This window comes from Mirounga angustirostris, unplaced genomic scaffold (genome assembly GCF_029215605.1).
Source record: "Mirounga angustirostris isolate CCGP_5_RB_7025 unplaced genomic scaffold, mMirAng1.0.hap1 SCAF_16, whole genome shotgun sequence".
NCBI classification, from domain to species: Eukaryota; Metazoa; Chordata; class Mammalia; order Carnivora; family Phocidae; genus Mirounga; species Mirounga angustirostris.
Window position 1 is genome coordinate 52262982 of NW_026991724.1, and position 138479 is coordinate 52401460.

Here is a 138479-nt window from a genome sequence, read left to right on the forward strand (position 1 = left end):
CCCACAGTCATTTATGATGTCCAGGGCAGGCTCAGAGCACGGGATAGCCAGTCCTCGTGTGCGCTCCCCGGATGAGGCCTGAAATTAGGGGAATTCTAATTCCTCCTAATTCATTTTGTTTGCACCCAAGGCTCTGGTAAGCAAATGCCCAGTTAAGAAAAAACACAAGTGTTCACACAAAAAGATTTTTTAAAAGTTTATTTATTTAAGTAATCCCTACACCTAACATGGGGCTCGAACTCACAACCCTGAGACCAAGTCACATGCTCCTCTGACTGAGCCAGCCAGGTGCCCTGGGAAAGATTGATTCATTGGCGATCATGGAAATGCCCATGAAAACCACCATGAGATACTATTCTCATCCACAATAGGAAATAGGACAAAACCAAGGGTAAATGAAGAGGTGAAGCAACAGAGACTCATAAACTGGCAGTGAGTGGATTTTGGAGAAAACACAACCACTTTGGAGGATAATTTGGCTACATCTAGAAAAAAAAAAAGATTCAAGCATTGAATTGCTTTGGATCAGCAACCCCATTCCCAGAGTCTCATATAGACACCCGGAAACGTGCAGAAAAAGTTGATTGTGTTATCGCCTGCTATTGGGAAGAAAGTTGTAACTAGCTAAATGTCAATCATCAAAAGAATGGATACATCAATCATGATGCCATCACTAATTAACCTGATAGAGCAATTAACAGGAACTAATTAGGGTGTGTGGCTGGCTCACAGAGCACTCAACTCTTAATCTCAGGGTCATGAACTCAAGCCCCACGTTGAATGTGGAGTCTACTTATAACAAAACAAAATAAAAAAAACAAAAAAACCTCTCCCCCCCAGGAATTAATTAGAACCACATGGTAAACATGAACAGATACAAAAATATATATATATATACCGATTAAAAACCAAATTGCTTAAAACATGGATTACAGCATGATACTAAGCAAATAGAAATTTTCAAATAATACGTTTAGAAATCTATGAATAATGCAGGAGGATTAAGGCCAGTTTCTGGACAGCAGTTACAGCTGAAGGGCTAGATGCCTTCCAGAGGGAGCTCCATGCACAGCCTCGGTTTTATTTAAAGTATGCTATTGTGGGTGTAATCTCCTCTATTTAAAAGAAAGGTTTGTGTGAGCCTATTATAAACTCTGCAAAACTGAGTTTAATTTTGCTTTCTTCTGGCTCAGATCTAACCACAATGACCTCAGCTTCCGAAGGTCACGAAAACCCACTTCCCCTATGTTGCTGATTTCAAAAGGAGTTTAGAAGTAGGCAATCCGCCCCTAAAAGCTACTCCCATTTGTCCCTCCCTCCCCTAAGGCCACACCACCTGCTCTTTTCCTGCAGTGCTTACCAGCCAAATCTCAGTTTCCCCTGGATACAGAACGGAGAAGTCGGGGCTGGTGGCTCCGACGTCCCTAGGCTGCTCTAGGTTCTGTTCATTTGGGAAGGAGCACTCCAAAGGGAAGGGGCCCAGGCTGAGTCAGATGTGAAATAGGGACCTCCCCTTCTTAAATGAAGAAATCCTGCCTCCTGTTATTTATAACCTAATGCTTTCCCAGGGAGATGTGTGGTTACTGACACTCTATTTTATTTTATTTTTTGATTTTATTTGCAAGTAATCGCTATACCCAAGGTGGGGCTCGAACTCACAACCTGGAGATCAAGAGTTGCCTGGTCTACCGACTGAGCCAGATAGGCACCCCACTGATACTCATATTTAAATGTTTCTATAAGGGGCGCCTGGGTGGCTCAGTCATTAAGCGTCTGCCTTCGGCTCAGGTCATGATCCCAGGGTCCTGGGATCGAGCCCCGCATCGGGCTCCCTGCTCCTTGGGAAGCCTGCTTCTCCCTCTCCCATTCCCCCTGCCTGTGTTCCCTCTCTTGCTGTGTCTCTGTCAAATAAATAAATAAAATCTTAAAAAAAAAAAAAAAAAGAACTTAGCAACATAATCCTCTTAATTAACTAGTTCCTGAATTTGTCTCCACCATGAAACACCTGAATAGACTCATTAATCAGTTACTCCCCATCCCTCCCTCTTCCAGCCCCCGGTAACCATCAGTCCGCTTTCTGTCTCTATGGTTTGCCTATTCTGGACATTTCACAGAAACAAAGTCATTTATATGCTGCCTTTTGTGAATGGTTTCTTTCCCTTAGCATAATGTTTTTGAGATTCATCCATGTGGAAGCACATATCAGTACTTCATTCCTTTTTATGGCTGAATAATATTCCACTGTATTGATAACCACATTGTGTTTACCCATTGATGGACACTTGAGTTGTTTCTACCTTTTGGCTCTTATAAATAGTCCTACTATGAACATTCATGCACAAGTTTTTCTATGAAGACCTGTTTTTAATTCCTCTGGGTATGTACCTAGAAGTAGAATTGCTGAGTCATATGGTAATTCTATTTAACTTTTTTTTTTAGATTACTTTTTTTTTTTTCAATTTAGAGAGAGAGAGAGAGTGAGGGCAGGGAGGGGCAAAGGGAGAGGAAGAGAGAATCTTAAGCACGCTCCATGCCCAGGTGAAGCCCAATGTGGGGCTCGATCTTACGACCCCAAGATCATGATCTGAGCCGAAATCAAGAATCAGACGCTTAACCAACTGAGCCACCCATGTGCTCCATAGATTTCTTTTTTTAAGTAATCGCCACACTCAACGTGGGGCTCGAACATACAACCCCGAGATCAAGAGTTGCATGCTCTACCCACTGAGGCAGCTGGGCACCTCTATGTTTAACTTATGAAGGAAACCTGGGGAGTAAGTTTCTTGGGATCTTAGGAATTTTTCAAAGATGACTCTAACGTGAAAGCAAGATTTGGAATCTCTGCCCTAGGACACATCCTGATCAGATTTTAGCATGCACCCTCCTAGTTAAGCAAGTGTTTGGTAGAGAAGATCTCCAAATTATCCCACAGGGCATTTGAGAAATATGCTTTGGCATTTCTTATGGTGGGATTCACCGTTTGGGGAAAGTAGATGGGAACAAAAACCAGGGTGATAATATCCAAGATTGTGGATGGTTTTCAAATGTACAAATTACCCACGGGATATTTCAGAGAGTCGTGTTAGTGTTCTCACTTGCGAGGTTCAGACTTCGGAAAAATTAGAAAAAATTATCATCGGTGACTTCATTTATGAATACTGATACATTTCTTCACATGACTTCCAGCGTCCCTGCTAAGCGGCCAGCTCATCCTTCCCAGCAGAGAGCAGGGTCAGACATTAATTCCCCGGGACTTGTCTGCAGGAGGCAGGGAGGGAAGATGATGTCCATCCTGACCTCCCACATCTTCAAATCATGGTGTCCTCCCACTTCCTCTGAACACCTGTAGCTGGAGTTCAGAACTCCACATGAAGGAGTCTTGGCCGATTCCTAGAAAGGCTACCACCCTCTGTGAATTGCTCAAATATTGATGTCCTAAGAATTGTTTTTCTCTGGGAACTGGCTTCCCATTTCACATCTGGGAAATAACCACTCAGAATGTTATCCTCCAGGAGCACCCGGCTGGCTCAGTCTGTGGAGCATGTGACTCTTGATCTCAGGGTTGTAAGTTCAAGCCCCACATTGGGTATAGAGATTACTTTAAAATATTAAAAAGAAGAAGAAGGAGGAGGGGGAAGAGGAGGAGGAGGAGGAGGAGGAGGAGGAAGAAGAAGAAGAAGAAGAAGAAGAAGAAGAAGAAGAAGAAGAAGAAGAAGAAGAAGAAGAAGAAGAAGAAAAAGAAGAATGTTGTCTTCTCATTCAAGGCAAAGGCCATGATCTGAACCCTGAAAATTATGAGCCTTTCAAAGCAAAGATGAAGGAAATGCTGGCTTCACTCAAAAATATCATTAAAATCAGTGAAACAGGTAAGATACCATACCATCTTCTTTTTTTTTTCTTAAAGATTTCATTTATTTATTTGAGAGAGAGAGCACGAGAGCATAACAAGGGGAGAGGCAGAGGGAGAGGGAGAGGCAGGCTCCCCGCTAAACAGGGAGCCTGATGCAGAGGCTCCATCCCAGGACCCTGGGATCGTGACCTGGGCTGAAGGTAGATGCTTAACTGACTGAACCACCCAGGTGCCCCCATACCATCTTCTTTTGACTGTATTGCCCATGGCATAAGAAAATATAATATTGAGAAATAAGTTGCTCTCACTTCAGATAATAGATTTCATTAAATTTTTAAGTAGGGAAAATCATTTATTATGTCACAGACATCTGTCCCCAGACACTGATTAGGTGAATGGGTATCCATTTAACAAAGATTCTTCCTAAACACTATTAGCAGGAAAAGATGCCTGGTACCCAGGGACCAATCTGGGGGTTCTTGATCATTCCATGTTATCGCAGTGCTTCTTGCCAAAAAATATTATTCACCTCTTATCCAAATAACTGGATTTTTACCATCAAGAAAAATTCCTTTATTCTGGAGTATATTTTTGCCTCCAAGTTTCCATTATAAAGCAGCGCTTTTTGGCCACATATCTGCAGTATGGCAGATTTGTTGATCAATGAATTTCTGAGAATTTATACTTAGAATAAGAACTTTGGAGAGAACTGGAATTATCAGAATTTATTCAAGTGATTGGGGGTGAAAAGTTGAGTGACAAGACAGATTGGATCTTTAAATAATTTTGCTATGATCACCCTATGTCTGTATTTGGCCATAGTGTTGGGACTGGGGGTCATGAGGGAAATAGCAAGTAATTCTTTTTTTTTTTTGAGGATCTAGTGTCAGACCTGATTCCAGAAACATCATGTATGGCTCTAAAATCTAACTAGGAAGTAGATGTCGTCTTTTTTTTTTTTTTTAAGATTTTATTTATTTATTTGACAGAGAGAGACACAGCAAGAGAGGGAATACAAGCAGGGGGAGTGGGAGAGGGAGAAGCAGGCTTCCCACTGAGCAGGGAGCCCGATGCAGGGCTCGATCCCAGGACCCTGGGATCATGACCTGAGCCGAAGGCAGACGCTTAACGACTGAGCCACCCAGGCGCCCCAATGTCGTCTTTTCTTATGATGAGTTAAGAAAGTCAGAAAATTGAAAAAAATGAAAAAAACTCTGTCACCATCACATAATTAAGAACAGGATCCAAGATTATATCTAGAATAGTGCTGTCCAATAGGATTTTGTACAGTGATGAAGATGTGCCCCGTCTGCGCTGTCCAGTGAAGAATCCACTAGCCACCTGTCACTAGTGAGCGCTCGGAACGTGACTAGTATAACTGTAAAACCTGAGTTTAAATTCATTTAAAGATTTATTTATTTATTTTAGAGAGAGAGAGAGAGCGTGCGGCACCCAAGTGGGGAGAGGGGCAGAGGGAGAGAGAATCTCAAGCAGACTCCCAACTGATCAGGGAGGCCAACTCGGGGTTCAGTCTTACAACCCTGAGATCACGACCTGAACCGAAATCAAGAGTTGGATGCTTAACCAACTGAGCCACCCAGACACCCCGAGTTTAAATTCATTTAAGTGTATTTCTTTTTACTTTAATTTTTAAAAAATGGTTTTTTTTAAATGTAAAAAAAGAGGGGCGGCTGGGTGGCTTGGTTGTTAAGTGTCTGCGTTCGGCTCAGGTCATGATCCCAGGGTCCTGGGATCAAGCCCCACGTTGGGCTCCCTGCTCGGCGGGAAGCCTGCTTCTCCCTCTCCCACTCCTCCTGCTTGTGTTCCCTCTCTCGCTGTGTCTCTCTCTGTCAAATTAAAAAAAAAAAAAAATCTTTAAAAAAAAAAAAAGAACAAATCAGAGGTTCCTAAGACCCCCTCCTTGGGTTTGATTAATTTGCTAGAGCGTCTCACAGAACTCAGAGAAACATTTTATTTGCTAGATCGCCAGCTTGTTATAAAAAGACCGAACTCAGGAAGAGCAGATGGAAGAGATGCATTGGACCAGGCTTGGGGAAAGGAAGCAGAGAGCTTCCGTGCCCTCTCCAGACCAACTCCCTCCCCAATCTCCAGGGGCCCATCAACCCGGAAGCTCTCTGAACCCTGTCCTTTGGGGGTTTTATGGAGGCTCCCTTACAAAGCCTTGATTAAATAAATCACTGGCCATTGACGATGGATACCACCTCCAGCCCCTCTCTCCTCCCCGGAGATGGGGGTGCAGGGGGGCGGGTGAAAGTTCCAACCCTCTCCACACAAGGCTGGTTCCCCTGGCAATCAGCCCCATCTTTCAGTGCTTTCCAATAGTCACCTCATTAACATAACAAAAATGCCTTTATCACTCATCACAGGAAATTCTAAAGATTTTTAGAAGCTCTGTGCCACACACAGTGGAAGACTCTTGTAGATTCATTTGATACAATTTCAAATCCCACTTGTTTCTAACAAAAATGAAATTGTCCCTTTTTTTTTTTTGGTAAGCTCCATGCCCAAGGTGGGGCTTGAACTCATGACCCTGAGACCAAGAGTCATGTGCTGTACCAACTGAGCTAGTCAGGGGCCCCCAAAATGAAATTGTTCTTTAAGAGTGAAATCCTTCTGGGGCCCATGGGTGGCTCAGTCAGTTAAGCGTCTGCCTTGGGGTTCAGGTCATGATCCCGGGTCCTGGGATCGAGCCCCGCATCAGGCTCCTTGCTCAGTGGGGAGCCTGCTTCTCTCTCTCCCTCTGCCCCTCCCCCTGCTATGTGTGTCAAATAAAATATTTTTTTTAGGGGTGCCTGGGTGGCTCAGTCGTTAGGCGTCTGCCTTCCGCTCAGGTCATGATTCCGGGGTCCTGGGATCGAGCCCCGCATCGGGTTCCCTGCTCGGCGGGAAGCCTGCTTCTCCCTCTGCCACTCCCCCTGCTTGTGTTCCCTCTCTCGCTATGTCTCTGTCAAATAAATAAAATCTTTAAAATATATATATATTTTTTTATATATATATATATTTTTAAAAGAGTAAAATCATTTTGCTGTAAGAGTGAAGGCGTCATCCGCGTCACTGGGAAGCTCTCTGTAGCTCAGCTTCCGAGCAACCCGGACAGGGGCTTATCAATAAAAACACAAAAGCAACTGGTGACCAGAGGACATTTAGACCATAGATATGGAGAATCTGTGGAAACTGTTGCATCTGAGCAAGGGGACTCTTTGCTCTAAGTAGCTCTTGGAGGACCTCGGGGCGATTAGCTCCTGCCAAGGTCAAGGCAATTCTTCCCAACAGGTGGAAATCGGAACATCGGCCCCCAAAGGCTGTCCGCATAGATGCCACACTCTAAGCAACATCAGGGGACTTTCGCTTTCATCCTGGCAGCTGGGCGTCAGCTCACCAGATTACCAACAGGTATAAAAATACACCTCAACTAAATGACTTTATTCCCTTTCATCTCCTCTTGTCTGGGGCAATACTGTGACTGATCTGCCATTGGTTTGGACTCTGTTATTTCTTTATGGGCTTACTGGAGACATTGTCTCCAGTATATGCTGTTGTCTTGTGAGTTTATTATGATTCCTGCAGTGAACCTGTGTTTAAAAAATTGCTGGCAAAGACATACTCAATCTCTGAGTGTTAGTTTGCCTCCTGAAACAAAACAAAGGCCACATGTGTATTTTTTTTACAGATTTTTTATTAATTTTTTGAGAGAGAGAGAGCACAAAGGGAGAGGGAGAGGGAGAAGCAGACTCCCTGCTGAGCAGAGAGCCCAATATGGGACTTGATCCCACCACCCCGAGATCATGACCCGAGCTGGAGGCAGATGCCTGACTGAGCCACCCAGGTGCCCCCCACCCCAAATCTTAGCCCTCATGCGTAAAGCAAGATCAATTAATATAGATATGAAAAGACCATGCTTTGGAATGTCAGGATAGAGGAGAAAATCCTTAACTGCCTTGGGGAAATTCTTGCTTCTTTTATTTTGCATTTTATTTTCAAAGTGGATCACTTTCGAATCAAGGAATAGGGCCATAGGATGACACAAAATCATTTTCCATTTCTTAAATGTTATTAAGAAACAGAGTTACAGGATCTGTGGTGTTTGTGATTTCTTGCACCGTTTTCCCACATTGAGGAGGAAAAACTTCTCCTCTTCCCTCTTAGGTTTGGTGTAGGAAAGCTGTTAGGGTTTGAAGCTGATGGCCAAGAAAGAATTCTTGAGACATCTTTGGTGCAAAAAGCTTATTTTATTAAAGCATGGGGACAGGACCTGTGGGCAGAAAGAGATGCACTGGGGTCCTGAGGGTGGCCCATTATATACTTTCAAGTTGGGAGGGGGTTGGGGATAGCGTAAGTTTCTGAGGAATTTTGGAAGCAAGGTTTCCAGGACCTTGAGGGGGCTAGCTATTGTTGGGAAAAGGTCATTTATTACCGTCTAATAAAACCTTAGTGATGAGACCCTTCCGATGTATATCAGTGGGTCATATGCTTGGGGGATGAGTGCCAACATGTATCTTGGGGGTAGAGATAAAGGAAGTTTCCAAAGGAATTTTTATATGTTAAAGTAGACTTTGAAGGGGCGCCTGGGTGGCTCAGTCGGTTAAGCGACTGCCTTCGGCTCAGGTCATGATCCTGGAGTCCCAGGATCGAGTCCCGCATCGGGCTCCTTGCTCGGCAGGGGGTCTGCTTCTCCCTCTGCCCTCTGCCCTCTTCCCTCTCGTGCTCTCTGTCTCTCATTCTCTCTCTCTCAAATAAATAAATAAAATCTTTAAAAAAAAAAAAAAGTAGACTTTGAGGATCCTGGGGGTTGGGCTAAGATTGCCTCTTGCCCTTAGCAAAGTATTAACAACGAGGTAGCTGAGTTTCTAGAGGAATGTCACCCTGCCTGTTTCAAGGACTTGTCAGTAGGTTATAGGCAGCAGGGAAGTTTAATTTTTCCTTTGCCTTTCTTTCCCACATCAGGCTACGCACCTGGGGGCCTGCACATTATACTAACAAAAGACAGATGCATAGGAGAAAAGGCACACGGTTTTTATTAATAGTTTCATAGGAAAGAAGTGAAACTCAAGCAGTAGGAAAGAGGATTGGGGCATTAAGGGACAAGACCTAGCGAGGGAGGGGACTAGGAAATACAGGGGGGACTAATGGAAGATATGGGCTCTTTTAGTAAGGTCGGTTTATGCAAATTCGTCTTTGTGTTGACTCTCCACCTTCCACAGTGAGAGTCCTTTTTCTCTCCCCATACAGAGCTGGGGGGCAGGGTCTACAGGTACCTTCCTCAAAGAGAAATTTATGTTTTGCTTTCAGGCTCTCAAGGGAAGGACAGAGAGCTCTTGTTGCATCTACCAATTCTCGATTGCCTCCAGCTCAAAATAATCCTTATGCCAAAGTGACGTATTTTGGAGTGGCATATTCTTCTCCCCCAACTTTTTTGGAGATATTGTTGATATATTATATAGGTAAGTTTAAGGAGTACCATGTAATTGATGCTGGGTGGTTGAGCTCAACAGTCAAGAAAGAATTCTGGCTCGATCGGTGGCGTGTGGGATTCTTGAGCTCAGGGTTGTGAGTTCGAGCCCCACGTTGGGGGTAGAGAGAAAGAGAAAGAATTCTTGAGACATTTTATGGTGCAAAAAGGTGGTTTTATTATAGCACGGGGATGGGACCCTTGGGCAGAAACAGCACTGGGGTGGTGAAGAGGGAATGATTATATGTTCTTAAGTTGGGGGTGGGTAGGTAGAGGTCAAGTCTCTAAAGGGAAAGACTTAGAGGGTCCTGGAAGCCTGGCTATTGTCAAGGTAAGGTTGCTTTTAGTCTCTAGCAAAGCGTTGACATTAAGGTGGCCGTGAGTTCCCTGACGACTGTCCTACTCAACCTGTCTCAGGTATTTATCAGTGGGATTTAATTTTATCTGCATTCATTCTCCTCGTCATCATGATTTTGTAGGGAAGGAAAAATTCTCCCTCTATCCTTCCAAGGTCTTCCAGCTAAATTTACACGAGACAGATGAACAAGAAAACAACAAAGTTGCATTGTGGGTGCACAGAAGCTCCATCATGAAACGGAGACCAAGAGAAATGACCAAGGCAGGCAGTTTTTATACTTTTTTAGACAAAGAGACCGTACATTTGTGAGGAATTTATAGGATAAGGAAAATAGGTGTTTGGGAGTTTTGATTCGGAACAAATTTGGTTTTGGGGGGGTTGGGGGTTTGTTTTTGTTTCTGTTTTTTAAAGATTTTACTTATTTGACACAGAGAGAGAGCACACAAGCAGGAGGAGGAGCAGAGGGAGGGGGAGAAGCAGACTCCCCGCTGAGCAGGGAGCCCAATGCAGGGCTCATCCCGGGACCCTATAATCATGAGCTGAGCCGAAGGCAGACACTTAACCCACTGAGCCGCCCAGGTGCCCCGCGGAAGGAATTTGAAGTGGAATTAGGGCCAAGGTAGACCAGGAGAAAAGGGACAGGTTTTATTTTTACATTGTTCTGGACTTTAAAGTCCGTATCTCTGGGGATAAGGTTGTCTTTTTACATCTTAGTACAGGGAGGGTACCTTTGAAATGGGAGATTTATTTCCGGCTTTCAGGGGGACAGAGGAGGGTCTGAGTGTCCTTGCATTGACTGTTTCTTAAGTAACTTTTATTCTAAAGTAACCAACAGACCTGGCCGCCTAGCTGGCTCAATCCATAGTGTGTGTGACTCTTGAGATCTTGGGGTTGTGAGTTCAAGCCCCACGATGGGTGTAGAGACTACTTGAAAAAATAAATAAATAAATAAACCTAAAAAAATAAGGGCTCCTGGGTGGGTCAGTCGATGAAGTGTCTGCCTTGAGCTCAAGTCATGATCCCGGGATCCAGGGATCAAGCCCCCATGTGGGGGCTCCCTGCTCAGCAGGGAGTCTGCTTCTCCCTCTGCCCACCACCCCCCGCTTATGTTCTCGCTCTCTCTGTCAAATAGATAGATAAAATCTAAAAAAAAAACCAAACCTTTAAAAATAAATAAATAAAATAATCAATATACCAAAGTGGCACATTTTGGGGTGGCCTGCCCTTGGCCCCTAAAATTTGGTAGACACATTTATTGCAAAATGATTATGGGGTGGCATATTCGGATCCTTGTGCACTAAAACTGTAGTAGATGACTGACGTCAGTCTTCTGTGACATCTCAAGTGACCTCAGGGAGGAATCTGGAACAGCAAGAACTGGAAAACCAGTTAAGCAGAGGCATGCAAGCAATATTTTTAACATAACAACATTGCCTGGAAAACGTACAATTTCATGAAGTACAGTTATTTTTTAAGCATAAAGGAAAAGTATTTTCTCTCTCTCTCTCTCTGTTTTTTAAGTAAACTCTCCACCTAGCATGGGGCTGGAACTCACAACCCAGAGATCCAGAGTCACATCCTTCACCGACTGAGCCAGCCAGGTGCCCGTTTTCTTTCTTTTTTTTTTTTGTATTTGTATTTGTTAATATACCCAGGAAACAAGTTGTTCAAAAGAGGTAGGATTAGGGCGCCTGGGTGGCTCAGTTGGTTAAGTGACTGCCTTCGGCTCAGGTCATGATCCTGGAGTCCCTGGATCGAGTCCCGCATCGGACTCCCTGCTCGGCAGGGAGTCTGCGTCTCCCTCTGACCCTCCTCCCTCTCATGCTCTCTGTCTCTCATTCTCTCTGTCTCAAATAAATAAATAAAATCTTTAAAAAAAATTTTAAAAATTAAAAAAATGGAGTCAGGAATCCAGAAGGGGGAGGGCTTGTGCTGTACTAAAGAGCACCCCCCATCACCCCTCAATCAGAGGCTACTGAGAGTTTGATACCTTCCCACATTCAGGTTTGCACACACACCAGTGTTAATGGCCACGTGGGCTCCCCTAGGATTGCTCCCTGCAACAGCAGAGAAAATCTGGGGTGAAGCATGAGATGAAAAGCATCTTTAGAACTAATTTTTTATTTGTTTTTATGAATAATCTCAGATTACACACAGCTGAAGTAAATAGCAAAGAACTAGAAGGTTGGTAGGGGAAGAAAAATCCAGAATGATGTGTGGAGTGTAAGAGAAGGGAATATAAAAACAGAAACAAAAACAAAACAAAACAAAACAAAAAACAGGAAAAGGGGGCCCCTGGCTGGCTCAGTCAGTGGAGCATCTGACTCTTGATCTTGGGGTTTTGAGTTTGAGTCCCATGCTGAGTGTACAGAGATTACTTAAAAATAAAATCTTTTTTTTTTTTTAAAGATTTTATTTATTTCTTTGAGAGAGAGAGAGTGAGAGAGAGAGCGCAAGAAGGGGGAGGGTCAGAGAAAGAAGCAGACTCCCTGCTGAGCAGGGAGCCCGATGCGGGACTCGATCCCGGGACTCCAGGATCATGACCTGAGCCGAAGGCAGTCGCTTAACCAACTGAGCCACCCAGGCGCCCTTAAAAATAAAATCTTAAAAAAAAAAAACCTAGCAGTGTTGGGGAGGGGGCTAAGGAGTGCCTATTACCTTGAAAAGAATAAAAATTATAATGACAGCTGAATTCCCAATAAAAAGATTGGGCCACAGAGAAAGTATGGAATGATGTCTTCAAAGTACAAAGGAGAAAGTACCAATCCAGAATTCTATACCCAGTAAAAATATCCTTAAAAATAAAAATGAAATGGACCATTTTGAGGCAAAAATTTGAGAGAATTTATCACCAGCTGCCCTACATTAAGGAAAAAAGAAAAAACATAACGCAGATGGAAGCAGAGATGCAGAAAGGACCAAAGACACAAAGAGAAGAATAAATATCGAGGGAAATTTAAATTAATGTTGGCTGTATAAAACAGCAAGGATAGCATCATATAAGATTTAAAATGTATACTGTGGGGCGCCTGGGTGGCTCAGTTGGTTACGCGTCTGCCTTCGGCTCTGGTCATGGTCCCAGGGTCCTGGGATCGAGCCCCACATCGGGCTCCCTGCTCGATGGGAAGCCTGCTTCTCCCTCTCCCTCTCCCACTCCCCCAGCTTGTGTTCCTTCTCTTGCTTTGTCTCTTTCTGTCAAATAAACAAAATCTTTAAAAAAAAAATGTATACTGTTACAAAACACATAACACCAGTAGGTCATAAATTGGGAGGAAGCAAGTGAATTTAAGTTCTAAGGCCTTTACATTATCTTTGATGTAATAAAACTATACTTTTATACTAGATGTTTATGTCAAGAATGTATTTTCAGGGTCACCTGGCTGGCTCAGTCAGTGGGGCATTTGACTCTTGATCTTGGGGTTGTGAGTTCGAGCCTTGAGTGTTGGTTGTAGAGACTACTTAAAAATAAAATCCTAAAAAAAAAGAATATATTTTGAGATCTCTAGGGTAACTGAAAAAAATTTTGTAAGGTTGAACAGTTTAGAGAGGGATTATAAAATATTCCAAGATTTGTCAAGAAAGTAGAAAAAGGAACACTGGACAATAAGGAGAAAATATAAATTAAATTGTAAGATGGCAGATTTAAATTCAATTATATCAGTAATTAAATATAAATGGATTGACTTCAATTCAAAGACAAAGTTTTTCAGATGGGATTTTAAAAATTCAGTTATTAAAAAAAATAAAAATAAAAATTCAGTTCTAGTGACCATAGAGATTATAGAAATGTGCCTTAAGTATAATGATACCAAAGAGTGGGAAGCAGAAGCCTTAAGATAAATGATAACACAAAAACACTAACTTCAAAAAAACCCCCAAACTAGTGTATTTGTACACCCGTTTTTTTTCTTAAGATTTTTTTTTTTTTAAGTTTTATTTATGAAAGAGAGAGAGGACAAGCAGGGGGAGAGACAGAGGGAAAGGGAGAAGCAGACTCCCTCCTGAGCTGGGAGCCCAACGTGGGGCTCATTCCAGGACCTGGAGGTCATGACCAGAGCCGAAGGCAGACACGCTTAACCATCTGAGCCCCCCAGGCGCCACTCTTAAGATTTTTTTTTTAGTGCCTTCGGCTCAGGTCATGATCCCAGGGTCCTGGGATCGAGCCCCGCATCGGGCTCCCTGCTCCGCGGGAAGCCTGCTTCTCCCTCTCCCACTCCCCCTGCTTGTGTTCCCTCTCTTGCTATGTCTCTCTGTGTCAAATAAATAAAATCTTTAAAAAAAAAAAAAAGTGTGCAAGGTTTCATGTCTGTTATATATATTTTATCACAACAAAAATTGATTGTAGTATAGCTGGGGGGTGGAGGGAGAGAGATGAAGAGACAGAGTGCAGAGGATTTTTAGAGCAGTGAAAATACTCTGTTTGATTTTACAGTGATAGATATATGTCATTATACATTTGTCCAAATCCGTAGGATATACACCACCGAGAGTGAACCCAAAGGTAAACTATGGACTTTGGCTGATTACTGTATGTAGGTTCGTCTCTGGTTTAAAAAAAAAAAAAAAAAAAAGGATTCTGGTGAGTAATGTTGATAAGGAGGGAGACTATGCATGTTTGGGGCGGGAGAGATATGGGAAATCTCTATTCCGCCTCAGTTTTATTGTAAACCTAACACTGCTTTACAAATAATAATAATAAAGTTTTTTTAAATTTTTTTTTAAAGATTTTTATTTGCTTATTTGACAGAGAGAGAGACAGCGAGAGAGGGAACACAAGCAGGGGGAGTGGAAGAGGGAGAAGCAGGCTTCCCGCGGAGCAGGGAGCCCGATGCGGGGCTCGATCCCAGGACCCTGGGATCATGACCCGAGCCGAAGGCAGACGCTTAACGGCTGAGCCACCCAGGCGCCCAATAAAGTATTTAAAAAAAAAAAAAAAAAAAAAAACAAGTTTAGGGGGTACCCAGCTGGCTTAGTCAGTGGAACGAACACATAGGACTCTTGATCTCTCTTGATCTCGGGGGTTTGTGAATTCGAGCCCCACGTTGGGCGTAGAGACTTTTTAAAAATGAATTTAGGTATATATTAGTATTAGACAATGAAAGCTTTAGGGTAGAATGGCATGACTAGAAATGAGACATTTCATACAAATTTAACGGATTTAATTGACTTTTGGCGGTTCTCTGCCCTTCTTTCCTCGAGTCAAAGGAACTGGCTGGGCTGGCCTCAGTTTTGGGGGGAGGGGCGGAGGGCGGGACGGGGTGGGGGCGGGGAGCACCCGCACCGGGCCGGGGGTGGGAGTGGAGGGGAGGTGACGGGGGGGGTGGGGTGGTGGCGAAGTTGGGGGCGGGATGTAAATCAGGTGCTGCCGGGGGCAAACCGTAGGAAATTCTCCAATTGAGGTTAAAGGCTTTATTCCGCGGAAGCGCTTCGCAGGCAACCTAAGATCAGGTGAATCTCCAGATCCAGGTGTGTTTTTTTTGTTTTTTTTTTAAAGATTTTATTTATTTGACAGAGAGAGACACAGCGAGAGAGGGAACACAAGCAGGGGGAGTGGGAGAGGGAGAAGCAGACTCCCCAGGGAGCAGGGAGCCCGATGCGGGGCTCGATCCCAGGACCCTGAGACCACGACCTGAGCCGAAGGCAGACGCTTAACGACTGAGCCACCCAGGCGCCCCTGGATCCAGGTGTTTTGACAGCGGCGGCGGGAGCTGGGTCGGGGCCCTCCCCGGCTGAATTTTAGGCAGCTGTTTTCTTTCACTGCAAGAATTTGGGACTGGAGGTCGTTCCTGTTCCTCGCCAGAGGGTCGCTGGTTCAATCCCAGTAACGATCAGAGTAGTATTTTCTGAGGACTGTTCGTGCAAACCTTGCAGGTTATCCGCCAGTCAGCGCTCACGGGGTGGGGAAGGTTGCAAAAGGAAAAGAGGGAGGGGGGCCTAAGAGGGAACCTGGGGACCCCTCCACCCGACTGTGTCCTTTTCCAGCGCAGAGAAGTCTTCCTTTCGCGGGCAAGTGGTTCTCGCTTCCTGGCGCCCCCAAGGAGCAGAAGTGGCTGGGGAGAAAGTTATGCGGGCCCCTGGGTGCAGGGGGTGGGGGGTGGGGGTCCCGGGATTCCCTTCCTGCTGGCTCCTCCTCCCCCCGCCCCCACCCAATCCCTTAAACCATCCATTTTGAGGGGGTCCGGAAGCAGATACAAAGGGCCCGGGCAAGACGAGTCTCTGTCGTCTATCCTTCCTGGGGGGTCGTTGTTTTGTTTCTTTACTTACTATTTTTACAGTCCCATCCCTCTCGTCCGCAGCTCTGCAACCCTCTCTCTAGTACAGGGAAACGAGCCCTTTGGGCTGCGCCACCCACAGACGCGTCCAGAAGCAGGTGCTGCGGAGATGGTGAGTGTCCCGGGTTGTCGCAGAGTCCACACTGCGGGCGGGACCGGGTCGGGTTCCAGGGAGTCGGGAGCAGCTGTCGGTCCGCGGAAGCCTGATTCTCTCCGCCCTGGAGGGGTGGGGAGGCCGAGAGGGGCCCACGTGGTGAGCCCTAAATGCGCCCTTCACCTTGCCCCAGGGAGCATTCCCTGGCCTGGGCCGGGGGACACCCGCGTGCGGCGGCGGGGCTGGAGGGGCTGCTGTTTGGATCCATGCTCGTATTGGAGTCCGTTGTGATTAGGGCGAGCTGAAAAATTCTGGGCCCAGGCAGATCGAGAGGATGGCCTTTGGGGTTCTCTTCTGGAGAAAGGGTTGCTGGGTTTGAGTTGCGTCCGATGGGCACATTCTTTTTTTTTTTTTTAAGATTTTATTTATTTATTTGAGAGAGAGAGAGAGAGAGAGAACACATGAGAGGGGGGAGGGTCAGAGGGAGAAGCAGACTCCCCGCCGAGCAGGGAGCCCGATGCAGGACTCGATCCTGCGACTCCAGGATCATGACCTGAGCCGAAGGCAGTCGCTTAACCAACTGAGCCACCCAGGCGCCCCTCGATGGGCACATTCTTCCTTTTTTTTGGGAACTGAGATTTTGGTAGAGGGCATTTATGAAAGGCCAAATTGAAAGGAGTTCCAGGGGAGTTGTCAGGATCAAACCCCGTGGTCTGAGCAAAGTAGCCTGTTTGTCGTTCATCGACTCCAGGAAGGTCTGGTTCAGGGGAAACTCAAGACACCAGTGGGGATGTGTCATCTGCCAGATGTGCGTGCTTTCCTTCTACCTGCTTACCTGAGCCCACCCAGAATGATGCATTCTCTCTCTCTCTTTTTTTTTTTTTTTTTTTGCTTTCCCCGCTGTCCCAAACTAATGTGTCTGAGATACCAGGGGCTCCCCAGGAGCCCCAGTTGTATTGGCTTGTCGCAAGGAGAGACGTGGATCCCACCAGAGAGGAACCTTGCAAATGAAGGGATGGAGTCATTCCTTATAGGATCATGGGAGGTGGGGGAGGGAGAGGGTGAATTCAGGGTAAATGTAAATGCATCCCAGCTTAGATTGGCTCAAGCCGAACTGCGTGCAAAGGAATTATCTGGTCCGGATGGTCCCTTGGAAACTACAAGGTCAGATAGAGGTGGAATGTGGTGTCCCACACCCCTTATCTGAAGCTCTGCCCGGAGTTGCAAATCGAGGCTGCCTCTCAGTCCATGTGACTCAAGATCCCCCAGGCAAGAGTGGGATGTTCTTTTCCTACCAATACGATGTCACAGCCGCATTGTTGAGGGCTATGATTTTTAGGGAACAAAGTTTATCAGTGAGTTAGAAAACAGTTAAGTAAGGCGGGGGGAGGAAAGGAGTCCTTTTGACTTTGCTGCTGGTTTCCTCGGGGTCTGATCTCTACGTGATGGCAGGGCAGGTTTTCGTCCTTGCATTCACGATGACAGGGTTGCCTATAATCTCCAGTTTGCCCCAGCACTTAATAACTTCATCACATTGAGTGTCACATTTGTTTGTTTGATGAAAACCTAAGTTCACGTGAACCCCGGAGTAGTGAATGCAAGGGGATCTTGGGGACACCACATAAATGTTTGAAATTTTTGAAACCGAAGGAGTATGGATGCCTATTTCTTTTTTTTTTTTTTTAAGATTTTTTATTTATTTATTCATGAGAGACAGAGAGAGAGAGAGAGAGAGAGAGAGAGAAGCAGGCTCCCAAGGAGCAGGGAGCCCGATGCGGGGCTCGATCCCAGGACCCTGGGATCATGACCTGAGCTGAAGGCAGATGCTTAACCATCTGAGCCACCCAGGCGCCCCATGGATGCCTATTTCTTTTCTTTTCTTTTTTTTAAATTTTTTTTTCTTAAGATTTTATTTATTTGCGAGAGAGACAATGAGAGACCGAGAGCATGAGAGGGAGGAGGGTCAGAGGGAGAAGCAGGCTCCCCGCCGAGCAGGGAGCCCGATGTGGGACTCGATCCCGGGACTCCAGGATCATGACCTGAGCCGAAGGCAGTCGCTTAACCAACTGAGCCACCCAGGCGCCCCTATTTCTTAAGAAACGGAGTCTGTATATATATTTTTAAAGATTTTATTTCTTTATTTGTGAGAGAGATTGAGAGTGAGCGAGCACAAGCAGGGGGAGTGGCAGGCAGAGGGAGAAGCAGGCTCCGGTCCTGGGATCAGGAGCTGAGCCCAAGGCTGACGCTTAACCGACTGAGCCCCCAGGCATCCCAGAATCAGTATATTTAAGAAGATGTGGGAATTCCAGTTCCAACTGGAAGAACACTCTAACATCTGGCACGTTGTTTGCACCCCTAGAGAATTTTGAAATGTGAAAGCCATTAATTAAATCTCTCCAGTAGAAGGAATTCTTACTTTAGCTGGAAAAGATGACTTCAAGGTAAAAAAAAAAAAAAAAAAAAGCCAACCTCATCAGTTGTGTTGTAAATTATTTAATTGTAGACTGTATTTCGCTTAATAACATATTTCTGGACTATGCAACAGATCAGTGTGTTTAAAAAATTGCAGGTTGGTTAGAGTAGACCTTGAAGGCTTCCTCTATCTGCCCTGGTTTGCTGTGTTCGAGACTCCTGGCCACCCAGAAGCAACCACTTTTGTCGATCCTTGCATATCTTTTCAGGATTCCTTATTTTTCCTTCAATTCATGAAAATGAGCTCTTTGTGCACTCTTCAGCAGCTAACGTTACAGATTTAAAAAGACGCAAGTGACCAAATGCAGTATTCGGGTCTTCGGGGACAGACAGAGGGTATTTGATTCTATAAAAACGTTGCTGCTGGAGCGCCTGGGGGGCTCAGTCGTTAAGCGTCTGCCTTGGGCTCAGGTCATGGTCCCAGGGTCCTGGGATCGAGCCCCGCGGGCTCCCTGCTCGGCAGGGAGTCTGCTTCTCCCTCTGACCCTCCCCCCTCTCATGTGCTCTCTGTCTCTCTCATTCTCTCTGTCTCAAATAAATAAATAAAATCTTGGGCGCCTGGGTGGCTCAGATGGTTAAGCGTCTGCCTTCAGCTCAGGTCATGATCCCAGGGTCCTGGGATCGAGCCCCACATAGGGCTCCTGGCTCAGCGAGGAGCCTGCTTCTTCCTCTCCCTCTGCCTCTCTCCCTGCTCATGCTTTCTCTCTCTCTCTCTCTCTCTCTGTATCTCTGTGTCTCAAATGAATGAATGAATAAATAAATAAATAAATAAATAATAAATAAATAAATAAAATCTTAAAAAAAAAAAAAGATTTTAAGTAATCTCTACACCCAAGGTGGGGCTCAGACCCACAACCCAGAGGTCAAGAGTCGCACGCTCCACTGGACCGAGCCACCCAGGCGCCCTGAAGCTATATTTAATATATAAAAACACATACCAATCCTTGATATCACCTGACTTTGTTTATATGTCTATTTACTATATATATATTTTTAGTTTCTATGCCAAAATGTTTCAAATTCTGGAAAAAAAATTTTCAAAATACAAAATGTAAAAAATGTAATTTAAAACAAACATCTAAATATTAAAAGTCACTAGAAATCAGGGCTTCCAGGATACCAGATATGGTGCTTTACAAAAAAGCGAAAGAGAAAATAACTCACAATATCTCTAACACCTGTCCAGAGTTTGAATTCCAGCAGTTTCTACCAAAAATATCTTTCAGGGTTAGATCTCTTTTTTTTTTTTTTTTTAAGATTTATTTATTTAAGAGAGCGAGAATGAGAGAGAGAGAGAGTACATGAGAGGGGGGAGGGTTAGAGGGAGAAGCAGGCTCCTCGCCGAGCAGGGAGCCCGATGCGGGACTCAATCCAGGGACTCCAGGATCATGACCTGAGCCGAAAGCAGTCGCTCAACCAACTGAGCCACCCAGGCGTCCCAGATCTCTTTTTTTTTAAATAAAGATTTTATTTATTTATTTTAGAGAAAGAGCATGAACGGGGGAGGGGACAGAGGAAGAGGAAGGGGGAGAGAACCTCAAGCTGACTCCAGGCTCAGCTTGGCGCCCAACGCAGGGCTCAGACTCAAGACCCTGACTGAGATCATGACCTGAGCCGAAATCAAGAGTTGGGTGCTCAGCAGAGCCACCCAGGCGCTCCTCTTTTTTATTTTTTACGCTTTATTTATTTAAGTCATCTCTACAACCAACATGGGGCTTGAACTCACCACCCCAAGATCTAGAATCGCACGTTCCCTCGTGTGACCGAAAGAGACACTGAAGGTGTGATTAGATTCCCGTGGACATTTTTGCACACTTCTCAGGTCTGTCTCCTAAACATCACCTCTGTGTGAATAGAGTGCCTGCATGCCCTCTTGTGGCCGAGGCTGAAATCCATCAGAGGCTTCAGGTGCCAAGAGAGCTTTGTTCCCACTTCCCAAAGTAGTGGGCAGGTAATGAGCAAAATGAGGCATTCATTGCTTCCAAGTTTTTAGCTGGAACTCTGTAGGGTTTTCCGTCATCAAGAAGGACTATTCAGGGCGCCTGGGTGGCTCAGTCGGTTAAGCATCAGCCTTCAGCTCAGATCATGATCCTGGAGTCCCGGGATCGAGTCCCGCATCGGGCTCCCTGCTCGGCGGGGAGTCTGCTTCTCCCTCTCCCACTCCCCCTGCTTGTGTTCCTGTTCTCGCGTGCGCGCTCTCTCTCTCTGTCAAAAAAAAACTTAAAAAAAAAATAATCGCAGGCTCTTCTGACTGAGAACCAGGCACCCCAACTCTTTTAGTTTTAGATTTGAATCTTCTCTGACTAAAAGCCTTGCTTCCTTCTTTTTTTTTTTTTTTTAAGATTTTATTTATTTATTTGACAGAGACACAGCAAGAGAGGGAACACAAGCAGGGGGAGTGGGAGAGAGAGAATCAGGCTTCCCGCTGAGCAGGGAGCCCGATGCGGGACTCGATCCCAGGACTCCGGGATCATGACCTGAGCCGAAGGCAGTCGCTCAACCAACTGAGCCACCCAGGCGCCTGGTTCACCTGCAGTTTGATACACCCTTGGCATCATTTAGTTGAGCTCCCTATTTGGGGGATTGTTTTCTTATTGAATGTGCGAACATTACCCGGTTCCTGATGAAAATCTATATAACAGGGTTTTATTTAGACAAGCCTTACTTCTGTCCCTTCTTCTCCACCCTGTTCCTTTACTGATAAGTCTGTGGTTTGTGATACATTTCCATGCCTTTTTTTCCTTTCACTTAAAATATAAAATACGTAAGCTGGAGGGCACATGATATCACTTTATATCCATATATAAGAGATCTCACTCATTCTTTTTTTTTTTTTTTAAGATTTTTTGACAGAAAGACAGCAAGAGAGGGAACACAAGCAGGGGGAGCGGGAGAGAGAGAAGGAGGCTTCCCGCTGAGCAGGGAGCCCGATGCGGGGCTCGATCCCAGGACCCTGGGACCATGACCTGAGCCGAAGGCAGACGCTTAACAACTGAGCCACCCAGGCGCCCCTGCATCATACTCTTTTAAGCAAGCCTCATTATTGAATATCTAGGGGTGGTCTCCAATCGTTTGCTGTTATAAATAACCTTCAATAAATAATTATGTGCACATTATCATTTGGCTTTGGGGCCAGGGTAGTCTTGGAGTCATCCCACAAAGACAAATGCTGGGTCAAGGGATGAATGCCAATACAGTTTTAGTAAATTGTGTCTGATCCACTTCAGATTGGAGGTGGGACAGTTTTATGTAAGACTTCGGAAGGCCTCGCCTTGGTATTCCTTGACTTATAGACAGTTTACCCCAGTCTCTATGTCTGCCATCCTGTGACAATTTTTCCCTCCATGTGCTATATACTGATTTCTACTTTTTTTTTTAAGACTTTTTTATTTGAGAGAGGGACAGAGAGCAGAAGCAGGGGGAACAACAGGTAGAGGGAGAAGCAGGCTCGCCACTGAGCAAAGAGCCCGATGCGGGGCTCGATTCCAGGACCCTGGGATCATGACCTGAGTGGCCCCGTCATGGTACCTCTTCCATATCTTCAAATGCCTTATTTCCAAATTGGGTCCCATTCAGAGGTCCTGGGGGTTAGGATGTCGGCGTATCTTCGGGAGGGGATGCAATTCAACTCATAACAGTGCCCCACATGGGTGTGTTGTTTCAGGACTCCGTGACCTTCACAGACGTGGCCGTGAATTTCACCAGGGAGGAGTGGGCCCTGCTGGACTCTGCACAGAGAATTCTCTACAGAGACGTGATGTTGGAAAACTGCAGGAACCTGGCTTCTGTGGGTGAGTGTCCTACCCTCCCACACATATTCGCAGCCGGGACGAATGGGAGTCAGACCCCCTCCTGGGTTCCCAGAGCTGTGCTGAGAAATGGGACGGGGGAATTGCTGAATAACCAAGATGGGGCCACTGTCCCCAAGGGGTGGACATAGGATTCACCCCATGAAACAGGAAATCTGTCCGTTGCATTACATTTTTTTTTTTTAAGATTTTATTTATTTATTTGACAGACAGAGACACAGCGAGAGAGGGAACACAAGCAGGGGGAGAGGGAGAGGGAGAAGCAGGCTCCCCGCAGAGCAGGGAGCCCGATGCGGGACTCGATCCCAGGACCCTGGGATCATGACCTGAGCCGAAGGCAGACGCTTAACGACTGAGCCACCCAGGCGCCCCTGTTTTGTTTTTTTTAAGATTTTATTTATTTATTTGACAGAGACATAGCGGAGAGGGAACACAAGCAGGGGGAGTGGGAGAGGGAGAAGCAAGCTCTCCGCTGAGCGGGGAGCCCAATGCGGGACTCGATCCTAGGACCCTGGGATCATGACCTGGGCCGAAGGCAGACGCTTAACGACTGAGCCACCCAGGCGCCCCCGTTGCATTACATTTTTATTCTCTTCATGATTAACAGCCCTCGGGAGATGCTTAGGTGGGTGAACACGGAGCACAGAGTTTCAGTGCCTTCATGAGGAAAACGGAGGGACCCCTTTGTTGCTCCATACTCACACTTGCTTAGCTCCGGAACCCCTGCAGACCAAAGCATGTGCCCCTGTTCCATGGAAAGTGCTGGCACCGCTCCCTTGGCCATGCACTGTCCCATTCCCCGGTGACCGGGATCTCAACTGGGCAAACCTAGTCCGGTCTGCCATTTGGAGCAAGAAGCGGGTCTGGGAATGGTGCAGGGGAAATTTACCTTGTGCACCTGCCTGCCAGGCAGACGTGAATCCTTACGAGGAAGGATTTAACAATGTGGCGGTGTTGATAAGAATCCATTTCATCCGTGTGCAAAACAGCTGCAGCTCCTCAAAGAGTTAAACACAGAATTACCAGATGACCCAGCAATTCCACTCCTTAGTATCTACCCACGGGAGTTGAAAACAGATGTTCCAACACATACACGTGGAGGTGTGTTCATAGCAGTAGTGAAAACAAACCAGTTGTCCATTGACAGGTGAATGGACAAACAAAATATAGTCTATCCACACAGTGGAATACTACTCAGCCATAAAAAGGAGTGAAGCATTTGCAGTATGGGGACTCCTGGGTGGCTCAGTCCATTAAGCGTCTGCCTTCGGCTCAGGTCATGATCTCAGGGTCCTGGGATCGAGCCCCACGTGGGGCTCTCTGCTCAGTGGGGAGCCTCCCTCTCCCCCTGCTTGTACTCTCTCTCTGTCAAATAAAGAAAATCTTTTTTTTTTTTAAAGATTTTATTTATTTATTTGAGAGAGAGAGAATGAGAGACAGCACGAGAGGGAAGAGGGTCAGAGTGAGAAGCAGACTCCCTGCCGAGCAGGGAGCCCGACGTGGGACTCGATCCCGGGACTCCAGGATCATGACCTGAGCCGAAGGCAGTCGCTCAACCAACTGAGCCACCCAGGCGCCCAAATAAATAAAATCTTTTTTTTTTTTTTAAAGATTTTATTTATTTATTTGAGAGAGAGAGAGAGCATGAGAGGGGGAGGGTCAGAGGGAGAAGCAGACTCCCCGCCGAGCAGGGAGCCCGACGCGGGACTCGATCCCGGGACTCCAGGATCATGACCTGAGCCAAAGGCAGTCGCTCAACCAACTGAGCCACCCAGGCGCCCAAATAAATAAAATCTTAAAAAAAAACAACAGGTTGCAATATGGATAAACCTCAAAAGCATTATGTTAAGTGAAAGAAGGCAGACACGAAAGACTACATATTGTCTGATTTCATTTATATGAAATATCTGGCATAAGTAAAGCTACAGAAACAGAATGCAGATTAGTGGTTGCCAAAGGCTGGAGGGAAGAACAGGGAGTGGCCGCTTCACGGTCTAGAAGTTCTCCTTCCTTCCGGGGTGATGGAGATGTCCTGGAACTGAGGAGAGGTGCTGGTTGCATCACATGCCCAATGTCCACCGAAGGGTACCCTTTAAAATGGTTACTTTTAGGGCGCCTGGGTGGCTCAGTCGTTAAGCGTCTGCCTTCGGCTCGGGTCATGATCCCGGGGTCCTGGGATTGAGCCCCGCATCGCATCGGGCTCCCTGCTCATCGGGAAGCCTGCTTCTCCCTCTCCCACTCCCCCTGCTTGTGTTCCTGCTCTCGCTGTCTCTCTCTCTGTCAAATAAATAAATAAAATCTTTAAAAAAATAAAATAAAATAAAATGGTTACTTTTATGTTAAGTGAATTTCATTGCAATTTTTAAAAATTTTTTAAAGGTTTTATTTATTTGCGGGGGAGAGAGCAAGTACAAGCAGGGGGAGAGGGGCAGAGGCGGAGTGAGAGGGAGAAGCAGACTCCCTGCTGAGCAAGGAGGTGGATGCAGGGCTCGATCCCAGGACCCCAGGATCATGACCTGAGCCGAAAGCAGACGTTTAACGGACAGAACCACCCAGGCGCCCCGCCCCTTCATCTTTAAAATTACACATGGACTCTGTCGTAGTCTGTTTGGGCTGCTATGACAGAACACCACGGTCTGGGTGACTTACACACGGACATTTCTCTCTCACATTCTGGAGGCTGGGAAGTTCCTGGTCAAGGGGCCAGCAGGTTCGTTCCCAGCGAGGTCTCTTTCCCTGGTTTGCCGATGGCCACCTTCTCACTGTGTCCTCACATGGTGGAGAGACCGTGAGCTCCGTTGTCCTGCTCTTGTAAGGATGCTAGTCCCATCGTGGGGGCCCCACTGTCCTATGTCCTCTAAACCCAGTTACCTCCCAGAGGCCCCACCTGCAAATACCATTTGCAGGGATAGTTAGAGCTTCAACATACGGATTTGTGGGGGACCCAAATTCAGCCCATGACAGACTCTTTGTCCAGTTCTCTTCCGTGTGGCACTGCGTGGCATTCCTGATTACACCCTCGATCCCCACAGAACCCATCCTCACCACAGTCAAGCTCCCGACATGGCCCAAATCCCTGACGTCTTTCTGCTCGCTTGCTTGCCCTTCCTTCCCTTTCACGTCTCCCTCACGTATGCTGCGTGAACATTTGAAAAGAAACCCACATGGGCATTTGCCTACTGTAGCATCTCCAACCCACCTTAACTCTCAACAAACTCTCAACTTTTGTGTCCCTTTATTTCAGATTTGGTGACTCAACATAAAATGAAAAACTCAACCCCTCAGCAGGACATTCTTGCCCAAAAGACACCTGATGAAGCAAACAGAGTGTGTGCCGTGAGCCACAGTTCCCAGCCCTCCCCGCTGGGGGAAGACTGGAAAAAATGCCACAAAACAGACGAGCCACCCAAGCAAAGGGAGCAGAATTTGAAGCGAGTTGCCGCTGTGCACGAGAAGGACGAGTCTCCGGTTATAATCTGTGAGTATCACGAAATGAGGGACAACTCTGTACCTAGCTCATGGAGAGATTCCACAAGAAACTATATCCCAAAATGTGGCTCAAGTACTGTGAAACAAAAGCCTGTCCTAACCAGTAATCAAAAGATCTATAGAAACAACAAAAATGATAGAGTCTTGCGGCAGAGCACCGAGCTGACCCCATTTGTAGGAAGTCAGGCAGAGCCAGAGTCTAAACTATGGACTGACCATCAGAACAATGTGCTTCATACACGTAATAATATCTGCATGGGGGTGGACGTTCACGAATGGGATCCAGTTGGAAAAGCCTTTGGTGAAGACATTTCCCTTAGGGTATACAAGCCTCCCATTAAAGGGAAGACTTACGAGTCTAATCCGTGTGACATCACCTTCCGAAATAGCTCGACCCATGATGTGCACAGGCAATCCTATACGGCAGAGGCAAATCATGAGAAGAATCAAGGTGAGAAAACCTTAGCCCACATGGCAAATTCTGACTCACACAGGAAGACGAAGACTAGAGGGGGAAAATATAAATGTCAAGACTGTAGGAAAAGTTACGTGTATCTGTCATTCCTTATGAGACATATGGAAATTCACACCGGAGAGAAACCCTATGAATGCAAGACCTGTGGGAAAGCCTTTAGATATTCCTTACACCTTAATAAACATTTAAAAAAGCACATTATGAAGAAGCCCTATAAATGTGAGGAATGTGGGAAAGACTTCACCAAGTCTTCCAGATTTAAAAATCATCTAAAAACTCACAGCTGAGGGATGCCTGGCCAGCTCAGTTGGAAGAGCGTGCAACTCTTGATCTCAGGGTTGAGGCTGAGTCCCACGTCGGGTGTAGAGATTGCTTAAATAAATAAAACAATCTTAAAAATAAATAAATAAATAAAAATTCACAGTTGAGAGAGGTCCTGTGAATGAAAGCAATGTGAGAAAAGTTTCATTAATTTTCTCAAAATACCAAGCACATAACGACGTACTAGAAAGGAACTCAAGTCTTCCCTGAAGGATAGAAATGTGAGAATTCACACATTTACATATTCACATCTTGTGAAAGTAAGGTCTGTGGAAAGCTTTTCATCTTTCAGCTTTACGATTTTTTATTTTTTATTTATTACTAATTTTTTTAAGTAGGCTCCATGCTCAGCATGGAGCCCATCATGGGACTTGAACTCACAACCCTGAGATCAAGACCTGAGCTGAGATCAAGAGTCCCACGCTTGACGGACTGAGCCATCCAGGAATCCCCTTCTTTCGTCTTCAGTAGACATTTATTCTCACATTGGAGAGAAACCCCATGAATCTAAGGAATATGGAAAAGCCTTCAATGTTGTCTCAGTGGAATCCCTGTCAGAACTCACACTGCGGAGACTCCTCATGGGAGTAAGGAATGTGGGAAAGACCTCTTTAAACACTCAGCCCTTAAGTTACACAAGAGACCACGTGCTGGAGAGATACTGTGATTGTAATAGAAGAAAGCCTTCCATAAGATGAGTACATAGTTGGAGAGAAACACAGTAAATATTACGATTGCTGCTGTTACATTGTCTCATCCTTGAACTGGGACCAAAATTCATGATTTTCCCGTTTTTCTTCCCTAATAATCCTATAAGATGATGAAAATCCCTCTTATGCCCTTGCAGCTCTGCCATGTGAATTTCAATATGTAGTGGCTTCGGTGGCGCCTGGGTGGCTCAGTCGTTAAGCGTCTGCCTTCAGCTCAGGTCATGATCCCAGATCCCTGCATCAGGCTCCCTGCTCCGTGGGAGGCCTGCTTCTCCCTCTGCTGCTCCCCTTGCTTGTATTTCCTCTCTCCCTGCCTCTCTCTCTGCCAAATAAATAAATAAAATCTTTTAAAAAAAAAAATATGTAGTGGCTTCATTAGAATTTACATACAGATGGTCTCACCAACATGAAGCCCTATTTGAGCCCCATTTAATTCAGATTGGGGTTTAGTGTGCTCTGTGATAACATTTTTTGTCGGTGCTTACTGGTCTTGATTTGACTGCATTATGGTCAGAGTTTGTGGTCTTTATGATGCTAATACGGGACACATGTTCTGATGTTCTTTGCGGTCTCATGGGGCTGATTCTGTCAATTGCCTGACCATATTAATTTTTCTCATCGTCTGTACTAAGGGTACATAGACTTGTCTTTCCAGAGTTAGCACTGTTGAAGGTTTTAAAATGCATTTTCTATGTTTTCTCATAACTAATGGTGGGTACAGCTTACATCCTTGACAGAATTCACCGGCTTGGATTCCTAGAGAGCTGTTGGAAAGAGGAGAGAGTCACTCTTTTTCTCTTAACTAAGTTCTCTTTGCTCTCTTTCCCAGTTCCTCTCTGGAAATTGGACGAAATTCCCTGAATTAGCACAGCAATCTTAGGATCATTGGAATGAAGGTCATGGCCTCAGTAACACAACCCTCAAAACACAAGAGTCCTCACTCCCTTGTAGCATGTTTTTGGGTGTCCATGGCTGCAACAGACTACATTTCTAAACTTATTGCATGAAGTGAACCCCTAGTTTGAGTAAGAAGCATTTTAGGGGAGATTTTTATAACTCAAGAGTTAAATGCTAAATGATAAAACTAGTGTGGGGCCAGTGTTGCCTCTTGTGTGTTTTAAAACACTGAATTTCTTTGGTGTTGGCTGGGATCAGGGTCCAGTACATGTCTGAATGGTCAAGCTTCTTGAGTGTTTTAAATTCTCTTACAAACAAAATTTTTGACTCTTGATCTTTTACTGAGCAAGCTTGTAATATAATATCTCACTAGAGAAGTGGATTATCAAAGTCTTACAGCTTTGTTAATTCTTGCTTAATGTATTTGTAGACTAATGTTATTAGATGCATAGGAGTTTGGTCATTTTCTTTTTTACAAGTGAGTTTTCTGTTCAGTCATTTTTTTAAAATTTATTTGTGAGAGAACAAGTGGGAGGAGGGACAGAGGGAGAAGCAGACTCCCTGAGGAACAGGGAGCCCAACTCAGGACCCTGGGATCACAACCTGAGCCAAAGGCAGACAATTAACCAACTGAGCCACCCTGTTAAGTCTATGTTTTAACCACCTTTTTTACTAACAGTTTTTTTTATTCATATAATAAGGATGAAAGTTTACATGCCCCTCACTATGAGCAAGACTTTACATATATCATCACATTTATCACCACCACTCCATGAATAAATGCTTATCTCCCTCTTATAACTGAGGAACCTGAAGCACAAAAGGTAAGGAAACTTTCTGATGTTAAACAGCTTCTTTCGAGTTTCAAAGCAGTAGGTGTTTTCATTGTCAAGTTCAGGGTTTAGTACCCGTATTAATTTCCTGTTGCTCAGTGGCTTTAAACAACCCAAATTCATCATCTCACATTTCTGGCAGTCAGAAGTCCAAAATGGGTCTCACTGGACTAAAATCAACGTGTCCACGGGACTTTCTTCTTTTCTGGAAGCTCTAGGGAAAATTCATGTTCTTGCCTTCTCCGGCTTTTAGAGGCCACCTGCATTCCTTGACTCATGGCTCTTTCTCCTTCTTCAAAACCAGCAACGGTGGTTGAATTCTAACATCACATCCCTCTGACTCTTACGCTTCTGTAAGAGTCCTTCCTCTTCCATTTATAAGGACCCTTGCGACTACATCAGACCCACCCAGATAGCCCAGGATCATCTCCCATCTCAGGATCAGCTGATGAGCAACTTTAATTCCATCTGTGACCTTAATTCCCTTTTGTTATATAGGATAACATACAGGCTCTGGACATTAGAACATACATATCTTTGGGGGCCATTCTTCTGTCTAACCACAGTACATATATGAAATACCAAGTTTATTAACTGACCAAAGGAAACCTTCAAAACTAAGTTATTCTGGCTTTTGAGACTGTGCTGTTAATCAGATACATCTTCTTGAGCATCTCCTTTTAGGCTGAGGACTGTGGAAGACTCTGGGTCTATCCTGGGTCAGCAGACATTTTCCATAAAGAGCCAAGGAGTAAATATTGTAGGCTTTTCAGGCCACGTTGTCCCTGTCTCCACTGCCCAGATCGTCCATTAGAGCACAAAGAAGCCGTAGACAACACATAAAACAAATGGATGTGAAATTATTTATGGACACTGAAATTTGAATTTCATATAATTTTCACATATCATGAGATACTCTTCTTTTGATGAGATACTCTTCTTTTTCCCCAACCATTTACGAAATGGAAAACCATGCATAGCTTACAGGCCTGATTTGGGCCACAGGCTGTAGTTTGCTGGCCACTGGTCTAAAGGAAAGAACAAAACAAGCTTTTATCTCATGTTTCCTTGTGGATTAGAGAGATAAAGAGGCATGGCTCTTTCTATACTGATTATTTTTCTTAATTTAAAAAAAAAAATTGGGAAATACAGCTCCCTAAAAGTAGATGAAAATGTACATACACAGAAGTCTTTTTTTTTTTTTTTTAAAGATTTTTTATTTATTTGACAGGGAGAGACACAGCGAGAGAGGGAACACAAGCAGGGGGAGTGGGAGAGGGAGAAGCAGGCTTCCCGCGGAGCAGGGAGCCCGATGCGGGGCTCGATCCCAGGACCCTGGGACCATGACCTGAGCCAAAGGCAGTAACGACTGAGCCACCCAGGCGCCCCCATACACAGAAGTCTTAAGAGCCACATACGCACCATCCAGGCCCATTACAAGTTTATTAAATGCCCTACAATACATGTCTGTACCTACAGGTGTTGCCTGCAGACCCCAAGTGGAGACTACTGTTGTCCCTATGAGTATGTATTCCCTTGCTCATCTTTATGTTACTGCCTTTGCATAAATCCCCAAATATATTTCTTTTTTTTTTTTTAAAGATTTTATTTATTTGAGAGAGAGCACATGAGAGGGGGGAGGGTCAGAGGGAGAAGCAGACTCCCTGCCGAGCAGAGAGCCCGATGCGGGACTCGATCCAGGGACTCCAGGATCATGACCTGAGCCGAAGGCAGTCGCTTAACCAACTGAGCCACCCAGGCGCCCCTCCAAATATATTTTCTGATTCTGCTTATTTTTATACTACATACGATGGCATGACAGTGAATATGTCTTTGTGTCCTGCTTTTTTCAGAGAATGATTAACTCAGGTGGTTGGTTCTTTTATTTTCAGTGCCCTGTGGGTTTTTTTTTTAATTAAATTTTAATTTAATTCATTGAAGAGACCTTTGTTCATGTAACTCACTGTAAATATTATAAACATTGTTGCTAAAGCCAATTTTGATAAGTCTCTGGATGAGTTACTCTTGGAGGAGAACTGCTGGGTTGTACAAGCTGCATATGTTCAATAGAAGTAAGTATTTTAGGAGGTGCCTGGGTGGCTCAGTCCGTTGGGCGTGGGACTCTTGATCTCAGCTCAGGGCTTGATCTCAGGATTGTGAGTGCAAGCCCCGAGTTGGGCTCCAGGCCTGGCATGGAGCTCATTTTTTAAAAAGTATTTTAAGGGCGCCTGGGTGGCTCAGTTGGTTGGGCGACTGCCTTCGGCTCAGGTCATGATCCTGGAGTCCCGGGATCGAGTCCCGCATCGGGCTCCCTGCTCGGCGGGGAGTCTGCTTCTCCCTCTGACCCTCCCCCCTCTCATGTGCTCTCTCTCATTCTCTCTCTCTCAAATAAATAAATAAAATCTTTAAAAAATAAAAAATAAAATAAAAAGTATTTTAGGACAATATTGTATGATCCTTTATATGGAATTTCCAGAAGAAGCAAATCTAGAGACAAGATTGTAGATCAGTGGTTGCCTGGGGTTGGAGGTGGGACAGGAAATTGACTGCAAGCTGGCAAGAGGGAACCTTTGGGGATGGTGGAAATGATCTAACACTGGACTATGATGATGATTGCACAATTCTGTAAGTTTGTGAAAAATCACTGAATATTCACAGGCCGTGATTATGCCTGAATTAACCTTGTGAAGGCAAGAAAAGGGGAAGGAGGGTAAGAGACAGCACAGGTCTTGGGTGTCCACAGCTGCGTGGCTCCCAAAAAGTTCAGCTTTAGGTGTTCGGGGAGGACCTGGGGGCAGGGGACCCACACTGTGGATGAGAGGGCTGTCGCGCTTGGCCCTTTCCCCGCAACGCCCCCCCCCCCGCCCCTCTCCCCCGCATGCCTTTTCGGCTCACTGCTTTGTCCACGAATCTGGGTGCATTCAGGCCCTCCCCATCCGCCCAGACCATGCCGAGGGAGCGCCACGCAGAGGAAAAGGACCCTCCCTGGGAGTCAGGATCCCTGGACTCCAAGGAGGGGCGGGGAGGGAGGGATGCGGCTTTGGGATTCCTTCTGCCACCCCACGCCTTCCTACAGGTACAACATGGGAATTTGTAACAGTTGGTTTAACAAACCTACCAGGCCCCTTCTAAGTGCTTTACAAATATTAACTCGTTTCATGCCCCCGACAATGCTGTGCTGTGGGTGCTCTTGTCCCGTTTTGTAGCAGAGAAAACTGAGGCACAGGGAGGCTAAGCAAGCTGCCCAAGGTCACACAGCCATCTGGGGGCGGGATGGGATTCCACCCCCGGCTGTCCCGCGCCGCACTTGTCTCTAAGCCCTGGGCAAGGAGGCGTCCCTGTACTGGCGGGTTGTGACTGGGGGTTCTTGTCTGTCCTCCCCTCTGGGATGCGAGCTCTGGGTGGGGTGACTCTGTCCAGCGCGCAGAGGGAGGTACTGGATGATCACTGCAGAATCAAGGGAGGCGTGGGGCTCAGGACGGCCGCATCCCTTCCTGACCGCCCGAGCCCTCCCTCCGCGCTCTTCTGGGGGAGCTGTATTCGTGTCCAGGGTCTCCCGCCCCAGCAAACGAGATCCTCGGGGCGACACGGGACCAGGAGGAAACCGGGGCCTGGACGGTCAGACCGAGCAGAACCCGCTCGCGGCGGGGCACGCGCGCCACCTGGCGGCCGAGTCCCGCCAACACAGCGCCTCCGGGAGACCGGGAGGTTTGCTGTGGGCGAGGTGGGATCGCGTCTGAAAGGGGGACGCTCTCGGGAGTGGTCCCGGCGGGGGTCTGGAAATCAGTGCGAGGCTGGGGGCCGTCTCCCAGAGGCTCCCAGACTTTTCTGACCGTGATGCACAGTAAGAAATCATTGCACATTAACATAGCTTCAGGAAATGCCACCCTGTACAGCATGATATATATATATATTTTTAATTCTACTCTGTTCCTATTTTGAAATTCTGGTCAGATCCCCTTAAATTGATTCACTGACTCTCTAACAAGTCTCCATTGATAATCTAGGAAAGTGTTTGCCACTGTCCTAGATTATCTTCAGGTTTTTTGTGTTTTGGTTTTTTTTGTTTTTTTTTTCCCAGCTGACAAAAGTTACGATGGAAAAAGGGTTAGCACTCCGACGATTCCCTAGCAGTATTATTCCACCACCTTGTGCTGTCACCAGGGATTCCCCCAGATTTCGAGATAAACTGGGCTCAGAGAGGTAAAGACACTTGTCCAAGGCCACACAGGTTATATGCTGCAGTGTTAGTTTCTGCCTCGCTCCTGGAGCATAGAATTCACTAAATGCCCCGAATTTCACTGCTATTAAGTACAGTTTAATTCAGTCCTTTCTCCATTTTTGCCAGTAAGATGGAGCTGCACTGGCCGGCTGGTTTTCTATTCTGTGTAATGTAGATTAATGACATCCCAGAGTTCACGCTTAGAAATGCGAGTCTCGGGGCGCCTGGGTGGCTCAGTTGGTTAAGCGACTGCCTTCGGCTCAGGTCATGATCCTGGAGTCCCCGGATCGAGTCCCGCATCGGGCTCCCTGCTCGGCGGGGAGTCTGCTTCTCCCTCTGACCCTCCTCCCTCTCATGCTGTCTCTCATTCTCGCTCTCAAATAATAAAAAATCTTTATTAAAAAAAAAGAAAAGAAAAGAAATGTGAGTCTCCATATGGAACAGAGCGGATCTAAGATGGCAATAAGGGGTCTTCGGCTGAGGTGACAACCGCTGGCATCTCCAACACCAACAACACTTTCACCACCACCATCACCACAGCCCCTTCCGACGCCAGCAGCATCATCAGCATGACCATCATCCCCGCCGTCAACCACGTCGCCACCTTCCCTCTCACCATCACTACCCCCAACCCACCACCACCACCACGACACCCATCATCACCATGATTGCCCAATGTCACCACCACTACCAGGAAAGTCACCCACCCCCACCTCAAAAGCAGGCATTGGGAAGCCACTCGTTTTGTCTCCTAGCTACAGCCTTGATCCAGCGAGCCTGCATTCTCCATCCATCCCTCTCCGCACCCAGGGCCAAAGGGGAAGTGACTGTGACATCGAGGGCAGTGCTGGGAACTTGCCTGGGAACCAAGAGCATTCCCGGTTTGATTCTCTGGCTTCTCCGTCAGTGGCCTCGGATGTATTCTGGGCTCACGGTGACCATCTATAAACAGCGAGCCCAGCCCTGGACCAGGGGAAGGCAGGGAAGGGTCTGCTCAGTGTAGGTCTAGGACCCTCGAGGGGGTTGAGAGTCGGGGTCAGCCTGAATCCCTCCTGCTAGAGTGGTTCATGAGAGCTTTGGAGGAGGGGCTGCTGAGGGCCTGGGATCACTGTGCTCACCTTCCTGTCTTCAGAAAGAAAGAGGAGGAAGTCATTGTGGACAGTGGATAGGGCAGGTGGTCATGACTCCGCTCCACACCAAGATGAGACTCCGGGTCCCAGATGTGAGCACGGGAATGGCACTTGCACGTCCAGAAGCCAAGGGAGCTGTTATTTCCATCTCCTTCCTGCAATACCAGTTTTTACACTTCTTGTTCACTCTTCTTTTTTTTTTTTTAAAGATTTATTTATTTATTTATTTGAGAGAGAGAGAATGAGAGACAGAGAGCATGAGAGGGAGGAGGGTCAGAGGGAGAAGCAGACTCCCCGCCGAGCAGGGAGCCCGATGCGGGACTCGATCCAGGGACTCCAGGATCATGACCTGAGCCGAAGGCAGTCGCTTAACCGACTGAGCCACCCAGGCGCCCCTTTGTTCACTCTTCTATCCCCGGAAGCTAGTACAATTATGACACATAGTACGTACTTAATATTTGTCAAACTAATGGGGAAAGAGCAACTATAAGGAAAAAAGAGAGCGTTCTTTATCATAAAGTTAATTCAAAGGATCTGAGCTGATAAGATGTGAAGAAGACAACTTTTTTTACAAGAATATTAATTTTGTCCAGTGCACCAGAGAGACTGGACATTTCTAACTCCCTCCAACTTGCCCTGTTCCTTATTAATATTACTCAGAAGCAACTTCTACAGGGTTTTCTGGGATGCCAAAAACTATAATAATTGTGGCCATGTCCAGTAACTGTTCCCTCTGGAAGGTTTTCACCCTGATGGGTTGTCTTACTTGATCATTTGCTGCCCTGCTGACTTCCTGCATGTAGCCTCTACAAATACAAGTAAGCTTTCTCATCAGATCAGAAGATCAATAGCCTTTTCCTCTTTTCTTCTTTTCCCATATGCATGATGGAAAATTAAATCCCATGACTCTGATGGATTATTTTACAAATAAAACTAGTGAGCCCACGTGGCATTAAATGGTACCCGGACCACATACGACCGAACGTCGGGAATGCCTGAGCGTGAAAGGTGGCGACCCCTGCTGGCTGCCCAGACACTCACAGGCTCACCCCGAAGCTTGTTAATTCCAAACAGGAATTTTATATATATATAGATAGATAGATTTTATTTATTTGACAGAGAGATTGAGAGCACAAGCAGGGGGAACGGCAGGCCGAGAGAGAAGGAGAAGCAGACTCCCTGCTGAGCAAGGAGCCCGATGCGGGGCTCGGTCCCAGGACCCTGGGATCATGACCTAAGCCAAAGGCAGTCGTTTAACGACTGAGCCACCCAGGCGCCCCAGGAATTTTTAGTCTGAAAGCTACACCAAAATACAAAGGTTTGAATTAAGAGAGAACTTAATTTCTGTTACCCTAATTTTCTCATTTACTTTTTTTTTTTTTTTTTAAGAGTAGGCACCATGCCCAATGTGGGGCTTGAACTCACGACCCTGAGATTAAGAGTGGTGTGCTCGGGGCACCTGGGTGGCTCAGTCATTAAGCGTCTGCCTTCGGCTCAGGTCATGGTCCCAGGGTCCTGGGATCGAGCCCCACATCGGGCTCCCTGCTCCCTGCTCCTGCTTCTCCCTCTCCCACTCCCCCTGCTTGTGTTCCTACTCTCGCTCTCTCTCTCTCTCTCTGTCAAATAAATAAATAAAATGTTTAAAAAAAAAAGTTAGGAAGTCCAATTAAAGTGTTTTGCTCCTATAAATGACCCTGTGATGGTGTGTGTGTGTGTGTGTGAGTAACCTACGTGATTGCAACATCACTGAGCACCCACAAGTTCAGGGATATCACACTGAAATATGCAGGTGGTAATTCATGCTTCCAGAGGCAAGGCCAAAGCCAACATTGATTGGCACATTTTGGACAATTACTGAAGCCGAGACCAAACTCTGATGCCCCCCAACATTACCCCCCAACTCCCCGCCCATGTGGAGGTCATTTAGAGTTTCCATATAAAGCAGGAATCCACATCTTCTTTCAGCTCAGGACCCAGGTCCAAGATAACCCTCTGCAGCGAAAAGTTCCTTAAAGCCTCTGTGATCTAGCAAAGGAGCAAAAATGGGGTTTTCCTGCATTAGCATATATTAATCCCTATCTTCAGATTTTTTTTTTTTTTTTTTTTTTTTTTAGGGTCAAGCCAGTGAGGTCAAGCGCTGTCCATTTAAGAGGACCTGGCTGGGGGAAAAAAAAAAAAAAAGGACCTGGCTGACCTCCCGGAGGTCAGAAGTCATGATATCCCACTAAAAAGTTCTAGAAGGCTTTGATCACAACTAGCTTATGCTCCTTGGGTTGGGGCCCGGAAGGTAAGACCAGCCAGTCCATTTGGGGTCCACGGTACCAACAAGATTACATCCTGGTTTATCTTGAGACTATCCTCCTGCTATCTATCTATCTATCTATCTATCTATTTATTTATTTATTTTAAGATTTTATTTGAGAGAGAGAGAGAGCACATGAGAGGGGGAGGGTCAGAGGGAGAAGCAGACTCCCTGCCGAGCAGGGAGCCCGATGCAGGACTCGATCCAGGGACTCCAGGATCATGACCTGAGCCGAAGGCAGTCGCTTAACCAACTGAGCCACCCAGGTGCCCCTATCCTCCTGCTATTTAAAGTGCCTTCTTGGGGCACCTGCGTGGCTCAGTTGGTTAAGCGTCTGCCTTCAGCTCAGGTCATGGTCCTGCGTTGGGCTCTCTGCTCAGCAGTGAGTCTGCTTCTCCCTCTCCCTCTGTGATATTTCTTGCTCTCTTTCAAATAAATAAAAATAAAATCTTAAAACTATATATATAAAGGGCCTTCTTTTTATTTTTATTTTTAAAGATTTTATTTATTTGACAGAGACATACCGAGAGAGGGAACACAAGCAGGGGGAGTGGGAGAGGAAGAAGCAGACTTCTTGCGGAGCAGGGAGCCCGATGCGGGGCTCGATCCCAGGACCCTGGGACCATGACCTGAGCCGAAGGCAGACACTTAACGACTGAGCCACCCAGGCGCCCCAAAGTGCCTTCTTTTTAGATCAGGGTTTTGTACTGGTACCAAGGAGACTTTTTTTTCTTTTTGTTGTTAAAGTTTTAAAATTGTTGAGGCATTAGCTTTGTTCATTGGGAACTGAGATTTTTTGCTGTCAAAAATTTTAAGGCAACTTCCATTTTTAAAAAGTTTGGGACTGGGCAGGCACTACAAATCAAGGTTTTTGCTTTTGTTTTCATTCTTTTTCCTGAAAAGCCAGTTGTTAAATAGGTAGCAATGGGGGGGCCTCCCCAGATGATAGGGCCAGGTGAGGAGAGAGGAAGACTGGGTTATCTGAACAAGTGAGAAGCACTATGTCAATTTCCCTTCATGGACCATCATACACATGATCACAGATAGTTTTGAGCATTATATTATGTGCCAGGTACTGTTTCTAAGGCTTCATGTGGACCAATTCATTTCTTCGCACAAAAAGTCTTTGAGGTGTGCACAATCATCCACCTATTTTAAGGAGAACGAGGCCCAGAGTATTACCTTCCTTGACTGGGAAGGTGGATGATGGAGTATCTGTCTGGATTTGGTCATATTAGATTTAGACAGGGCATTCAGCAGGACCCGAAAGAGTGCCCCACGGTGTTCTAATCCCCCTCCCTCCCAAACCAGCCCACAGCGGGGAGGGGACAGTCTACTTTATCTCTGTGACCCCAGCGTTAGGGAGGTCCTCAAATATTCTTTTCCCTCTCTCCTTCCAGGCACATGGACAGACTGCACTTCCCACCATCCCTCCCCTTTGAAGTTATGCATCGTTGAATGACCTGCTTGGGCCAACAGATGCCGAGTGGAAGTGACATGTTTCATATCCAGGCAGAAGCTGTATGAGTCACTGCAGCTTCGCCACTTTCTCTCTCTTCCCAGTGCCAAAGAATTGCCAGCGCTCCGGAGAGATGCTGTTCCCTCAGCCTGGGTCACAAGGATGATGTGGAGCAGAGCCCTGAGGTGACCCATAAAAGACCAGTAACACTGGCGAGTAATAAACCTTTGCTGCATGAGGCCACTGAGATCCTGGACTTGTTTGTTACTGGAGCATAACCCAGCCTATCCTGACTGATACATCCTAGTTTTCAGTAGAGCCTAAAATGTGGTGGTCTTAAAAAAAAAAAAAGAAATAGGGGCCCCCAAGTGGCTCAGTCGGTTGAGCATCTGACTCTTGGTTTCGGCTCAGGTCATGAGCTCATGCGTCATGGGATCCAGCCCAGCGTCGGTCTCCCTGCGCATCGGGGAGTCTGCTTGAAGATTCTCTGTCCCCTCCCCCCACTCACTCTCTCTTTCTCTGTCTCTCTAAATAAATGAATCTTAAATGAATGCATGCATGAATGAATGAATGAATGCACGCATGAATGAATGGGAATAGGGACAAGGTCATACATCTCCAGGCTGGAGGTAGAGGAAAGAGCCACATCTCAAGCTTGCTCGCACATACACACTTGTAACTAGGCTGGGGTCAAACTCAGGCTCTGACCTTTATTTCCTCTGCTCACAGCTCATGCTGACCCTGACATCATTGCTCCAATTCTCCCCCCGCTGCTCAGTACTGGGGGCTCCTGGGGAGGGTGAGGAAGGAGGAGCTACAGAGACAGGGACATGAGGTACAAGGAGAGCCTGGAAGACAGATGCAGGAGTGGGGATTAGAGGTGAGGAAGCAGAAACAGGAGGTGGTCAGGGGGGACAGCCGGAGGGGTTAGGGCAGAGCTGGGGGGAGAGATGCGAACCCAGTACAGAGATACGCTGAATGGGAAGCCAGGAGAACAGGAAATTGGGAGACAGGAAGGGAAAGGAGGGTTGGGAACAGAAAGGGACCAGGAAACAGAGCTGAGGACATGGCGAGGAGCGGATGGAAACAGACGGGGACACGGTGCAGGGCAGGTGCAGGGCAGGCACAGACAAATGTGGCGCAAGAGAGCCGTGGAGAGTCACGGGGAAACCTCGAGGCAGAAATGCCGAGAAGGCTAGCAAGGAGCCACGGGCAGGGTGGGCGCCCTAGTCTTTGCTGGTGGTGGAGCCCCTGTTGGTGCTGGAGGTGGGGCCAGGGCTCGAGACTTGGCCTCTGCTGGACCCGAGGCCTCCACTTGATTCTGACTCCATGCCTCTGCTCTCCGCACCTGCATGGCTTTCGTGGACGCCGCTGGACCCCACGTATCCAGTGGACCCCAGGTAGCTACTAGAGCTGGGGGTTCTGAAGGTCACACGGCCCCCCGTTGAGCCCCGGCTGGAGAGCGGTGCTCCCATGGCGCTGACGGAACCAAAGGTCACGTGGCCTGTGCTGGAGCCGGGGTCACCAAAGGTGACACGGCCGACATTGGAACCAGTGGCATGGCCTCCACTGGACACCAGGATGCCACTAGTCCTCTGGCTCAGGATGGACGCGGGGATGATACTGGGGTTCTTGGCGATCACCGAGGGTGAGCCGGAGTTGACCCTCTGGGTACTGGAGAGGCTGGGGACGCTCGGGGTGCTATCGACCTTCTTCATGGCCTCAGCCAGCTCCCGAGCCTCCAGCTGTGGGGGAGGCGAGTTAGGTTCCAGGACAGGGCTGAGGTCCTGCCCCGAACCCGGCAGGTTCCCATCCTCACCAGCTTTGTCACTTGGCTCCGGAGCTCTTCCTCGCTCATTGGAGCGTCATCTTTGGCCTCAAAGCCTGGGGTGTCCTCCCTAAAGTGGGGGGAAGGCAGGAAGGGAGGACACTTGTAGCCACAAAAGGCCGATGGCCCCTCATTGCTATACCCAGAGACCGTTAGCCATGCTCTGGTCAGCCTGGGTGCCCTTTGCCTTTCTGGTCTCCCTGGGGCCAGTTCAGTTCTCTGGAGCCCCAACTCTTCCTGGTCCCCCCCAAAGCACCCACTCCCCCAAACCCTCCATCCCATTCATTGTCCCTCTGCCCCCACGGAATCGCCTTCCCCTGCTCCTCCCTCCTGCCTTGTGCCTCACTGGTTCTCAGGGAGCTGAGGCAGGGCCATCTTCTTTGGAAGATCCTCAGGGCTCTGGCCCAGAACCAGGAGGGCAGTGTTAACCCAGCTCGGGGAGGTGTAGTTCTAGAGGGTGGATAAAACAGTGGTCAGCTCATCCCCAAGGCCCTGGCTTCCAAGATTTGGGCTCCCTGTCCCCGCCCCCCCCAGAGCCTCCTACATCTCCACCTGAAAATCTAGGTAGGCCTGCACGGACAGGAGCTCGACCAGCCGCTTCTCGATGAGGCCCAGGAAGAGGCCAATGTCCCGGTCTCGCATGTGGGTCTTGACCCCCAGGAGGTCCTTGATGATGGTGTTGTCACACTGGGCCCTGGTGAAGAGCTGCTGGATGTCTGAGGTTGTGGGGGGGGACAGGCTGTCACAGACTCAGCTCCTGCTGGGAGGCCCGCCCTCTGCTGCCCTCGGGTCTCCACTCGCTGCCCCCTCAGCCAGCCAGGCAGCAGGAAAGCGTGGCTGTGGGCCTGGCTACGGGGCTCGGAACCACAGAAGGCACAAAGCGAGGGAGGGCAATGGGAAAGCTGATAAAGGCACCACCAAGTTTCAAGGCCTTCTTCACGCTCCGTCAGAAACACCTGACTTCCATCCCACCCAGTGACCCCACACTGCCCCATCCCCCACCCCGCCCAGAGAAGCACTCACATGGGTGCTGAACGGGAGAGGTCAGAGGACAGCCATGCACCACCAAGGCTGCCTTCTTCGTTTTTTTTTAATATTGGCCCCCACTTGCACCCGACTGAATTAGCCGTGGCCCTCAGCTGGCCCCCCTGCCACTGTCATGACCCACCCTCGGCTCTCACAGTTGGCCCGTGGGTGGCCCGCTTGTATCTGCTTATTGTTTCAGGGGAACTGGCTATTGTTAGTGACATTAGAAGGCACCCGTGACCTTGACACAAATCTGCAGCCCATGGCACCGTGTCTCCATTGCTTGTCCCCGAGCTGCCTCCACCTGAGCTCCCGACTCCTATATGGTTTCCTCCTGGGGTCTCTCCCTGAACATCCCCCCACAGGGCTCAACTGAGCTCAGGGTCATCCCCAAACCCATTCCTTCTCCCACGTACCCCCGCCAGGCCAGACCCTGTGCGTGCGACCCCCTCCAATCCCCCCCACTGCCCATCCGTCTGATACCTCTGGGTCCGGTCCCCTCCTCTCCATCATCCTCTCTTCCTCCAACCTCCTCCCTCCCACCCCTGTCCACGGCCTCTCCTGCTCACAGCCCTCCCATGGCTCCCCAGTGCTCTAGCCTGGCACCTCTTCACAATCTGCCGCCTTCCCCCTCCCACTCACACCCTTGCACCCCTTCTCCACACAAAAAGCCTACATTCCTACAAGTATCTCCAGGCCTTGACCCGACCCCACCTGCTAGGAGTACCCTCTACCTCCAACTCTTCAGTTAAATACTCATCCTTCAAAATCAGCCTCAAGCACCACCGCTTCCAGGAAGCCTGCAGCCACCCAGCATTGCCGGTTTCAGCAAGCGGCAGGTGCAGGGGCTCAGGGCGCCTGCACTCAGGAGGGCCCCGCCTTGGGCTTGGTGCTCTGCTGTCCTGTCTTGTTTAACAAAGGGCCCTACCTTTCCATTCTGTACTGGGCCCAGCCAATTCCGGCAGAGTTGAGGCTCCCAGGGTGCCTGAGGGTCCTCTGTGCTAGGCCCTGGGATGGTTGTGAGTACCCAGGGTCCCTGCTGGTCTCCTCCCACCCCTGCCCTCGGGGCACTCCTCACTTAACACCAGGCATGGTGCAGCGGTCATGGTCATAGTCATGGGGTCATGGTCATGGTCAGGACAGAAAAGGAGGATCTTCCTGGACCTGAGCTCCTACTGTGTGTGACACGAGGTGGCTCCTTGGCTTGCTCACCAGCACCACGGCCACCTTCTTAGCTTCCCGTCGGTGAGCCCATCCAATTCTCACGACAACCCACCAAGTACACACTGCCATCCCGTTGCCAGGGGGATCAGGCCCAGGAAACCACACACCAAGATTCCCAAATGATAGACCTGGCTTCAAACCCAGGGCAGCCTGACTCCTGAGCACTCTACACTGGAGGGATGGCAGGGTGGATGGCAGGATGGATGGCAAGGTGGATGGCAGGATGGATGGCAGGATGGATGGCAAGGTGGATGGCAGGATGGATGGCAGGATGGATGGCAAGGTGGATGGCAGGATGGATGGCAGGATGGATGGCAAGGTGGATGGCAGGGTGGATGGCAGGATGGATGGCAGGATGGATGGCAGGATGGATGGCAGGGTGGATGGCAGGATGGATGGCAGGATGGATGGCAAGGTGGATGGCAGGGTGGATGGCAGGATGGATGGCAGGATGGATGGCAGGATGGATGGCAGGGTGGATGGCAGGATGGATGGCAGGATGGATGGCAAGGTGGATGGCAGGATGGATGGCAGGATGGATGGCAAGGTGGATGGCAGGGTGGATGGCAGGATGGATGGCAGGATGGATGGCAGGATGGATGGCAGGGTGGATGGCAGGATGGATGGCAGGATGGATGGCAAGGTGGATGGCAGGGTGGATGGCAGGATGGATGGCAGGATGGATGGCAGGATGGATGGCAAGGTGGATGGCAGGATGGATGGCAGGATGGATGGCAGGGTGGATGGCAGGGTGGATGGCAGGGTGGATGGCAGGAAGGATGGCAGGAAGGATGGCAGGATGGATGGCAGGAAGGATGGCAGGATGGATGGCAGGAAGGATGGCAGGATGGATGGCAGGAAGGATGGCAGGAAGGATGGCAGGAAGGATGGCAGGATGGATGGCAGGATGGATGGCAGGAAGGATGGCAGGATGGATGGCAGGATGGATGGCAGGGTGGATGGCAGGAAGGATGGCAGGAAGGATGGCAGGAAGGATGGCAGGATGGATGGCAGGAAGGATGGCAGGATGGATGGCAGGAAGGATGGCAGGATGGATGGCAGGAAGGATGGCAGGAAGGATGGCAGGATGGATGGTAGGAAGGATGGCAGGATGGATGGCAGGATGGATGGCAGGGTGGATGGCAAGGTGGATGGCAGGGTGGATGGCAGGGTGGATGGCAGGAAGGATGGCAGGGTGGATGGCAAGGTGGATGGCAGGAAGGATGGCAGGATGGATGGCAGGATGGATGGCAGGAAGGATGGCAGGATGGATGGCAGGAAGGATGGCAGGATGGATGGCAGGATGGATGGCAAGGTGGATGGCAGGGTGGATGGCAGGAAGGATGGCAGGAAGGATGGCAGGATGGATGGCAGGAAGGATGGCAGGAAGGATGGCAAGGTGGATGGCAGGGTGGATGGCAGGATGGATGGCAGGAAGGATGGCAGGAAGGATGGCAGGATGGATGGCAGGAAGGATGGCAGGATGGATGGCAGGAAGGATGGCAGGATGGATGGCAGGAAGGATGGCAGGAAGGATGGCAAGGTGGGTGGCAGGGTGGATGGCAGAATGGATGGCAGGAAGGATGGCAGGATGGATGGCAGGAAGGATGGCAGGATGGATGGCAGGGTGGATGGCAGGGTGGATGGCAGGGTGGATGGCAGGATGGATGGCAGGGTGGATGGCAGGATGGATGGCAGGGTGGATGGCAGGGTGGATGGCAGGGTGGATGGCAGGGTGGATGGCAGGATGGATGGCAGGGTGGATGGCAGGATGGATGGCAGGATGGATGGCAGGGTGGATGGCAGGGTGGATGGCAGGGTGGATGGCAAGGTGGATGGCAGGATGGATGGCAGGGTGGATGGCAGGAAGGATGGCAGGAAGGATGGCAGGATGGATGGCAGGATGGATGGCAGGGTGGATGGCAAGGTGGATGGCAGGGTGGATGGCAAGGTGGATGGCAGGAAGGATGGCAGGAAGGATGGCCGGATGGATGGCAGGAAGGATGGCCGGATGGATGGCAGGAAGGATGGCAGGAAGGATGGCAGGAAGGATACGGGATGGACAGACAAGCCAGGGCACAAAGACGCTGTGGAATGTCTGCCCGTGGCCGGCCCCAGGCTGGGCCCTCCGGGTGGCTCACCGCATCCTCCCACATGAAAAAGCTGGGCCAGGCGCTCACCCGCCTTGAGCTTCTCCAGCTGGCCCCGAAGGTCCTGGAAGCTGGCCTCGACCCGGAGGGCCTCGGCGTGCACCCCGTCCGCTCGCTGCTGCAAGTCCCTCCGCCGCTGCTCTTGCTGCGCGCGCACGTCATCCTCGCTGGTGCGCGTGCTCGCCAAGGCCTCCTGCATCTGCAGGGCGGGGCAGGCGCCCATTGCCGGGGGCAGCTCGGGGGGGGGGGGGGGCGCACGCAGAGGAGATGGCGGAGGGGGGAGCGGAGCGGGGAGGGGGCCTCACGCGCCTCCTTGATCTCCTCCTGCAGATGCTCCAGCTCCGAGTTCTGCTCGTTGATGAAGGTGAACTCCGCGAAGTTGCGCTCCTCCACTGGAGAGAGGCGGGAGAGGCGGGTCCGGAGAGCCGGAGACAGACGGACACACGGGACAGGGAAAGACAGATGTCGAGAAAGACAACACAGACACAAGCCCGCAGAGGCAAAGAGAGACGGAGAGGGAGAGGCACAGAAAGCCAGGGGGGACACAGAGGACATCGGAGCAAGTCAGAGTAAGAGAAAGAGACGGCGGCAAAGTCAAGAGAGGCCCAGAAATGCTGCGAGACGCAGAGACACAGAGGAAGAGAGAAGAGAGGGCGAGAAAACAGCAGAGGTAGGGAGAGAGCCCAGGACCCGGGAGAGGACAGCAACAAGTACCCGGAGGGAGAGACACAGAGGTTGAGGGGAGATGTGGAGAGAGACCGGGAGGCCCGTAATTGGGGGGGGGGGGCAGGGAGACAGACACACCCAGAAACAAACGGACATAAAGACACACTGAGGGGACTGAGAGATGCAGGCCAGAGGGAGACACACACAGAAGGAAGGGCTCAGAAGGCCCGACGGGGAGGGAGAGAGACTGGGGACAGGGCAAGAGGGGCAGAGGCTGGGCGGCCTAAGAGGGGCGAGGAGGGCGCGCCTGACGCCCCGAGTCTCCAGCGCAGGTGCCGGAGTCCCCAGGGCCCCCCAGGAGGCCCTCGGTTACCGGGACGGAGCTCAACCTGCGCCTGATTGGGGGGGGGGGTGCGGGGGTCCCGCACCTGGGCCTCCTCCCTCCGCCCCGTCGGCGCGGCCCCGTACTCACTCTCCAGGTACTTCTCCACCAGCATGTCCGGGTCGCGTTCCCCGGTCAGCTGGGACAGTTTGTTCATGGCGTCCTCACAGCGCATCACCAGCTTCTCCTGGGAAGTCTTCCGGAGGCCCTCGGCCACCTCGCGGGCTGGGGGAGGAGGAGGGGCGCTGAGGTCGGCGTCCGCGGCGGCCAGGGGCGCAGCAGGACCTGGGTGGGCTGAGCGAAGGCCGCGCGCGCCCCGCCCGCCCCGCCCCGGGAGACCCCGAGCCCCGCGGGCCTGGCGGCCTGGCCCGGCCTCACCGCGTCTCTCGCGCTTCTCGACGACCGCGGGGTCGGGCAGCCGATCGTTGTTCTTGAGCTTGAGGAAGCGGTGTAGCTGCTCCAGGTGCGCGATCTGCCGCTGCAGGATCTGCACCTCCGAGTCGTTCTGGGCCACCTCCTTCTCCGCCCTCTCCCGCAGCAAGCCTATCTTGCTCTTTGCCTCCTCCCTGGGGTGGGGTGGGCGTGGGTAAGTGAGCCCAGGGGTCAGGGAGACTGGGGGATCGGGGTCAGCCTGGGGTCCCAGGGCGGGGGCAGAATCAGGTTGCAGTTTCCCCGAGGTCACAAAAGGCAGAAAACTTTCTAGGTTCCTAGAGGTGAGCCAGGTTGCGGGGGGGGGGGGGGGCGTTGAATCGGGGGCCTGGGGGGTGTGCTGGGCCATGGAAGGGACTGATGGGGCATTGCTGCAGGGCACGCACAGGGGCGTCCGGGCGGCCTGGGCATGACCACGTGAGCCATAGAGCAGGAGGCGGGATGGTGAGGAGGGTACAGTCAGAGATTATACTCAGGCCCGGAAGGGGCAGACCCAGGTGATAAGGTAATGGTGCTGGAGTTTGGGGGTCGTGTGGTTGGAAATATAAGAGGCTTGAACCCTTCAGGGCCTCATGTTGGACAGACGGATGACATCACCAACACTAACGTGCACACCCTTTTGAGGTATCACGGACGCTCTAGAAGCCTCCGGCCCTGAGCCCCTTCGGGCCTGCCCGTCGGAAAATGTGGCTTTTAAGCTTTTGAACACAGCGCGCCGCACTGCAAATTCCGAGGGTCCCAAACCTACTTCCCAGGTCACAGGGTCAAAGGTCAGAGGGTCATCATATCAGGAGACTAGCAGGCCAGTGTCCTCAGGTCCCTGCCCATGGACCATTCTAGTTCCCACCTTCACAGCTTTGCCTCCACCCAGAGCACCAGCTTCTTGCTCTGTTCAGATTCCTTTAAGACCAATGCACATCAGGGCGCCTGGGTGGCTCAGTTGGTTAAGCGACTGCCTTCGGCTCAGGTCATGATCCTGGAGTCCCTGGATCGAGTCCCGCATTGGGCTCCCTGCTCGGCGGGGAGTCTGCTTCTCCCTCTGACCCTCCCCCCTCTCATGCTCTCTCTCTCTCATTCTCTCTCTCAAATAAATAAATAAAATCTTTAAAAAAAAAAAACAAAAACAAAACCAGAAGACCTATTGGGGCGCCTGGGTGGCTCAGTTGGTTGAGCGACTGCCTTCGGCTCAGGTCGTGATCCTGGAGTCCCGGGATCAAGTCCCGCGTCGGGCTCCCTGCTCGGCGGGGAGTCTGCTTCTCCCTCTGACCCTCCTCCCTCTCATGCTCTCTGTCTCTCATTCTCTCTCTCGCAAATAAATAAAATCTTAAAAAAAAAAAAAAAAAAAGACCAATGCACATCAGTCCTCCTGGGTGGGAAGCCTCCTCTGGTGCCCACAAGCCCCAGTGACACCTCCAGGTGCTGGTGGCTGCCCTTCAGGGATTAGGACTCACATCTCTTTCTGTGCCTTGGGCTCCATGCCAACCGGGAGGCAGGGAAGAGGGGCCCTGACTTGCTGAGAGCCAGGCCCTGCCGTTATTATGGTCATGTCACAGTGGAGGAAACAGACTCAGAGAGGGGATGCGACCTGCCCCGGTCATCCAACAAGGAGGCGCTGGAGACCCTCGCTGGTCTGACCAGGAGTGTCGGCGGGCTAGCCGCCCAGGGCCTTCTAGCTGAGACCACCCTGTCCTTGTACCCAGCTGCACCGCCCACCGCCATCGGCAGAGGCTCCCACCACATGTGGCACTTGGCAGAAGAGAGGAGCCGGGCCACTCGGATTCTCTCTCTCAGAAACCGAATTGAGAAGGGCTAAGAATGCAAGAGCAGGGAGCTGCAGCTAGAAGGACGCGTGGAGAGAAGCCACAGAAGGTCATGTTCTGAAGGTCAAGTTCCCTGGAAGCCATGCATGAGCAGAAGCCGTGAGACGCAGTGGGGGCTCTGAAGGGGTCGTGGCGGACCAAAGGCGAGAAACTGCAGAGTCAGCCCCAAGAAGGAAGGAAATACTGATCTGGGCTACAACATGAGTGAACTCCGAAACTGCTACATTCAGCGAATCACTGAATCCGCGAATCGCTGCCATGAGATGCCTGGAACAGGGAAGTCGGTAGACACAGGAAGGAAACCAGTGGTTTCCAGGGAACTGGGGAAGACAGAGTGACTGCATATTGGGTACTGGCTTCCTTTTGGGGTGATGGGAGCGTTTTGGACCCAGAAGCCAGTGTCCTAAATGCCACTGAACTGTACATTTCAATGTGGTAAATTTTGTTATGTGTGTCTTAGCAAAGAAAGAAAGAAGGAAAGAAAGAAAGAAAGAAAGAAAGAAAGAAAGAAAGAAAGAAAGAAAGAACAAAATAAATAAAAAGAAAGAAAGAAAGAAAGAAAGAAAGAAAGAAAGAAAGAAAGAAAGAAAGAGGAAGGAAGGAAGGAAGGAAGGAAGAAAGGAAAAAGAAAAGAAAGCCAGCCCCGGGGACAGAGATGGGCTTCCGGATTCCACACACATGACTCCGTCTGAAGGTGGCCCAATAGGATCTCTGTCCCTTTCAGCCAATACTGATAAGTAGCAATCTAATTACCCTCAGGCCCCGATGCTTCCCCAGCCCCCTGGCCCCTGCCACCTGAGGGGCCGCATGCACCATCTTGATTCATTCTCTCCACACCCCATGTGCTATGTGCTATTAACAGATTGGGGCCAAAGAGGTTAATCCATACACTCAACGAGTGGGGCCTTGCCAGAGGAACTGAGAAGTCAGTGGAGGAGGGAAAGGGGCACCCCATAAAAAAAAATAATAGGTTATGAGAGTCTATTTCTAGAGTTCTGACCCCTCCCGCCAAAGCCTTAGGGCAAGGTGCGTACTGCCTGAGCTCTGTGCGGCCCCAGGAGGGTCCCTACCTGACAGTGTAGGCAGCTGCCGAGGAGACCATTAGGGAGCTGACCATGTGTCGCAGAAGCTCGATTTCCTGTGGGAGAACAAAACCAATGTCCTTCCTACAGCTCCTCACTGTAGGGCTTTCCCTTAGGCCCGGCAGCTCCCCTACAAGAACGGGGGACTCCTGCGCCATCCAGATTTGTGGACCTTCCTCATTAGTGGCCGCGGGGGAAAGGGATCTTAAAGGGGTACCGAGTACAGGGAATGCCAAACTGATGAGCTGGAATGCCAGCTTAGAGGGCTTATTCCGGCGGAACCCTCAGCCCAGAACATTCTGAAGAGCACCGACCTAACTTTGTGGTCTTGTTCAGCAATTTGCCTGAATTTCATAATGGTGACCACACGAACCTGTTTTCTAGTTCCAAAGAAATGTCTTTGCAGTATTATGGGTAAAAAGGGCTCTTTTCGGGAGGAAGAGGGAGGAAATTACATATATATTTACACACAAATATAACGTGTATATATTTATATCCAATATACATATATGCACACATATAAAGTGTGTTACACATACAGTCATTCATATACATATGTATATGAACACACACACACACGTGCACACACACACAGGGAACGAACTGGAAGAGACGGAGAGGAAATGGTGTTTCTCTGGAATACCTTTTGGAGTAGTTTTGGTTTGGGAACCCCTCTTTAAGGTTTACATATGCAGGGGACGCCTGGGTGGCTCAGTCGGTGAAGAGTCTGGCTTCTGGCTCACGTCATGATCCCGGGGTCCTGGGATCGAGTCCAGGGTCCTGGGATCGAGCCCCCGAGTCGGGGGGGGAGTCCCTGCTCAGCGGGGAGCCTGCTTCTCCCCCTGCCTCTGCCCCTCCCCCCACTCGTGCTCTCTCTCACTCTCAAATAAATAATCTTAAAAAAAAAATAATCAACAACCAAGGGCACATCAAAAGGTCACAGAAGCCAGCTTGAAGGGCTCCCACTAGCTCCCACTAACTTGTCTCCCTTCTCTGGGACAAGTTGAACATCATAATGAATGATGATGGCCATGGAGCAAAGTGAGAATCCACGAATGCTTACTGATAACACACAAGTACACGGGGAAGAATGAGAAGCTCTTCCTTAAGTAAAACGCTCTCTTACAACGTTCCTCTCTCGTAGGAGGAACGAGAGAGGTAGATAAAAGATCACCATTCAGCAGCCGTTATAACGGTAATCATCATCCGGGCAAGAACCGTTAATGGATGCCCAAACAACCGAGTGGAAATGTGCCAGGGAACAGGATATTTACGTGGTCTCCGAGGAGCTCCACTTACTTCCCACAAAGGGAAAACACTGGAGACACATGGCTGACCAAGGGACCAACATCAACATCACCAGTTAAGGGACCAACTTCCATCCTGTACCTCCTACCGAATGCGCACCCAGGACACAACATCACCTCTGAGATATTCCACCCAAAATGCGCAGCACGAATCTCATCGTGAAGAAAGATCAGACAGACCCACGTCGAGGGGCTTTTGTACCACATGACTGGCTTCCAAAATGCCAAAGTCATGACGACAAAGCAGGGCTGAGGAATGGTTCCAAAAACAGAGCTTTGGACAACCACATGCAGTGTGGGTCCCTGGCTGGGAGCCTGGAGCAGGAAAATCAAATTAGCTATAAAGGACGTCATTGGGACCATTGGAGAACTTTAGACAGGGACTATTTAGAATTGTAATAACACTGAAATTCCTGACTTGGATAACTGCCCTGTGTTTCTGCAAGAAAATGGTCTTTTTTTTTCTTTTTTTTTTTTAAGATTTTATTTATTTATTCATGAGAGACAGAGAGGCAGAGGGAGAAGCAGGCTCCCAAGGAGCAGGGAGCCCGATGCGGGGCTCGATCCCAGGACCCTGAGATCATGACCTGAGCCGAAGGCAGACGCTTAACCATCTGAGCCACCCAGGCGCCCAAGAAAATGGTCTTAAACTTAGGATATACACACTGAAGTTCTTAGGGGCATAATGTCTGCCACGTGCTCTCAAACAGTTCAGCAATCATAACAATAACTTATTTTCAGTAAAAATAATAATTAGAGAGTGTGTGTGTGCAAATATGGCAAATGATCAATCTTGGTGAAGGCTAGAGTTCTTTGTACTATTCTCTCAGGGAAGGGAAGGTGGAGGAGAAAGGAAGGGTCCTCACGGGACAGCAAAGGTTACAGAGATACCCACAGAATATAAGTGGTTTTGCTGGCTCATTGATTGCCCTGGCTGATGATATTCAAAATGACATCTCTGGCTTCTGCAAGTCTGAACGAGGCTGCTTTCTTTGTTAGAGGCATCTGACTCTGGCTGATTCCGTACTTGAGACCACGGTGTTGGGGTTGGTGGGGTAACTCTTGAATCCTCTCCTCTACCCCGGCTGGGCCAAGGGGTCCCGGGTTTTAGGGCCACTGACCTTCTGCAGCTTGTGGTCCATGTTCAGGTAGCGGCTCCTCTCAATGCGCAGGAGATCCAGTTCCTCCCTCAGCGCCGCATTCCGCACCAGCTGGATGTCAAAGCGACACGTGACCTGGCGGGGGGTGAGGGGTGTGCAAAAGTCCGTCTGAGGCCTGGCCTGCCTCCCTCTTCCACACTCAGCCAAGGAGTGGACACTTGTCAGAGGTGGAGCCCGTTCCCAATTTGGGGACCCTGAGAGCATTGCCCAACCACCCTAAGGACCCAGGCATCAGTCTCCTTTCCTTGGGAACCCTCCATCCATCCAGGATCGGGTCTCCTGATCCTTCTGTGGGAGCGCAGTGTTTCAGGCCTGCCTCCCTCCAGGAATCTGGTCCATCGTTTCTGGAACTTGACCCCGTGATCAGTTTTCCCCCAAAAGCCCAGAGATCAGGTCTGGAAAGAGCCAAGAGGATGATTCTCACCCTGTCCAACTGGTCTTCTAGGATCTTGATCCTTTGCCGGATCTTGACTTTCTGATCCAGGATGAGTCCTGGGGCCCTGACATCCTTACTATGGGCAAAGATCCGGGTCTCCCACTCCTGGATCTGGATGAAAGAGGAAGATAATCTATTTGTTGGCCGAATGTGGGAGAGACTGAGGCACCAAGAGAGGGTGAGTGGCTGAGCGTAGCTGCCATCTGCCATCCTTGTGGCCCCAGCCATCTGTTCTAATGATGCCCTTCTTCTTCTGCCTCTTCTGCTAACAATGCCCAACCTCCCATGTGGTTCTGGCTTCCAAACACAACAAGGCACCTTGCCAGCCACATGACCCGGGTCCCGACAATCACGGTGATTGTCCTAGGGATGGACCGGTTGATCGACCCAAGCTGAGCCAGCCTGAATCCCTTCCCGGTATTTTGGGGGAAATGCATGAGCTGGATGGATGGGACTCCGGGACTTGTGCTGTCACAGTCCCCAGCACACGGGGTTCCTGGGAGGATGAGGCCAGTAGACAAAGTGGAGACAAGAGACTGAGAGATGGTGAGAATGAGCTCGGGCGCCATTAGAATCCCTGTGTCTTGTTATGCGTGAAACCACTGCCAACCCGTCCTCATTTCTGTGTTCATCTTTATTTGGGGCATGCCGTCTCTCCAAATAAATTGGAAGCTCCACAAGGGCAGATTTTTGTCTTTTTTGACAAAAACCTACAGAGTAGGTTCTCAATAAAACATACAGATCAAATGAATACATGCATTGCTTAAGACTGTGTTTCCCGGGGCACCTGTGTGGCTCAGTTGGTTAAGTGTCCGACTCTTGATCTCAGCTCAAGTCTTGATCTCAGGGTTGTGAGTTCAAGCCCCATGATGGGCTCTATGCTGGGTGTGGCACCAACTTAAAAAAAAAAATTGTGTTTCCCAATTTGTGTGCTGTTATGGGCTGGATTATGTCCTGTCCACCCCCCACACCCCTGTCACTGCAAATTCTTATGTTTAAGTGCTAATCCCCAGTACCTCAGAATGTGGCCTTATCTGGAGACAGGGTCTTTACAGAGATAATCAAGTTAAGATGAGGTCATTAGGGTGGACTCTGCTCCAATATGACCAGTGTCCTTCTGCAAAGGGGAGATTTGGACACAGACGGGCATACAGGGAGAACGCCACCCTGCCAGCACTTTTGTCTTGGACTCCCAGCCTCCAAAGCTGTGGGACAATAAATTCCTGTCATTTCAGCCACCCAAAGTTTGTGGTACTTAGTTACAGCATCCCCTAGAAAACTAATGCATGCACCTGGGCACCCCAGAGCACCGCTGCAAACTCAAAGGGAGCACCACGGGGATATTAAGTCTTGAGGGAGAAACGTCGACGTGGATCAGACACTGCGTGAGCTACCAACTCAAGGCAGTTCACAGGTTCAACACAAGGCGGCGCCATGTTCCTTTCAATGAGTCACATCTTTGTGAAACCGCGTTTTTGGCCATTGCCGTGATACAAAACCAAACATCCAAAAATGTTACCAGTGGGGGAAACTGCCAAAGGGTACAAAGAATCTCTCTGTATTACATTTTCCAATTGCATGTGAAGCTACAATTATCCCAGTAAAATTTTCAATTAAAAAAGAAGAAAGAAAGAAAAGCAAGTACTGCACAGAAATCAGCATGGAGTCAGAGTGGTAAGTCCAATCTGACTCCAAGACCGAAAGGCACAAACATCCCACAGGTAAGTAACTGTAGTTTTGGAGAATGAAATAGTTTATATATATATATATGTTTTTTTTTTTTTCCTTCCCCCAAATGGTCTCTAGGTTGTTAGGATGAAAACACTGGTTTATTTCAAGTAGATCTGTTGGCAGAACAAGACTGGACCCCAGAACAGCTCTTGAAAGCTAGCTGATTGTTCCATTTTCAGGAATTATATGAGTTAAATTGTTGGTAGCTTGGAATTAACCACTGTATTCGTCTTTCTCTTTCTGCAAAACCAACTACCCCCAACTTGGTGGCTTAAAACAATACCCATCTATGATCTCGAAGTTTCCATGGGTCAGGAGTCCAGCACAGCTCAGCTGGATCCTCTGCGTGGGGTCTCCCAGAGCTGCAGGGCTGCGGTCTCATCTTGGACTCATCGCGTGGTCCCCTGCCAGGTGGCCCTTTACGTGGCATGGCAGCTTGTATCTTGACGGCCAGCCAGAGAGCACCTCTCTTCAGTCTACTAGGGGCCAGAAGCAAGTCACAGGTTCTGCCCCCACTGAAGGGTGGGTAGTACACGGGGTCACCTTGGGATATGTTCACTACAGCCAAGACGAGAGTATAGGTTTCCCCATTATCTGAAAGTAGAGCATTCCTATGAGACCCTTCATAAGCCAAACAGGCATAAAGTGAAGAAGGAATTACCATTAATTCATATGGAAAAAAATGTATAGCATTCCCCTAGCCCAAAAATAACCTCTCTTAGGTTTTTCTGATACCTTAGGACACACCTTGCTGACACATGCACAAAATAAACCCGAGGGGCACCTGGGTGGCTCAGCCAGTTGGGTGGCTGCCTTCGGCTCAGGTCGTGATCCCGGAGTCCCGGGATCGAGCCCCACATCCGGCTCCCTGCTCGGTAGGGAGTCTCCTTCTCCCTCTGCTCCTCACCTTGCTCACTCTCTCTCGCTCTTTCTCTCGCACTCTCTCAAATAAATAAATAAAATCTTTAAAAAATAAAAATAAAAAAAAATAAACCGAGATAAAGCACAGATGCTCACAGACAGTGCAAAACTCTAGCAGCTGGATGCTAGACATGCTGAGTGGGGTCCCCAGGAAGGAGGTTGGGGCGGGGCGGGGGGCAGGGGACACTCTCACTGCATTCCTTCTGGAAGCTCCAGGGGAGAATTCATTCCACTGGAATGAATTCCAATTTCTAGAAGCTGGATTCCTTGATTTATGTATTCCTTAGCTCGTGGCCACTCCAACCTCTGCTTCTCTTCTTCACATCTTCCCTATCATCACATCATCTTCTCTGATTCTGACACTCCTAGCTCTCCCTTATAAGGACCCTTGTGATGATATTGGGCCCACCGGGACAATCCAAGGTAACCTCCCCATCTCAAAATCTTTAATCACATCGGCAGAGTCTCTTTTGCCATGTAAAGTAACATACTCAAGGGTTCCCGAGATTACAGTGTGGACATCTTGGTGGGGGTGGGGGGACCATCATTCTGTCTACCATACTTCCTCAAGTGAAATTCATTTTTTTTTTTTTTACTTAATAGTTTTATCACCCATGTATGTACCCCTAAGCAAAAGTTTACTTTGGCCTGATTCTGAATTTTATGTAAATGGAATCATGTTACCTGTATGTTTTATGTCTTGCTTCCTTCCTTGTGGCTGTGTGTAATTGTGTTGCATTCATTTTTCATCACTGTATACTACTTCATGATATAAATACACCACAATTTATTCATTCAAATACTGATGGACATTTGGGTTTCTTCCAGTTTGGAGCTGGCTAATGTGACTAATGCTTCTTTCAACATTCCTTTACAAGAATCCTGGTTCCAGGGCATGTGCTCAGAAGTGTACTTGCTGGGCGGGAGGAAGAGTTAACAATAGATCTAAACCTGTGTTCTATTAGAAGGTGACTTTGGCTTACTCTCTTCCAACAGGGTGTTTCCATGGAAACATACTGGGTTAAGGTAAATATGGAATGCCAGCTCCGTTCCCAGGCAAGAGTGTTTATTATAAAAATGACCCCTGATTGGTGAACTACATTGGACTAGAAGGACTGAGAGTGGGCTCATGGATCTCTAGGGCCTACGTGACCAGCACTAAACAGAAACCTGGTTTCTCTGTGGGGTTTTCTTTTTTTTTTTATAAAGATTTTATTTATTTATTTATTTTTTTAAAGATTTTATTTATTTATTTGAGACAGAGAGAATGAGAGAGACAGAGAGCACATGAGAGGCGGGAGGGTCAGAGGGAGAAGCAGGCTCCCCGCCGAGCAGGGAGCCCGATGTGGGACTCGATCCCGGGACTCCAGGATCATGACCTGAGCCGAAGGCAGTCGCTTAACCAACTGAGCCACCCAGGCGCCCAAAGATTTTATTTATTTATTTGACAGAGAGAGAAAGAGAGAGAGCACAAGCAGGAGGAATGGCAGGCAAAGGCAGAGGGAGAAGCAGGCTCCCCGCTGAGCAGGTAGCCAGATGCGGGACTCGATCCCAGGACCCTGGGATCATGACCTGAGCCAAAGGCAGTCGCTTAACCAACTGAGCCACCCAGGCGCCCGGGTATTCTTTTTTTAAGTTGTCTTCACACCCAACGAGGGGCTTGAACTCACGACCCTGAGATCAAGACCTGAGATCAACAGCCGGACGCTCAACTGACTGAGCCACCCAGGCGCCCCTGTGGGGAATTTCTTATAATTGAGTATGCTCCTGGTGGGGGCTTTGACTTAGACCCTATCCTCCTGAGCTGCTGGAGAAGTGACTCCTCTTGTATATGAAGCCTCCCTATTCCAGAGTGGGCAACACCCAGCCGCTCATGCGGTATCTCCCAACTGGAGGTGCTGAGCAGCAGTCCCTGGATGCTCAGGGAAGGTGTGTTTGATGCTGTGGTTTCCTGCCCTCCATCATCCTACAAAGTGAACGTGGTACCAAGTTATATAGCCTATCGCATCCTGTGAGCATGGATGTCAGGTGGAACTCAAGACTGCTTCTGATGACCATGCCAAGTGGGGGTGACCCCGAATCACAGGGTATGTCTATCTGTAAATTTAATTGATAATGCGGGAAAAAAAACTTTTCCGAATACATGTGACAATTTATACCCTCAACGGTAGTTCATTAGGAGTTCCCACTTGCTCCTTCTCTCCCCAACACTTGGTATTTGGGGACACTAATTTTTGAACATTTGGTGAGTGTTCAATGGACTCTCATTGTGATTTTCATTTGCCCCTCTCTGATTACTAATGAGTGATGAGTAATTCCGACGTTTATTGGACATCTGAATTTCTTATTTTGTGATGTGTCAGCTCAAATCCTTTGACTATTTTTTAAAATTGGGCAGGCACCTGGGTGGCTCAGTCAGTTAAGCGTCTGCCTTCAGCTCAGGTCATGATCCCAGGGGCCTGGGGTCGACTCCCACATCAGATTTCCTCTGCTTCTCCCTCTGCCCCTCCCCCCCACTCATTCTCTCTCTTTCTCTCTCAAATAAATAAAATATTTCATTTTTTATTTTTTTAAATAAAATCTTTTTAAAAAATAAGTAAATAAATACAATCGGGCTGACTCTTCAATAATTTCTAGGAGTTCCTTCTATGTTCTGGATACTAGTCCTTTGTCAGCTACATGTGTTGCAAATAACTTTCCATTCCATGACTTTGCACACTCTTTTAACAGAAAATAACCTTAAAGTCCTGGGAAGCGAATCTTTTCCTTTAGAAGTAGAGATTTCTATAACTTATTTAAGAAATCCTTCCCCACCTTCACACATTTAGATCTCTGGTCCATCCAGAATTAGTTTTGGGGGTACAAGGTGAGGTAAGGGTCTGGTTTCATCTTACAATATGAATATCCAATTTTCACAGCGCCACTATTAGAGTCCTCTTTTTCCATTTCTTGAAGTCATACGTCAAGTGTCCACATGTGCATTGGTCTCTTTCAGGGCTCTCTCTTCTGTCCCATTGATCCATTTGATTAGCTCTGCATCAATTACAAGAATTTTATAATAAACCTTGATAAATGATAAAGCAAATCCTTTCACACTGTTCTTCTTTTAAGTCAGTCTAAGTCATCTTGTCCATTGCACTTCCATATAAACCTTAGAATCTGCTTGTCAACTCCATCCATTCAAAAAAAAAGAAAAACTTTCAGTACTTTGGTTGGGATTACATTGAATCTATAAATCAATTTGGAGATCTGACTTTTTATGACACTAACTCTTCCAATCTATGGATAGATCTCTACATTTATTAAGCTCTTCTTTACTATCCCTCAATAAAAGATTACAATTTACTCCATAGAGGTCCCGCACACTTTTGTTAGATTTCTTCATAGGTACTTCTTTTTGGCTATTATAAATGTGTATTTTCTTCTTTTATTTTATAATAGTTATTGCTAATACAGGGCAATATCATTAACTTTGCATATTAATTCTGTATCCAGCCACATTGTTAAAATACCTATTAATTACAGTAAGTTGGTGCTAGATTCTTCTGGATCTTCCGTGTACACAAATACATGATCTACAAACAATGACAATTTCATTTCTTCCTCTCCAATGTTTCCATTGTTGTTTTTTTTTTTCCTTTTCCTGGCCATAGGGCACCAGATAGAACCTCTAGTACAATGTTAAATACAAAGTGGTGCTAGCTGACATCCTTATATTGTTACTGATCTCGAAGATAATCGTTTCCATGTTTTGTTATCAAATATGATCTTTTCTGTCGATGGCTTAGAGTTGCCCTTTGCCAAATTCAGGAAATTTCCTTTTATTCCTGGTTTCCTAAGAGTTTTTAGCATGAATGGATGCTGAATGTTATCAAATACTTTTTTATTTCTACATAGAACGGTGCTATAAACAGGTACAAGTCCAAGGACCGTCTGTCATCAGTCTTTGATGTGATAGGCTCAGAAAATGAGAGTAGCATTTAAGCAAGCATCAGAAATGGTGTTTTGGGGTGCTGCTGAATGTATGTGTCAAGTCACATAAAGCACAACCCTTATAAAAGTAGCAGTCAGGGGGCGCCTGGGTGGCTCAGTCGTTAAGCATCTGCCTTCGGCTCAGGTCATGATCCCAGGGTCCTGGGATCGAGCCCCGCATCGGGCTCCCTGCTCGGCGGGAAGCCTGCTTCTCCCTCTCCCACTCCCCCTGCTTGCATTTCCTCTCTCGCTGTGTCTCTCTCTGTCAAATAAATAAATAAAATCTTAAAAAAAAATAAAAATTAAAAATAAAAGTAGCAGTCAGTAGTAGATTGGAAATTTTAAAAGTTGGTCCATTAACACATACAGTTTGTGAAAAACTACGTCAAGTTTACCTTTTTTTTTTTTTTTTGCCAGAAAATGTCTATTCTCTCTCATTCATGGATGATATTTTTATTGGGTATAAATTTAAAGATTTTATTTATTTATTTGAGAGCGAGAGAGAGCAAGAGAAAGGACAAGCAGGGGGAGGGGCAGAGGGAGAGGGAGAAGCAGGCCCCCCGCTGAGCAGGGAGCCCGACATGGAGCTCCATCCCAGGACCCTGAGATCATGACCTGAGCTGAAGGTAGATGCTCTACTGACTGAGCCACGCAGGTGCCCCTGGGTATAAGATTCTAAGTTGACAGTTTTGCCTCTTAGAACAGTGAAGTTATAATCTATCTTCTGATTTCCAGTATTTCTTTTAAAAAATCAGCTGTCAGTTTAATTATGGCTCCTTTGGAAGTAATATCTTATTTTCTGGCTACTTTTATATTCTGAAATTTCTCTACCTTCTATATAAGTGGATTTTTTTTTTATTCATCCTGTTTTGGACTCTAAGGCATCTTTGAATCTATGGATTTGTTCTTTCATTGGTTCTGGAAAATTCTCATATATTATCTTATTACACATTATCTCTGTCCCATTCTCTTCCTGTTCTTCTGAAACTTTTTAAAAATTTTTTATTAAAAAACGAAAGATTTGGGGTGCCTGGGTGGCTCAGTCATTAAGCATCTGCCTTTGGCTCAGGTCATGATCCCAGGGTCCTGGGACCTAGCCCCACATCAGGTTCCCTGCTCGGCGGGAAGCCTGCTTCTCCCTTTCCCTTTGCTCCTGTGTTCCCTCTCTCGCTGTCTCTCTCTCTGTCAAATAAATAAATAAAATCTTAAAAAAAAAAAAAGAAAGATTTGATTTTTTTAAGCAATCTCTACACACCCAATATGGCACTCAAACCCACAACCCGAGATCGAGTCACACACTCCACCGACTGAGCCAGTCAGGTGCCCCATCTTATTAGACATATATTTAACTCCACTGTATCTGCAATGTCTCTCTCTTTTTTTAAAGATTTTATTTATTTATTTATTTGTCAGAGAGAGAGAGGGGCAGGCAGAGGGAGATGCAGGCTCACTGCTGAGCAGGGAGCCTGATGTGGGGCTCGATCCCAGGACCCCGAGATCATGACTGAGCTGAAGGCAGACGCTTAACCGACTGAGCCACCCCATCATCCCTCTGCAATGTCTCTTAACCACCTTCCCATATTTCTGTCTTTTTGTCTCTCTGTGGTGGATTCTAGATGATTTATTCTGAATAAATTCTTTCTTCAGCTTTGATTTGGCTTATTATCTGTCTCTCCAGTAGAATGTAAACTACATTACAGCAGGGTCCTTGTCTGTTTGGCTCACTGCCGCGTCCTCAACACCCAGAACAGGGCCCGGCACTTAGGGGGCACTCCAGTAAATATTTGTTTGATGAATGAATGCCACCAGATAACTACATCTTATCTTGACCTTACAGGGAACTTCACAGAGCTATACTCTAGAGAGCCTATCCCCCATCGGATCTACAGTTCTCCATAATCAAGGTTGTTAGGGCAAAGCAAATCACGGAGTCAAGATAATAAAATCATCCTGTTTGGGCCTGACTCTGATGAGTTTCCGTGAGAGACTGAGGAAAACTAATTCAAGCAGTCAACACCCAGGAAGCCACTGCATTATCATGAAATAGCCAAAAGGGTGGTGTGTGTGAATCAGAATTCAGCTTCCAAAAGGCAGTTCGGGGGCTACTGAGAGCTGAACACACAAACTGATTGAAAGTCAAATGTAAGGAAACTATGTGATAGGGGAGCCTGGGTGGCGCAGCTGGTTAAGCGACCGACTCTTGGTTTCAGTTCAGGTCCTGATCTCGGGGTCTTGAGATCGAGCCCCGCGTCAGGCTCCCCGCTCAGTGCGGAGTCTGCTTAAGTTTCTCTCTCCCCCTCCCTCTACCAGCCTCCCCCGACACTCTTTCTCTCTCTCTAAAAAATAAATAAATCTTGGGCACCTGGGTGGCTCAGTTGGTTAAGCGACTGCCTTCAGCTCGGGTCATGATCCCGGAGTCCTGGGATCGAGTCCCACGTTGGGCTCCTGGCTCAGCGGGGAGCCTGCTTCTCCCTCTGACCCTATCCCCTCTCATGCTGTTTCTCTCTCTCTCTCTCTCTCTCAAATAAATAAATAAATAAAATCTTTTAAAAATAAATAAATAAATAAATAAATAAATCTTAAAAAAAAAAACAACTATGTGGTAGATAGAATAATGCCCACCCCCCTAACCCCCGCTAATATGTCCACATCCTAATCCCTGAAACTTGTGAATATATGACCTGAATAGCAAAAAAGGACCTTGCAAATGTGATGAAGTTAAGGATTTTGAGATGGGGAGATTCTCCTGAATTACCTGGGTGGGCCCAGTGCAATCACCAAGGTCCGTACGAGTGAAAGAAGGGGGCAGGAGGGTCCGAATCAGAGAAGGAAGAGGTGGGAGCGATACACATGAGACTCAGCTGCCCACTGCTGGCCTTGCAGACAAGGAAAGAAGCCATGAACCAAGCAATGCAGGCAACTTCTAGAAGCTGAAGAAGTCAGAAAACAGATTTTCCTCCAAAGCCTTCGGAAGGAATGCAGCCCTGCTAACACCCTGACTTTAGCCCAGTGAAACCAATTTTGGGCTTCCATCCTCTGCCACTGTAAGATAATTCATTTGTATTATTTTTCTTAAGATTTATTTATTTGAGAGAAAGCATGCGCACATGAGCGAGTGGGGGGAGAGGCAGAGGGAGAGAGAGAGAGAAAAGATCTCAAGCAGACTCCGTGCTGAGCACAGAGCCTGACCCATGGCTCGAGCTCCTCGATCTTACAACCCTGAGATCACGACCTGAGCCGAAATCAAGAATCGGATGCTTAACTGACTGAGCCACCCAGGCGCCCCTAGTTTGTATTATATTTTAAGCCACCAAGTTTGTGGTAATTTGTTACAGCAAAAATAGGAAAGTGATACAGATCACCGATATAAGTAACCTTCAAAGTCCTGTTTGTGATCCAACAGTGTGCAAGAAATCCTTTGGTCTAGGCAAGCAACTTTTTAAAATGAAGACTAGAATAGAAAATCGCAGAATGAATCCCACCTAGAAAAAATCAGTATTACCTGGTGAAACTTTTCTTTGAGATGTATGTGTGTGTTTATATCCACATGTGTATGAACTGCCTCGGGAGGTCATGGTCACAAAAACCTGAAAGAACACTGACCTACAAAAGTCACATTGTTGCCAAGGTCAAGGCATTGGAAACCTATGTGGACTCCGCTGCATTACCAACATCCTCTTTTTGCCGATGAAGAAACTAGGGCCCAGAGAGGTAAAGACTTGCCCTCGGTCACACAGCTCTGATCGGCGGGGCCAGGATTCTAATGCAGGCTTTGCTGACTCCAGGAGGTGAACCTTTCCCCTTTAACCACACCAGCCCCCTTTTGGGACGTGTGGGACAGTGCTAAGCAAGAAACACCCATATTCCCTCTAGAGCCTGAACATAACTCTCCGAGGATGCTTTCCATAAGCCCATTTTTCAGATGAGGAAGCTAAGGCTCAAAGCAGTTCCAATACCTGCCCCTAAGTGGGATCCACGGAGTCTGGTCTCAGAACCCACCTGCTTGTCCAGGGCTCTGGTCTGCTCCTGGAGCTCCTTGACCTCGGCCTGGACCTGGAGCCGGCACTTGAGCAGCTGGCCCATGTTCTCCAGCCTCTCACTGTCCCGCAGCCGCTTGACCTGGCTCTGGGCGATGCTGATCTGCACCTTAAGTTTATCTCGCAACCCCTCCAGGCGCTGGATCTCCTCACTGCCCAGGCAGGGAGGGGGAAAGCAAGCCAGCAAGCGGCAGAGCTCAGAATCACTAAAGGCCAGACTCGGGGCCGGCCCTCCCCCCTTGGAGCCAGGAGCCGGACCCCCAGCCCCCCGAAGAGCCCCCTCCCCAGCTCCGGGACCAAGTAGTGGGCTCACAGTTGCTTGTTGATGCGCTGGTGGACTTCCTTGCTGTAGGCCCGCCTCTCCCCCTCCATCACTTTGCATTGCCGCTGTAGTCTGCTCAGCTCCCAATCCACTGAAGGCAGGACCAGCCAAGGGGCTCAGGAGGAACCCAGTAGGCCCCAGCCCCTTCCTCTCCAGGACCTAGGAATTCTGGCTCCCTCAGGGTCCCGCAAACTGCAGCTGAAGTGCAGACGCAGTCCCCACCAGCCCTCCAGCTCTGTATCTTGGCTCCTATACCCCTTCCAACTCCTGTACCCCAAGCTGACCTCAGGATTTTTCCCATCACTCCTGCCCCAGGTTTGGGCACACACTTTCCCACTAGAGGGCGCTCCTGGCAGGCCTCCTGCTCCTCAGGGACCTGCCACATACGATCTGGAACTTGGGAAAGGTGAGGATAGGTGCCAAGAACTGGGAACAGCATTCCAACTCCCTCCCCTACTTCAGCCCCCATCACCCAGCAGTCCTCGGTCCCATCCTCCTTCCTCACTCTCAGCTCATCCTCTAGTCTCAGGCTTCCTTCTGTCCTGCCTGGACCATCACCCCAGCCTCCTCCCCAGCCTCTCCGCCCTTCCTTACAGCCTCAGCGGGTCTTTCTACCCCCAGAGCTGACCCTGCCTCTCCCCTGCTCACAGGCCTCCCTTGGAGCTCCAGGGCCCCCAGGACAATGTCCCAGCTCCTCAGCCTGGTGTTCAAGGCCCCCAACGATCTGACCCTACCCACCTCTTGAGTCTGGTCCACTAGCTCCCCGCCCCCCACGGCCCAGTGGCTCTCAACCAGAGATTCTGCCCCGCACAAAGAGTTGGCAATGTCTGGAGGCATTTTTGATTGTCACGATGTGGGGATGGGGCAGGGGAAGGTGCTCATGGCATGTAATGGCCAGAGGTCAGGGATGCTGCTAAGCATCCTACAATGCCCAGGGCAGCCCCCATGACTAAGCATGATCTGCCCCCAAGTGCCAACAATGTGGAGGCTGAGAAACCCAATTCTAGCCACATGCTGTTCTCTCTGCTGAAACACTCGTCCCTGCCTGCTCCCACTGGGAACTCCTGGGAGGAGTTAGTTCCAAGCCCCACTCGAACTACTCCTCCTGCAGGAAGTCTTCCGGGACTGCCCCACTCCCCCGACTTGGCCTATCCCTCCGCCCTGCTCCACCTCCATTCCCACGCATGTGCGTTCCTCGCTAGAGGGCCCTCCTGGAAGGTCTCCCTGTCCTCAGTATGCTGTAGCACAGTACCTGGAACTTGGGGAACTGAGGAAAGGAATGAGTGAAAAAAGCAAGACTGTATGAATTACCCATTCCTTCCAGGAAGGCCTCGCTTCCATCCTCCGAGCGGGTGCTCCCTGCAGAGTGTCCCAACGGCATCTTGGCCAAAGCGGGAGGGGCTCCTGTAGGGGTGACACAGGACCGCTTTAGACAGCAAGCAGGAGAGGGCCGGAAGGAAGGTGGGGATGAACCGCGAGGGACTAGGGATTGGAAGGTGACCCCGGAATCAGCTCTGGCCTCTCTTTGAGTCTCAAGGCCTCCAATGGGTTGGAGGGGGACCCTCTCAGGCCTCTCTCCACACCCCTCCTGACCTCCGACCTCTCCTGTTTTCTGTCTCGTGTTTCCACTCGGACTCACGCGCGCGGGGACAGGCCCCCTAGGCTCTCAGCATTTCTGAGGCGTGGCTGTTTGTGGAGGGAGACACGGAGGAGGGGGAAACCCCGGCCGGCTGTGGGGAGCGAGGCCCGGTCCCTACCTGCTGGAGTGCCTGACCTGTCCCAGGTCCTCCAAGCTCACTGTTGTGGCCTGGTTACTGGGGAGATAAAGGGCCAATGAGGCCTGAGGACAGCGGCCGGGGTGGGACCGAGGCCTCCAGCAGGCGCCGTGGGAGGGGAGGCTGGGGAGGAGGGGCCGGGGCAGCCCGAAGAGCAGAGGAAACCTCGGCGGCTGGGTACCGAAGGATTGGGGGGCCCGGAGCCCTGCGAGGGGCGGGGCTGGGAGAGCTTGCGGGGGCGGAGCTGTGAGCCTTGCGAGGGGCGGGGTGGGAGGGGCCTGTGAGAGGAGGGACCGGGTGTGCCTTGGGGGGCGGGGCTGGCAGGGCCACGAGGGGCGGGGCTTCAGCGCTCGAGAGGGCCGTGAGACCTGTAAGGAGCACGGTACCTGTGGAAGGAGGGGCTGCGGGGACTGGAGAGGGACCCGGCCCCAGTATCCGTAAAGGGCGGGGCTGCGGGCCTTGCGAGCGGCGGGGCAATGGGGGGGCTGTCGAGGGGCGGGGCACGGGTACCTGCAAACGCCCGGAGCATCACGGACCTGCGAGGGGCGTGGTTAGAAGGCCACCGGGCGGGCCTGGTGGGAGGGCGCTGGAAGGAGGGCTGGAAGGCGCTAACGGGCAGCGAGGGGCTGAGGGGCGGGCTGTATGTTTTCGGGAGGGGGAGGCAGGAGCTGAAAGACCCAATGGAACCAGGGCTGGGAGAGAAACGTCTGGAAGGCTTTGGAGCTAGGCCGAGGTCCTTCGGGACGAGGCCCGAGAGATGTGTGTCTTAAGTTAAGACCACGTTATTTTGAAGATTCATTAGGAAGACCGTGCCGATGCCGCGAGTTGTGAGAGGGAGGAGAGCTCACCGCCAACTCCGGTCCCCGCAGTGACTCACTACGCATGCGCGGCCAACGGCCTCCTGCGAAGCCTCTTGCCTGCTGGGTCCGCGCACTGAGAGGCGGGAGTGGGCGGGGCCGCGAGCTCTTCGTGCCGCCCCCGCCTGGCCACACCCCCTCGCTCCGCAGGGCACGCCTCCTCGGCTGTAGGCTGCTGCCCACGTGGGCCTCCCCGGAGCGGGCGGGCAGTGGGTGCAGCTCCCTGCAGGCTGGGTGTGCCTGAGGCCTGCGGTTTCCTGTGGGAGGAAGCAGCCCGCGGGCGCTCAGCTCGGCTCTTAGCCTTGGAGGCCCAGGAGGGGGAGATCCCGTTACCGCCCTCGGACTCCCTGATTCTCCCGCTTCCACAGGGTCCTAGCTTGAGGGACCTCCTCCTACGCACCCCCCCCCCCCCCGCTGCATTCCCAGGGTACCCAAATCTGGCGCTGATTCCACTAGGAAGTTGATTTAGAGTCCTAGCCTCCTGTTTGCTACTTCCCCTCATTCACATTTCCATCTCCCTAGCCCCTGGTTTCCAGACTCCTTCCAGGGCCAGGTCTGGTCCCCTTTGCCTACACTCCATGAAAAGCACATGCCCCTCCAGCCTCTAATTTTTCCCTCAGTGACCCAGACTTTCTAACTTCCTTGGGGTTCTGAATTCAGACCCCCCAGTCTCTGTCCCCAGGACCCTAATTCTGTACTCCGAACTCTAGCCTCGGGGCCCAGTGGACCCAAGAATTTTCCCCTTCCCCAAATCCTAGAGACCTTGAACTAGAGTCCCCCAATACTAAATCCATTCAGGGCCCCGGTGCTGGTATAACTAGCACATACTATGTACTGGACACTCTAAGAACTACCCTATGATGTATTTACTATTATTATCCTTATTTTACAGATAAACTGAGGCATAGAGAGGTTATTAGTAACTTGTCCAAAATCACAGCAAATGAGTATAGCAGCTTGGGTTTGAATCCAGTCCATGTGCCTCTGTAGACTGCTGTACTGGTACCCAATTTCTGGGTCTCCTGAGTTCCTGCCTAGTCACCGAACTGCCTATCCCTCACCCCTTCAGGGAGCTGAGATGACCAACCACTCTCCTGCCCCCTAGCTCTGGCCCCATCAAGATAATCCCATCGTCCAGTTTCCTTCCCCTGCAAGAACCTAGGATTTCAGTCCTCCAACTTCTCAATTCCATATCAGGACCCCAGACACCTGGTCCCCTGTCCCTCACTTTTTACCAGCACCCAAACCTTCCAAGAGACCCAGGTGTATAGTAATCACATTCCGCTCTGATTCAATAACTCAACAATAAGTAATAATAATAATAGTAATAATAATAGTGAACATTAAGTCCCTGGTACTGCACTTCTGTTTAAAACCCTCCAGTGGCTTCTCACTGCCTGTAGAATAAAATCCAAACTCCTCCTGTAGTCTTCAAGGGCCCTCTTTGATTTCCCTTCCTACCACTCCCTCCAGCTATTCCAGCCACACTGGTCCTTCTGTGTGCTCTCCAAACAACCTGAGCTTGTTCTTGCCTCCAGCCTCGCATTTCCTCTTCCTCCAGCACTGAAATGACTCCTGTCCTCAGGTCTCAGCCCAGATGTCACCTCCCCACAGAGCCCTTGTCTGATCACCTTGTTTAAAGTAGCTTCCTCCCACACATCTTTATCACCTCCACTCTATTTTATTTCCTGCAAAGCACTTAGCGACCCGTCTGAAATTTATCAACTTCATTTGTAGGTTTTCTCTTTATGGTCTGCCTGCCTCTACCAGGAAAGTAAGCTCCATGATAACAGCAGGCGTCTGTTTTCTTTATTATGACCTCCCGTTTCATAATAGATGTTCAATGTTTGATGAAGAAAGGAATGAACGTGTGGCTGCATTAGTGTAACGGTATTACCTTATTCATTTTTTTAAAGATTTTATTTATTCATATGACAGAGAGAGAGAGCACATAAGCAGGGGGAACAGCAGTGGGAGAGGGAGAAGCAGGCTCTCCGCTGAGCAGGGAGCCCGATATGGGGCTCGATCCCAGGACCCTGGGATCGTCTTTATTTATTTATTTATTTGAGAGCGAGAGATAGAGCAGAGCAGGAGGGAGGGGCAGTGAGAGAAGCAGACTCTCCACTGAGCAGGGAGCCCGACGCGGGGCTCGATCCCAGGACCCTGAGATCATGACGGGAGCCGAAGGCAGACGCTTAACCGGCTGAGCCACCCAGGCGCCCCACCTTATTCATTTAGAGTTAAGTATCTGAATTAGGACTACCACTATTAGTATATTGTCAGTATTATTAGTATTACTGTACCCATGTCACAGATGAGGAAAACGAGGCTGAGAGTTGAAATAACCAGTTGAGGCAGGAAATAATGGCACTGGCATCAACTTCCGCCCCCTGCCCTCTTCCAGAATTTCACGTGTTCCCATTTTCCATCCCCTGACCCCCACTGTGGGGCCATCTCCGCCCCCCCAACCCAGCTCTCAACCCACTCCACGCAGCAGGAATCTGGCCTGCTCCCCCAGACCCCCGTTCCGCGAAGGATCCAGTTCTAAGCCCCATCAGGGAAAGCAGACATCCGGCCCCGGGACAAGACCCAGTCTGGAGGCCTGAGAATCAGGCCTTCCCTCTCCTCCATGCTTGCCCCACCCTGACTTCCTGGGCTTCGAGGACTTCTCATCTCAACGCTGGGAGGGAGCCCCAGAAGACGCCTGTCTGGGGGCAGTGGGTGGAAGCCCAGAGAATGCCTAGTCCCTCCCTCTGGCACAGATCTCAGCTGGGTGCGGTGGGAGTGGGTATAAAAGGGTCAGTATATATTGAGAGGAGCAGAGAGAAAAGCCAGGAGAGAGAGAAGAGAGAGAAAGAAGGAGGTATAGGCAGTGAGGACTGGAGAGAGAGGGAAGAAAGGAGAGAGAAAGAGAGAGAGTTCCCGATTGGAGGGGAGAAGGAGGGAGAGAGCCAGAGGGGAGAGCGAGAGAGGGAGGGAGGAAGGCGGTGAGAGAGGCGGGGGCCTCGAGAGGGTGAAAGGAGGGAGGAGAAGGGCGGGGCGCGGAGGCCCCAGCAAGGGACGAGACTCCAACTCTTGACTTTTTCTGCCGCTCTCGGTAAGTTTCCAGTCCGTTATTCGGACCGGATTTCTTTATTTACTTGGGAGTGCAGCAGTTTGCGAAGGATACCCCCAGGCCTGGAGAGACGCCCCCACTCTCAGACCCCATGGAAATCACTGTAATTTAAGAAGTGATCTCTTAGCACTTGGGGTGGAGATTCGGGAAGGGGTGGGGCCCGGCAAGGATTCGGGGTTCTTAGCAGAGCCCTCCACTGGTAAACTTCCTTTAGTTTTTCCCCATGGCTGTCCACTCCCTCCTGAGGACGCTGAGATCAGGGCTTTGCCAGAGAACACCCCACATCTGGGGGACTACAGGCACCCCCTTTCTGGACACTGAAGCGTCCTGGGAGGCTGGCTCCTTCTTGTCAAGCCTCCCCCTGCCAACCCCAACCTCACACCCCCAGCATGGATCTCGCCCATTTTTCCCACAAGATGTCCAGCAGGCACCAGACTGGCAACAGGGTGGGGTGGGGACCTCGTGGGCAGAGCCAGAGACTGGGGTTTCCCTGGTTCTTGGAGGCAGGGGCATGGGATGAGTCACTGGATGACTCACTGGGTCCCCCTGCTCCCCACCCCAGGAGAGGAGGGGGGGTGAATCAAGGATGTCTGTCTCTGGGGGAAGCCCCCAGCTTCTGATGACTCTGGAGGGGTATCAGCTTGAATTTTCATATCCTGGCCCATATGTGCCCAGGACCAGGACTTTGAGGAGACGGGAGGCCACACTGCTAGTCCTCCTCCCTCCTGGACCCAAGAGTCCATCCCTGGCTTGCTCCAACCCCTGGAGAATTCAGGAGTCCGGGCCCCCAGCCTCCTCCCCGCTCAGACTCAGGAGTCACGGCCCCCACACTCTTCTCCATCACCCCCAGGAGTCTGGACTCAGCCCCCTTCTCCACCAGGATTGAAGCATCTCACCCACCCCTGTGCCAACCTCTCGAAACAACCACCTCCTGACACCCCCCCCCGCCCTGCCCCAGCCCAGGCTTCCACCGCAGCCATGTCTCTCCTCCTGCTGATGGTCTCTGCCCTTCACATCCTCATTCTCATCCTGCTTTTTGTGGCCACTTTGGACAAGGTAAGCCTACTCTGGCGGCAGCGGGGCATCTTGTCCTGTAGACTCCTGCCAGGCCCCTCTTCTAAAGTCACTCGGGCCCCACCCCTTTTCCCTAGCATCTACCCTTCTGAGTTCTGCCTCCCTCTACCCCGCCCTTTCCCCTGACTGCTCCCACCCCTTCTTACTAAATCCGTGCCTTTCCCAGGTCAATGCCTTCCAGCACCTGACCCTTTTCCTCACCCTTCCCACAATCTCCCTGACGCCACCCACTTTCCTTTCCTAACCCTGCCTTTGTTTCTTTCTCGGTCCCTCCCAGTCCTGGTGGACCCTCCCGGGGAAGGAGTCCCTGAATCTCTGGTATGACTGCACGTGGAACAATGACAACAAAACGTGGGCCTGCAGTAACGTCAGCGAGAATGGTGAGGGGGATAGGGAACCAGTCTGCAAGGGGAGGGGTCACCCCAGGTCTCTTCACAGGACCAAGAACTAGGGAACCCCTCAAAGTTTGAGTGGGCAGGTCTGGGCCCCAATGCTGAGTGAGTGGGGCTGATTATGACCCTCTTATCTGGATGGTAGGGGGCAATATGCTCATGTTCTAGAGAGGATGGACTAAAAGCCCCCCTCCTTTATGATTCAGAAAGAGTGGAGGCCACATGCTATAGGTTTGAGGAATGGGGAGAAAGCTCCCAAGATTCTGAGCAGGTAGGATTATGTTTTCAAAATTCTAAGGAGATGGGACTGGTGTTCGGAATGGATGTCCAGGACCAATTTGTCCAAGTTCCAAGGGGTTGAAGCAGGACCACATTAAAGTTCTAAAGGGGTGGGGCTAAATCCTTCCAAGGTCCTGAAGAAGGTTGGGGGGTTACGGTGCTGTATCATCTGAGTTATAAAGGATAAGAGCTGTATCCTTCTAAATTTCTAAGTGAAAGAAAATGAAAGATTAAATGCTTTTCCCCTAAGAGTAAAGCAAGAACTTCTGTTCTCACCACTTCCGTTCAGTGTTGTACTGGAGGTAGCAAATGCAACAGGACAAGAAAAAGAAATAAAAGGTATAAAGAGGGCAGAGGAAAAAGTAAAAATGTCTCTATTCCCAGAGGACATGTTCATGTAGAAAATCCTAAGGAATCTTGAAAATAGCTTCTAGAACTGATAAGGGAATTTAACAACGTTATAGGAATCAAGGTCAATGTAAGTGATACTCCTAAGCATCCAAAGTTGTATGGCTCTAAATGGGGTGGAGGCAGTGAACGATGAGCAAGCCGGTGGAGCTGGAACTCTGGACCTACTGTGACTTCCACCGCTATCTCCTCCTTATTGCAGGCTGGCTGAAGGCGGTTCAGGTCCTCATGGTGCTTTCCCTCATCCTCTGCTGCCTGTCCTTCATCCTGTTCATGTTCCAGCTCTACACCATGCGGCGAGGCGGGCTCTTCTATGCCACTGGCCTCTGCCAGCTTTGCACCAGTGAGCACGGGCCCCGGGGAATTGAAGGGAAGGGAGGGGGACTGTCCGGGTGCTGGGGGCCCCGAGAATGGACATCCGGTCAAAGAAAACAATTATTAACAGCCCAAGGACCACCTGAAGTGCCTCCATAGGCTACTTCTCTGCCTGGGGACTTACAGAGAGTTGTACTTTTCACTGATTCAGTGGTTTGTGGTGTGCGTCTCTGAGTCATGTCGAAGCTGACACTCAGAGCTTCAAGGAGCCGGGCCTGGGAACAGTGGAGTGAGTAAATAATTTAGATCCCAGGGAAGGGGGTGCGGAGATGGTTGGCTAAGTAATACTCCAGGAGAGAACTCTGAATCATAATAGTAGTGATTTTATAATAGCAGCCAGCCTCTGTTTCTGGTGGACCTACTGTGTATCAGACACCTCAGGGTGTTTATATACCTTAAAACTTTTTGACTTCAGGTGCAGAGAACTAAGTTATCATAGTCCTCAGTTTCTGGAATATTCTCTTCTTAGGTTCCTATAAAGTCCCTCTCGTTTTAATTCATTATTTTCCTGCTTGGCTCGCAGAAAGGCACTAAAAGATATTCCTTGAAGGGATGAGTGGATGGATGGATGAATGGATGGATGGATAGTATCTCCCATTTTATGGATGAGTATCTCCCATTTTATGGATAGATTAACTAAATTGCCCAAGGACAGCATGCGGTAGCTTCCTTCCAGAGCTCTGAGGGAGCGAACCACAACTCCCAGAAGGCAGCGGTGCGGAGCCCTGGCTTTCCCGCGGCTTCTTTGCCCCGTGGGTTGTTGGGAAATGCAGTCTTCTTGCCGGTACTGCGTGACACCTGGTCCCCGTCTCCCCGCAGGCGTGGCGGTGTTTACCGGGGCGCTGATCTACGCCATTCACGCCGAGGAGATCCTGGCGGAACGCCCGCCGGGGGGCAGCTTCGGTTACTGCTTCGCCCTGGCTTGGGTGGCCTTCCCCCTCGCCCTGGCCAGCGGCGTCATCTACATCCACCTGCGGAAGCGGGAGTGAGGGCCCCGCGTCGCCCTGCCGCCTCTGCCGGTGCCCGGCCCCTCCGTCTCAGCCCCAAAGCCCCCGCCCCCGGCCTCCTCCAGAAAATAAGACCGTTTAACCGCCTGCTCCGCCTTTGCCTCCTTCCTTCCTCCTTGCCTCCTTCAGGGACCCAGGCTGCTCGTGCCTGATCTTTCCTGAACCTGGGACAGCCCCTCCAGCGGCAGCCTTCAGAATGTCCAGCTCCAGGCCCTCAGTCCCTTCTAAACCAAGACACAGGAAGCCGGGGTCCCAGCCGCCTTTCCCCTTTCACAGACCTGACGCCCTGAGCCCTCCTGTCTCAGGATTCCTCCCGAGTCTAGACCTCTAAGCACTTGTCGGGAAGGACCAGGCATGTGGGTTTCCTGTCCTCTTTTTCCGTGTACAAGGGTGTCTTTCTCTCAACCAGGAAGGGTGTGTGTTGTTCTAGATTGTTGGTCTCCGCCGCCACCACCCCCCCACCCCGCCCCCTCCGCCCACCTCTGGGAAGATTTTCTGTTTCCCTCTTGGAACTCAGACACCTCCGTCATTAGGACCCAGCCCCTCTTCTTTCCCCTCCTCCACCCAATTCTGCCCCTAGCCCATATGACACCTTAGCAAAAATTAGATGCCATCCCCACTCCCCCTCCAGGCTTACCCAGCCCCACCAGGACACATGTGGGGGCGGGGAGATGGCTGGATTTTACATCCGCCCGTGCCTTGGCTGTGTGGGTTTGTGCAGTGAACAATTTGCACAACCGCACATGGCTGTCCTATCTTCTCTGTTCGTAAGACCCAGTCTTTGGGGAACCAGGGCCTCTCCTCAGGAGCTAGGTCTTCTCTAAGATCCTCTTCTGTTACACGCAGCCAGTCTATTTCACCAACTGCGAACCCAGTCTCTCCCTAGGACTAGGGCTTTCTCTGCCTAGGCCCCACCCAAATGCATTCCCCCCCCCCCCCCCCGCCCCGAGATCGAGTCTCTTCTTTCCAGGATTCTGATGCTTTCCTTCTCTTCAACCCCTGCAGCTATCCCACTCATCCAGATTTATTAAACATGATTTATTCCTTTGGGAGAGGGGATGGGGTGAAACTGACAAACCAATAAATATTGCACAGGCCACTGGTGGAAGAAAGATCCAGACCGAGGTAGTTTCTGCAGAAAGGGTGAGGGACCTGGGCAGGGAAGGCACCTGAGGTTGTTGGGGGCCTGAGTGGAAATGAGTCTTGGAGTGAGGATGGTCTCTGATTGCTCCTGACCCACGGTTTTCTGCCTGACATAAGGCTCCCAACCCCTTTAGCCTGGACCAGCTGATCAGCGGTTGACCAGGTAGTCTGCCTGAGGAGCAGCGGCAATTGATAGAAAGATCGAGTTTCCTTTAGAAATTGATTGGTTGCTTCTGTGCGGCGACAACTGGCAGCCTAAGGTTGATAAGTGCCCAGCAGCTGTCATCGGCAGTTGGCCAGAGAGCTGGGTTAACCGGCTCCCATTGGTTGCGGACGGGGGTCCGCCTTGGTGAACGTGTTGGGCATTTTGCCCGGAGTGGGCTAAAAAGACAGTGATCTATGGCCTCGGGAGGGCACAGTTTAACCCCTGTGCCTAGTGGTTTGTTAACACTGAACAGCTGTGATTGGCTGACACTCCTCCTCAGCCAAGCCATGTTTGGATGTTTACGGTGAGGGTGGGACTAAGGTATGGCCTAGAAGCCGAGCCAAAAAGCTTTGATTGGCTGTCCAGGGAGTTGCCTAGCAACTGTAGGCTGTCTCAATTGCTAGCTTTGTTTAAGAATAGACTGTAACGGAAGTGATTGCCTGTGGGTGAGTGGAAGTTAAGAGAGGGGCGAAGCATAGTAGCTTTGATTGACAGCTTATCGTGGAGGAGGCGGGGCTTAGTGCCTCCCCAGGTGGCTGAGCGAGGCTAGGCTGGGCTGAGGTTTCGCTCAGGGCTTGTTACTGCTGGGTGCGGGCTGGGGGGTCTCGGGAATGACTGTGGGCAACGGGTCCAGTTTGGGGATGCCCGGGGGTGGGAACATCCCGATGCTGGGGGTCAGGGCTTGCAGGTGGGCCAGGGCCCGAGTTCCATTGAAGGCCACGTCACAGCCTGACTGGGCCAGGAGCCAGTGCTCTACCTCCGACTGGAGCCACTGGGAGGTCTCTGCAGGCAGAGAAGTAGGCGTTGTGAGGAGGTGACTGGGACCTGGAAGGACCGGGAAGGGACAGCAGGGAGGGCACAGGGCAAGGAACATGAGGGGTCTGGGTCTGGGAGAAGCCTAGGCGTTCGGTTGAGGCTAGCAAGTAAGTGGGACAAGGCCTGGGAGGGTCCAGTTCTGTGGCTCTCATATATGGACAAGTCAGGGAGGTTCCTGTTGGAAAGGAGACAACCTGAGGCACACATCGGGAGGGAACAAGAGTCTCTTTTGGAAGGAGCGCTAGGGAGGTTGGGAGCAAAGGAGGGCGTGCCACACCAGGAGTCTGATGATCCAAGACCCTTACTCAGGATAAGGTCAGAACAGGGAGGTCACCCCAGGGAGGGACCAGGTCCATCAAGATCGGAAGCTGGGTTCAGGGGAGGCGGTGGGGGTCCCATCTGCTGAGGGCCAAGGTCACCCCGGAAATTGGCCAGATTCACCAGTGGGAGCTGGGAGTGCTGGGCCTGCAGTGTGTGGGGGGGGTGTCTCGATGGAGTCTGTTCCAGGTGGGGCCACGTCACCACTGGGCTGCGATGGTGTGGGGGCAGAGCCTCAAAGGGCAGGGGGCGTGGCGGGGGCGGTGCTCAGGGCAGGGCCACCCACCACAGCGTGCGGGGTCGAGTCCTACCTTCCTGCTGGCCGCGCGCACCGGGGGGCAGCCGGGCCAGGAAGCTGTGCGCCAGCAGAGCTTCCTTGGCATGTTCGTCCTGCGCGCGCAGGGCCAAGGCGCTGAGCAGCTCCGAGTTGTTGGAAGTGCTGCGATAGTAGAGCATGTGCGCCAGCTCCAGAGCCTGCACGCTGCGCCGCTGTCCGAACATCTGCAGGTGGGGACAGCGCCGCGGGCTCAGCCGGGCGACGCGGAAGGGCGGGGGCAGGGGGCCACGCTCCCACCCATAGACACTCCGCCCCCAGTCACTCAACCCTGGGATGGTCCTTCCCACGGGCTCCCGGGCTCTCCCCAGGCTTCCTGGGTTCAGGTGCCCAGGACCGGAGCCCGGGTATTTGTATTTCTAACACACACACACACACACACATACACGCGCGCGCGCGCTCATGCACACGCACACGCTCACACACACACACACGCTCTCGCCCCAGAGACTCCGACGCCGACAGCTTTCAGCAACCGCCTCCCTGGTTTGCCTATCTGAGCCACGTATTAATAGATTTGTTCAAGGATTTCTGGACGATTTGAGCTTTTAGCCTTGGAACTTTCTGTGACGATGATCTTTTTTTTTTTTTTTTTTTGTAAGTCCTTATCTTTTAGATACCTACTAAAGTATTTCCAGACGGTATGTATAGGATTTGCTTCAAAATAACCCAGCGGTGGGAGAGCAGGGGGTCTTTAGCTGAAACCCAGATTGACTGTGGATAATTATAGACAACGGAGGCTGGCGGCGCGGGAGCTCATCATGCTGTTCTATTCCCGCATTTGCTTGAACTTTGCCATAATAAAAAGAAGGTTTCAAAGGTTAAATTGTCAAGAGAAGTGTTAACAGAAAACAAACACTTCAAGCCTCTTTGAGGGAAGGAGAATGGAGGGAGGGGCAAGTCTGGGGCCCAGCTGTCTATTAATGGGGGGCCCCCTTCCCCACCCTTTGCCCCCTCCTCCGCTGGACCCCTTTTCCCATCCTTGGTGTCCCTAAGGAGGGAAAGGAGAGACCACCGGTGCCCTCGGGGGCTCACACTAAAAACCTCCACTCCGATTGCTCCCTTCATCCACAAAATGAGTTCAAGCCTGATGGGTCCTGTAGCCGGCAGGCCTGGGGGCAGTCCCAACTCTGCCCCCTACCAGCTCTGAGCCCTCGGCTAAGACCTAAGTCCTCCGGCGGCACTATCAGTGAAATGAGGTAGATGACAGGAAAAGGCCTGGAAATCAACATGAGGTTTATGAGACACTTGGCACTGTGCCAGGCCCATAACAGGCATTTGGACATTAGCTACCACGGAATATTCGACTGAACCCCAGGCTGGGTGCCTTCTTTAAAAGGCACGTGCTGGGGCGCCTGGGTGGCTCAGTCGTTAAGCGTCTGCCTTCGGCTCAGGTCATGATCCCGGGGTCCTGGGATCGAGCCCCACATCCGGCTCCCTGCTCCACAGGAAGCCTGCTTCTCCCTCTCCCACTCCCCCTGCTTGTGTTCCCTCTCTCGCTGTCTCTCTGTCAAATAAATAAATAAAATCTTAAAAAAAAAAAAAAAGGCACGTACTGTCTGCCCAACTTACACCGGGACATGAGGTGAAACGCCTCTGAAGTCAGCAGAGCCGTGGAAATCGCTCAAATGACCTGCCCAGGACTGATGACACGGTTGTGTGCGACTGTGCTCTCCCTTGGTACAGGCCCCGCACAGTCAGTGTCTGTCCCTGCATTGGAACCAATCGCCATCTCGTCGGTGCGAGGCGAGATGTGGGAACTGTGTGTGTTAGGGACCGTCTGGGATGGAACACACCTTGGGTTTTCTGTCTGTTTCTGCCAAGCTTATGCCACTGAATTCTCAGATATTGAGTGGGCTGGTCATGCTCGATGGCACGCGGAGGAGGCCAGGCCTCCCTCCCTGGAGAGGACACAACAGCTGGGTGTTCCCTTTAACACTCACCGTGGCCCCTCACCCCACCTCCCAGCCTACCAGGTCCCCCTCTCTTGTGCTCCAGATCTGGGGTGGCCTCGCCATCTGCCCAGTCCCAGGCCAGACCCCTGGCAGCATCCTCGCTCCCACCTCAGCAGTCTGTCGGTCCCTAGCCCTGTCCTCCTGCCCTCTCTGGGCCCTGTCCCCTCCTCTGCAACCTGCCCGGTGCATGGCCTCCTCCCGCCTGCACCTGCCCCTTCTGGTCTGTCCCCGCACAGCCCCAGAGCTGACCCTGCTCCTCCCTCACTCACAGCCCTGCCATGGCTCCCCAGTGCCCTCAGAGAGTCCATGCTCCCTGGCCTGACGCCAAGGCCCTGCATGGCTTGGCCCCTGAAGATTTCTCCCGCTCACCTGCTCCTCCTCTCTGAATGCAGCTGTGTTGATGAGCCAGTTTACCCTGAACATTACCCTGAGCTGCCCTCTCTCTCTCTCGGGCCTCTAGGCCTCAGAACAAGCCAAGTCACCCCTGGTCTGTTCTTAGAAAACACTCACTGCCTCGTCCTCAAGGTTTGGAGTGGACATAGTGTCCCACAGATGAGCAACTGGGTCGTCAGGCTCCTGCAGTGGCCACTGCGACCTCCGTTAGGCACGCGACAGTCTGTCCGCGTGCGCCACACCTCTCCCTGCACGGCAGGACCGGCCCTGAAGCATCCCCGGGATGCTTGCTTCCCAACCACACCAGGCCTGCTCCGTGCTGGGCCAGGGTATGACGGCAGCCCACAGGGGCACCATCCAGGCCTGAGAAGGCTGGGAAGGTTTCCTGGAGCCTCTGAGCTGAGGGTGAGGGGTGAGCCGGGGATGGCCAGCCCAACAGGGGCGAAAGGACATCTCGGTCAGAGGGAACAGCAGCTGCAAAGGGGAGAGGAGTGAAGGGAAGCAGCAGAGTGGGGAGCAGGAAGGGGTGACAGCAGTATGTTTTGGTGGAGCTGAAGCATAAGACTATGTTGAAGGAGGCTGGGGCAACAGGGTTTCTGAGGCCAGGCTGTGAGCAAGGAGCAAGGCCAGCTCTGAGGCCCCTGGGGATGGGCTGGAGGGCTGGGATGAGACCGACTGGGGAGGCTGGGAAGACCTGGGCTAGGGCCAGTGCAGAGGGAACGAGATGGCACAGAAGCGGGGCAGGAAGGACAGTCTGGGGATTGATAGACTGGGGGGCAGGGCAAGGGCCATCTCCAGGGGTCTAGCCAGTGACTTGGGGGGACAGGGCCCTCTACAGATGGAGAACCACAACAAGGAGCAGGTGTGGGGAGCCACTGCTGGAGGGGAGTGCAACAGGCCCACCAGGGGGCTGTTCCGGAGTTGGCCAGCTCCAGGCTGAGCATGGAGCACCGGATCTAAGAGATGACAGACAGCTGCCTGTGCAAACCACAGAAATGGATGAGCTCTTTTGGGGGGAAGAAAGAGGGATGTGCATACTGCAGCAAAATCAGCTCCCAGGTATCTGATCTGAGACCAGTCCTTAGAAGGGGATTTGGGGAAGAAGGATCCTGAGCTCAGTGGGATGCGGTGCATAAGTGTGGGAAGGGCTTGGGCACATCCAGGGAGCAGGCAGGGCCAGGGGTTTGGACTCTGGGAGAGGAGCCTGCACCAGAGACGGATATCTGGGAGAGACTGACACACAGGAGGGGACAAGAGTGTGCAGGGAGGGGCAGCTGGAGGGAGGCTCAGAGGGCCCACATTTAAGGATTGGAGCTTAGCCCGGAGCATGGGAAAACATTTAATGGGGATGCACTAAATTAACTAGGGACCTGGGTTTTAACCTGGCCCCTAGAGAGCCCGAGAGGCTCCACAGCCCCCTGGGGCCTCAGGCAGGTGGGACGGATGGTCCACCCAGGACTGGGACTCTGGGTGCCCCCGCCCAGAGCAGTGGACACCCCTCACCAGCCTCCCTGCCACTGGTCTCACAGCTTCCCCCTCCCCCCTCAGTGGTGGCCGCACTCCCTGTATGTGACACTCTGCCATGGCAACTGCCTGCTGCCCTGTGGATAAAGCCCCTATTCTGGCATTCAAGTCCCCTGCCACCCTCTGGGGCCTGGCTTCTCCACCCTGTACCCCGGACTCCAGCCCTGTGAGAGCCCCCAAGCTGTGCTCCCTCAGCCCCTTTCCCACCGGGTTCAATCCTCCCCCTTTCAAAGCTTCCCTTAAATCCCGCCTGACCCCTAGTCCTCCACAGGAGTGGCTATCCCCACCCCCAGCCCTTCACCCCCTCTCAGCCAGCCCAGCGTGGCTATTATCTGTGCAATTTATTACCAGTCCTCCTAAGACCCCGCTGGGATGGCTGTAAACGGCTTGAAAACCAATGAACCAGCGAGTGAATGATCAAGTACAACGGACGGACGTCACAAACCAGTCCACACTCCTGGGGCCAGGGTCAGCCCTGGGGCGAATCGGTAAAAGGCAGCCCCTCTGGGCTGACTCAACCTCCACTCGGCACACATGGCACAAGTTCGCTTCCAGCCCTCACCCGTCCCCTCAGCCTCGAATCCTTGGACGGTGAACAACCTGCGCAACTGTATGAGGCAGCCGTGCGTTCACATGTAGCAGAATCAGGAAGGGAGGGTGTTAAAAATACAGTTTCCTTGGCCCCAGTCCCAGAGTTTCCAATTCAGTCCATTTGGGCTGGAGCTCAGGAGGCCGCATTTATAAAACAGCTTCTCTGGCGATAATGACAGCCCATCAGGAAGAGAAAGCCCAGAGTCAGAGAACAACAGCCTCCTTAGTAATAATAATAGTAACAGTAATGGCTAACTCTCATATGGTACGTTTTGTACGATATGTCAGGCTCTGTTCATGCATTCGATCCCCACAACAACCCTATGAATCAGGTTCTTGTCATCCCCACTCTCCAGATGTGGGAACATAAGCACAGAGAGGTTAAGCAGCCTGTTCAAGGTCCCACAGCGAGGGGACGGAAGAGCTAGATTCAAAACCAGGCAGTCCGGTTCTAAAACAACTTGCCCACATCACTAAAATGCCTCTAAAACAGGCACCCAGTGATGGGCTGTGAACACGCATGGAGCGCCTACTGTCTACCAGGCCCTGTGCCCACTGTTTTTCATGGCATCCTGCCTGTGATCCTCAGGACACCCCTACAAGGCAGGTCTCGCTCCTGTCTCCGTTTTCCAGGTGAGGAAACCGAAGCGCCGAGAGATTAAGAAAGCTGCCCAAGGTTGCATTGAGGACATAAGGTAGAGAAGGGAGGGGAGGAGGGAGGGAAAGTGGGAATGACAAGGTAAAGGAGGGAAGGGCAGCACAAGGCAGGAACAATGCATGAAAGAAGCAAAAATACAGGGTGGCCTGAGCTTCCGGCTGAACACCCAGAAGCAGGGACCCCCAAGCACGCTGGGGGCAGTCCACTCACCTTGGAGGCCCGGAGGCCCATGAACATAGCAAACAGGAGCAACAGCAGGGAGGTGGCCATCTTGAGGTCTGACAGCACCACCATGCCCACGTTGACGAAGAACACCATGCCCGAGACGAAAAGCGTGAAATTGAGCAGGGCGCGCTGCGTGGTGGACGTGCGCACCTTCAGCTCGGGCAGCAGCTGCTCCAGGCCCTCCAGTGGCGTGTCCTTGAAGCTCTTCAGCACCAGGTGTCCCCGCTTGGTTCGGGCTGCCAGGACCACCCGCTTAAAGTACCTCCTGCCAGACAGAGGGGGGCAGGGCGGTGAGGACCGTTCCCGGGGAGCCCCCTCCAGCCCTGGGGACACTCTCTCTCTACCTCTGGAGTCACACACTCACTGTAAAGGCTACTTAACGGGGGCGGGAGGAAACTCAGGAAGAAGCCCAGTTGGGGCACCTGGGTGGCTCAGTTGGTTAAGCCACTGCCTTCGGCTCAGGTCATGATCCTGGAGTCCCAGGATTGAGTCCCGCATTGGACTCCCTGCTCAGCAGGGAATCTGCTTCTCCCTCTGACCCTCCTCCCTCTCATGCTCTCTCTCTCTCAATAAATAAATAAAAATATTTAAAAAAAAAAAAAAGGAAAGAAAGAAGCCCAGTGTCCAGCAACAGGGCGTCAGTTAAATAACGCAATCCCCTGTCATGGGGCGCATAGATGTGGCTTCTGGCTTTAGGCACTTGCTGAATGGGAGCGGAATACCAATCTTTTCGTGAGCTGTTTTTCAAACTCAAATTCTACTTCTCATTTCGAGTGTCTGCGAGGTGCCAGGGAGTGCTATTAAGCTCTGGAGAGGCAGCAAAATGAGTCAGTCACTGCCTTTGTGGAGCTTACAGTCCAGCGTGAGAGACAGATAATTAAACACACAGTCTGCAAGTATAAATATCTCCTTGGAATAGATTCCTGGAAGTGGACTTACTGAGGGGTATATAGGGATATGAGGGCTTTTTGTTCTGTTTGGTTTTGGTTTTGGGTTGGTTTTTTTTTTTTTTTGCCTTTGGGTTTTTTATTTTGGTTCGGATTTTTTGGATTCATGACCATATTTGATTAACTGATTTCCAGAAAGACTGGGTAATTTACAGGCCCAAGAGATCTGGCTCTCCTGACCCTGCTCTGTATTAGAGTAGCCTCTGTTAAAAATATAATGTTCACCAGAATTCTGGCTGTGCCATTTTTTCAGAATGTGGCCTTCCCTTTCTGAGCCTCAGCTGTCCTCGTTTGGAAAATGTGGACGTGTCCCGACCCTTCCTTTTCCCCTGGGCGCTGTAGTTCTTATTTTCCCTTGGGAAGAAGGCAGCATTTGGATGATCTCCCCACGCCTTTCTTGACTTCCCCCCTAGGTCCCGACACCCGAATCCAGACACTGACCTGTCAGTCCCCTCTCGACTCTAACCTTGCTCCCTCTCGCTGCAGCTGGGGAACAAGGGCCGCCTCACCTCTCTGCGGGGGACGACTTGATGAAGAAGCCACGTTTGGAGCCCACGCTGGACTTAAGGGGCATCTGCCCGACTCGCTGGCCCAGGGCCCAGAACTGCATGTAGATATACTTATCCAAATTTATTGTCACCTGACAAGGGGAACAAAGGAAGCAGAGGCAGCTGAGCATGGGCTAGGGTGAGAACATAGGCTACTAGAATTAGATGTCCCTCCCCTCAGTGATTTCCACCCCTCTCCCAGGCTTATCATCACCCAGGATGGGTCTAGACAGGATGGCCATGTACAGCTGCTCATGTTGTATACTGCACAAGGGCATACTATCTAAGATGGCACCATTTACCTCATAGTCATTTTTATTACCACATTTCCGAGAATCTACGATGTCACTGATTTTAAGATACTCTATTATTTTTTAATTGAATAAATATGACATGTAGCACACTGTAAGCTTAAGGTACACAACATGTTACTTTGATACACTTATATATCATAATATGATTGTCAATTGGATATTCCATTATTTTATGAAGCAACTAAAAAAGAATTGTATTGTCAGTTAAAACTATGCCACACCACTTATAAGTCATATCCCAATTTCAGACAATAAAATATGACTTCGGAAAAAAACTATATCTTAAAAATCACTATAAGATGGGGGACTTTGAAAGATTTTAGTATTTTAATTTTAATTTTATTGACTTTAAGAATGAGCGTTTTGTGTTATTTATTATTACAGTTTTCTGGCAAATGGTGATAAAGACTCTAGTCCTAGGAAGATCCGTATATTATGATACTTTTCCAACAGATGGCAGTGCAGGGACTGGGAAAGAGGTGCCTCATTCTAATTCACCAAAAACACTAACGTGGGCTCATGCCCTGTGTTCAGGACAACTCCCAGCAGCCTCTGCCTCCCAAAGGCTCCATCCCTGCCTCAAAGCCTCCTGGGAGTTCCGGTTCTCCCCTGGAAGACAGGCACCTGGACCTCATCCTGAGGGTGATGGACAACCAGAGCGTAGGCCAGAGTGTCCTCTGAGAGCGGGGAGAAGTTGGCCTGGGCCAGCAGGGGCTCCAGAGCCCGAAGCACCTCCTGCTCATTGGACAGACGCTGGGGGTCCGTAAGCGAAGGCTGGTCGAGGGTCTCCCTGTCGGGGTTGATGGGGTCATACAAGGCCTGAGAAGAGAGTCAGAGAGAAGAAAAATGGTCTAGGGCACAGCATGAGGATTGTCACCGGCCCACCCTTTAGGTGACGGGGTGCCCCAGGGCTTGTGTTGGGCCCTCTCCCCTTCTCTCTCACCTTAAGTAGCCTCTTTTTTCCCATGCCTTTAAACAACACCACTCTGTGAATCTCTGTGTATCTCTGGGCAACTTCACATCTCTAGCCCAGACCCGTCCTCCAGGTTCCAGATCTGATACCCAGTTCCGAGGCATAGTATCTGTCCCCAGTAACGGAGGGGAAGGTGGACACGGGGATGCACAGAGATAATACGTTTCCCAGCCTCTCTGGAGGCTAGGTGTGGCCAGAAGACACATTTCATCCATAGAACGTGAGCAGAAAGTCTGCAGAAGGTCCAATTTCCCCCTTGCTTCTTGCTCCCCTGCATCTCCACTCTTTTCCTTCCTCTGCCAGCTGAAAACACTGCTTTGCCCCCGGCTTAGTTTTGACCACACAGAGATGGAGACAGTGTTCTAAGGAATGCCACAGCAACACGATGAAAAGACCCTGGGTCCTAGAATAACCTCATGCGGAACTCTGGCCCACTTACCACTGGACCGTTAAGTGGGAGAGAAACAATCTTCCACTTCCTTTAAACCATTGGGTCGTCGGGTCTGCTTGTTACAGCAGCTAAGGCTTTATACTGACTAACGCAAACTCTCCAGCTGACATTTCTCTTGGGATGTCGGTCACCTCAAATGCAGCAAGTCAAACCACAGGTCACATCCTCCCGCCCCCATCTTCCGGTAAATTTTGGGTTTCTCCTCCCAGACCTCTTCCCCCGACAACCTCTCATATTCAATGATCTCTTCGACACCTCCCATTGGAAACGGGATCTCACATCTAACACGGCCCGAGGAGAATGCCTCATTTCTTCTTCCTTCCCTCTCAGCCAGCCTTCTCCCTAAAGGAAACAGCACCACCTGATTCATCAGATGCTCTGATCAGAAATCTCCGAGGCATCCTTGATCGCTTCCTTCTCTTCGCACCCCCTCTCCAATCCTTTAGCAAGTTCACTGGCTAGACCTTTGAGTCGCCCTTGAATCCATCCCCGCCCCACCCCCGTCTCCACGGCCACCTTCTCCTCCGACCTCAACAACTGCATCGGGCTTCTGTTCTCCTTGCTTCTTCTCTTGCCACTTCCAAACCGCTCTCCACGAAACTGCCGCAAAGAGCTTATTTAGACTAGAAACAGATCCCGCACCCTCTGCCCCCTCCCCCCACCCCCGGGGTGGCTCCCCGCTGCAATTGGCATAAATACCAGAAGTGGTCCACCACCTCCAAGGTCCCCACAAACTGGCCTCTGCTCTGCCTGGCTCATCTTAGGCACCCACCACTCCCCCGCCCCCTTGCCCACAAAAAAAAAAAAAAAAATGTTGACTCAGTGAATGAATGAGGGAGGGAGTTTCTGGGTGCCTAGCCTCTTTGCTGGTTTCGGGATGACATGTGACTTGTCCCAGACTATACAGCGAGCCTCATGGGGGGATCACTAGTTCAGAAGACACGCCATGAACAAGCCCGACCCTCTGTGTCTCTCAGGACAGGAGGCCCTAAGGAACAACTTGTCTAGGCCAGGTGCAATTTTGAATTAGTGGAAGGAAAGAGGTACTCCAAGTGGGAAGAACGCCCTTGGCAGAAGTTTGGAGGTGGGAAGGCCCAGGGCCGTGGACACCATGGAGCAGGGAGACAGGACAGCCAGGACAGCCGAGCCTCAGCAGATCCCCTTCTGAACCAACTCCCAGGGCTAGGGGTGTGCTGCCCAAGGACAGGACTCCAGCCCAACACTGGGGCCTGTGCCAGAAGCCCTTCAGGTCCCACAGGCCAAGTTCTCGGACTCACAGAGTGACCTTGAGAAATTCCACTGCCAGGACTGAGCCGCAGTTTGGAGGGGAGGGAAGCTCAGAGCCAGAGGAGAGAGAAATCTGCATTCATCAGGCATCTGCTGCGAGCCAAATTCTCTTCTGGGCACCTCCCATCCACCTCCACCCAGGGCTCCAGGCCAGAAACCTGGATGTCACAGGTGACCCCTGGATGTCACAGGTGACCCCTGCTGCTCCCTTCCCCCACACAATGAACCCTGCTGATTCTATCCCCAAACGGATCGCCACTTTGCCCCCGTCCACACCCCCATCTCCTCCTCCTGCCTGGATGAGTCCAACAGCCTTTGCAATGGTCTCCCTAAATCCCCTCGCCCCACCCCCAACAATCTGCTTTCTACACAGCAGCCAAGATTCTATCAAACCATAACAACAACAGTAATAAATGATAGTGCACATTTATATGGCGCTTACTACGCAGCAGGGACTGTTTGAAGCAGGTTGTTCTCACAAGGTGACAATGGTACTATTGTTATCCTCATTTACAGAAGTGGGAACTAAGGCACAGAGAGGTTAAGTAACGGCCTAAGGTCACACAGCCAGGAAATGGTATATCAGGAATTATACATCTAACCATGTCGATCTCCTGCTAAAATCATTCCAAGGCTCCTACTGCCCTCAGGAAATAGGATCATTCTGCGTCCTACAAGGCCTCTGAGGACCTAACACCACAATCCCCCTTGGTGGCTCTGTAGACCAGCCACACTGATTTACGTTCCTCCAGGCACAGGGACACTGCACATGCTGTTAAGAGAGTCTCCTTGCCCCCTCCCTGTCCCCTACTGAAGTCCTATTCTTCTACAATATTCCAGCTCCCTTATCGCTCTCAAAAAGTCTTCCTCTGCTCCTTAGGCTGAGCAGAGCCGCCTTGTGAGGTTAGGCAGATTGTATACTGCACAAACGTGCCAGATCTAATAAATACCATTTTAGATGCTGTAGACGTATACATTTATCCTGTTACCCTTTCAGATGGAAATAAAGAATGTAGAGCAGCACCATCCAACAGAACTGCCTACAATGATAGAAACATCTAGATCTGCACCATCCAAGTGCTTACCACTGGTCACAGGTGGCTACTGAGCACTTGAAATGGGGTGAATACGATGGAAGAGTGGAATTTCTAAATTTTATTTAATTTCAGTGCTCTCAAATTTAAACAGCCACATGTGGACAGCAGCTACCATGTTATGCAGCACCAGGCAAGGGAAAGGGGCACGTTTTACCAGTTTGCACACGGACTTCGGTGCAGAAACCAAGGTCACCTTTGTTATCTGCTGGTACGAACTGTGCCCGGTTAGTTCACTGTCTGAACTTATCTGCTCATCGGGGGAGAGTGTCTGACTCACAGCTGTCCCCACCACCCAAGCTCAGCTCCCTGAGGGCAAGGTACATGCTTGAATTTGCTGCTGATGTTCCTGAGCTCCAGACTTACACGCCAAGAGCCCACTCAATGCCTGCCCGCAGATGTCCAACGGGCCTCTTGACACCTCCAGGCGGGCATCTGACAGGCTTCCTCTCAAACCCACTACCTCCCAAACTGGGGCTCTGAGACTCCTCCCCAGACTCCTCCCCTGCTTCTCCCACCACCTCACCCAGCTCAGAAGAGGCCAAGTCCATCCAGCTCCTCTATTTCTCACACATTGAATCCATGGGCAAATTCTGATGGCCCCACATTCAAAATAGATCCAGAATCTGCCCACTTCTCACCACCACCCCCGCCCACCCCCCTCTTACCCCAGGTCTGAGCTACCCTCACCCCCCTGGACTGTTGCAGGGCCTGGGCACTGGTCTCTCTGCTCCCATCCTCCAGCCCCAACCCAGTCTGTTCCCCAGGCAGCTGCCAGGGCACCTGTTGTCATTGAAGTCAGCTCCCATCCCTCTGCTCAGAGCCCTCTGGTGGTTTCCACCTCACTCAGAGTCAAAGCAAAGTCCTCACTGGGTCCCCATGAGGTTCTGCAGGATCTGGGTCCCAGCCCCATCTCTGCCCTCATTTCTAGCCCTCTTCCCATTGCTCACTCAGCCTCTTTGCTGTTCCTCCTACACACCATGCACACTCCTGCCACAGGGCCTTTGCACTTACTATTCCCGAAGATCTCCTCATGGCTCACTCTTGCCTCCTTCTGGTCTCGGCTCAAATGTCACCCCCTCGGTGAGGCCTTCCCTGACTATTCTACCTAAAAATTGCAAAACATTCCTGCTTTCTTATTCTTCTTAATTAGCGTTACCAGATTTAGCCAAAAAAAAAAAAAAAAATTAAATGCAGTACACCAAGTTAGATTTGATTTCTGGATCAACAACTAACAATTTTTCAGTTTAAGTACGTCCCATGCAATATTTGAGGACCGTATCACATAGGATATAATTATACTACAAAAAAAAGTTATTCATAGCTTATCTGAAATTCAAATTTAACTGGGTGTAGAGGGTTGCACAGTATCCTCTAAAAATTCGTGTTTCCTCGGAACCTCAGAATATGACCTCCTTTGGAAATAGGGTCTTTGCAGGTCTAATTAGGTAAGAATCCCAGGATGAGATCATCCTGGATTAGGGTGGGCCCTAAATCCAATGAGAGTGTCCTTTCTAAGAGACAGAAAAGGACACACAGAGTCACAGAGAAGAAGGTGACCTGAAGACGGGAGACAGAGATTGGACTATTGTGTCTATAAGCCGAGGAAGGCCAAGGAGAGCAACCACCATCGGCTAGGGGAGGGGCATGGGATGGTCCCCCCACAGAGCCTCCGGGAAAAACCAACCCTACCCACACTTTGATTTTGGACTTCAGGCCTCCTGAACTCTGCAGGAACAAACTTCTGTTGTTGTAAGCCCCCCAGGTTATGGTAATTTGTTACGGCAGGAGTCAGAAATGAATCAACTGGGTGTCCTGTTCCTTCTCTAGGCAACATTACCCTCAGTACTTAGCATCTCTTCACACATTTTACTTCTTTACCTTCTTTTCTTTTTTTTTTTTTTTTTAAGTAAACTCTCTCCCCGTTGTGGGGCTTGAACTCATGACCCTGAGATCAAAAGTTGCATGCTCTACTGGCTGAGCCAGCCAGGCGCCCCTGCTTCTTTACCTTCTTGAAAGTCTGTCTCCCCCACTAGAACGTGATCCCACGAGGCAGAGACACATATCTGTCAGCCTCACCACTATGTCCCAGGACCTGGGACCACTGGAGGACACAGTAGGTGCTCAATAAATACCTACTGAGGGGTGCCTGGGTGGCTCAGTCGGTTGCACGTCAGACTCTTGGTTTCCTCTTGGGTCATGATCTCGGGGGTAGTGGGATCGAGCCCCACGTCGGGCTCTGCGCTGAGCATAGAGCCTGCTTGGGATTCTCTCTGCCTCTGCCCCTCCCCCCGCTCGCTTTCTCGCTCTCAAATAAATAAATAAATAAATAATAAATAAATAAATAAACAAACCTTTAAAATACGTACATACATACCCACTGAATGAATTCAATGATGAATAAGGGAAAGGAGGTGCAGAGAGACGTCACCTGTCAAGGTCACTGGCGCAGCTAGTAAACAACGCAGCCAGCTCTTCACCTGCTCCAGGCGGCTTCCTCGAGGGACCTAGGTCGTCAGCAAAGCGTCCTCCCTGGTGTCTCACCTCCCTCTGCTTCCACCCTTCCTTTCCCCTCCTAGTGTCTCAGTTTAAAATCTCCTGCCTCGGTGGGAATATGTGTCTTCACTGTATACGTTTTCTGTGTTTCTATATTTTTAAATGTTTATAAAATAAAATGATTTTCTAAATAACTTTTCTTTTTTTTTTTTAAAGATTTTATTTATTTGACAGAGAGAGACACAGCGAGAGGGAACACAAACAGGGGGAGTGGGAGAGGGAGAAGCAGGCTTCCCACGGAGCAGGGAGCCCGATGCAGGGCTTGATCCCAGGACCCTGGGATCATGACCTGAGCCAAAGGCAGACGCTTAATGACTGAGCCACCCAGGCACCCCCTAAATAACTTTTCTTTTTTTTTTTTAATTTATTTTATTTATTTATTTTTATTTTTTTTAATTAAATAACTTTTCTTAAAAACCCTGCCTCTCGTGTACCCCAGGCTCGGGCTCGGAGGCAGTCGGACCTGGCTGCAAATCCTGGCTCGGCCGGGCCCTCCCAGAGCCTCAGCGTCTCCCTCTGCAAACTGGGCTAAGGGCAGCCGCCCCCTCGATGCCACAGTAAAGGAGTCAATGAACCTGACCCAGAGTGCCCGCTCGGTGGCAAGGGGCTGTTGTCGCTGCTATTCAAAGAGGGGACATGCCAGAGGGCAGTGGCAATGTACAGTAAAGGGTCAACTCAGCAGGCCTGGGTTGTCCAAACCCTGCACATTCCAAAGGACCAGCCCTTGCCTTGGCTCCTGGGATAATTTCTAAGCCCTTGGAAATGTTCTGCCTGCTAAGAGTGTCTGGGTTTCCCTGTCACCTGGGGTCATAGCAGCTAGTCTATGCTAACGATGTGATGTATGGTGGGCCCTTGGGCCACGAAGTAGCAGTCTGACCCCTGGAGGGCCTGGTGACTGAGTAGCTAAGGTCAGCCACCCAAGTGTTGGCTGAGTCTCAATAACCATCCTGGACACCAGTTGGGGCACCTGGCTGGCTCAGTCGATGGAGCATGTGATTCTCAACCTCGGGGTTGTGAGTTCGAGCCTCACGTTGGGTGCAGAGATTACTTAAAAATAAAATCTTGGGCACCTGGGTGGCTCAGTTGGTTAAGCGACTGCCTTCGGCTCAGGTCATGATCCCGGAGTCCTGGGATCGAGTCCTACATCGGGCTCCGGGCTCAGCGGGGAGCCTGCTTCTCCCTCTGACCTTCTCCCCTCTCATGCTGTTTCTCTCTCTCTCTCTCTCGCTCTCTAATAAATAAATAAATAAATAAAATCTTAAAAAAAAAAAAATCCTGGACACCAGGGCTCAGGTGAATTTCCCTGGTGGGCAATACTCCATACATGTTGTCACGCCTTATTGGCGGGAGAACTACATGTCATCTTTCAAGACTCCTCTGAGAGAGCCAACAGGAAGATGGCCTGGCCTCTCCTGGACCCCGTTCCATGGCCTTTTTCCTTAGCTGATTTTGTTCGCTATCCTTTTGTTGTAATAAACTATTACTGTAAGCATAACAGCTTTTCTGAGCTCTGTGAGTCACGTAGAGAAAATCACTGAGGCCGAGCTCTGTCTCAGGGACACAGCCAGGATCCTGGGAGGGGAAGGGGGAGGACACGGAGAATATGGCTTGCCAACATCACCCTTCCCTGGGGTTCTACTTCTCTCTCTGGCTGCTCCTTGGCTGTCCCCCTCACCCATTCCAGTTCCCCTTCCTGATCTCAAGGCTGGCACGTCCCAGGGCTCAGCTAATCCCCCTGATGTTCTCGTCTAGTACCATCTAAATGCTCCCAGGGGATGTTTCTCAGCCCAGACCCCTCCGTGACCTCTGGAGCCCACATTCGGGTCCATCTCTCCACCTGCCTGTCTAATAGGCATCTCAGATTCCTAAGTGCAAAATGGACCTCGAGTCTTCCTCAGAGATCTGCCTCCCGCCCCCGCCCTGTCTTCTGCATCTCGGTAAATGGCAGCTCCATTCTTCCGGAGGAGCAGGCCCAAACTGCTGGAGGCACCCCCTGACTTCTTCTTTTCCCTCACTGCCCGCCCGCCTCATACAGCCAAATGCTGATGCTTTCCAACCATTACCAGCGTCTGACCACTTTCCCCCACTTCCACCACTATTACCCTTGCTGGGGCTGCCATTATCCCTCACCTGGACAAACATAATTGACTCTGAATAGATCTCCCTGCCTCTGACGGTCTGTTCCAGAAGGAGCCTGTTAACACCTAAATCAGCACATGTCCCTCCTCTGCTCAGAGCCCTCCCTTGGCTCCCAGCTCACCTAAAGTCAAAGCAAAGTCCTTACCACTGCCCACAGGGCCAGGCAACAGTTTACCCCCAACCCCTCTCTGCCTTCATCTCCTGCCCGCTCTCCCTCGCTCACTGCCCTCCAGGCATAGTGCTCCCTTCCCTGTTCTTCCAACTCTCTGTACCTCAGGGCCTTTGCATTTGCTTTTCCCTCTGCCTAGAATGTGCCCCCCCCGCCACCCGCCTGCCACCAGATATCTATAAGCCTCTCTCCCTGTCTTCACCCAGGTCTTAACTCACCTGTCACCTCCTCAGAGAAGCCTTCCTTGACCACCCTGTCTAAAACAGGCCCTCATGTCATCCTTCTCGATCCTGCTACTCTGCTTCATTGTTCTTCACAGCACTTACCGTTCTGGGTCATCCCATTTTTTATTCATTCATTCATTCATTCATTCATTCATTCATTCATTGTCTCCCCAACCAGAATGTCAGCTCCATGAGGACGTGGCTTCATTTGTCCTGCTCACTGCTGCATCCCCCATGCTTAGAGCAGGGCCAGGTTCCAAGGAGGGGCTCAGAGGATTTTTACTTAATGAATGGATAAGCAAACAGGCACACCAAGGAAGGCGCCAGGTCCTCACCTGTAGCCGGGCCAGGATGTGGTGGTAGTGGAACAAGGTGCAGAAGTCCACGTGGGCCGCAAACTCCTCCAAAGCTGCCTTCTCCGCAGGACTGGAGTGGAATTCCTGTTACCTCAGGAAGCAAAACTTCTCTTTAGGTTTCTTTCCCCTTCCTCACAGGGAGGATTTCTTTCTCTGGCAGTCCATACAATCTGGGCTTTTTAAGATTTTCTTTTGCTTGGGGCGGGGGGCAGCCAATCTTACTGACCAAGAAACTGAGCCAGCCCAGTGTAGCAGAAAACAGACAGTGGAAAGAGCTAGAAGGTCAAGTTACTGCTTTGACACTCACTCGCTGACATTCACACAATGCTTATTGTGTACCAGCTGCTGCTCACTGGGCTATCATCCTCCAGAGGCTGTACAGAGATAGTTGGAATTATAACCCCCATTTTTCAGAAGGGGAAACTGAGGCTCAGGGGAAGTCACTTGCTGAGGGCCACAATGTTTGTATAAAAAGAAGCTGAGACTCCGATCCAGGCCTGCCTGACTCCAGAACACACATATTTAACAGCTTCTTTATGCTTCCTACCTCAGTGCCCTAGATGAGTGTCTTCACCTCTCTGAGCCTGTTCCCTTATCAGCAACAGAGGATCACACCCTCTTTCTCAGAGAGCGATGGATGGTAAGAATGTGAAGCAATTCTGTGTCCACATACATACACGTGTATTTGTGTGTGTTTATATCTACGTGTGTGCTTGTGGATAAAATCTAGCATAAGCCTTAGTACATACAGAGGTGTTCAATAAATAATTTTTAAATGAATGAATGATAATCCTCAATAATGACAAGTAGGATGATGAGAGTGGGGTAAGAGCTTAGCTCTGGGGGCGCCTGGGTGGCTCAGATGGTTAAGCGTCTGCCTTCAGCTCAGGGCATGATCTCAGGGTCCTGGGATCGAGCCCCATATCAGGCTCCTGGCTCAGCGAGGAGTCTGCTTCTCCCTCTCCCTCCGTCTCTCTCCTCTGCTCATATTCCCTCTCTCTCTCTCTCTGTCACATGAATTAAAAAAAAAAAAAATTAAAAAAAAAAAAGAGCTTAGCTCTGGAGCTGGACTCTCAGTGGAGCAGATGCCTAATGCCTCAGGAGAGACCACAGTCCCTGCCCTGCTCTGGAGTCAGACCACTTTGGTTCTAACCTGGGCCACAACGACATAGCCTTGACTAAGTCACTTTCGCTCCTCTCCTGTTTCAGTCACCTCATTTGTAAAAGAGGGACCATGGTAGTCTCTCTCTTACTGGGTTGTTCTGATGATTCAACAAGACGTGGAAAATGCCCAGCACTGTGCCATACAGTAAAGAGCTCAAACACTGTGATGATTATGATTACAGCGTCGCTAGTATAATAAGTATTATTAGGTAGTAGTAATAGTAATGATGAGGATGATTATTATACCCATTTTGCAGAGGGAAAAACCATGCCCCGGAGAGGGCTTGTTCAAGCCCCCAGCACAAGCTGGAGTCCGGAATTGCTGCTACATCAGCATCTCACAGGTCTGTCCCTGCATTCCAACGCCACGCCCACCTGGGAGTAGAAAGGGGACGGGAACTACAACTCCCAGGAGGCGCCAGGACATCCCTCTATGGCACGTAGGGTTGGGCCGCCGCGATGCCTGCCGGGAGTCGCAGTCCCCAGGCTCTCGGACCCGGGGCGGGCGGTACCTGTGTCAGGAGGCGGAGCAGCTGCTCCTTGGAGAACGGGATGAACCGCTCGCGGTACTGCTGGGCCCAGTCGCGGGGCTCCGTGGGGTTCCACATCTTGCGGTACTCCCCCATCTTGGCCGCCAGCGACGACAGGGCCCGGGGGGGCCCGAGGAGCGTGGGCAACAGGGACCATACTCGGACCCTGGATCCCCAGACCCCCCGGGTCACATGCAGCATGGCCAGACCCTTTCCCTGGAGCCTGAACGAGGGAAATGGACAGGGGTCAAAGGTCAACTAGAGGAAACGCACCCTCTCCACCTCCAGGGGCCGTCCCTACCCCAGGCAGGGCGCAGAGTCCATCTGCCCGTCTTGCAGCGCGTCTTGCCTGTGCCCTCCCACACTGCTCATGTGGCCCGCGCCCCAGGCAGGGGTCAGAAGTCTTGAGTCCCGGGGCGTTTTTCGGGCCCAAAGACCCTGTAGTGGCATAACGGGTTTCTGCGGGGTCTAGGCAGCAGGTGGATCTTAGGAGCATAGGAGATGCTCGGAAAGGCTACATAGGGGTGCAGGGCGGCCCTCCCCCGGCCATGCAATCCCCCGCCTTCTCCCTCACCTTAGCCAACGCTCGACTGTCATTGAGCCTCCTGCGCATGTGTAGGAAGGCGTCCTGGGTTCCCAAGGTTCGGCTTCAGACTGCAGTAAAACGCATGCGCAAAGCCTGGGTCATCGAAAGCTGTCCATCTTTCCCTACCGCCCTGTCTCAATTGCGTGTGCGCAATCTGCCAGCCTTTCTTCTCTCTCGCCTTGAGTGCAGCGCATGCGCTGCGGAAGTGTCTCCTTGTCTGCGCGCTTCAAAGGGAAGGGGGCGGAGCGGGCGCGAGACTCCGGGGAGGACTGGGGCGGGGCAGGGCTCCCGCGCGCGGCCAGCCAACGGCGGGCGGCCCAACGTCCGCTGAGGCCACGCCCCCGCTCGTGTCAGCTCCCGAGTAGGCGGGAAAAGGGCGGGGGCGGGACTTGAACGCAGCCAATCAGCTGTGGAAGAGCGAAAAGGCGGGAAAAAGCGGAACTAAAAGAAGGCTGAGGTGACGCCAGAGACCAGGAGGGGAGGGAGCCGGCCTCCAGGTGACGAAGATCGGGCCTCCAGAGTAGGGGTGGTCCTTTGTCCGGCAGCATCACGCCCAAGCCCCACCATCCCCATTCCAGGTCCTTAAAGGGAAGACTCTGATTCTAAGAAGGTAGCCCGGTGCCTGGGGCATGACCTCCTAATTCTGAGGGGAGAGCTCACTTCTGAGCCCATGCTCCCCACACATCTAAGGTCCGGACCCCCCCAACTTGAGGAAATGCACTCTAAGGAAGATGGACTTCAATTCTAAGGGGAGGCCCTTATCCTAAGAAATAACCCCAAATCATGAGGCCGGCCTAAAATACACCCTGAGATGCCTGGATTCTCTGTTATGGGTGCTGTCACCCCAAACCTTGAAAGGGATTCCTCTAGTTCAGACCTCCCAGGGGTTCTTTTTTTTTTTTTTTTAAGATTTTATTTATTTATCTGAGACAGCGAGAATGAGAGAGAGAGCATGAGATGGGGGAGGGTCAGAGGGAGAAGCAGACTCCCCGCTGAGCAGGGAGCCCGATGGGGGACTCGATTCCGGGACTCCAGGATCATGACCTGAGCCGAAGGCAGTCGCTTAACCGACTGAGCCACCCAGGCGCCCCAGACCTCCCAGGGGTTCTGATCTACATTCTGGCACCCCTTGGTCCCTGGAAAATCCTACCCGCCGCTTCTCACCCAGAGAACACAGTCCTTAGAATGAACCCCCTGGCTCCTGGGTCAGGGATGTGACCCCAGTCTCCCAGCCCCCCCACACTCCTCACCCTGCACCTCCACCTCTGGGACCCCAGGCAGCCCCCTCATCCTGCAGCCTCCTCGGCCTGCATTCCTGACCCCTGGGATGGGGTCCCCCATCCCCCATTCTGGGACCCCATCAACTCCTTCACACTGTACCCCCATGTCTGGAATTCTCAGGAGCTCCCTTACCCTGCGCCCCATTCATGGGACCCTCAGCCAGCCTCTCACCCTGCACGTCCACCTCTGGGAGCCCCAGCAGCCCCTTCACCCCCAAGCCCCAACTCCTCAAGCCCTTGTAGACCCATCACCCCACACAACCCCATTCTTGGGACCCCCCAGAACCCTCTACCCCATGCCCCTATTCCTGGGACCCCTGGCAGCTCCTTCACCCCACACCTCTGACTCTGACCTCCCACCATCCGTCTTGTCTTGCAGCAGCCGAGCCCAGGGTGGGCCTGCAGCCCCTGGACGGCAGCGACCAGCCGGTGGCACCCAGCGTCCCCGCTCACACCCCCCAGGACGGCAGAAGCAGAGCAGCTGCCATGCACATCCCTGAAAGCCTCCAGGACCTGGCTGACGGTGAAGCCGTGCAGTTTCTGAAGAGGCCAAAGACGATCATCCGGATCATTGGAGGGGTGAGGCCCTCCTGTGGCCCGACTGCCCCATGGGTGACAGGAAACAGGAGTTCTCACCTCTCAGACACAGTGTGGAGGGAGTGGGGGGGGGGGTGTAGGGGGAGGAAGCGGCCAGATTGGGAGAACAAAACAAAAGGGAGCTAATCATTGAAGTCACCTTTTACTGAGCACCTCACTCTAGGCCCTGTGCTACTCTGAGCGCTTATTAACTCTCAGAGGAAGAAACAACACTTCCAAGTACGTGCTATGCGTCCCATTTTTGAGATAAGAAAACTGAGCATCAGAGAAAGTTAAATCACTTTTTATTTTATTTTTTTTAGAAATCATTGTTGAAAGGCTGCACTGTCCAATGGGGTCGCCACAAGCCACATGTGGCTATTGCAATTTAAACTAATTAAATAAAAGATTTCATTTTGAAAGGTGGTCACAGTGGCCACCTTTCAGATGCCCACCAGCCACACGTGGACAGTGGATCTAGAGCATTTCCACCATGGCGGAAAGTTCCACTGGACAAGTGTTGGCTAAGCGCACACAGTAAGAGGCAGGGCCAGGATTCAAACCGGGATCTGTGAAATGCCAGAGCCTGTTCATTTTGCACCTCTCAGACAAGGCCCAGGACAGGAGCAGGGGCCGGGCCCTGGGGGAAGGAAGAGGTACGCAGAGGGGGACGAGAGTACGTCATGTAGAGCTAAGATACCAGGCATTGGGGGAGGGGTCACTGTGGGCCAGGCACTGTGCCAAGCGAGGGCTTTATAGGTGTTTGTTTGATCATTAATTACCACATTCCCAGAGTCAAGGCACCCGGGCTCAAATCTTCATTCAGCCCAGACTCGGCTGTGTGACCTGGAGCCAATCACAGAGCCTCTCTGGACCTCAGTCCCTGAGGGGGTTAGAGCTGTGGATCTGGGCTTTGGGCTTGGCCAACTCCCCTGCTCTCCTTTGACAGAGCTGGAAACTGAGGCCCAGGGAGATGATGAGACTTGACTGGGGTCATGGGAGCAGGTGGATCAAATCCAGGGTCCTAACCCAGAGCTTCTCCTTCCTACCCCTTCTGGAACCTGGAGAAGGATCCCAAGGGCCTGGCTTAGAATCCTGGCTCGGCCACATGCTGCCCACGTGGGATGGCACACTCCCTGCTTTGCCTGGGCCGCGCCTGGTTGAATCAGCTCTAGTGTCACCCTTCATTCCCAAAAGTGCCCTGTTTTGGTGGATAATATACCCAGTCACCCTATGTCTGTGTGACCTTGAGAAAGTGACTTGACTTCTCTGAACCTCTCATACCCTCATGTGTAAGAAAAGGCCCTGATACCATGCTCGTAGGAAAAACTGTTCTGAAAGTGAAACCAGTTTATGTCCCTAAACTGATAAGCATGGGCCTGGAAAGTATTAATCATGCTTTAAATAGCGATTATTATTAAGGACACGTCACTTCTGTGAGCAAGGAGAGGGATGGGCTTGGGGGGCCGAGGGTGATGGGGACTCGTGTACATTGCCATTCCTCCCCAGGGGAAGAGGGGAATTAGGAATTCCGCGTCCCAGTTCCGAGTCCCTCATGGGCATTAGCTCTTCCGCTCCTCACCATGACCCGATGACATGGCCGTTAACTACCCCTGTTCAACCCAAGGGGAAACTGAGGCTCACGGAGGTTGAGTGGCTTGCCCAAGGTCATCACCCAGCTGGCGAGCAAGTCAAAGGATTCTCACACCTCCAAAGCTTTGGAAGGAAAAGTGGGTGGCAAGGGAGGAGGCCCAGCTGGCGTGGACAGGCGTGGGGAAGGGGGAGGGCAGGCCACAGACCGTGCCAGACGTTTTGGTCACGGACTTTGCCCGCCGCCTCCATCCTCCCTCCCTCCCGCCCGCCCTCGTCCTTCCCCCCTGGCCTGGCTCCTCGGTAGGGAGTCTCTGGGCAGCTGGTGCTCTTGTCCTTCTCACTGCCGCCTGCCTACTGGTGCCTTAACTGATGGATCTTTGCTCTTTCCCTGGGGACAGGCCAAGGAGGGCATGGAAGGAAATTGGACTCTGGCTTCAGGGGGTTGGGTCCCCCCTCTGCCCAGCTGAGCCCCCTCCCTGAGTCTCCAGTGCCCGGTGCTCACACCACAGCCCAAGGTTTTCGGGGTCAGTGGACGAACAGCCCACAGGCTCAGAAGTCAGGAGGGCCAGATCCCAGTATCCCCTGCTTTGCTGACTGACCTTGAGAGGACACTTCCCATCTCTGGCCAATCATGAGAACCATCATCAGGCCTAGGCCCCCACCCCCTCTTCACAGCACCGAGACAGACTGGGAAACCGAGGCTCCAAGAGGCGAATGATTTGCCCAAGGCCACACAGCTGACGGAGCTGGATGCGTCTGGCTCTTTCCACTCCACTGTAATGGCTTCGATTTATCACCTGTGAAACAGAAATGAATCAGTGACGTCTACCACGTGGGGCTGGTTCGAGGGAGGTAGTGCAGGTAAAATGGATACAGGCTCGAGTGATCGATGGGCCTTCCAGTCCTTGACCTGGCTCTGTCCCCAAGTAGCAGAGCGAGATGCTCCCCTTCTGTGGACTCCTAGCTCCAAAACCAGGAATGGATGTGAACAGCCTTGGATAATGCTAAAGTGCCAGACGAAAGAGGGACTGGTTGTCATTGTTATATTATGATTTATATTCAGAGAAGGCAATTAAGGGAAAGGATAGAGGAGGATGGACAAAGGCTGAGGAGTTTAGGGGTTGATCCTTTGCCTCCTCCATCCCTATCTGAAGGGCAGGGCAGGAACAAAGAAGGGTCCAAAGTGACTCCTTCACAAAACACATTGGCTGAGGTCCAAGCTGGTGGTGGGGATAGAAGAGAAGGGTCCCCTATCCAGGAGGAGTTCAAATCCTAGTGAATTCCTTCCCCTCACCTACTCCCCCACTCCCGTCCCCAACACCGCCACATCCAATCATTCACCAAGTCCAATTTTACGTCCTAAATATCACGGGACTCCCCAGAGCTCTGACCTCAGCTCAGGCCTCAATTTTTCTGCCTGGGCCTTCCCACCAATCCCCTTTGTGGTCTGTTGGCCTCTCTCTCTCTCTCTCTCTCTCTCGTCTTGCCCCCTCCAACCCATCGCAAACCTGGAGATTTTTCTCTGACTCCAGGGCCAAGTCTGACCCCGGCCACCCTCTGCTCAGAACCCTTCCACACCTGAAGTTAAATCCAAGTAAGAAATTTCACTTTCCATGGCTCCCAAGTCCAGGCCCCTCCATCTGGTATTCAAGGCCTCTGAGGCTCTGGCTCCGGCCCACTTTTCCAGCCTCATCTCACCCTCCATCCCTTCAGTGAGATTTCTGTCCAGTCCCTGAAGGAGCCCCATTCTGCAGCATCTGGCTTTTGCACACACAGTTTGCCCCCCCCGGAATGTCCTTCGTCCCCGTCTGCCTGAAAATCTCCTCATTCTTTAATGTGCAAGTCAGACCTCACCTTATTTCCTCCTAAATGCAACCCCACGACTTCCGAACTGGCTCAAACCTTGACCCAGGCCACAGCCTCCTCTCTGGCCTCCTGACCTCCAGTCTCACCCCCTCCAGTCTGTCTCTACCCAGGTCTCAAATCCGCCCCTGCCCTCCCCTGCTCGCAACTCTGCTGTGGCTCCCTATTGCCCTCCAGACAACTTTTCTCGTCCTGCGTCACTCCGTACAGCCATCACCTCTTCCAGAAAGCCTCCCTGGAGCAACTTCTACCACCCACCATACACACACCAGTTCCTTCCATATCTGGCGTGGACCTTACCCCATGGCATGGTGACAATCTGGGGGCAAGTCACTGGAGCTTAAACCTTTCACTGAGTAGCACTGCTAGGAACCCTGCCCTCCAAACGGCTGATTTCAGCTTGAGGCAGTACAGCAGGGCCTTAAAGCAGGCTCCAGAGCTGGGCAGCTTCCATTCAAACCCAGGTACCCGCACCTGCCAGCCGATTGGCTTTGGGCAACTCCTCAGCCTCTCGGTGCCTTGGATCCATTATCTAAAGCGATGGGGCTGTTAGTAGTACCCACATCCTAGGGTGGCTATGAGGCTGGCTCAGGCTCGGGCTCACGCTCGTGGGGTACTTCAGTGGCATTTAATACGTAAACACCGCAGAAGACAAGCGCAGACGCAGACTGTTGTACTAGAGGATGCTGTCTGCAGCATGTACAGGCGAGACGCTGCCGGATCACTGAAGCTATGCTGGCTTTTTAAAAAAAAAGTCCTGAAGCAAAAAAAAGGAAGGAAGGAAGGAAAGAAAGAAAAGACAAAAAAAAAATAGTAACGTTTGTTAGATACTGAATGTTACATCTCTCCCTGTACTTTTGTGTGTGTGTTTGGAGTACTTCACAAATTTATTTTAACAAATTAAGAGGAACGAGGTGAGCAGGGAGGGGGGAGGAAGAAGTTGCTGGCTGAGGGAAGGGCCTGCAGGCAGAGGATAATCATGGGTAGCAAATGCTTCCGGAGCTCCTCACGTGTCCCAGGCGCTGCGCTACGCATTTTGTATTAGTACCCGGGTTTGGTGGCACGTACCTGGTTGGGGTGGCAGAAGGGGAGCATGGGGGAGGTGGGGAGAGGGCGAGGGAGTGGGGAGAGAAAGATGAAATTGGAAGAGCGAGTCCAGTACAGACCACGCAGGAAGGCAGGGTGTGAAAGGACCTCTGTGGGGGCTTGCGGGAGACAAGCAGAGGGGCTGAGACTGGAGGCAGGAGGCCAGGAAGGAGACTGGGGTGAGGTTCTACAGGGGAGAGGATGAGGCCCAAACTAGGATGGAGAGAAGAGGGGTAAGGAGCAATAGGGATCGTCTTGGAAGCCCTGAGGATGTGACAGGGAGAGGAGCGGGGCCCACCATTCCCAGACAGGGACCCTGGAGGATGCACGGTTTGGGTAAATGCTGAGCTCCGCTCGGGTCCGCTGGGAACGCCCCTCCTGCACCACCAGGTCTTCTCCCTCATCATCTTCTCTTCCCTGCTGACCGACGGCTACCAGAACAAGACTGAGTCTTCGAAGCTCCACTGCGTCCTCAATAGCAACAATGTGGCCTGCAGCTTCGCTGTGGGAGCCGGCCTCCTGGCCTTCCTCAACTGCCTGACCTTCCTCGCCCTGGACGCCCACGAGAGCTGCATCGGCAACACCCGCTTCAAGACGGCCTTCCAGCTCCTAGACTTCATCCTGGCTGGTGAGCCCCCTGGGACTGATCCTAGGGCCCCCGGGACACCTCCCTTCCCCACCCAGCCGGCCCACCGTCCTCCACACGTGACCTGAGCCCTCACCCCTCCCTTCTGGAAGCTCTTCCGCACCTGCTGTTTCCCCCCAGGGAATTATTACTCATCCTTTAGACTCAGTGTAAGGGTTACCTCTTCTGACCCCCAGGCTAATTCTAGAAGCCTCCCTTCTGCCCTGCTTTTTCCTCGCATTCACCTCCCTTCTTCACAGAACATTTCTTGAAAAGCCCCCCGGGGGCAGGAGGTGGGGTTCCAGCACGGAGCCAGGCAGACCTGAGTTTGAAATCTCAACTCGGGCGCCTGGGCGCCCTGTGGGTTCGAGCGGCTCTCTTCCCCTCTCTGAGCTTCAGACGCTGGGATGAAAACCTCCACAATGCAGGGCTTTTTCGGAGCATGAAAGGAGAGAAAGGAGGCCTGGAGTAATGTTGACCTTTTCTGGGCACTTCCCACATGTCAGGCACAGAGCCAGAGGCCCCACGTGCCTCGTGTCATGGACTCCTCAGACCCACCTGAGGAGGGAAGGCCTGCTCCTACCCCCATTTTGCAGAGGAGGAAACTGAGGCTTGAGGAGATTATGTAATTGGGCACACAGAAGCTGAAGGGCAGTTCCAGGCTTCAAAGCAAAGTCTCGCCTCCTAACCACTGCCCAGCACTCTAGATAGAGCCTGGCACACAGGAAGCGCCAAATAAATGAGTTCCTTTTCCTCAGGCCCTGGGGTTCCCTCCTCTCAGTCCGACCTCAACCTCCTCCCCACCTCCTCCTCCCTGCTCCGCACCAGGCCGATCCCAGCATCTCAGGGCTGGGAGGGCCCTCAAGGTTATTGAATCCAGGGCCGTCCAGGAGAACTTTCTGTGAAGGTGGGACTGTCCCATCCCTGCATTCCCCAGTAGGGGAGCCACTGGCCACATGGGGCCACTGAGCGCTTGAAGTGTGGCCTGTGCAACGGAGGAGCTGGGTTTTTAAATCCTATTTTAATTGATTGAAATGCAGACAGCCACACGTGGCCAGTGGGCTCTGGTAGCGGACAGCGCGGCAGTGCGCTTTATGGAGGGCTGGGAGGGAGAGGCCACCCGGCTGGACCCCAGCCCCACCCGCCCTGAGCCAGGCTCCCCCTGCCCCTCTTCTCTCCTGCGACCCCCCAGTCCTGTGGACAGGCATCTGGTTCGTGGGTTCCTGCTTCCTGGCCAATCAGTGGCAGCATTCGCCACCCAAAGGGTTCCTCCTGGGAAGCAGCGGCGCCAAGGCCGCCATCACCTTCGCTTTCTTCTCCATCTGCATCTGGGTGAGGATGGGCCCCCTGTGGGGGTCGGGGCTGGGGGCCCAGAACATTCCCGTGCTCACTCAGCTCCCCTGGGAGTGGGGGAGGGCTCCTCCCAGGGCCTCTGCTAGTCTTCTCTGTGACTGGGCAAACTGGAAAGAGGCCTCCCCTTACCCCATGCAGATGCAGCCCAACATTAGGCATCGTGCTGTGTGCCCTTGTGCAGTGAGCAGTGAACACAACTGTACCCGGGCCTCCCTCCCAGGCCGGTCCCCGGCCCCGGTCCCTCTCCTCCCCTGCCTAACCCAAGCCAGCCTCTGGCATGCCCTTTCCTGCCCGCAGATATTCCAGGCCTACGCGGCCCTCCACGATCTCCGGAATGATACTTCCGTCCCTTACAAGCGCTCCCTGGATGAGGGTGGCGTGGTGCTGACCACCCTCTCCCCACCTTCTGCCGCCAGCCCTGCTAACACGCCCACCACTGGCCCCAACAACCCGAGTTATGCCAGTTCTGCCCTGCCCCCCTATCTGACCACTCCGAAGGCCCCCCGCCTCGCTATGATGCCCGACAACTGAACATCCTCCTCCACATCAGTAAAGAGATAATCCTCCCTCCGGAAGGGTTTCTGAAAACAGCCCTCTGTCCTTCTCATGTCTGTTCCTCTCTGGTCTTTTGAGTGGCCAGGGGTGGGGAGAAATCCTACGAGGTCACTTCAGGGGTCTCTGCACTGCACGGGGCCAAATTTCCCATACCACCTCCCAGACTCTCCATCTGGGTGCCACTGGGACGACAGTACACCCCAGTGACAGGAAGGGGACATCGCTTTTGGCCCCTTCAATCCTCACCCTGGCCAGAGGAAAGAGGCACGAGGCGCCCTGACGCAAGGTCGGGCAAGCTCACATGCAGAGAGAAAATGCTTCTGCCCATGGAGAGAGCACTAGGAAGAACCAGGGCCAACACTGGGGGCAGCCCTTCCACTCACCCCAGTGACAAGACCCAACTCAAAACCAAGGAACAGGGGACGGCGAGTCCGTGAATGAGATCAGGGCAGAGCATTGTCTGCAAACATTTGCGAGACTGTCTTGGGGATTTATTCTAGAACCCAGAAGGCAACTGGGGACTTGGGCACAAGATGAGCAGGTGACCCCAGTGAGTGAAGCACTCATTAAGGGAGTAGCAGGGACAGGGGCCATGTCTCGGAGTGGCAGCTTTCACTCAGCACCCACCATTCAGCACCACGCGCCTGGGGTGTCTAGGGCAGCACTGTCCGATTAATACGTCGTGCAAGCCAGGGGGCCGTGGGAGGGGCCGCAGAATATTAAACTGTCTAGTAGCCACATTGAGAAAAGCAGGATGAAACAAGTGAAATTAACTTTCATGTATTTTATTTAACCCAATATATCCAAAATATTATCATTTATTTTATTTCAACACGTCCTAGGTATAAAAATCGAGCTCTCTTACATTCTTTCCTACAAAATTTCTGAAATCTGCAGACAGCCCATCTTAATCTGGACCCGCCACATTTCAAGTGCTAATGGTTGCATGGAGCCAATGGCTACTGTATGGGACAGCGAAGTTCTAGAACCTTCTGTTTTTTTCTAGAACAATCAGAAATCCACTTCTTTTTATGTGGAGTTTGTTGGCAACAAATAGAAAGAAAAACTGTTAATGTTATGCAGGCCAAACAAAACCAACCCACAAGAGGGCCACCGTGGCCTGCAGAGCATTCATTTACAAACTGGACAAAGGGATGCCAGTCGTGGGGGCGGGGGTCACATGGGGGTTCTATGGTCCCTTTTTTTTTTTTTTTGAGGTTTCCTGTGTGGCAGTCCCCATGCTTGCTCCTTAAGGTACAAAAATAAGTAGGATATGGTCCCTGTGGGCATCTTGGGAAAAGAGCAGCTGGGCCGCAGAGTGGGCAGTGTTCTGAGGTTCGAAACAGGAAGTCTCTGAGTACTAGTCCCAGCTCCGTCACTAGCTGGATAAGCTGGGATGTGGCCCTTCATTTCTCCAGGCCAAGCTGTCTTGGCTGGAAAACTAAAGACTCAGACCAGATTTCGATTGATGGTGTTCAGACTGCACACGGAGAGGTGCCCCCCGCCCCCCGAATCACCCCAAGCGGCACTGTTCCTCCGTCTTCCCACTCAGGCTTCTGGGTAAAATTCCTGTAAACAGAAGGTGCCTTGGCTTACAAGAAAGAAGCAAAAACAGTTGAAAAACTACATAGAGGTGGCTAAATGCGCAGGCTGCGGCATCGGGAAGCTCAGGGACAAACACCACCTCTGCCCCTTGCCCCTAGGCCCTGGTTTCCTCCTACCACTCAAACTACCCCCCTTCAGGGGTGCTGTTGGGGTCCAGCAGCCTCATCCATGCAACACACACTGCCAGGCACGCGGGCTTGGGAAACTCCAGCTACCCACCTGCCGAAGCTTCCAGAGCCATCCGACAGAACTGAACATGGCTCGGGAAGGACTTGGCGGACATCTAGGGAGCCATCCTGAACCAGGGGGCAAAACTCCAAAAGCCTGACAAGGTCCAGGCAGCTAACGCAAGTGAAGGAGATAATAGGCCAGGTGTGAAGCCGATCAGGAGGGAGACGTGGAAAATATTTGGCTTTTCTTTTAACTCCATGAAACAAAAACAAAAAATGCCCGTGTCAGCCCGATAATAAATGGTAGCAACCCCTCGGCCAAGTCCTGGGGATGGTGATGGAAGGCTCACATCTCTTCCATTCAGCTCCAGCCATCTGTTGCCACCCGGAAGCGAGGACCCAGCATTGTCAGGTTGATGGATTTTTTTTCAAGAGAAGCCAGAAATCCAGATTTCAATGTGGAAATCTGATTTCTAAAGGCTGGCAACAGATTCCATTTATTTATTTATTTTTTCTTTTTAAAGAAAACAGAGTGGCTCAACAAAATGCCAAATGAGGGCAGGACAGGGGCTGCCCACTGGTAACCTCTACAACACATGCTCTTGAAGGTCCTCTGCAGTCCTGGGATTCGGGAGAACTGCCAGGAAAGTTCTGTGCCAAGATAAAGAGAATCTTCAAGATTTTCTCTTTCCCACCACCCCGCCCCCCAAAACCTCTTCCCCATCACAGCCATGAGGAGTGAGGGTGCAGCTCAGAGGTTTGCTCAGAGCAAACTCGGGGAACCCAGTTTCTCACCTGTCTGCTCCTCCCAGGCCTCGATCGCCTGCAGGCTGTCGATGGGATAAAGGAGAAGCAGAGAGAGGGGCCGGGAGGGACCCCACAAACACCAGAGAGAGGGCAAGGAGTAGCGAAAGAGGCATCATTTTCCTCGGTTTATTTCAAGAGAACAAAGAATCAACCATCAATTCTGTACAAAAATGTGGCTGTTGAGCCACAGTGACCCTCAGGCCAACCCCCTTTGCCATGTCTGGCCCCCTCGCCCCCCGCTAAATTGTCAAAAAATGAGGACAAGACCAAAAAACCCCAAACTCTGGAAAAAAATTATATTGAAAAGTCAGGGAGACCATCCCTCCCCTCCTCCCTCTCCCCAGTCCTGAACTTTGGGGGGTTTGTGTTCTTGGCCACGGTGGGAGGTCAGACAGGCGGGTATGTGCAGGTTTAGTGTTTGGCAACGGGCAGAGCTGGGGGGTAGGGTCTGCAAGGGAGCCGAGGGGCTTTGGGGGAGGGAAAAGATCTCCGACCCTGCCCCGCCCCACAGGACACTCAAAAACAGTTTATAAAAATCAGGGGCCAGAGAGTAGAAGAGAAAGGAGTCATCAGAATCAAAAACTAAATAGTGGAAAGATTTTTTTTTTTCTTCTCTAAAAGGCAAAAAACTACAAACACCCCAGGTCCTGAGCTCCCCAAGACTTGGGTCCTCCACCACCCCCCTGAAACCCGGCAGAAGGGGGGCCAGGGAGTGCGGAGAGGTTGGTTCTTTAAAAAGTCACCCCTGGACGGGAAGGCTCTTCGTTGTTCGCACCTTCCTCCACCTCTCGCGGGCCGCCGAGGAGAGGGATGGCCAGGCCCAGGGCTACGCCGGCAAACTCAGCTTCTTCCCCTTCAGGACTGCGAGGAGACAGAGCGGGCAGGCATTACCGGGGGGCCCTGGGGCGGGGACAGCCTCCCACGCCCGCTTGGATGCTCGGCTGGTGGAGCGGCCGGGAGGGTCAGCCGCAGGGCCCCACATCATAAGCTGGGAGGACAGGCCTGAATTGCCCAGGGGTGGGCTGAGTGATGCAGGCAAGAGGCACCTAGGGGTCTCAGAAGGACAGGGTCCAAGGGCCTGGTAGGGCTGGCCAGGTGCCACCGCCCCCCTGCTGCCCGCCTCCCCCCCCCCCGCCCAGCCTGGAGGCCGCAGGCTGGCCTCCACGCTCTGCCCTTACTGTCCCCTCTTTCCCTCCTCATTTCTCAGCTCCCTGCTCCCATCGCCACCTCCTCAGACCACCCCCCCATATAAAGCAGCCCCCTCACCCTCCCCGGTTGCTCACTGACCCAACCCTGGTTTCCTTCTCTCTTGCTGTTTGCAACCATCTCTCTCTCCTTGTTCATTCACCATCACCTCCAGATTAGAACACAGGGGAGGGGAGGGCCACCTTTTTTCCTTCTGCTGCACGCCCAGAGCCTAGCCCTGGCCAGGGACACAGAAAGTGCTCAACACATTTGTTGGATGGTTGAATGAATGAATGAATGAATGTATGAATCTTGGTGGGCCTGAGTCCCTGAGGGTGAGGACAGAGACCAAGCAACAGAGAGGAGCCTCTCCCTCCTCTGAGCGCTGCTGGGGTCGGGGAGGTAGGAATTCTGATCCTTTATGGGACCTGGAACCTCAGGGTGGGACGAGGCCCTAGGACAGATTCTGAGAGAGGAAAAGTCAGAGGCCACTCCTGCCCGCTCTTTGTCCTGTCTCTTTGTCCTCCAAAGGCCCAGGGGCTGGGGAGAGGGATGCCCGCTCTTTGTGGGGTCAAGGGAGGACGCTGCTCTGCAAGCAGGCCGCAGCCACCACCCCACCCCACACCTCCGAGGCCTCGCTGCTCTTTGCTCGGGGACACACGGGCGAGGAGAACAATGCCTTGCTTCTTAGGTAGGCAGGGGCTGGAGGTCCGAATTCCCAGGAGGGCGGTGAGCCTGGGACCCCAGAAGCTGGGAGAGGAAGCCTGCCCTCCCTCGAGGGCTACAGGGCCGGGGAGACGGAGCCTGGGCCCCAGAGAGGGCGGGAGCTGGGGACGGGGCAGGATGCCCCGCGGCCGGCCCTCCATGCTGGCTACCTTTGGTGATGTAGAGGTAGAAGAAATCGCAGTAGAGGACAGTCTGGACTAGGCCCGCCACGATGGCGATGAGGTCGAAGAAGCCCTCGAAGTGGTAGCGCCAGATCCAGTTGAAGAGATAGAGCGTGCGGTAGACGCCCAGCGCGAACAAGTAGTGGCTGGTGATCGTCTCGGCCTCCCCCGTCTTGCTCACCATGAACAGCTGGGGCAGGATGGCTACCGACTCCAGGTAGATGGAGAAGGTCCAGAGGATCTGTGGGGAACCGAAGAAGCGGGGGCAGAGCGCAGGGTGAGGCGGGAGGGCAGGCGGCGGGCGGCCTTGCGGTCACCGGCGCAGGGATGGTGGAGGGAGAACGGGGACAGCGATGCTGAGCGGGGCCAACGGTGATGCCAGACACAGCTCCACCCGCGTCCCTGACTCTCCCACTTAATCCTCGCCACCACCCCTTCAGGGAGAGCCTGTCACTGGCATCCCCATTCTACGGATGAAGAAACTGAGGCCCAGAGATTTGCCCGGGAGCACGTGGCTAGGAAGCAGCGCAGCTGGGACGCAAAGCAAGGGTTTGGAGGCAGTGCTCAGGAGCACTCTGCAGTCATGCCCCTCCAAGAGGCAGGCCAGGCTGGAATGTTGGCTCTGAGATTTCCCTTCTCTGAGACCTTGGGCAAGAGACCCAGATTCTCTGAGCCTCCACCTCCTTATTTCTAAAATGAGGCTGATTTTCCCACCCTTGCTGGGGCGCTGTTCAATGTGTAATCTTTAGAGACATAAATCAGGCTCTGTCACTCCCTGGCTTGAAGTCCTCCAGTCACTGCTTCTTATCACAACCAGAATAAATGCCAAATTCCTAATGGTGGCCTTCGAGGCCCATTCCAGCCTCGTCCCTTACTCCCTCCTTTGCTCTCCAGGATGCAGCCTCCTAGCCGGTACTCCAATACGACACACTCCTTCCTGCCCCAGGGCCTTTGCACTCGCTGTTCCCACAGCTCTCCCCCCAGACTGTCACATTTCGCGTCTTCCACCTCCTTGCAGCCTCGTTCATCCATCACCTCTGAGAGAGGCCTCCCCTGACCAGTCCTACCCCCAGGACTGTCACATCACCCCCCTCTGTTCTCCTTCCTGGCAGCTCTCAGCAGAACAAGAGTAAGCTCCACGAGGCCCAGGATCCTACATCTTGTTCACTCTGTGGCCACGGAGCCAGGCACATATTTGATGCCTGAATGAACGAGTGAGTGAATGGGAGCAAGCCCCCCGTGGGCTTGTCTGTTGCCGGCCACCATTTAGAAAGCAGTGACAATCATCACTTGTGGGCAGGACAGGGCATCGTAGGAGGGGGAAGGAGAGACTGCAGACATCTGTCAGCTCCTTCTCAGTCCTCAGCAACCTGAAAGTCCCACCTGGGGTGACTTTTGGTCTACAGACCCACCGAAACCACCCCTCAGAGAACGAGGCCAGGTGGCAGGTGGGGCTCCTCCTCAGTTGTTTTGGTTTCGTGGGAGAAAAGGGGGGAACATCAAGAGTGCATTCGTAACAACTCACGCTTACATAGCATTTCCATATCCAAGGCACTGCTCTACCACCTTATGGGTATTAACTGGCTTATGTCTTAATCCCAGGAGGTGAATCCTATTGTTATCCCCATTATACAGAGAAGAAGACTGAGGCCCAAGGTCACACAGCCACAATATGGGTAGAAATAGACTCCTACCCAGGCACTGGACTCCAGCATTCACTCCCATGATCACTCAGGATCCTCCAGCACGGCTCTTAGCAAGTCAGGTGTATTGAGGCTCTCAAAAAACATCCCCATTAAATTGATGCACGCCCAGCTGTTACCCCTGGGGTCACCCTTGGAGAAGAGGATTATGACAGAAGAGGAGACGGAAGGTCACATTTTCATTGCGTTCATTTCTCTATTCGTGATGTCTGAATTCTTTTTTTTTTTTTTAAGATTTTATTTATTTGACAGAGAGAGAGACAGCGAGAGAGGGAACACAAGCAGGGGGAGTGGGAGAGGGAGAAGCAGGCCTCCCACTGAGCAGGGAGCCCGATGCGGGGCTCGATCCCAGGACCCTGAGCCGAAGGCAGACGCTTAACGACTGAGCCACCCAGGCGCCCCCTTTCTTCCTTTCTTTTTTAAGGTTTTATTTATTTATTTGAGAGACAGAGCACAAGCGGGGAGGAGGGGCAGAGGGAGAGGGAGAAACAGGCGCCCTGTGATGTCTGAATTCTTAAAGAATAATTTGCGTCCATGATTCAAAAATACTTTTTTTTAGGGGCGCCTGGGTGGCTCAGTCTTTAAGCATCTGCCTTTGGCTCAGGTCATGATTCCGGGGTCCTGGGATCAAGCCCTACATGGAGCTCCCTGCTCAGCGGGAAGCCTGCTTCTCCCTCTCCCACTCCCCCTGCTTGCGTTCCCTCTCTCGCTGTGTCTCTCTCTGTCAAATAAATAAATAAAATCTTAAAAAAATAATAATTTTTTTAAAATTTTTTATTTATTTGCGAGAGAGAGAATGAGAGACAGAGAGCATGAGAGGGAGGAGGGTCAGAGGGAGAAGCAGACTCCCTGCCGAGCAGGGAGCCCGATGCAGGACTCGATCCCGGGACTCCAGGATCATGACCTGAGCCGAAGGCAGTCGCTTAACCAACTGAGCCACCCAGGCGCCCAATAATAATAATTTTTTTTAGCACGCACCAGTTAGTATCATGGGCTTTGCGAGCAGGTGGACCTGGGTTCAAATCCTGTGAGCTCTCCCCTCTGAGCCTCACCTTAGTGCCCCAAGAAGTGGGGATGAGGATGTCTGCGTCCTGGGCGGCCAAGGGGTCAGACAGGATGATGACCTATGTGGAATGGCCAGCACAGAGCTGGACACACAGTGGGTGCCAATACTTTGCACAAGTGACCTCCCCCCTCTGAATGAGGGAACTGCAAAAGCTGGAGTCAAGTGTCCTGGGTTCTGGTCTGGCCACCTCCACCTAAAGCAAGCCCCAGTGCTTTCCCCCTGCCTTTGTTTCCTCATCTGCAAAATGGGTAAGTGCTCCAGGAAAGGGGTGAGGACAGTATGTTTGCAAAGACCAGGACCTACAGCCAAGCCCAGGGTTCCCGCCACGGTGCGGTGCAGCCTCCCTCTGACATTCCTGGGACCTGTGAGCCGACATCGCCCTCGGTCAAATTTGTCTGGCCTGCACAGTGCTTTTGGAAATATATTTTGAGGGGCGCCTGGCTGGCTCAGTCGGTTAAGCGACTGCCTTCAGCTCAGGTCATGATCCTGGAGTCCCGGGATCGAGTCCTGCATCGGGCTCCCTGCTCAGCGGGAAGCCTGCTTCTCCCTCTCCCACTCCCCCTGCTTGTGTTCCCTCTCTCGCTGTGTCTCTCTCTGTCAAATAAATAAATAAATAAAATATTTTTAAAAATAACAATAAAATAATAATATTCTGGGGCGCCTGGGTGGCTCAGTTGGTTAAGCGACTGCCTTCGGCTCAGGTCATGATCCTGGAGTCCCTGGATCGAGTCCCGCATCGGGCTCCCTGCTCGGCAGGGAGTCTGCTTCTCCCTCTGACCCTCCCCCCTCTCATGTGCTCTCTCATTCTCTCTCTCTCAAATAAATAAATAAAATCTTTAAAAAAAAAAAAAAAAGAAATTAGTAATAGGGGCGCCTGGATGGCTCAGTTGGTTGAGCGACTGCCTTCAGCTCAGGTCATGATCCTGGAGTCCCGGGATCGAGTCCCGCATCGGGCTCCCTGCTCGGCGGGGAGTCTGCTTCTCCCTCTGACCCTCCCCCTCTCATGTACTCCCTCTCTCTCATTCTCTCTCTCTCAAATAAAAAATAAATTTAAAAATCTTAAAAAAAAACAACAACAACAAAAAAGAAACTTAAAAATAAAAAAAGAAATATAGTTTGAATATGTGGCCAAATTTGCAAAGCTCGATCTTTCAGGAAAACTCCTGAATTGTGGCCTCTTTTGAAAACATCAGCACATCTGGCCACTCAGGGCCAGCTTCCTGCAAGGCCGGAGGGGGCCTTGGGGAGGGAAGGCTGCTCTGATTTTCTGATTCCCGCTGGGCCTCAAGGGGTAGGAGATCACAAACTCAGCACAGGCTCTCTCAAAATTCTTCCCAGGAATTTGTACAGGTGCTACCAAAATGCCATGGAATAAAAACCACGACTTTTAGAAGAAGTATCAGCACGGTATTAAACTTCAGTCATTAAACCAACACTGACACAGAACTTGCTACCTAGGGCCAGACACTGTGCTTTACCACTATGAACCTCTCATTAGAACCCTATGAAGAGGGCGCCTGGGTGGCTCAGTTGGTTAAGCGACTGCTTTCGGCTCAGGTCGTGATCCTGGAGTCCCGGGATCGAGTCCCGCATCGGGCTCCCTGCTCGGCGGGGGGTCTGCTTCTCCCTCTGACCCTCTTCCCTCTCGTGCTCTCTGTCTCTCATTCTCTCTCTCGCAAATAAATAAAATCTTTAAAAAATATATAGAGGGCGCCTGGGTGGCTCAGTTGGTTAAGTGACTGCCTTCGGCTCAGGTCATGATCCTGGAGTCCCAGGATCGAGTCCCGCATCGGGCTCCCTACTCGGCAGGGAGTCTGCTTCTCCCTCTGACCCTCCCCCCTCTCATGTGCTCTCTGTCTCTCTCATTCTCTCTGTCTCAAATAAATAAATAAAATCTTTAAAAAAAAAATATATATATATATATATATATAAAAAGAACCCTATGAAGAGGGAATTGATTATCCCCATTTTACAGACAAGGAGACTGAGGCCCAGAAAAATAACAGACTTGCCCAAAGTCCCACAGCTGCTGAGTAGTAGAAGCTGGCTTTTGAATCACCCCTGCTCTCTGGTTCCACAGTCTATATGTTTAACCATGAGACCATGCCACACAATCAGTAAATCCTCACAGTGACCTGGTCGGGACCTTACAGATAGGGAAACTGAGGCATGGAGAGGTCAAGTCACATGCCCAAGGTCACGCTAATAGAAAGTAGCTAATGTGGGATTCAAATCCAAGTAGTCTGGCTCCAGGGCCCCTGTTCCCAATTCCTGAGCTACTCATTAAGCCAATGACCTTGGACAAGTCATTCAGACTCCCTAAGCCTCAGTTGCCTCATCTGTAAAATGGGGCTGCTGTACAAAGAAATGCTTAGAGCAGCACCTGGAATACACTGAGTGCTGCTATTATTGCTTTAATACCATCCAACTCCCGAACCTGTGTGCTGAACTTGTATGTCCTAAAATAAGGAAGTCTGGGGGCGCCTGGGGGGCTCAGTCGTTAAGTGTCGGCCTAAGACTCAGGTCATGATCCCAGGATCCTGGGATCGAGTCCCACATCGGGCTCCCTGCTCTGCGGGGAGTCTACTTCTCCCTCTGCCCCTCCCCCTGCTTATGCTCCCTCTCTCTCTGAAATAAATAACTAAAATCTTTAAAAAAATAAGTAAATAAAATAAGGAAGTCTGAGCAAACCCTGCACGAGGAAGCCCTTGAGAGGGTCCACTGTCAATAGCTGTTCTGCCACCCACCACTACCAGGACCCTGCCAGGTAGCCTACCTCTAGAGGAGTAAAATCATGGTTGACCAGGAACGCCAGGATGGCCGTGGGAACAACAAGGAACTCCACCCGGAATGTATCGTGGTTCCCATCGTAAGTGGCTTTGAACTTGCTGTAAATCATCCAGACTGTGGTGAAGGAACAGGCAATGTAGACCACCTGCCAAGGGGGGATGACGAGGAGGGCACTTCAGCTCAAAGTGCAGGGCCTGAGCCTCCAAGAGATTGGGACTTAGGAGTCTGGAACCCCGGCCGCTTCCTCCCTCAGACCCAGGAGTCCAGGACCCCAGCCTCCTCCCTCAGACCCAGCAGTCCTTACCCCCAGTCCCTCCTTCCTCACATCCAGGAGTCCTCACCTCCAGCCCCCCTCTCCCTTGGACTCAGGAGTTTGGAACCCCAGCCCCTTCCTCCCCTGGGCCCAGGAAGTCTGGGCTCCATACTCCCTCCTCCCTAGGACCCTCACTTGGCTCCCCCCTCAGGAGGGCCCAGCAGGTGGGGTAGAGCCTTTACCTTCATGCAGGTGTTGTACAGTGAGATGTAGTTGGTGAAGAGGTCCAGGTATCGGGCGGTGAACACCACAGCAAACAGGACCTGGCTCTTCCCTGAAATCCCTGTGGTCCAAAGAGAGAGTGGGGGGTAGGCTGGGAGTGGGCTGCCTGGGGAATAAAGCAAGGCCCAGCGCCTGGGACCAGCCCAGAGTCGGCTCCAGAGTGCAGCTGTCCCTGGAGGCCTCCCCAGCCCTCCCCGCCTGAGCAGGGCCCTTTCCCACGGCCCACAGCCAGGGGGCAGCCCGGCCCCGAAGCTACTCCAGCCCGAGGCTCTGTCCCAGGCTAGGCCTCACGGCCACTCCCGGCCCCCTCAGGGTCCTCCCACAGTCCGGACACAAGGTGGGGCCTCGGAAGGACCCCACTTGACCTCAGCCCCCTGGAAGCGGTCGCCGCTCTCCCGCTCCCTTCCTGGCCGCCACGGTCCACGTCACCAACTCCGGGCCACCTCCCTGCCTGCCACGGTTCCCGGGGCCACCAGAGACGGGCCCGGGGGGAGCTGAATTGGGTGCCAGGAGCCACCCCCACCAAACTGTATGCACCCCTAGTCTGGGGGAGGGAACTGACCCCCCGGTGACCCCGGACTGGAAGGGGGATCCCCAGCAAGCAGCGGGGGGCTGGGTGGGGAGACCCGTCCCCTCGTGCCTCCAAACCCTTCCCCGAGTCCTGCGATGTCCCCCGCGCTGCCCCCTTCTCCCGCCCCGCTGGGCGTCTCACCGGCACAAGAGCGGGACTTCCAGATTTTGAGCAGTAGCAAGATGATGGCTAGGAGGTGGGAGAGGTCTCCCAGGAATCGGAAGAGATTCATGCTTTGGGAGGGGGCTCTGGCAGGGCTGGGCTGGCGGGAGGCAGGCTGGAGGGGGTCTGCCCCCCGGGACTGATGTTCTGGCCGGGTAGCTGGGCTGGGGGGGGGGCGGGAGAGGGGCCCTCGGGTGGGCTCCGCTCCGGGGAGGGGGCTCTGGGAGGGGGAGCCGAAGCCGGAGCTGGTGGCAGAGCAGGAGCTGGGAAGAGGGAGGAGGGCGGGAGGGGGGAGGAGTCCGGCGGGAGGCTCCGCCCCCGAGGGCGGAGTTCCGGCTCTCCGGCGCCCCCTATGCCCGCACCTCCGGGCTTGCGGAATCGGCGCTAAAGGCACCCCCAAGGCTGCCTGTCAGGAATTTGTGGGGTCGATGGGATCTGAAACTCCCAAGTCCAAGTCCGGCACCTGCTCCTCCAGGCGGCCTGTGCCTTTGCGAGGGTAGCGGCTCAGCCTCCCAGGCTCTGCGGTTGTCAGGGACTCGGGAGGCTGGGCTGCGAGTTTTTTTAAAATCCTAGACAGGGCCCCAGACGCTGGCCTTTCAGGGGCCTCCAGCTCCAGTCCCCCCAAAAGACCAGAAAGCAGCCCCCAGCCCCTCCCTCAGACCCAGGAGTCTGGCGCCTCAGCACCTTCATCCCCGAGGACCCAGGAGCCCTTCTGGGTCTGAGCCGTTCTGGAAGGGGACTCAGCCCCCTTCTTCCCTCAGACCCAAGAGTGTGCCCCCCTTCCTGAGACTTAGGGTACCCCCTCCACCGACTTGTGTCTCCAGCATCCTGGCCCGAGAACCTAGATGCACAATCCCTTCCTCCCTCTGGGACCCACAGATTCAGGTCCCCAGCCTCTTCTTTTTCGGGAATGTGAGTCTTCACCCCTGCTCTCCCAGACCCTGGAGTCAGCCCCCCACAGCCCTGCCCCCTCACAGGCACACACACACACACACACACACACATACACTCTCCTGGGCTCTGCCCGCGGGGGCCCAGGTGTCCTGCACTCCCACCCCACCCCCCCACTTTAGAGAACGCTGGGCCCAGCCTCTCGGGCATGAGGGGCATGGGCTGGGCAGCTGGCCTGAGGGCCACTCCGGGGGCCAGGCTGTGTCTAGGAGGAAGCAGACAGCTGCTTTCCTCTTGGACGTTTGAGTACCCATGGGTGACGGAGGCCAGGGTGCCTCAGGAACAGAAGTGATATTGGTTTCCTCAGAGGCCTGGATGGACTGGGTGCCTGAGGGTGACATCCATGAGTCTCGGACTGGTGGGACCCTGAGGATGGTTTGTGCTGGGGGGTCAGGTTGTCTGAGTGCCCAACAGGGACTGGGCCTGGAGGAAGGGATCTGAGGGAGGAGGCACTGGGGCCTGGACTTTAGGGTCTGAGGGAGGAGGGGGCTGGGGACTTGAATTGCTGGATCTGAGAGAGGAGAGGGCTGGGAGCCTGGACTCCTGGCTTCATGGTGGAGACCTAGTTTGCAAGCCTGGCCTCTGGGGCAAGAGAAACCAAAAGATGGGTCCTAGCGCGGCGGAGACTAAAGTCTAGGAATGGCCTCCTGCTTCTCAAGCCTCAAAGTGGGGAGGGGGCAGAAGTCAGCAGCCCCTGGGCCCTGGAGTCCACGGCGGAAGCTGTTATGTCAAGGCTGGGTTCTGAGTCCCTGCCTCTCTCCACCCCTCCCACCCCCCCCTCAACACACACTTCCTCCCTTTTTATTTGTGGACCCCTCATTCTCTTGTCCCAGGAGGGAGGCAGAGGCTGGGAGCTGGGGGTGGGGGGCGGCCCCCTCCCCCAGCCCCGGCAGGAGGAGGGGTCCCCAGGGAGGCCAGGAGGGGGGGCTATGGGTCTCCCGGCAGGGGCGGATGGGGACTGAATGTTAATCGCATCCCGAGTGAGTGTGTGTGTGCGAGAACAGAGCGAGTGTGCGAGTCCCTCCCGCTCCAGGTCCTCCAAGCAGCGGCTGCCGCCGCCACCCTCCACCCGCAGCCGCCCTCGGCCACCAGTGCCCAGCTGGGGGGTGTCGGCCTGGGTGGGTCCGCCCGGCCCCCAGGGGTCTCTCGTGCGTCTGCCAGCTGCCCGGTGAGGATCTGTGTGTCAGGGTGTCTGGGGCTGGGCTGGTGAAGGGGGGGTGTGTCTGTAAGGGCTGCGGCGGCCGAGGGAGGGAGGGAGGGAGGGGTCTGTCTGTCTGTACCGACTCTGAGCCTCCTGCCTGGGTGTCGTGGGCCCCCCCCCGGTCTCCTCCCCCCGCCCCAGCCCCCCAAACCCGGATGGATGGTGTGTACCTGGACTCTGTGCCTCCTGCCTGCGTCCGGCCGGGCGTCTGGCGTCCCCAGCTGCCTGTGTCCTCCTGTCTGTCCGAACAGCCCCGGACGGCAGTGGCAGCCCGGCCCCCATTGGACCCCCCCGTGTGTGTGTGTGGCTCCCTCCTCGAGCTCCGGGGGTGTTGAGGGGGAATCCCAGGGAAGTGAGGTCGTGCGTGTGTGCGTGTGTGTATGTGTGTGTATGTGTGTGTTTCTGCCTGGGTTTGAGTGTGGGGGTGCTGGGGGGGGTCTGGAGGTGGCCAAGCGAGGAAGGGGCAAGCAGTTCCCCAGACAGGCAGCCTCCCGCCCCTCACACTAACACACACACACCAGCCACCGGCTTCAGAGGTGACCCAGACAGACAGACAGACACAGACGCTGGAGGGGGGGGGCGCTGAGGGCACAAAGGGTGGGGGTGCGAATGAGCCAGAGAGAGGCGGGACCGGACACATGGACCGGGGGGAGGAGCCGGGGCTGAAGCAGCAGAGGGGGGCACCCCAGGTGGGCGGAGGGGGGATCCCCACAGGGTCGGGGCGGCGAGAGGACACCCCGACAGCCTCCGCAATGTCCGGGGCCCAACTTCCAGTGCAACATGTGTAGCAGCAACCTCGCCTAGTTGGGGTGGCCGCAACCTTGGGGGACAGACAGGGCAGGACGGGACCGAAGACGAGGAGGGAGAGCCGGAGCCGGGGACAGGCAGGAGGTCCCCACCGCCGCTGCCGCCGCCGCCGCCCCAGGGCTTTGCCCCCCAGCGGTTCCCTGAGCCCTCCGCCGAGAATCTTCGGGTCGCTGGACTCTGGGTTCCGGTCCTGCCCCCCCGCAGTACCCCCCACAGAACAGGGTCATGAAAAGGTAAGGCCGGGGTAGGGGATGCGGGGGTGGGGGAGGGAATGTGGACCCCCAGATCTAGGACAGGGAAAGTTGGCCAGGGGCCTCAGGGAAGGAGGGGGATTGCATGGTGAGCAGGGGTCTTTGCCCCTCGCCAGCTCCCTTGTCTCCTGGAGACTCTCCTCCACCCCCTCTCTTTCTCCCTCTCTGAGCCCCTTTTTCCTGGGTCTCTACTCCTCAGACCTCCTAACCCCCCATTTCTCTGACACTTTGCACCCTCTCCCCAGCCCCGTATACCTGACACCCCATCTCTCTCTCTTTCCCCCATCTCTCCATCCCATCTTCCCTCTGCATCCCCCTGCCAGCATCGGTCTCCCCCCTCGCTGGCCGTTCCTCTCCCTCTCTCCTCTCGCTCTCCCCTCCCTTCTCAGAGCTATGAGTCTGCTATTAATACCCCCGCCAAGGACCTTGAGGGCATCCAGGCCCCAAGCACCCCTCACCCCAAGCTACCACCCCCTCCTCAAGGTTCTGGAATACCCTTCCAGCCTGTTCTGAGCACCAGGATTAGGGTGGGGAGAGAACGGTGTTGGAGGTGCGGGGGCGGGGGGGTAGAACGGGATGCCGTCTGCGGCACGACACGAGGGGGGGGCGGGCTGTTGATCAGAGTGGCCTCTCCTCTCTTCTTTGATGGATTGGGGGGAGTGATGGAGACAGGGACACCCCAGGAATCTCTGGCATCCTCCTCCTTCTTAGCTGGGGGACAGCCTGTGCTGTATACAGGACCTGAGTGGGGTGACAGGAGGCTGGAGCTGGCGGGAATGGGGGGGCTCCCAGGATGTTGGGACTGATGGGGTTTGAGGCAAAAAGGGGGTTCTTAAGGGAAGAAATGACTATGGGCCTGGATTCCTGGTTTCTGGGCATAGCGGAGGCTGGGCACCCAGTTTAGGGGGCCGGAGGGGGCCAAGACCTCTGGGTCCTGGGAAAAGACAGAACTGAGCATCTGGACTCCTGGGTCCTAGGGGAGAAGCGTGCTGAGAGCCAAGATTCTTGAGTCTTTATGGGAGAAGTTAGATAGAGCTTCTGTGTCTGAGGGAAGAAGGGGCTGGGGGCCCAGTCTCCTGAGTCTCTGACAGGGCAGGGGACGAGGGGGGTCCAGCTCTTGGGCCCCATGGGAATGGATCTGGGGACTGAGACTTATGAGGTGGAGATTGGGGGCCTGGGCAATGTAATCCCTGAGGGCATAGGTTCTGGGAATTGGGCCTCCAGAGTCTCCCAGCGGCTGGGGATGCCACTACTCAGACCCTGAAGGGGTGGGAGACTGCCCTTCCCACCAGAGGACTGGGCATCCAGCTTCCTAAGAAGGGTGGGGCTGGAGTTACCCTCCTGGGCCTCAGCAGGGGGTAGGACCTGGGGTCCCCAAGGACGGAGGCCAAGCAGGGGTGGATCTGAGAGAGGCAGAGGAGGGTCTGAGGGATGCAAAGCCACTGGGAAGGGAGGAGTGAGTGAGTGTTAACCCCGCAGGGGCCAGGCCACAGCTGTGGGTTATTTTGGGGTGGGGGGGGCTATTCTGAGCGCTGATTGAGCCAGCTGCTTGGGGAAGGGCAGAGGAGAGGAGGGGCCAGGGGAGCCAAGATTTGGGAGGGACGGGCACACTAGGAGTCCCCACCCCCATCCCTGGGGAGACAGTGGCCCAGGATCCCTGGGAAGGCAGGTGTGTGTTGCAGGGAGGGGAGCAAGGCCTCTAGGCAGGGGAAGGGGTGTGGGCCTTTCCCCCACCCTGGCTATTTGTGGGGTAGAGGAGGCCTGCGCTACCATGGCAACCGGACAGAAGCCTGATTGACAGCCAAGAGAGAACTCTTCCCCATCTGGACCTTCACCCCTTTAGGAAGCCCCTAGTGCAGGCTCTAATCTCTCTCTGGGAACCAGGAGTCCAGGCCCCCAGTACCCTCCTCCTTCAGACCCAGGAGCCAGGAGTCTGGGCTCCCAGCCCGACCACCCCAGGCAGCTAGTATTCAACAGGGGACACAGGAAGAGATGCTGTATTTCCTCTAATTTACTAAATTGCTCTGGGCTGGGAGCCAGGGACCCCTGCCCCCTGGCTCTCCACAGCTGTGCCCCCCAACCCTGCAACCCAGCCTGGGCCGTAACTCTCTTTCTAGCTCTCACTGAGAATGGGGGGGGGATAGGGACAGAGTAAGGGGACAAAAACAGGTTGGGGGTTGTGGTCAAGGTGGGAGGTAAGGTCCTGGGGGTGTTTTCTCTCCTTGGGATGTCCCACTCATTTCTTTTTCTCTCTTCTTTCTCTCCCCCCACACACCTGACCCCTTTTCCCTTTCTCATTTTTTTCCCTCACTTTTTCTTCCTTTTATTTTTGATCCCGCCTGCCACCCGCCTCCCTTTCATGTCTGTGCTGGGCACCTCCCTGGTGGGGGTCTTGATCTTTGCCTTGGTTCGCTATTTCTGTCTTCCTATGTTTTCTGTCTGCTCTGCCTGCCTCCTCCCTCAATCTGTTCTGCCTGTTTCTCCGTCTCTTGTGTGTCCATGTCTCTTGGTGGCCGTGGGGTCCGTCTCCATCTTTCTGGGCTTCTTTCCGTCTTCCTATCTCTGTCCAACTTTCTCGTCTCTCTTATCTCTCCCGCCTTCCTTGTCTTCCTCTGCATCTCTCCCTGCCTCTCTATCTTTCCCTCCCTATTTCTGTCACTCGGTCTTCTCTCTGCCTCCTTCCTCTCCCTGTCTCTGTCACTCTGAGCCTCTCCATCCTCGTCTCTGTTTCTCCTTCCATCTCTCTCCTTATTCCTGTCCATGTCTCTCTCCGACCATCTCTCTGTGGCTGTGTTCATCTCTCTTGCCATCTCCCCCTTTCTCTCTCGGCTCCTGTTCTGATCCCGTCTCTGCGGGTCTGTTACCCATTCCTGCCTTGTCTCCCTCTTTTCCCCATCTCTGCATCTTCTCTGTCCCCATTACCCACCTCCACTTTCCCTGTCTCTGTGTCTCTCCCTTTGCCTCGCTCTCTCTGTCTCTGTCTCTCCCTTTGCCTGTGTGTCTCTCGGTGGCTCCCTGTCTCTATATCGCAACCTTTCCCTCTCCTCCCTATCTCTGAGTCTCTCCCTCCCTGTATCTCCTCCTGCCCGTGTCTCTCTATATCCTGTCCCCCGTCTCTGTCTCCCCATCTCTGTGTCTTCCTCTCATTTGTGTCCCTCTCCGCTCCCGGGGTCTCCCCGGCTCGGTGCGCCCGCTCTCCCGTGTCAGAGGCCGCCCGGAGGGGCCCGCAGGCGATGCGCGGCGCCGGTGGCCCCCGCGGCCCTCGGGGCCCCGCTAAGATGCTGCTGCTGCTGGCGCTGGCGTGCGCCAGCCCGTTCCCGGAGGAGGCGCCGGGACCGGGCGGGGCCGCCGGGCCCGGCGGGGGCCCCGGCGGGGCGCGGCCGCTCAACGTGGCGCTCGTGTTCTCGGGGCCCGCGTACGCGACCGAGGCGGCGCGCCTGGGCCCGGCCGTGGCGGCGGCCGTGCGCAGCCCGGGCCTGGACGTGCGACCGGTGGCGCTGGTGCTCAACGGCTCGGACCCGCGCAGCCTCGTGCTGCAGCTCTGCGACCTGCTGTCGGGGCTGCGCGTGCACGGCGTCGTGTTCGAGGACGACTCGCGCGCGCCCGCCGTCGCGCCCATCCTCGACTTCCTGTCGGCGCAGACCTCGCTGCCCATCGTGGCCGTGCACGGCGGCGCCGCGCTCGTGCTCACGCCCAAGGTGCGCGCGACCTGCGGGGGGGCGGGGCCAGCCGCGGGGGGCGGGGCCAAGCCTGAGGGTCCGCGTCTGGGACGGAGTGGGGCCGGAAGGGTAGGGTCGGGGCTAGGTGAGGGGCGGGGCTGGCTTGGGGGGCGTGGCCTGTAGGCTGAGCGGAGCCTGGGAGCCTGCCTGGGGACTGACCTAGGAGCAGGGTGAGAGAGGGGCCAGTCATGGTCAGAGTATGCGGAGGGTTGAGGGTCTGCGGGAGGAGGGAGTCAGGGGAGGGAATGGAATCTGGAGAAGAAGCGGGGAAAGGCAGCGAGGGGCGGGGACTGGGAACAAAAAGGGACCCGCCAGAGGTGGCCTGCTCTGAGGGTGGAGTGGGATCTGGGGATCAGCAAGGGAGGAGTCAGTTGGAAAGGAATGGGGTTTAGGAAGGGGTGAGGTCTGGTCAGGAGCCAGGAGCCAGGAAGGCAGGGAGAGGGCCAAGAAAGAGGGTACGCGGAGGTCAGGGTACTGAGGGGCAGGGAGGGTTTCGGCCAGCTGAGCAAGGGCTCTAGAAGTCTAGGTAGGAGGACGGAGCCTTCTGGTGAAAGGAGGAGTGGGAGAAGGGGAGGGGTCGTAGATGGGCTGGGGAAGGGCAGAACCATGCAGCCAGGAAGTGGGGCGAGGGCAGTCAGGAAAGGGGAGAGCTAGCTGGTGAGGTGGTGCAGAGGGAGGTCAGGAAGATGGCAGGGCCTACGCTCTGGACTAAAGGGGCGGGGTCTAAAGTGGGAAACAGCCCCGGGAGTGGGGTTTGGCCAGAGGCATGCCCCAGTTGTAAGGCGTGGAAAGCGAGAATCTGGAGGGTGGGCCTGGGAGGATGAAGGCCCACCAGAAAGGCAGGCCCAGCCAATGAGAAGTCAAACCCAGGAGGCTGCAGGAGAGAGGGGGCAAGAGGCTGGAGCCGGCTGTGGCCTGGAAAGAGGCCTGCCGCCCGAGGGACACCAGCTGGAGTGGACTTCTGGTAGAAAAGGAAAGAATTGGACCAAGCCTGGTGTACGCGCTGAGAAGGAGAAGGGACAGGCTAGGAGGAGGTGCCTGGGAAGGGGCATGGCCTGTTTAGGGGTGGAGCCAGTGTAACCGAGGTGGTACTAGGGCCGATGGGGCCATCTGAGTGGGTGGAGCCCAAGTCCCCACCTGTTCCCTGCTGTGAGGGCCGGTGGCTTCGGGTGCTTCGTGACTAGGTCACAGTTACATCCTGGGACTCGTAGTTCTCTGCTGTCCAGAGCATTCTGGGAAGGGCCTCTGGCCAACTTTCTTCTTTTAGACAGGAGTTGTCCAGAGATATGCAAGCCGATCACTTTCGAGGTGGACTTATTACTCCGTGGCTGCCGCCTTTGTGGCCTACCGAGAGATGTGACTCCTCTTGCCTCCATTGCTGCTGAGAAGTGTGGGCCACTGTTTATTGTCACCTGGGACCTGTGGCCCGCTCAGTGTACACTCTTTGCCTTTTGGGAAATGTAGTCCCTCTAGTATCTCTGGATGGAAGAAAGAGGGGTCCTCACAGGGCCATCGTGCCTCCATGGAATGCTGGGAAAGTGGTCCCCTCAGCATATCTCCACTTGCCAAGGATGAGTTCCTCTCAGGATTCTCATTGCATGCTGAGAGACCTCATCTGCTCAGGACAACTGCCCTATCTCCTGCACACATAACCACAGGCACACACCTAGGAAGAAAGTCCATTTCCTCTTCTCACTGAGGGCTGACTCCGTGCCGGGTCTGTTTTAGGTTCCGTGGAATACAGTTGTGAAAAGGAAAAAAAAAAAAAAAAAAAGACAGGATCCCTGCTCTTAATGGAGCCTGCATTCTAATGGGGAGACAGAAAGCAAATAACAGATGGTGAAATCTGTCCTGGAGGAAGGGTAGGATGGCAGTCAGGAGAGGCCTCCCCGAGGAGGTGGCAAATGAGCTGGACTGGAGGAATGGGGAGTGGTAGGTCCAGCGTGGAGGAGCTAGGGGAGAGTGTCCCCGCGAGAGGCAACAGCAAAGGGCCAAGCCCTTGAAGCTGGAAGGAACTTGATGTGTTTGAGGAAGAACAGAGAGGTGGGGGTGGTGGGAGATGAGGTCAGAGAGGCAACGAGGGCCAGTTCATGCAGGGCCTGTGGGCCAAAGTGAGGACTTTGGCTTTGACTCTAAGGTAGAAGTATTGGAAGGTTTTCAACCAAGAAGGGATGTGATCCAATTAATATTTTGAAAACATGAATTTGGCTGCTGATGGAGAATGGACTGGAAGATGCAAAAATGTTAGCAGAGAGGGGTCAGGAAGCTGTTACACTTGTCTAAGCAAGACAGTGGTCAATGAGGGTTGTGATGGGGCAGTAGTGAGGAATGGAGTTATGTTTTGAACAGAGAGCCGAGAAGACTAGAAGATGGCCTGGATTGGGCGTGAGGGAAAGAGAGGGAAAGGATGATTTAGCCTTGGGAGCCGAGCAGCTGGGTGAATAAGGAATGGAAGTTGGGGAAGAGGTTTGAGGCTGGGTTGGGGGGGGGGGGTAGATGGAGAATTCTGTTTTTGACATGCTAATTTTGAGATGCCTCTTGGAAATCCAAGAGGAGATGTTGAGTAGAAAGGGGGATAGGTCTGTCCAGAGTTCACGAGAAAGGTACAGTGACTGGAGAGGAGCCATTAACATATTCAGTGCAGGGCAATAGAACTTTCTGCAATGAGGAAGATGGTCTATATCTGCTCTGTCCAGTATGATGGCCACTAGCCACGTGTGGCTCTTGAGCACTGGACATGTTGTTAGTGCAGCCCAGGAACTAAATGTTACTTAATTTTAATTAATTTAAATGGGTGGCTACTGGCTACCATATTGGATGGCACAGAAGACAGTATTTAAACACATGGGTCTAGATGAGATCACCAAGGAGGGAGGACAGAGAAGAGAACACTAGAGCACTTCTGTGTTTAAAATTCTGACAGAAGGAGAAGTCAGGGAGGCAGGAGGAAGACCAGAGAAGGGCAAATCCACTCAGCAAAGCTGCTTCCTGCTGGGAGAGACGGTATCTTCTTCGGCACCCTCGTTGCATGCTGGGAAATGTAGTCCCTCCCAGTGGATCCTGGGGACTGTAGTTCCCTCCCTGGATGCTGTGTGTGTTCTAGGGTAATGTTAGCTGCTATAACAGATAAACCCCCACATCTCAGTGGCTCAACCCAATAGAAGGTTGTTTCTCACTCATATAAAATCCAAACAGGTGTTCCTGACAAGAGGTGGTTCTCCTCCAAGTGACGACTCAGGGACTCAGTCTCCTCCCTCTTATGGCTCTGTAATCCCCTAGGACTTCGGAGTTCTCTTCTGGGGCCTCTGCATCTGTTCTCAGACAGGGAAGAGAGTAAGGTGCATGGGGGAGAGCTTTTCCGGATGAGTCTAGAACTCAGCCACATGGCAAAACCTAACCCAGGCCTAGCTCTGTGCACCAGCAGGGAAAGGAGAGGGGTTTGGTGAACAGCTAGTCAGTTGCCATATTGAGAGCCGTGACATACTGGTGGCCACTGGGAGCTGGGATGCCCTCATCAGTTGCTGGGAGATGAGATCTGTCTTGACCACTGGGAACTGAAGGCCCCTACTGGTTGCTGGGAGCCGTGGTCTCCACATCCAGAGGCTTGACATCCTCCTCCTCGCCCGCAGGAGAAGGGCTCCACCTTCCTGCAGCTGGGCTCCTCCACAGAGCAGCAGCTCCAGGTCATCTTTGAGGTGCTGGAGGAGTACGACTGGACATCCTTTGTAGCGGTGACCACGCGTGCCCCCGGCCACCGGGCCTTCCTGTCCTACATCGAGGTGCTGACTGATGGCAGCATGGTGGGCTGGGAGCACCGCGGGGCACTGACGCTGGACCCTGGAGCAGGCGAGGCCGTGCTGGGTGCCCAGCTCCGCAGCGTCAGCGCGCAGATCCGCCTGCTCTTCTGTGCCCGGGAAGAAGCCGAGCCCGTGTTCCGGGCAGCTGAGGAGGCTGGCCTCACGGGGCCTGGCTACGTCTGGTTCATGGTGGGACCCCAGCTGGCTGGAGGCGGAGGCTCAGGCGCCCCTGGAGAGCCCCCTCTTCTGCCAGGAGGCGCCCCACTGCCTGCCGGGCTGTTTGCAGTGCGCTCGGCTGGCTGGCGGGATGACCTGGCCCGGCGTGTGGCCGCTGGTGTGGCTGTCGTGGCCAGAGGTGCCCAGGCTCTGCTGCGTGACTATGGCTTCCTGCCCGAGCTCGGCCATGACTGCCGTGCCCAGAACCGCACCCACAGAGGGGAGAGTCTGCATAGGTGAGTGGGGTTGGTGTAGGAGGGCTGTGGGAAGGCTCCAGAGCCTGACTGCCTGGGGTGCTCACTGACTGAGCAGCCTCAAATGGGTCACGTCCCCTCTCAGAGCCTCAGTGTACTTTTCTGTAAAATGGATATACTTGGGTCTCCTGCCTGGGGTTAAATCAGGTAATTGGGAAAAAGCACCCAAGACACAGTGAGTGTGTTACGATACTTCCTGATTTTAAGACGAATTTTTCCCCACAGTTTAAGGTCTTAGAAATCAAGATATACCGTACGATTGATGGCTTATCATGGTTTAATCGGCAGCCCTTTTTTCTTTCTTTGCGGTGCATAAAACTAGAGATACACCCTATACTCGATGGCACCTCAGGTATGATGAAATTCCCTAAAGTATAAGCTGAATTTCAGTAACAAAATGACCCAGTAATTCCGCGGCCAGAACGAGATAGAAGTTGTTCTTCCTCACTTAACAATCTGGAAATGAGGAGCCCCTGGCTGACTCAGTCTGTGGAGCGTGCAACTCTCTAACTCGGGGTTGTGAGTTCGTATCCCACGTGGGGGTGTAGAGATCACTTAAAAAAAAAAAAGATTTTATTTATGTATTAGAGGGAGAGAGAGAGCACAAGCGGGGCGGGGCGGGGGGCGGCAGGCAGAGGGAGAAGCAGGCTCCCCACCAAGCAAGGAGCCCGATGCGGAGCTCGATCCCAGGACTCTGGGATCATGACCTGAGCCGAATGCAGACGCTTAACCGACTGAGCCACCCAGGGCGCCCCCAGATCACTTAAAAATAAAATCTTCCAAAAAAAAAAATCCAGAAATGAGTCTTCAGGAGGCTCTGTTGCTCCACGTGATCAGTCAGGGACCCAGGACCCTCCCACCTCGTTGCTCCAACACCTTTGCGCGGTCGGTTGAAGCGGGGTCGGCCGCACGTCTGAGAAAGCGGGAGAGAGAGAAAGTGGGGAGCAAGCAATTTCCTTCGGGGCAGGTGAGACGGCGGGGATGGCGTGGGGCGGCCAGGGCTGCCTTATTGGTTGTTTCCAGGCGCGTCGCGTGCAAATTGGTTAGACGTCGATTCTGATTGGCTAGCGCTTGCGCTGTACCGATTGTTAGAGTCTGAAGGTCTCACCTGCTTGGGGCCTGGGCTAGCGGCACCGAGGACTGGGAGGTGAGGATTCCAGGTGTGTGCCCGGCTTACGCTCAGGTGTTTTAGAAGCGAACAGGGTTTGGTGGGAAACAGCATCGCCACCGTAGGAAGCGTTGGCAGTAAGAAATTGATGAGTTTGGGGACGGAACCGTGGAGGGAGAGGCCTTTAAGCCCGAAATGAGGACGAGCTGAGCTTAAACAGGTGACCGGGGGAGAAGAAAAGCGAGGGGAGGGGAATTGAGAACCGGTGACTTGGGGGACAGGATCTGGGGACAAGAGGGTGAGAAAAAGCATCCCTCGTTCATAAATACTTACTGAGCGCCCGCTAGGAACTAGGACTCATGCTGGGCGCTGGGAACACGGAGATGAATAAGACCGTGGACTTCTCTTAAAAGAACACAGGGTCCTGTAGGGGTGGCAGACAGGGACAGGATAATGACAACACAGTGTGATGCTGGCAATCATGGAGGTGGCCCCGGGCATTGTGGGAGCACCAGCAGGAGTACTGTCTGCTCCAGGATGTTTCTGGTTGCCCGAAGCAGAGTCTCATTCAAGTTTCCTAAGGGAAAAGGGGGTTTATTGGGAAGATAAACACGCACAGAAACCCAGACGCCAGGAATTGAGGCCAAGCCTGGGGACCAGCTACTCTTTCATCTCTTTTTGATTGTCTCCCTCTTACTCTCCCCACCCCCGTCTCTGTCCTGCCATTCCGAGTCTGTCCAATTCTTCTCTTAGCACTCACTCTTTACCAGAATTTCTGCTCTCTGCTGATACTCATAATTTCATCCCATCCTGTCTTCCACCCATCCCCACCACCCCCAATTCTCACAGCCAACGTCTTCCCAAAAGACGAATTTCACTGGCCCCAATCAGCCTTCCAAACTAGGCTACTCAGTCACGGGTCAGCCTACGGGGTCAGGGAGGTCTCCAAGAGGAGGAGACATCGGAGCTGAGACCTGACGGATGAATGGCTCATTCATTCATTTATTGAATGAGTCTTTATGAGAGTCTGCTATGTGCCAAGCGCTGCTTTGGGCACAAGTGTACATGGTGTTGAACAAGGTCCCTGCTCTCATAGAGCCGACAGTCTCATAGGGGAGACAAACAGTGAACAAACAAGATAAAGAAGAAGAAATACCAGCAGGTGATCAAAACAGGTAGAATGTGATAAGAAATGCCCAGGGTGTGAGGTTAGGTGAGGTCGTCTGGAAAGTTCTTTCGGAGTAGGTGAAATTTGGAGGTGAGAAAAAAAATGGGCAAAGAAAAAGAGCCAACTGTTGGAAGATCTGAATGAGGAGAAGGGAGGGGGGACAGCAGGTGCAGAGTCGCTCGCTCGGGCTGGAATTGCCTATTTGGGAGCCTGAAACAAAGCCACCGTGACTGGAGCTTAGTGAGCAAGGCGGGGGGACAGGGTATTATGGAGAAGCAAGCGAGGCCCGTGTAGGCCCAAGCTCATGTAGGGCATTTTGGCCAGGCTAAGGAGTTTGGATTTGATTCTAAGAGCGGTTAGGAGTTCTCCAAAAATACTGAGTATTCCAGGCAGGGGGAACAGCATCGTGCAAAGGCCCAGAGGGGAGAAAAACTCAGGCAGGTTGGGACCACAACAGCTCAGAGGGGATGAAGGTAGGAGAATTGGGATTGGGGGTGATGAGGCTGGGGGTGGGGGTAGATGGGGCCAGACCACAAGAGCCTCAAATACCAGGTTGAGAGGCTGGACTTTGTTCTGGAGCACTGGGGAGCCATGGGTGGGTTGTGAGCAGGAAAGGAGTGGAGTCAGTTTTGCATACAGAAAGACGCCTCTGAGGTGGAGTGTGGAACAGACTGGAGGAGAGAAAATGGAGGTTGGGGACCAGGCAAGAGGCTGGGGCTGGGGTCCAGGGGGTCTGTGGAGATGGAGAGGAGGGATGACATGGAGATCCTGGGGGCAGGAAGGTGGAACTTGCGGACGGTGGCGGCGGGGGTGGGGGGGAGTGAGGAGGTGAGGATCGCAGTTGAGTGTCCAGTGCAGTGACCAGGGCCTGGGGACAGGCATTCATGGTACATGTCCCGTTGCATCGTGAAGATTATCTGGGAGTCCAGAGACCTTCTGGGGCTTTTCCCAGAGGAAGGGACACTTGAGCTGAATCTTGAAGACATAAGAATCAATCAGGATGAGAAGGGACAGAAAAGCATTTTCCAGGCAGAAAGCACAGCACCTACAATGGTCAAGAAATAGGAAACCGCGTGATACGTTTCGGGGACACTTTGCATTCAGTGTTGGTGGGGTACAGAAAGGGCTTGGGGTGGAAGGAGTTTGAGGGGAGGAAGAGATCAGAGATGGGGCTGCACAGGCAGATGGGGCCAGAACATACAGCGTCTCTAAGAGGACCTCAAACTCAAGCTGAGGGTCTACGACCCTGTTCAGGAGGTGCTGGGTAGCGAGCAGAGGTGGCTGAACAAAGAAGAGGAATATTTGGGTGTTCAGGATCTTGGGGGAGAGATTCCAGCTAGGGGCCGGGGCTGGTCAGTAGAAAGGGGATTATCTCTGCCTTCAGCCACTTAGGTCCAGTCCAGGTACCCACATGTCCCCTCCCTTCTTCCTGGGCAGGTACTTCATGAATATTACCTGGGATAACCGGGATTATTCCTTCAATGAGGATGGCTTCTTGGTGAACCCCTCTCTGGTGGTCATCTCCCTCACCAGAGATAGGACTTGGGAGGTGGTGAGTCCCAGCCCCAACCTCAGGCACACGAGAGGGCCTGGAGTCCCAGGTACTGAGGGAGAGGGTGTGGGGACCCAGACACCTAGGTCCTGACAGATGAGGACTCTGGCCTCTGAGGGAGGAAGGAGCCCAGGCTTCTAGGTCCTGGGAGAAATAAGTGGGAGCCCAGACCCGTGGGTTCTAAGGGGAGGGGGAAAATGGGGCCTAGACTCCTGGATCTAAGGGAGAAGGAGCTGGGAGTTCGGGGTTCTGAGGAAGGAGGGCCACAATGGCCAGGACATCCTGCAAAGTCCCCGCCCCGGAGCCTGAATCCCCTTCTCTTGGCCAAGGTGGGCAGCTGGGAGCAGCAGACTCTCCGCCTAAAGTACCCGCTGTGGTCCCGCTACGGCCGCTTCCTGCAGCCAGTGGATGACACGCAGCACCTCACTGTGGCCACGCTGGAGGAGAGGCCCTTTGTCATTGTGGAGCCCGCCGACCCCATCAGCGGCACTTGCATCCGAGACTCCGTGCCTTGCCGGAGCCAGCTCAACCGCACCCACAGGTGACAGCCCCGGCTCCAGGAGCTCCGGCTTCCCAACCCCCTGAAGCCTAGCAGTCCTGGCCCCCGGCCCCTCCTTCCTTGGAACTCAGAACCCACAGAGCCCTCCAGTTTAGTCACCTTGGACAAGTCACGGAACTCCTTTGAGCCTCAGTTTCCCCAGAAAGCGCTAACCATAGTTTTAGCTGCTTCTTGTCTCTCCCTCCATACCTTCATCTCATGGGAGAGTCTGAAGTGGGGGGGGGGGTCCCCAGCATCCCCAAGCCTGCTCGCTCCCCGCAGCCCTCCTCCGGACGCCCCCCGCCCGGAAAAGCGGTGCTGCAAGGGCTTCTGCATCGACATTCTGAAGCGGCTGGCGCAGACCATCGGCTTCAGCTACGACCTCTACCTGGTCACCAACGGCAAGCACGGAAAGAAGATCGACGGCGTCTGGAACGGCATGATCGGCGAGGTGGGGCGACCCCGGATGGGAGGAGGCGGGCTGGGGCGGGGCCACGGCGCCGGAGCTCTCGGGCTGGAGGGGCGTGGCCAAAAGGAGATGGAGCCCGGGCTCTGAGGGGGCGGGGCCACCCCAAGACCTGCCTTGGCTGAGGGGCGGGGCCACAAGGAGGGACCTGTGGAGTGGAGGGGGCGGGGCCGGGAGGTGGCCCTCCTAAAGGAAGGGGGCGGGGCCGAGAGAACGGAGCCCAAATCCAGAGAGCTTGTTCTGGGAGCATGACCGGGCCTGGGGCGACCTCTTCCAACCCCTGCTCCCCGCCTCTCACCTCCTCCTTTCCTGCCCCACTCTGCGTCCCCCTCCGCCACCCCGCCACCCTCCTAGCCTCTCTCACCCTGTCACTGGTCTCCTGGGGCAGGTCTTGCCCACCATCCTCCTCTATGCGCTTGAGCCAGCCAGGTTCCTTCACCCCCTCTTGCCCTCACCCCAGGTGTTCTACCAGCGCGCGGACATGGCCATCGGCTCCCTCACCATCAACGAGGAGCGGTCCGAGATCGTGGACTTTTCTGTGCCCTTCGTGGAGACGGGCATCAGCGTCATGGTGGCGCGCAGCAATGGCACCGTGTCCCCCTCGGCCTTCCTCGGTGAGCCCGGGCCCCCGGGACGGCAACACTTCCCATCCTGGCATTGCCTGTCCCCGTGGTGTGACTGGTGAGGTGGCATCACTTCTCACCTTAGGTTTCCCAATCTGTAAAATGGGAGAAGCCATTTTGCCATGAGGCCAAGGAAACTGAGCTTCAGGAACCTTCTCTCGCACATTCTCTTCAAGGCCCTGTACCTTGTATTCTTGTATTCATAATTTTGTGTTCTTTTTTTCTTAAAGACAACCCTCCACATTGTATAAGCCTCAGGCCCCACAAACCCCAAGTCTTCCCCTATATATGAGATGAGGAAAAGAGATTAGCATGGTAGTAGAACATGGTAAGTGCTCCACTCACTTCTCAGTGTTTACTGAGCATCTATCATGTGCCAGGCTCTGGGCCCCGCACACAAGCCCCTGTCCTCTAAGAGCTCTTGGCCTTGTGGGGAAGACAGAAAATAATCTCTTAAGGCGATACATGGACAAGATCATTTCAGGTGGTGATGAATAGTATGAGAAATTAAGCCAGGGTGGGAGGTGGAGAGGAATGGGATTGGTGCTGCCAGGAGAGGGCAGGAAGGCCCCTTTGGAGATTGGGCCTGAGAACCATTCCAGGCAGAGGGAACAGCAAGGGCAAAGACCCCAAGGCAGGAATGTGTGTGGAGTATTTGGGAAATGGCCGGAAGTCTGTGTGGCTGGAGGGGGCAGTGAGTGATCATGAGGGTGTGAGAAACAAGGGCTGAGAGAGAATTGGGGGGTGGGAGCATCGGGGGGCGGGGGAGATGCAGGGCCTTGGTGGCTCTGGTAGGAAAGTTGGGTTTTACTCTTATGGCAGTGGCCAAGGTTTTAGCTGTAGATGGTGGGGGAGGGGATATATGATCAGATCTAGGCTTTTAAAAATATCCCACCGGAGACAGTGGGGGCAGGAGGCCCATGAGAAGGCAGAGGTCCGTGCAGAGAGGAGATGGGTGTGGGATAGGAAGATGGGTGTGGGATAGGAAGGGTGAGGCGAGTAACCAGGGTTGGGGGTGTGGTTAGGAAGCTGGCCCCCATTGGGTTGGTGGCCATGAGCTGGATCGGGTAGGGATCTCACTGAACTTGGTGACAAGAGAAGGAAAAGTGCACATCAGGCCAAGGGCAGCCGTTCACGTCAGTTCCCTCTTGCTCTCTGAAGTCTGGGCAAAGCTCCTGGGAGTGGGAGGCTGGGAGAAGGGACATCTCTTCCTTTGCGTTTGGTTTCTGTATATTTTGCTGAGAGCATCTCTGTGGCACCAAGGTCTCTGCAGGGCACCCTGAGATGTGCCACATGGGGCCCCTGCCTTCAGCAGGGAAGTGACAAGGTCATATTTATGCCCCACCATGTTGCCCAGCAGAGGCAACAGGACTGTCCCCAGATGCCGCAGTGACAGTCTGGGGCGGTGACCCTGCTGTGACCGCTTGCGCTTGGCCCAGGGAGGGCAGATCACCTGGTAGGAATCTCAAGGAAGTGGTGGTTTGGGTTTATTGTCAGTGAACTCCCAGCGGCAGTGTGAGGAGGAGACACATGGATGGGAGCGTGTCTGGTCGATAGGTCAGGGTGGTGCCCCTGGCAGGGGAGCGGTGGAGACAAGGCAGAGAGGGTGAGGCTCACTCTGAAACTGTCAGTTGGCCTGTTAAAGCAGTGCGTTCTTGAGAGAGTGATCAGGCCAGGGAGGGGGGGACAGGCTGTGGCTGGTGAGGGGGAGGGCGGGAAGGAGGGGGCGAGGCTACAGATGGGGGGTGGGCTGTGACTGGATGGAAGGTGGGGCTCCCAGGATGGGGAGCCTGGGCGTCAGTGCTGGCCTCAGTGTGGAACATGGTGAGCTGCCAGGGGGAGACTCGGGTCTGGGGCTCAGGAAACATTTAGGATATATCTGGTGACTGAAACCACAGAAATGGTTGAGTTGGCTCTTTTTGAGAGAGACTGTCTCCCAGGGCTCAGGAAACATTTAGGATATATCTGGTGACTGAAACCACAGAAATGGTTGAGTTGGCTCTTTTTGAGAGAGACTGTCTCCCAGGGGTCTGGGTGGGCAATGAGGCTGTCCCCGCAATGGGGAGCCTGGGAAGGGGACAGAGTAGGACAAGGCCCAGGCTGCGATTGCACCTTGGTCACGTGTCTGTGGTCCCCGTAGTCCTTTGCTTGGCTGAGCCATGACCTCCTACCCCCTTGCCCCCAGAGCCCTACAGCCCTGCCGTGTGGGTGATGATGTTCGTCATGTGCCTCACTGTGGTCGCCGTCACCGTTTTCATCTTCGAGTACCTCAGTCCCGTCGGCTACAACCGCAGCTTGGCCACGGGCAAGCGTGAGTCCCCTTCCTCCATCACCTCAGAGCACCCGGACCGCAGATAGAACTACATTTCCCAACAGCCCCTGGGGTAGAGGCATTGGGGGCTGCTGGGAATCGTAGTTCTTTCTGCTCTCTCATGGAGTAGAAGGGATTTGGGGTCCATGTCCCCCTCCTGGCCCCCTGCAGGGCCTGGTGGCTCAACCTTCACCATTGGGAAATCCATCTGGCTGCTCTGGGCCCTGGTGTTCAATAACTCGGTGCCCGTGGAGAACCCCCGGGGGACCACCAGCAAAATCATGGTGCTGGTGTGGGCCTTCTTCGCCGTCATCTTCCTCGCCAGCTACACAGCCAACCTGGCCGCCTTCATGATCCAGGAGGAGTACGTGGACACCGTGTCTGGGCTCAGCGATCGAAAGGTGTGTGTGTTCGGGGAGACGGGGAGCTGGCTGGGGCTGGAGGTCAGGCCAGAATTTGGTACGTGGGAGGTCAGAAGAGAATTCCAAAATGGTAGAATAGAATGTTCTGGAAGAGAAAGGTTATGTTGCACAATGAACTGTTTAAATATTCCCAGGAGAAGAGAGTGACCCCAAACGTCCTGGGGGTGAGGGGTGGGGCAGTATTGCCAAATGGGATATCCCACTTGGTGTAGTGCTTCCCTCAAAGTGGGATGAAGGGCCAATCTCTGAACTTCCTCCAATGGAGATCAATGCTTTTGTAAAATACGATAGAAATGAATTATGAGGGGCGCCTGGGTGGCTCAGTCGTTAAGCGTCTGCCTTCGGCTCAGGTCATGATCCCAGGGTCCTGGGATCGAGCCCCACGTCGGACTCCCTGCTCAGTGGAGAGTCTGCTTCTCCCTCTCCCTCTGCCTGCCTCTCTGCCTATTCGTGCTCTCTCTCTGTCAAATAAATAAATAAAATCTTAATAAATAAATAAATAAATAAATAAATAAATAAATAAATAAATAAATAAATGCGCAGCGCCTGGCTGGCTCAGTCGGTAGAACATGCAACTCTTGATCTCGGGCTCATAAGTTCGAGTCCCACACTGGGTGTAGAATTTACTTTAAAAATAAACAAATTTTAAAAAAATCTTTAAAAGAATTGCTCTAAGTGCTTATTCTCTCAATTTCTATACTTACCTCATCCAGACCACAGTTTGTTCAGGGACTGGTGGTTTGCAGACCACTCTTTGAGACTAAAGTGGTTAACTGGGTATCATGACCTATTAGAAGGTTGAGAAATCAGGGGTGCCTGGGTGGCTCAGTCGTTAAGCGTCTGCCTTCGGCTCAGGTCATGATCCCAGGGTCCTGGGATCAAGCCCCACATCAGGCCCCCTGCTCCGTGGGAAGTCTGCTGCTCCCTCTCCCACTCCCCCTGCTTGTGTTCCCTCTCCTGCTGTGTCTCTCTGTCAAAAAAAAAAACTTAAAAAAAAGAAAGAAGATTGAGAAGTCAGTTCAGTGGATTGCAACAAGCATTTTTTTAAAAAGATTTTATTTATTTATTTATTTGTCAGAGAGAGAGTACACACAAACAGGGGGAGTGGTGGGCAGAGGGAGAAGCAGGCTCCCCACTGAGCAAGGAGCCCAGTTCGGGACTCGATCCCAGGACCCTGGGATCATGAGCTGAGCCAAAGGCCGATGTTTAACCGACTGAGCCACTCAGGCATCCTGACAAGTATTTTTTTTTTTTTAATGGAATAGAATAGAAAATATGTCTGCATCTTTGTTTTAGTCATATACGCACTTGACATTGAGCCAGCCCACACTGGTATGGCTATGTCTGCTGTTAAAAGAGTAAACTTTTGGGGCGCCTGGGTGGCTCAGTCAGTTAGGCATCTGACTCTTGATTTCAGCTCAGGTCATGATCTCAGAGTTGTGAGATCAAGCCCCGCATTGGGCTTATGCTGAGCATGGAGTCTGTTTAGGATTCTCTCTTTCCCTCTGCCCCTACCCCCCCCCCCCCCAGGCTTGCACGTGCACGAGTTCTCTCTGTGTCTGTCTTAAAAAAAAAAAAGAAGAAGAAGAGTGAACTATTTCTGAATGGATTGGTAATTAGCAATTGCCTCCAGCCCCCACCGTGCCAACCCCTGCCCCTGGGACTTCCCGTGATCCAGCAAGTTAAGGGTTAATGCCTGGCCCATCAGAGGCATCTGCGACCCTTCTCCAATGAACTCTGTAGCCAGTGTCTTTTCAGATTGGACCATGATCAGGCCATGCCGGGTGTTAAATATTTCAATATTACTCCTGACTGTGTATACATATATATGTGTGTACATGTCTGCATGCATACGTGTGGCTGTCTGCAGATGGATCTGCTGGGTGGGAGCAGAAAAGGGTCACGGTGAGCACGTTGGAGAAGCATTTCTGGGCTGGGGTGCCTGCCAGTTGACAGGTGTCCCCCAGAACAGAGCATCTGGGTCAAGGCTATTCTTGACCCAGATGGCCCCAGGGGGGCGCCCTAATAACTTCCCATTCTGCCCCAGTTCCAGCGGCCCCAGGAGCAGTACCCGCCCCTGAAGTTTGGGACGGTGCCCAACGGGTCCACGGAGAAGAACATCCGCAGCAACTACCCCGACATGCACAGCTATATGGTGCGGTACAACCAGCCCCGCGTAGAGGAAGCGCTCACTCAGCTCAAGGCAGGGTCAGCGCAGACTCGGGCTGGGGGGTGGGGGGGCTGCCGGGGGCCCTGAGGATGCCGGGAGAGAGTGAGGGGCCAGGGGCCACTCATCAGCCTCAGAGGTCAGCTAGGGGTGGGTCGGCTTGGAGGACATACGTAGATCATTGAAGGTGGGAGTGAACTCCCCCTTCCAGAACCAGGGTCCTTGTGATGTGTCTTCAGAGATCTAGGAGTTACAGATTCCGGAGCTGGCCTGCTGGGGTTCAAACCCTGGCTCTGTCTCTTCGTGGCTTGGTGACCTTGGGCAAGTTACTCAACCACTCTGAGCCTTTGTTTCCTCCTTTGTAAAATGGGGATAGCAAAAGGACCTGCCTCATAAGGTTGTTATGAGGATTATTATAGCTCTTATTATTGGTTCGTTTATTATTTGGTAGTAATGGTGCTCGCTCGCTGTGGGTGTTTACTGCTATATTATTATTTTCATTATGATCATTAGATCTGAACTCACTGGAATGGATACTTGGATTAGGTTGTTTGTTTTGCTTTTTAACTTCAGTTTCCCAAATCATGGGGGTAAAGTTAAGTTCAGGCTCCAAAGTACAAGACCAAGGTTACAACAAAGCTGAGCACAGTAACTTTCTCCCTGTCCCTCCTTGATTTCTTCATTCAACACGCATTTATTTTCTTGGCGCCTAGTCTATGCCAGGCAGTGAAGAAACAGACCAGAGTCCCTGCTTTCAAGGGAGCTTAGGGTCCAGAGGTGGGACATTTATAAGAAACGGACAAATGGAAGAATTGGCATGATCCAGAAAGTGATGGTGAGCCAGGGCATGACTGAACTGGGATATATTCACCAAGGTGTTCAGGGCGGGCCTCTTGGAGGAGGTGAGTGGAGCAGAGCCCTGAGGGAGGTGAGGGCTAGCCAGGTGGACATGTGGAGGTAGAGCTTTGCAGGCAGAGGAAATAGGGTGTGCAAATGGCCTGAGGTGGGAGTGGTCTTGGATTATTGGAGGAACAGCAAGAAGGCCAATGTGGCTGGATGGCAGAGAGCTGACGTTAGAGGGATGAGAGCAGGACACGGGTGTGAACCCTGAGGCTGAGGTCAGGGTTGGGTTTTTTTCGAAGGGCAGCAAGAAGCCAGGAGGAGGGGAGATTCTAAGTAGGGGAGGGGTGTGATCTGATTTCTGTTTGCAAATGCCCCATCTGGCTGACAAGTGGAGAATGGATGGACAGGAATTAGTGTGGAGGCTATCACGTCCTCTGGATCACCTTCCCCAAGTAGCTCACCCCTCAAGTAGCCACTCCTTTTTACCCTTCTGTCTTGATTGGAATTGTTGAGCTGCAAGAAAAGAAGCCCAATCGACCAGCTGTAGGGAAGATGGTTGGGTAAGCATTGCGATGCAGGGGAGGCTCTCAGAACCAGTAGCAGAAAAGAAATCTAGGCTTTGTGGGAACATGAACGTCATTCATTCATTTTTAAATGTTTTAAAGAGCAGCAAACTCTGTGCCAGGCCCAGTTCCTGCACTGGATACCAATAGTCAATAAAAGAGGTAAGTCGCCTGGATCCTTAGGAGTACTTAAACAGACAGAGGTTTCGTTTTCTCTCTCAGTAAGAAGTCCAAGGCTGGCACGATAGCTCAAAGATACCATCAACGATCCAAACTCTTTCCATGTATTTGTTCTGTTGACCTTGGTGCCTAGACCTTCTTGATCATTGTGACTGCCTCATGGTCACAAGATGGCTGCTTCCCCGCCGTGCTGCATATCTTGGTTCCAGGCAAGAAGGAGGAGGAAGAGTGAAAAGTGGAGGATTTCCTCCTGGCAAGGCCTTGCCTTTTTATTGGGGAAAATATGCCTTTCTGAGGAACTTCTGGCTATTTCACAGTGTGTGTCGGATGGTCACTCCCAGTTGCAAAGGAAGCTGGGAAATTGAGTGTGTTAGCCTTCCAGGCTCTGTTGTAGACAATGGCAGAGGGGGAGGTTGCAAATGGAGATTGTGCCAGCCAAGCCATCCGTCAGAGTCCTGCCCTTGTGCAGTTTGCAACTGTGCCACCGGGCAGCCTCTCTCTTGTCTCTTTTCTTTCTCTGGGGCTCTACTTCCTCTCTCTCGACTCCTGGGGCTCACAAGGTCTCTCATCTCTGTCTCTCCCTGTATCCTCTCTGTGCCTTCTTTCCCCGCAAGCCTCTCGTTTCGGACACTGAGGACTAAAGCCCCTTCTCATTAGTCACCTCTTCTTTCTCTCTGCCCCACTTCACCCCCTGCAGAGAACTGCCCCTTTCTCTTCTACCCTCCCCATTGAAGCACCGTGAACTGGAGGCATTTTGGGTAACAGGCTTTTCTTTTTCGGCTGAGACTTGGGGCAGCCTGATTGCTAACGTTTGCAGAAGAGTACACACGGAGGCTCGCATACCTTATGTCGAACTACTGAAACTTCATCGATCATGCAAGCCGACCATTCATTATGTTGGGTCCTCCTGCCTTGACAAATAGACCTTAACAAACAGAAAGGCTAAACAAGTTCAAGTTCAGAATTCTGCCTTCCAGGAGAACAGCTGACTCCTTGTCCTCCCATCTGAATCTGTTTCCTTGCCTCTTGCAGCTTCTCAAGGCTGCCCGCATTCCTTGGCTCGTGGCCCTAGATCCTTCAAACTCTGCTAGAATTGTCATAGCTTCTTCTCTGACTGACCCTACCCCCTTCCTCTTGAAAGGACCTTATGATGACATTGGGTCCACCCGTATAATCCAGGCTAATCCCCCCATCCCAAGATCCTTCATTTATTCACATCTGCAAAGTCTCTTTTCCAGTGTAAGATAACATATTCGCAAGTTCCAGGTATTAGGGTGTGGGTATCTTTTTTAAAAATACGTATTTTTAAATCTATTTATCTGAGAGAGAGCGAGCGCAAGCATGAAGGGAGGGAGGGGCAGAGGGAGAGGGAGAAGCAGACTCTCCACTGAACAGGGAGCCTAACATGGGGCTCAATCCCAGGACCCCGGGATCATGACCTGAGCCGAAGGCAGATACCCAACCGACTAAGCCACCCAGGCCCAGGGTGTGG

General features: G+C 52.2%; 6 protein-coding genes and 1 long non-coding RNA gene across 13 annotated transcripts in view; 4 read left to right on the plus strand and 3 right to left on the minus strand.

Annotated features, from left to right (window-relative positions):
• Positions 1-15214: 15214 nt before the first annotated feature.
• LOC135362849 (uncharacterized) lies at positions 15215-22307 on the plus strand. The gene is made up of 3 exons (XR_010408207.1): positions 15215-15362; positions 15975-16062; positions 22181-22307. It is a non-coding gene; the product is annotated as an uncharacterized LOC135362849 (long non-coding RNA).
• Positions 22308-37331: 15024 nt separating this feature from the next.
• ODAD1 (outer dynein arm docking complex subunit 1) lies at positions 37332-64629 on the minus strand. The gene is made up of 15 exons (XM_064580486.1): positions 64414-64629; positions 63968-64060; positions 62648-62747; positions 62297-62486; positions 51662-51784; positions 51199-51312; positions 48759-48826; positions 45818-46005; positions 45530-45664; positions 44701-44783; positions 44422-44590; positions 40544-40707; positions 40338-40441; positions 39983-40061; positions 37332-39908 (listed from the first exon to the last, which is right to left on the minus strand). Exons 2-15 carry the CDS (start codon positions 64035-64037, stop codon positions 39390-39392), a joined length of 2106 nt encoding a protein of 701 aa, XP_064436556.1. The 5' UTR covers positions 64038-64060; positions 64414-64629; the 3' UTR covers positions 37332-39389.
• A 3399-nt stretch (positions 64630-68028) lies between these two features.
• Positions 68029-72025, plus strand: EMP3 (epithelial membrane protein 3 (MAM blood group)). Of its 3 annotated transcripts, none has more exons than XM_045891860.3 (5): positions 68029-68385; positions 69362-69459; positions 69755-69857; positions 70759-70899; positions 71751-72025. In XM_045891860.3, the coding sequence occupies exons 2-5, from the start codon at positions 69382-69384 to the stop codon at positions 71918-71920; spliced, it is 492 nt and encodes a 163-aa protein (XP_045747816.1). In that variant the 5' UTR covers positions 68029-68385; positions 69362-69381; the 3' UTR covers positions 71921-72025. The 3 variants fall into 3 exon arrangements, with proteins under 3 accessions (XP_045747816.1, XP_045747815.1, XP_045747814.1); XM_045891859.3 differs by having other exon boundaries at positions 68033-68385; positions 69284-69459; XM_045891858.3 differs by having other exon boundaries at positions 68035-68385; positions 69254-69459.
• An 804-nt stretch (positions 72026-72829) lies between these two features.
• TMEM143 (transmembrane protein 143) lies at positions 72830-93633 on the minus strand. Of its 2 annotated transcripts, XM_045891857.3 has the most exons (8): positions 93427-93624; positions 92835-93075; positions 91138-91242; positions 82534-82728; positions 81557-81687; positions 80086-80365; positions 74732-74921; positions 72830-74069 (listed from the first exon to the last, which is right to left on the minus strand). In XM_045891857.3, exons 1-8 carry the CDS (start codon positions 93447-93449, stop codon positions 73855-73857), a joined length of 1380 nt encoding a protein of 459 aa, XP_045747813.1. In that variant the 5' UTR covers positions 93450-93624; the 3' UTR covers positions 72830-73854. The 2 variants fall into 2 exon arrangements, with proteins under 2 accessions (XP_045747813.1, XP_064437640.1); XM_064581570.1 differs by lacking the exon at positions 92835-93075 and having other exon boundaries at positions 93427-93633.
• A 1467-nt stretch (positions 93634-95100) lies between these two features.
• Positions 95101-102512, plus strand: SYNGR4 (synaptogyrin 4). 2 transcript variants are annotated; one of them, XM_045890417.2, is made up of 4 exons: positions 95101-95297; positions 100227-100464; positions 101654-101793; positions 102112-102512. In XM_045890417.2, the coding sequence occupies exons 1-4, from the start codon at positions 95205-95207 to the stop codon at positions 102343-102345; spliced, it is 705 nt and encodes a 234-aa protein (XP_045746373.1). In that variant the 5' UTR covers positions 95101-95204; the 3' UTR covers positions 102346-102512. The 2 variants fall into 2 exon arrangements, with proteins under 2 accessions (XP_045746373.1, XP_064437609.1); XM_064581539.1 differs by having other exon boundaries at positions 101654-102512.
• A 2537-nt stretch (positions 102513-105049) lies between these two features.
• KDELR1 (KDEL endoplasmic reticulum protein retention receptor 1) lies at positions 105050-114110 on the minus strand. The gene is made up of 5 exons (XM_045891861.1): positions 113830-114110; positions 113078-113178; positions 112569-112727; positions 107012-107264; positions 105050-105812 (listed from the first exon to the last, which is right to left on the minus strand). Exons 1-5 carry the CDS (start codon positions 113918-113920, stop codon positions 105778-105780), a joined length of 639 nt encoding a protein of 212 aa, XP_045747817.1. The 5' UTR covers positions 113921-114110; the 3' UTR covers positions 105050-105777.
• Positions 114111-114129: 19 nt separating this feature from the next.
• GRIN2D (glutamate ionotropic receptor NMDA type subunit 2D) overlaps positions 114130-138479 on the plus strand; it is a 38439-nt gene continuing 14089 nt past the window's right edge. For 2 of the 3 annotated variants that reach the window (XR_010408263.1, XM_045891862.3), the window contains exons 1-10: positions 116137-117042; positions 120268-120758; positions 124409-125028; positions 128760-128874; positions 129204-129415; positions 129695-129863; positions 130339-130492; positions 132687-132812; positions 132984-133213; positions 135282-135442. Coding sequence is in view for 2 of the 3 variants with exons in the window: in XM_045891862.3 (XP_045747818.1) it covers positions 120294-120758; positions 124409-125028; positions 128760-128874; positions 129204-129415; positions 129695-129863; positions 130339-130492; positions 132687-132812; positions 132984-133213; positions 135282-135442 (2252 nt within the window). In the remaining variant the exon portion in view is untranslated. Of the gene's footprint in view, positions 115970-116136; positions 117043-120267; positions 120759-124408; positions 125029-128759; positions 128875-129203; positions 129416-129694; positions 129864-130338; positions 130493-132686; positions 132813-132983; positions 133214-135281; positions 135443-138479 lie in introns of those variants that run through there. The other variant, XM_064581538.1, reaches the window with a different exon arrangement.

Coding starts and splice junctions, on each gene's coding strand:
- ODAD1 (XM_064580486.1), bottom strand. CDS start 64,037: ATGCCGTTGGGACACTCTGCAGGGAGCACCCGCTCGGAGGATGGAAGC. Junction 45,665..45,817: donor CGAGAAGCGCGAGAGACGCG/GTGAGGCCGGGC, acceptor CTCCTCCCCCAG/CCCGCGAGGTGGCCGAGGGC. Junction 40,708..44,421: donor GCTGGAGAAGCTCAAGGCGG/GTGAGCGCCTGG, acceptor CCACAACCTCAG/ACATCCAGCAGCTCTTCACC.
- EMP3 (XM_045891860.3), top strand. CDS start 69,382: ATGTCTCTCCTCCTGCTGATGGTCTCTGCCCTTCACATCCTCATTCTC. Junction 69,460..69,754: donor TTGTGGCCACTTTGGACAAG/GTAAGCCTACTC, acceptor GGTCCCTCCCAG/TCCTGGTGGACCCTCCCGGG. Junction 70,900..71,750: donor CCTCTGCCAGCTTTGCACCA/GTGAGCACGGGC, acceptor GTCTCCCCGCAG/GCGTGGCGGTGTTTACCGGG.
- TMEM143 (XM_045891857.3), bottom strand. CDS start 93,449: ATGACAGTCGAGCGTTGGCTAAG. Junction 80,366..81,556: donor AAGTCGTCCCCCGCAGAGAG/GTGAGGCGGCCC, acceptor TCTGTCTGGCAG/GAGGTACTTTAAGCGGGTGG. Junction 74,922..80,085: donor TGGGCCTCCGGGCCTCCAAG/GTGAGTGGACTG, acceptor CCCCACCTGCAG/ATGTTCGGACAGCGGCGCAG.
- SYNGR4 (XM_064581539.1), top strand. CDS start 95,205: ATGCACATCCCTGAAAGCCTCCAGGACCTGGCTGACGGTGAAGCCGTG. Junction 95,298..100,226: donor TCATCCGGATCATTGGAGGG/GTGAGGCCCTCC, acceptor CTGCACCACCAG/GTCTTCTCCCTCATCATCTT. Junction 100,465..101,653: donor CCTAGACTTCATCCTGGCTG/GTGAGCCCCCTG, acceptor GCGACCCCCCAG/TCCTGTGGACAGGCATCTGG.
- KDELR1 (XM_045891861.1), bottom strand. CDS start 113,920: ATGAATCTCTTCCGATTCCTGGGAGACCTCTCCCACCTCCTAGCCATC. Junction 112,728..113,077: donor TGTACAACACCTGCATGAAG/GTAAAGGCTCTA, acceptor CCCCCTTGGCAG/GTGGTCTACATTGCCTGTTC. Junction 107,265..112,568: donor ATGATTTTACTCCTCTAGAG/GTAGGCTACCTG, acceptor GGTTCCCCACAG/ATCCTCTGGACCTTCTCCAT.